The following is a 144,179-nucleotide window of genomic DNA, read 5'->3' on the forward strand; positions in this document are numbered from 1 at the left end:
TTATTATTTTAGTAAGAACTCATTTTATATAATTATAATTATTTAAGAGAATTTTATTAACATTTAAGTAAGTTAAATAAATTATTTAAATTTAAAAAAAAAAAAAAAAAGAATGCAGGGCCTGCCTGAATCTGAAGGTAGAGCTGGAGAATTTGGCCTTGCACTGGGCCATAAGAAGAGTCTATTGCTGATGGAGGTATGGGTACTAAGGAGAAAGGGAGCAGTAAGAAGGACTCCCTGTGTGTTGCAAGCAGGAAGGATCCACAGCCATCTAAGGGTGTAGCAAGTGAACAGGGAAGAGCCTTTGGCTCCAGGCTTTATATTAAGTACAAAACAGGAGTAGCTTACCACTGGGGGAATTTAAAGACTATGGTGCCTTGAACTTAACTAAAGCAAGGACTAAACATTGGAAATAGATTGTCATAGAATTCTTAGATTTTTATTAATTTTTAAACATAGAATATAGTATACTAAAGATACAGATTTTATTCTCTACAGTCGTCACGAAGTGCAAAGACAAAGAGGCTGAATGAAAAATTCAACAGAGGAGACAGAATATTTTTTAAAAATGGTAAGTTAACCACTTGCCAAAGAAAAAGAGCAAAGGAGGAATAGAAGACCAATCAAGCAACCAACAAACAGGAAAAAGGGTAGGAGGAACAAATAGAATTAAAACACCAAGGTGATAGACTTAAATTCAAACATATCAATAACTGCAGCAAATATAAATGGACTAAAGAACATAATTAAAAGGCAAGGATTGACAAACTAGATTAAAAAAAAAAAAAAAAAAAAACATAGATGGGGCACCTGGGTGGCTCAGTCAGTTAAGCATCCAACTTTGGTCCAGGTCATGATCTCACATTTCATGGGTTCAAGCCGTGTGTTGATTTCTGTTCTGACGGCTCAGAGCCTGGAGCCTGCTTCAGATTCTGTGTCTCCCTCTCTCTCTACCCCTCCCTTGCTTGCACTCTGTCTCTCTATCTCTCTCAAAAATAAATAATAAACATTAAAAACAAACAAAAAACTATAGACAAAAACCAACTCTATGTTGTTTACAAGAAACACATTTTATGAATAAAGACACAAACGGATGACAAGCAAAAGGATGGGGAAGAAGTTTCATGTAAACACTAAGCAAAAGAAAACTAGTATGGCTATATCAGTAACACGCAAACGAAGTGCAGAAATTGGAAGTCTTTCTTCCAGTTGAGAAAATCAGGGAAAGCCTGAAGGAAGTAGCATTGGAAGAATGGGTAGAATTTGGATCACAAGAAGATTTTGGAGATGGGAAACAGCATGAGCAAAGCCTTGGGGTGAGGAACCTGAAGGCGAGTACAGAGAACAGCAACTATATAAAATATTTATATTAATAATAACAAATAGTTGTCTGGTGTTCAGTGTAACCTTGAACTAAAATCAGATAGTTTGGCTGCAGACATGCTAGGAAGAACGATGAATACCATGCTAAGATCTGGGTTTCGTTTTGTAAATGAAGCTGTTAAGCAGGGGAATGCCCTATAATTGCACTTCAAGATTAGTCAGGTAATAATGTATCTCAAAGGGTGATCTTGTCAGCATATACCTTTGAGTATCCATGGCCCTGGGGGTAGGAAATCATGGATCCAAGAGAATATCAGTGGTGATGTCACTTGCAGAAAGTGGGAAACCTGGAAAGGCAGGTTGGGGGAGAAGAAAAAATGGCTTCTGTTCAGGACCTGTTGCATTTGATATACTAGTAGAATTTAAATGTAAGTCCAGCCAAAACAGGAAAGAGAGACCTGTCATTCAGAATTAATGGTTTTCAGAGCTATGCACACAGAGATGTTTAAAACCATGAAAACTCTAGGAAAGGAGTATACAGAGAATACATGGAGGCAAAGCCTTGAGGGAATATCTACAGCAAAGAGACTGGGCATGGGAAATCACAGCCAAAAAAGATTTCAATTTTGCAGTTAAAGAAACAGGTCATGGAAACCAAAGAGTCCATTCAGAATTCTGCAAACACTTGTGGTTTCTAGAAAGGTGGCATCCTCAGCTCTGTCCAATGCCACCATGAGTAATGGGCGGGGTGGAAGGGGGGTTGAGGAAGGTCGCTAGATTTATGCCAGTGACTTTTGGGAGTTTAGTTTCAATGGAGGGATAAGAATAAAAACTAAACTATTACAAGTTAAAGATTAGGTCAAGGAAAACAGAAACAGACATTCAGAAAGTTTGCAGAAAGGAAATGTGAGAGATGAGTAGAGTTGACGGAGTGTTTTGTTGTTGTTTTAGGGGTAGGAGTGTCTCAGGCAGAGAGAGCCGGTGAGGACTAAGAGAAGAGGAAAAATATGAGAACAGGGTTCTCAGACAAAGCAGGAGAAGGTGGGATCTGGGAGGTGATGGAGATGTTAGCCTCTGAGGACAGGGAGAGAAGACGATATAGAGATGGGCCGTCAAGAAGAAAGGCACAAGGGGCACCTGGGTGACTCAGTTGGTTAAGCATCAGACTCCTGATTGCAGCTCAGGTCATGATCTCACGATTCGTGGGTTTGAGCCCTGTGTTGGGCTCTGTGCTCACAGCTCAGAGCCTGCCTGGGATTCTCTCTCTCTCTCTTCCTTTCTCTACCCCTCCCTTTCTCTCTCTCTCTCTCTCTCAAAATACATAAGTTTTTAAAAAAAGAGAAACATAAGCAAACCTCCCATAAGATGAATTTAGTCTTCTAAGTGTGAGGCAAATCATTTTCAGAGAATGAAGGGATTCAGATTCTGGGAAACACAACAGCAAAAATTACTGAAATTTTTTGCAAAAAAAAAAAAATCTGGAATTCTCTGGGCACTGCAAAGAATGTGATACTCATTCAATTAGGGAAGAATACTCACCAAATAATGGAAAGACACGGTTAAGCTGAGCTGCAAGAAATTTCAGTGGAATGAAATGACCGTTTCCAATACGTTCATAAGTAGCCCTAGGTGGCATAAAAGCGGAAACAAATTGAGTTGGTGTGTGGTTGCCTTTCCCCAAAGGAATAATCACAGTAAAAATGAATAAATCAGGGTAATAAATTAGGATAGAATGTGTGTGTATTTTAGAATCAGCCAGCTTTTCACTCAGGCTATTGAGGGTTATACCTGTAGTGTAAAGAGATAGAGCAAAATCAAAATAAGAAGGAAACACATTTCTGGTTTCTGCATATCTGAGCCAGTGTTACAGATTCTGGAGGAGTGAGGCCTTTAGTACCCACCAAGCAAAATGGACAATGGAGTCACTCCTGATAGATGTTTTTCAAAACAAGCACGTTGTTTGGTAGAGGGGAGGCAGTGGGGGATGGGCAAAATAAGGTACAGGGGATTAAGAGGCACAAACTTCCAGTTATACAATAAATAAGTCATGGAAGTGAAAAGTGCAGATAGGGAATATAGTTAGTAATACTGTAAGCATGTTGCGTTGTGGCAGACGGTAACTACACTTATCGGCGTGAGCACTGAGGAGACCCAGAACTGTCAGATCACTGTGTTGTACACCTGAAACGAATATAACATTGTCTGTCGACTCTACTTTAATAATTAAAGAAGTGTAATTATTTGTTTGTTTGTTTCTATTTACTTTTAATTTTTTAATGCTTATTTTTAGAGAGAGAGACAGAGCATGGACAGGGGAGGGGCAGAGACAGAGGGAGACACTGAATGCAAAGCAGTCTCCAGACTCTGAGCTGTCAGCACAGAGCCCAACGCTGGGGCTTGAACTCACAACCGTGAGATCATGACGTGAGCCGAAGTCAGATGCTTAACCGACTGAGCCACCCAGGTGCCCCAGAAGTGTAATTTTTTAAAATCACATTATTTGAGGTAGAATATTTTTCTCCTATTAGCTCTACACTGAATTATGCCAATACATTACCTTCATCAGAAGATGGCTAACTAGTTTTTAGCCTTCTTTTTTATTAGTCATGTGACAGGGTCTAAGGCCTGCAAAGTGACTTTAAAAATATTTGAGGAATTCGAGACCTAAGAGAAAGGATAAAGCAGAAGCAATGATTTTCCAAATACCCAAAAGTTCCTTACTGTTTTTCATATGTTCATTTACTTGAAGGTTAATTAAATACAGCTTTTGTAGTTTAAAATGAGAAGTTCGTCTCTTTACTTTGAGAATAATGAATATTAATATTCCATATGGGACGTATGAGCCAAACTCAGTATTTAACCAAGCATATAAGCAAAATAAATGGCACGGGTCATTAATGAAGACATTCATGTCACGTTGTCAGAAGGTTTCTTTTGGAAGGAAAAAGGAAAAGAAAGCAGGCAGATGCGGAAGCCAGAAGACACGCACAAAATAACTTAAAGGGAGGTGGGAGAAAATTAATACCATAAAAGGGCTAAGATGTTCTATATTATATTTTCCAAAGCTTGCTCCATGCTCTATATTTGTGGTTGAACTGCATTTGAACCTGCAATGCACTCCATATTCTTGGGTTTTAAACATTTTACTCCTAAGCCTGCTCTGGGGAAGCAAAAGCAACCCAGACACAGCTGAAGAGAAAAATGCATCCCCCGGGGCGAGGACCGGAGATAAGAGAACCTTTTTTATTTTTCATTAATTTCACTATTGTCAGTCTGAAACTTGCAAAGAAGGCTGAACCGTCTCTATCTTGCCTTCATGGCCATAGCCACGGCCACGGGTTTGCTCTTCAGCCTCTTTCTCTGGTGTTTTGAGATAGATGTGGGTGTGGGGAAGGTGGAGAGGGAAAACAGGGAAGAGGAAAAACAGGGAGGAGAGGCCCTCGGCCCTGCAGGAAGGGCAGAATGCCCTTCTTGGCTAAGGAGCTAACGTGATAGGACACAGCAGAGAGAGGAGGCAGGGCAGGCAGGGAGGCGTGCCCTGTGTGCAGAGCTATCTATACCTGGGACCTTGCCAGGGCCACGGATTCCGGGAAACTGTAATCAAAGGAAGGCAAAGAGGAAGCCGATAAGTCTTAAGTTTCCGCAGAGCAAAGGGTTAGATCAACAGTTTTTTCTGTCCACATTTCAGATATTTTGGGGGTGAGGCGTTACTTTTTTAACATCAAGGTAAAAGATTTTTTGAGAACTTCATCTCTGAATCTACTTAAGTGCTCTTTCAGGTGTGAACTCTTTTAGGGTCACCTAAATGCCCCCCTCCCTGAAGGCTGTTAGAGCTCACCACAATTTTGCTTTGGCTTCCTACTTTCCTGGGAAAGTCTACCCCAGGCTGTGTACGGACAGAGGTGCTTGAATACTTCAGGGGAAGCTTTCAGATGTGTGTATTCTTTTAACTTGAATCCGCTAACTTTCATATGTTTCCAATCATTTTGCTGGCCACTACCGGCATTATCATTTTATTTTCCACGCATTTTTTTCCTCCTTTTTGTTAATGTCTTTTCTCTGTAGGGAACACTTCATGTTCAATCTTCCAGGCCAGGACTATGCAAGGCAAAGGAAAGCGGACATTTAACAACTTTTCTCCTAGTCCATGTAGGTGACCGGTCATCCATCTACTCGCTTTTACAATTTAAAATAAAGAGCTGTCACAACAAGGGTTGGCAAGGATGTGGAGAAAGGAGAACCTTCTTGCACTGCCGGTGGGAATGCAAACTGGTACAGCCGCTGTGGAAAACAGTATGGAGGTGCCGCAAAAAAGTTAAAAATAGAACTACCATGTGATCCAGGAATCTCACTGCTGGGTATTTACCTCCAAAAGACAGAAACACTAATTCAAAGAGACACATGCACCTCTATGTTTAGAGCAGCATTATATACGATAGCCAAATTATGGAAGCAGTCCAAGCATTCATCAATAGATAAATTGATAAAGATATGGTATATATAGATACAATGGAGTATTATTCAGCCATAAAAAAGGACAAGATCTTGCCATTTTCAACAACATGGATGGAGGTAGAGAGTGTAATAAGTCAGTCAGAGAGAGACAAATACCATGTGATTTCACTCATATGTGGAATTTAAGAAACAAACCAAAAGAGTAAGAGGAAAAAAGATAGAGAAGCAAGCCAAGAAACAGACTCTTTTTACAAAAATGTTTTTATGTATTTCTGAGAGATAGCATATGAGTCAGGGAGGGGATGAGAGGGAGAGAGAGACACAGAATTTGAACCAGGCCCCAGGCTGTGAGCTGTCTGAGCACAGAGCCTGATGTGGGGCTCAAACTCACAAACTGTGAGGTCACCACCTGAGCCAAAGTCGACACTTAACTGACTGAGTCACACAGGTCCCCCTGAAATAGACTCTTAACTGGTAACTCTGATGGTTACCAAAGGGGAGGTGGGGGGGCTGGGGGAAATAGATGATGGGGATTAAGGAGGGCACTTGTGATGATCACTGGGTGATGTACAGAAGTGTTGAATCACTATATTGTTACTACTAAACACTGTACGTTAAATATACTGGAATGGAATGGAATGGAAAATAAAATAATAAAATAAAATAAAATAAAAATAGCTGTAATACCACCATCTAAGTAATGGAAACAGAATAAGGACCACAAAGGAGTGAGTGTTTGGGTTTTAAGCAAGATATTGATACAAGAAGAATAGAAATAGTTCCTGGGATCCTAAAAGAGGATACCTACTTCAGTAGCTTCAGACAGCTCTCCATGACCTTCCTGACAGCTCAGGCTGAAAGGAAACCTCAGATACATACACTGGTAAGTGTATAAGCCATGTAGCTCATAGAAGGGGGCATAACAACTGGTTGAAGGGGAAAAACATTCCTAACATAGTATTATTACACGAATCTTAATGAAAGAGATACTGAAAAGTAAAATCAAAGTCATTACTAGGAGGTTTACTAAAGACCAGAAACACTCTACATCTGGGAACTTCTTATATTAATCCCATAATGACAATTAAGTAGTAATAACATGAAATCACAGTTGTGTCATATTTATTACTTCTAGGATATTTAGGGGAAAAGAATCCAGCAATAAAGCTGTTTGTAGATTTGTGATGAAATTGAAATTAGTAATATTTGATGGGCAATAGAAATTAGTAATATCTGACTTTTATGGTCATCTTTCCAGAAAACGCACATGTATGCAGACTTATGGATATGATTTTGAATGATTGCTGGACTCCCTAAAACCTATCCGTTAATCCCAGGAAGTGAGCTGTTGGATCTTCAGTCAGAGCCAACTTTTTTTTTACCCCCAAATAGATGCTCCTTTGTGTAAGGAGCCATTTGGCACCAATTAAATACCTCCCCAAAAAGTGCTGAATTGAAGCAAGAACTTAGGAAATAAGCCACCTCTGGCTTTATGGTGATCTTAGGTTCTACTTCACCTAAAACAGTATGATACCTGTTGTTTTGACTAAGTGTTAAAAGCTCCTTCTTGTATTCTCTAAGGTGTCCCCATTTAATCAACAAATTATAAAATCACTCTATTTCTGATATCTTCTGGAAAATATTATTTAATAAAACATAAGCAATCAAGGGGTGCCTGGGAGGCTTAGTGCGTGGAGCATCTGACTATTGATTTTGGCTCAGGTCAGGATCTCATGGTTCATGAGTTTGAGTCCCCTGTTGGGCTCTGTGCTGACAGATTGGAGCCTGCTTGGGATTCTCTCTCTGTCTCTGTCTCTCTCTCTGTCTCTCTCTCTCTCTCCCTGTCTGCTCCTCTCCAACTTCCACTTATATACTCTCGCTTATAAAGAAATACACTTTAAAGAATAGTAAAATAAAAGAAAATATAAACAATCAAGGGATGACACAACCAGAAAAGCTCCAAAATATTGAAGCCATGACTCTAAGACTGGTTATGGATTCAGTAAAGCACAGAGCTAAAGCAAAATGACCCAGAAATTGTGGGTTCAAGAGAATATAAAAAGAACATACTTCCACCTATGAAAATACTTTACTTACCAAAACTTGCCAAGGGAAGGAGAGGGACAAAGATATGAGTGATACTAAATTCTTCACTTTAGTGGCAAACAGTCACTTTAAAACAGTATAGCAGTGCCTGGGTGGTTCAGTCAGTTGGGTGTCCAACTTTGGCTCAGGTCACGACCTCACGGTCCAAGGGTTCAAGCCTGTTTCAGATTCTATGTCTCCCTCTCTCTCTCTGCCCCTCCCCTGCTCAAAGTCTGTCTCTCCCTCTCTCAAAAATAAATAAACATTAAAAAAATTTTTTTAAAACAGTGTAAGATTAAGACGTAGAGTTAACTTTGTTTTCAAATCTCCTGATAACTTATCTTGGTTTTGCAATTGTAGTGGATCCTTTAAAATCAAATATTCTTTAAGTAAAGAAATCTTATTCTAAAGTTCAACAATATCATCACTTTTCTCTTGTTTTCTTTTGTCAAGTTCAAGTAAAATTAAATACAATATTTCTGTTTTTGCCCTTATAATATCTGTATGAATAGCTTGCACATGATGATCTGAGTCCTATGAAAACATCTGTATCCTTATTTATTTATATGTGCTGTGCACAGAGAAAGATGTCTGGAATGATAGTCACTTAGTCGAACTCAAAGGAGCTTGGGGTAATTTTTATGCCAATCTTTATACTTTCCCAATGGCTTGAATTTTTATAATGAGCTTGTGTCATTTTTATAAGAATAATAAAATAATGAAAAGAATGTCAACTCCGGGATCAAAACTTAAGTTGGAATTAGGTAATAAAATCAGCCCTAAAATGAAAAATCAAGTGGAGCTCAAATCACTTTCTGGAAGTTCTTTAAGTAACCAATAAAAAATGATAATCAAGGCTGTATAGATAATATAGTCTTGTATTGTAACCAATTAGTAATTGGAACTAGAACTAATTTAGAAATGGATATAGTTTTGCAAAGCATAAATGAAAGTATAATACAAAATGAAAATATTTACAGTATCTTAAATTACATTATTCCAAAAATACCATTTTATATTGTCAACTGTTTACAGTTGAACATACATCAGTATATGCGTATATGATGCAACTTAACTGAAGCCCTAGAATTCTGTGCCATTATTTAAATTTTTTAAAATGTTTATTTATTTTTGAGAGAGAGAGACAGTGAGAGGCAGGGAGGGACAGAGAGAGAGGGAGACATAGAATCTGAAACAGGCTCCAGGCTCTGAGCTATCAGCACATAGCCTAATGCGGGGCTCGATTCCACGAACTGTGAGATCATGACCTGAGTTGACATCGGACGCTTAACCAACGGAGCCACCCAGGCACCCCTCTGCTCCATTATTTAAAAAGCATTAGAAAAGACCTGAGGAAAAAACTCTGAAGACAAGATTTAGCATGAAATTGTTTCCACTTTAAGGTAATCTAAATACAGCTTTTCCAGATATTTTAATGTTATTCAGGCTCGTTTCTCTGGCTTGGTTGCATTAGCCAAAATATGCATTCAGAAATAACTAAATGGGACCATACCGTATTAGCCATCTTATGCTGAGAAGTGTCAACTTAAGAAATAATTTGGGGGACAAATGGAGCAAACCGTCCCCTGGGTCCTGTGTTGCCCATTTTTGGCCAGACTGAGAAATCAACATATAGTTTTCAGCCTCCCAGCAGCCCCCTTTCTTTTCTGCACTCGACTATGTATGTTTTGTGCAGACTTGGCCTGTCTGATGTGGCATCAGGAATTTCGTGGTTCTCCATGACTGTAGAATAAAGGCCAAATGCTTCGTGTTGACTTCATTCGTGCCCACCTTAGCCCCATGAAGCAGGTCTCCTAGCCACACGCCCCCTACTCTGGACCCAAGCCAGAGCCCACAGTACTCAACGTTGCTACGTCCATGACTTTTTTCTTCTTTTATTGCTTGCTTTTATTGCTTTTTCCAGCAATAACTCTTTAAACTGAGGCTAGCATCTTCCCCATGCCGGAGGTCACTGGGCACACTAAGCCTTAGCTTTCCTTAGTAATGGGGACCAGCACAGCAAGTACTCATTCAAATAGAAGGCAAATTTTGTAAGTGTTGTGGTCAATGGAGACCCACAGGGGCCTGCAGGAGGGTGGCAAAGAAGCATTTTGACCGGAAGTCAGTCAAATGGGCTGTTGAACAGGTAGGAAGGAACATGACCTACTCAGTTGTTTAATATTAGTGCTGCAAGTTAACAGGCAGGCCTTAAAGTCAATCACGAAGACTGATTCGAGAAAGTATGGAAGGAGCAGTCTGTTCAGTACAGGTGGGCAATCCTTGAGAATGCCAAGGTTGGCTCTTCAAAGTGTCTTGCCACCTTCCCACCTTGGCCCTGACCCCAGACTCCACCTTCCTGTCATTAGAAGCTGGCTGTGCCTCAGGTGCTGGGTAGCGATATGACAGAAGGTACTGGCCAGTACTTTCTTTCCCAGGACATCAGCCAGAGCTACGGCACTGGGTTGTTAGGGGCATCAGGCAGAGAGAGGGCAACAAAAACAGTAACGAAAAGGGTCTTGATCGGATTGATATCTGAGTGTAAGGGGGAGGACTTTATACCTTTGAGACGGAATCAGATCCAGGAATGGCCCAGACGGGGCACTTCATAATTTTCATCTAGTAAAACATCTTGATCTCTTTCTTGTTGAAGAAATACAAACTGGGTCTGCTTGCACTGAAGTAGCCCGCACTCTTTTAAGTGACGATAAAAACACTAACACACCTGGAAATATCCATGAATAGGTAAAGCATAGTAATGCCATTCAATGGACTGTTACTCAGCATTAAAAAAAAAAAAAAAGTGGGGCACGGGGGTGCTCAGTTGGTTAGGCATCCGACTTTGGACTCAGGTCATGATCTCATGGTTTGTGAGTTCGGGCCCTTCTTGTCAGGCTCTGTGCTGACAGCTCAAAGCCTGGAGCCTGCTTTGGCTTTTGTGTCTCCTTCTCTCTCTGCCCCTCCCCCAGTTGCACTTGGTCTCTCTCTCTTTCTCAAAAATAAGTAAACTATTAAAAAAAAAACAAAAAACTACCGCTACTTGTGCCAACACAGATAACGCACAGAATCATTATGCTGATAGAAGGCAGACACGAAAAAGTCCATTACTGCCTGATTCCAGTGGGAGAAAATCCACACTAGGCTGTAGAGCTTAAAAATGAAATCAGAATTAGGGCGCCTGAGCAATTCAGTTGGTTGGGCATTTGACTTCACCTCAGGTCATGATCTCACAGCTTGTGAGTTCCAGCCCAGCGTCAGGCACTGTGCTGACAGCTAAGGGCCTGGAGCCTGCTTCAGATTCTGCGTCTCCCTCTCTCTCTCTGTCCCTCTCCCACTTGCCCTCTGTCTCTCAAAATAAAATAAAGACATTAAATTTTTTTTAAAAAACTGAAATCAGGGGTTGTCTGGAGGTGGAAGGAATAACATGAGGTATAAAGACTCTTTGGGGATGTTGAAGATGCTCTGTATCTTTTTTAAAGTTTATTCATTTATTTTTGAGAGAGAGAGGGGGAGAGAAAGAATGAGCTGGCAGAGGGGCAGGGGTCAGAGAAAGAAGAACAGAGAGGATCCCAAGTACGCTCCACACTGTCAGTGCAGAACCTGACGCAGGGCTCAAATCCACTAACAGCGCGATTGTGACCTGAGCTGAAATCAAGAGTCAGACGCTCAATGGACTGAGCCACCCAGGCACCCCAAAGAGGTCCTTCCTTTATCTTGATTATGGTGGTGATATAACAGGTATATAAACTGAAAACTCACTGATTCGCACACATTTAACAAATGCAGTTTCTTGTTTGTATATCATTCCTTGGCACAGCCGGTTAAAAACCTCTCGTGCAGACACCGGTTTCGGCGAGCATTTTGCGTTGCCGTGATTCCAGGTCAGCAGCACACATTGTCAGAGGAAATTGCAGAATCAAATAATGGCTTTTAGGGTGACTTGTGCCAGGCTCTAGAGACTATTGTTAAGCCATCTAGATTCTAAACCCTTTAATTTGTCTCCCGAGAAATTCTTGAAAAAAGAAAAAAAATCAATACCGTAAAAAAAAACGGAAAAACAAAAAGGGACTGGAGAGAATTACAAATTGTTTCATTGAGGTTTTTTTTCCCCAGGACATCAGTTTTTTGTTTTTTTTTTTTGGCCAGAGACAAAGCACCAGGTGGCAACGCCATTCACAAACAATTTCATCCAGAGAAGTCCAGTTCTAGATTGCTGGGGACTAGCCCTGGGGCAGATGAAGAGTTCAAAAGCCAAGGCTATGCCTCTGTGCCCATGTGCCCGGCATCTGGTCTGTTTGAAATAATACTAGCACCAGTTTCTCATCTTTCTGCAAGAGGGACTTCAGAGTCCTTTAGAGTGAGTGTGTGAGTGTGAGTGTGTGTGTGTGTGCGCGCGTGTATGAATGTGTGCACAAAAGATACCGGTCAGGTCAGTCACTTTCCTCAGTTGATGTGAGGGATATCAAAAGGGTCCCTTGCCTCAAACCATCGCATTCCTTTACATTTCCTCAGCTTTGTCCTTGCCTTCCCTCCAGCCCTCAGATATCCTCCTGAAGCTCATTCCACTCAAGAGGAAAGAGGGAGTGTGCCGAGCACTTTGGTTCTAGAAGGGTCACAAGTACAATTAGCGATCTGCTACTGGGGGGCAGAGGAAGCCTCCCACATTTGCACACTGGGAGGTAGTAGTTTGCTAGATTTATCTGTTGTCATGGAAGAACTTAGCTGGTTCTTTTTGAGAAGGTCATTTCCATGGGGCTGTGTCCAAGCGACCATATCAACTGGAAAAGATGTCTTTTTACTTCCAAATATGTATGTAAACGAAATGCCTGCCTTTTGCCTCCAAGTAACACGCTTCACACACTACTTGGAAATGAAACCAAAAATGCTGAAAGCGTAATTGTCCTTTTTTTTTTTTTTTAAGGGTGCATCATAACATCTCTGCATCAAAACAGCCATATATCTTGTGCTCACTGGGGGTCGCTCGTTAACCTGAGTCAGAGAGGAAGCAAGGAAGTCAGGGTTGAGAACATCTTGAAAAAAGAAGCCATCCCTGTTGGTCTAAGCCATGACTTTGAGGAGTACATGAGAACAAGGTGCCCCACCTGAAGACACTTTCAAACCATTTGGTTGTGATCAATAATTGGTAATGATTTTTGAAAGATGCAAAACTAAAAAGTGATGGCCGTGTGAGCGATACACATGACAGTCCTTCCCATCTCAGGACTTGGCCTTGGACCATTCTCCAGTCCAACATATGGGTCGACCATATGTTGATGTCTCCTTTATTTCTCAGAGTGTAACGAACACAGTATGGCCAGTCTGTAAATATCTGGGTTGAATCTGATTGTTTCTAACTTCACAAACCCAGTAAAGCAATGAGATTCCCAGTAAAGCAATGAGATTCTAAATATTGATACTGGGGCACCTGGGTGGCTCAGTCGGCTAAGTGTCTGACTTCAGCTCAGGTCAGAATCTCATGGCTTTTGAGTTCGAGCCCCGTGTTGGGCTCTGTGCTGACAGCTCAGGGCCTGGCGCCTGCTTCAGATTCTGTGTCTCCTTCAGATTCTGTGTTTCCCTCTCTCTCTGCCAGTCTCTCTAAAAAATAAACATTAAAATAATTTAAAAAATATATTGATACTGAAGTTGCATTGTGAGCGGACACCATGAAAAGCACAGCTCAGACTTTTGGAAGGTTGAGACGTACCCTAAGCGAAAATGCATGTGGAGGAACGGGCTGTCCATCAGGAGGTGATTCAGTGTAGTCCATATGGTGTTGCTCAGGAAGAATCTTCTGGTTACAGGCCATGTACCAGGCACCATGCTAGGTACAGAACTTAAGTGTTGGGTCCTAAGAGTTGGGATGACCATACTTAACTCCCCACCATTATTTGGGAAGTATTTTTTCACTTTTTCCACAGCTCCCTTGGAAAGTAGGGCAGGTGGGCAGATGCCTATGTGGCACGCACAGAGCCCACACCAAGAAGCAAGGACAGGGTGACGAAGGAACCCAATGAGTGTAGGAAACATTTCTTCACCTCTCCACCCATTGATATATTTAAACTCAGACTGTAAGTTCTGAAAACTATGCTCCAGACTGAGAAAATTCTCTAGAATCCTGTACTTTTTGTGGCCTTGTAAAAGTCTTAGAATGTTTGGCGCCTGGATGTTTGACCCACAAGAATGGTGTCATTGTTCTGGGGATCCCCATGGGTAATCCAAATAGATGGTGGCGGCTGGGGGGAGTTACCCTGTGCTCAAGCACGAAGTGTGCATGTTAGTCATCCACACACACAACTGTCACACAACTATAGGTGTTCCTTCCTGGGTCCTTCATGACTCAGGCTGTCCCCTTCACAGCATCTCACCCAGGCTGCCCCCAGAACTATCTCCCCACTGCCTCAAACTCTGGATCCCAGATTGGAAAGTGTTGGACCAATGACCATGCCACCCAACAGACAGGCATGTTTTACTTGACCAGCATAAGGTCCTTAAAAGTTTTAAATGTGGGGCTCCTGGGTGTCTCAGTTGGTTAAGCATCCGACTTCGGCTTAGGTCATAATCTCGTGGTTTGTGGGTTCGAGCCCCACGTTTGGGCTCTGTGTTGACAGCTCAGAGCCTGGAGCCTGTCTTCGGATTCTGTGTCTCCCTCTCTCTCTGACACTCTCCTGCTCATGCTCTCTCTCTCTCTCTCGAAAATAAATAGAACATTTATTAAAAAAAGTTTTAAATGTGACGTCTTTAGGTGGGACTTAGTGTCCATAATGCCGCAGACTCCATTGCTCTCTATTGCCCTACAGGCAGCCTTCCCACCCCTGAAAGCACCTGAACTTGTGACTCTGAATAGCTATTTCCCCCTAACTCTCCCCAGTAAGAGGTATTTGTCTTATATCTCATTTCTTAGAAATGAGCTGTACTTGTGGTCAACTGGCATTAACGTGCCAGGGGCTAAAGAGGGTTTGTGACCAATCTAGGAAATCTTTGCCTTTTAGCTGGGCTGTCCTCCAGAGTCAGTGCTTTGAGTCAAAGGAGTGAATCTCAGACTGTGGAATTAAAAACTCACCATGGGGCACCTGGGTGGCTCAGTCGGTTGAACTCCTGGTTTCACCTCAGTCCATGATCTCACAGTTTGTGAGTTTGAGCCTCGAGTCGGGCTCTGGGCGGACAGTGCCAGCAACCTGCTTGGGATTCTCTTTGTCCCTCTCTCTGTGCCCCTCCCCCACTTGCTCTCTCTCAAAAATAAATAAACAGTGAAAGAAAAATAAAAACTTGCAAGGTAGCAGGGAGGTGTTTTAGCAAAATGGGGTACAGTGACCATGAATGGATGGTCACACTCAAAATTCCCTCCTTTCTTTGAATTTAAGCACTGAGTCATGAAACACATCCTTAGGTCTTAAGAAGCTCCTGTATTAAGAGGTGAGATTGGTTTCCAAGGGTCCATGGTAACCGTGCACACAGTAACTATGCTGGAGGATTTTTTTCGCTTCCCCTACTCCTGATGGCTGGCTGTCAAACCCCCGGTCTGAGGGACTGTGGGGCCCTTTGGATGGCTCTTATTCCACTGACAGAGCTCCTCTCTCTGCATGACAAAATTCAACATGAAGAAGTTGGGCCATCACTGCTGTTTTAGATTTTCCACACTCCTGATTCCTTCCATTAGGGCCAAATAATTGAAATGTCTGTGGTAAGTGCACAAAGGCAGCAAGTTGGGATCGGGAAATAAGAGGGAAAGTTTTTCTCCTCTGCACTTGAGGAGAAAAGGATAAAATCTCTTTTAGAAATCCCTGTGAATATTCCAGGGATGCCTGGGTGGCTCAGTGGTTCGAGTGTCTCACTTCGGATCAGGTCATGATCTCACAGTTCATGAGTTGGAGCCCCGCATCGGGCCCTGTGCTGACAGCTCAGAGCCTGGAGCCTGCTTTGGATTCTGTGTCTCCCCCTCTCTCTGCACCGCCCCCCCCCCCACCTCCCGCTTGCTCTCTCTCTCAAAAATTAAGTTAAAAAAAGCTAAAAAAAGAGAAATCTTTGTGAGTATTTTAATATCGGAAATATCTGACCAAGTAGCAGCTAATAATTACTCAGCACTTTCTAAATGCCAAGCCTTGTACTAACTGCATAACATGCTTTAATGGGTAATAATTCTCATTATAATCCCCTGGGCAAGACTCAGTGGCCCCATTTTGCAAACCAGGAAAATGAGGCACAGAGCAGCAGTTAAGCAAGTAGTAAACCTTGTTTTCACTCAGATAGTAGGTCTTCTGCCACAGCTGCTGTGAAGGGGCAGGAAGGAGCTGACTAGGAATAACTTCTCAGACAACATCCCAGGTCCTTGGCAAGAGATCTTTCACTCCAACCCCTCATAGTGGAGGGACTAAAGCTAAAGAAGTTTAGTAATTTGCTAATATATTTGTGACTTTGTCTCCCACCTGTCGTCTGATTCCAGGTCTGTCTGATTCCACTGGGTAGGGTTTGAGAGAAACCAGCAAAATGCCTAGGTATGTTCTCTCAACTGCCTCAAATGTTCATTTCTTTGAGATGAATGCTTCCTTCCCCCAAATCCTCTTTCAAAATACATATAGTCCCTTGGGGCGCCTGGGTGGCTCTGTTGTTTGAGCTTCCGACTTTGGCTTAGGTCATGATCTCATTGTTTGTGGGTTTGAGCCCCGCGTTGGGCTCTGTGCTGACAGCTCAGAGCCTGGAGCCTGTCTTCGTATCCTGTGTGTGTGTTTCTCTCTCTTTGCCCCTCCCCAACTCATGCGCGCTCTCTCTCTCTCTTTCTCTCAAAAGTAAATAAAAACATTTTTTAAAAAATTACAAACAGCCCCACGGAAGAAATTTTCCCAGAAAGGATCTTATCAGAATCTCCCAATCCCCTTCCAACAGTATCAAGGGGTGGGGGTTAGTCGCCAAACACAGGGAACACAAGGTGCTAAAAAGGCAAAGAAGATCAGAATACGAGACCACGTCACCAGAGACTCATTTCCCAAAGTCAGAATTTTGCCTGAGGGCACTTAAAGCATAATTTCAACAAGCTTGACTAGCCTGGATGTGTATTAACTCAGTTTCCATTCCACCCCGGCATGTCACACACATGCAGACGAAGTATAAATAGGGTTTTCATACACAGGAGTAACTGCGTAGCTCAATCTCAAGCCTCAGCAATCATAGTTTGATTGTCTAGAAACCACTGGTATTTCACATTTACTTCTGGTGTTTTCAAATAAGTCTACCCGAATGTCACATCTGGAAGGATCGTTGTTTGAAATTGAATTGTTTTTGGAAATTACTGGATGCCACGTTAAGGAATTTTCCAATCCAGCCTGTGTATTGGCCAACTATTAGACTCTGTTACTCATGATTTGGAGTTTTGTTTCGCTTCTCAGAACGATAAGAAAGACTTGGCCAATCATTTAGAAATGTTAATATTCAAGTATTTTCGTGTACCTAAGTTTTTAAAAATATACTACTAGGGAGTGAGGGCCTGAGTGGCTCAGTCAGTTAAGGGTCTTACTTCAGCTCAGGTCATGATCTCAATGCTCATGAGTTCGAACCCCACATCGGGCTTTGTGCTGACAGCTAGCTCAGAGCCTGGAGCCTGCTTTGGATTCTGTATCTCCCTCTCTTTCTGACTCTCTCCTGCTCACCTGCCTCTCTCTCTCTCTCTTTCTCTCTCAGAAATAAATTTAAAAACATTTTAAAAATAAAAAAAAAGAATAAATTCCAAATGTCGGGAGTCTCTGCTCCTGAAAGGAATATAGTTTCTTGGCTAAAGTTTTTGGGTTTTTTGTTTTGTTTTGTTTTTAACTCTCACATTTGAGATAAAAGTGCTTTTCCCCCTGACTCTTTAGAAGGTTGGAAGGTGAGGTATATGATTATTATTGATATTGATATTGATATATGATATTGCCAAATTCTTAAGAATGATTTTCCTTGAAGGGGCTCCTGGGTGGCTCAGTAGTTTAAGCATCCAACTTTTGATTTCAGCTCAGGTCATGATCTCATGGTTCAGGAGACTGAGATCCACGTTGGGCTCTGTGTTAATAACACGGAGCCTACTTGGGATTCTCTCTCTCCCTCCATCTCTCTCTCTTTCCTTCTCTCTCAATAAATAATAAATAAACATTAAAAAAAGAATGACTTCCCCTGAAGAAAATGGATGGAGGATGTCCCTGGTGTTTTGTTCTTATGTTCCTTGTTTTGGCACAAAGCCTGACCCTCCTGGTCAGATGGCTTTCAGGTCATAGGTAAAATGAAGCTTCAAGGGAGCAATGGAGGCAAGATAAAAAAAAAACCCACAAACTAAGAAAACCACTCAGTTTTTCCAGCGTTTATAGTTAGAGAGAAAAAGAAGCCTAGTTAGAGAGAAAAAGAAGCCAAGCATAGCTACTATTTGACCTGGTACTCAGAAGTTGAGTTAATTGGCCTGATTGGTCTTAAGCTTATATGCCAAAGGACCCTCAGCTCTGAGGGAGGGCCAAAACAGAATATCAGAATATTGATAAATTAAAATATTGGAAACTTACTGAATTTCTGGGTGTATTAGGCCCTTCTTCCATTCATAGGACACTTCTTCATGTAAGACAACCTCATAGAGGTAAAAATTTGAAAGAGGAATGGATGTAAGTAGGAGTTGAATTACAAAATATGAAAGGAAAGTAAGAGATAGAATCCTATAAGGCATGTGGGTGGCTCAGTTGGTTAAATGTCTGACTTTGGCTCAGGTCATGATCTCACAGTTCGTGAGTTTGAGCCCCGCATTGGGCGCTGTGCTGAGAGCTCAGAGCCTGGAGTCTGCTTCGGATTCTGTGTCTCCCTCTCTCTCTGCCCCTCCCTGGTTTACTCTGTATCTCTCTCTCTCTCTCAAAAAATAAATAAACATTAAAAAAGAGAGAGAGAGTCTTAAGTCAGAGCGTCTTGAAACTCCACCTATTTATAGGGCTGAACCATATGTTACTTAGCAGTAAGAGTCTGTTCACAGGACAATCGCCTCTGTTTCCATAACAACTTCTTTAAGGTTATATTACATTGCCTCAGTGAAGTTCTAAGACTCTTGGGAGAGATCCTAGTTGTTGAGCTTAGAATTTGGATTTCTAAGAACTATGTACATCCATTTTGTCATTATGCAGACATTTACTAAGCATTTACAACTAGAAACCATGGACATCTATTTGGGTTGGAAGCAGAGAGATGGAAGCCAATAGGGAGAAGCAAGCATATGAAGATGTATGAAATTATGTAAACTGGATTAATCTTTTGAAGAGTGTGTCATGTTGTAGCTTTTTCATTTATCATATGTGATACTTTCCTCTCATAGACTTTATAGTTAGTATTTCTGTTTCTAGAGGGGCAGAAAGCCACATATTGGAACACCAATGCAATGATGACCTAGTTTTGTTTTGGTCTTTGGGCTGTGGGAGAGGTAGCTCTATTATGGTCTCTCTAATCACATATATAATCATAATTTGAGGATTGTTTTAAAAAACAATTATGGGGGCACTTGGGTGGCTCAGTCAGTTAAGTGTCCAACTTTGGTTCAGGTCATGATCTCATGGTTCATGGGTTTGAGCCCCTCATCGGGCTCTGTGCTGACAACTCAGAGCCTGGAGCCTGCTTCAGATTCTATGTCTCCCTCTCTCTCTGCCCCTGCCCCACTCAATCTCTCTCAAAATAAATAAACATTAAAAAAATGAAAAATATATAACTATGTGTGACCGTAATTCGTACCAAAGAGCATGACTCTTCACATTTCTGTATTAGGAAGTGAGACATCAGTTTCACCGGTGATGCTGTTACTTGAAAATTTGTCTCTCTCCCCCCACCTCCCACTCAATACACACATAGTCCACCCATGCGGCACCCGTGCGTGCATACACACACACACACACATGGATTCATTAGTCCTGGCTTCTAGAACCAAGAGTGCAGAAGAAAACTGGTCTGGTTACCTTACAGTTGTTCTTTGTACACCTGAGGGCCAGGGGATCCTAGAATGGTTGTCTGATATGCAGGCATGGTTGGCACCAAGGAAAGATGAAGAAATGGCACATGGGGTTGGACATCAGTAGTCCAGCTGACCACATCATCAGGGGGCAGTTTGTGAGGTCGACAATGGATTCCATGACATCAGTACAGCCCAGGAGGTGAACTACGGCCCCTGAAGAGAACCATAAGGGTACGAATCCCCAGAAGGATCCCAATGAATGTTTTATCTACTGCCTGCTAAGACTTCTGAGTCATTCTTGTGCTCGGGAATCAGAGAGGCAAATGGTTCCAGGAGCCTTAGTCTTGATGTTAGAAACCCAGTCTAGCTCAAGGCATGAAGGCACAAAGAACTAAGCAGTCTCTTCAAATTAACCTTGTTCTCCCAATGCCGCACTTTCCCATCTGATAGACTTAATAACTTTGACTGGTATTAAAAAAAAAAAAAAGATGAGATATAAGTGAACAGATTGTAGTTACCTCAGGTCCCCACCAGCAGTCTACAAACTTGCTTGATCCGCACTCAACCTCCTTCAGACATTCACAAGCACCTCCTCCTGAAATCCTGCCCTCCCAGGCGTTACTGGGGTCCCACTGTGTGTTTCTTCTTCAGGCTTCCCCCTTGTCCCTGTCCCCCGCCTCTCCTGTTTCTTCAGCCTCCATCACTCCATGAGGCCATGATCCTAAACATTCAAATATGGTCTGGACACTCCCATCTTTTAAGGAAACCTCTCTTAACCCAACATCCCTATTTCTAGTCCACCCAAGATTTCTTTCCTGGTCTTCAGGGCCAAGCTTCTCAACACACACCCTGCTGTCACTGGTTCTAGGTAGTTTTGCCTTCAACAGCTTTTGCAAGCATGTTTGCTGCATGGCTAATTGGCCATAAGGCACTTTTGCCATGAAAATTGACATAACAAAAAATAAAAGGCAGACAGTAAAAAGGACACACTGAAACATAAAAATGTGACTACATTATTAATTTCTTCCTTCATTAAGAGAGGTACTAGTTTGGGGCACCTGGTGGCTCAGTCTGTTAAACATCCAACTCTTGATTTCAGCTCAGTTCATGATCTCACAGTTGGTGAGTTAGAGCCCCACATCCTGGGATTCTCTCTCTTCCTCTCTCTCTGTTCCTCCATCACTTGTGCTTTCTCTCTCTCAAAATAATAAACTTAAAAAAAAAGATGTATCAGTTTTCCAAATACTGGAATGCATATTTGAAAGTGAGCTTTGCATCGCATTGTGAAAGCCTTCTTTCTATGCTGTTCATTCTTGACATATTGTCACATTTCTGTTGATAGAACTTTGGGAACAGTCCCAAAGTTCTATGGGAAATGTGCAAGAAATGCTAATGCTTTAATGCATTTGTTACTGGGCTTTGTTATCATTGTCACTGGTACGTTATCATTTTGTAGCACGGTACAGTACAGTATAGTACGCAATCCGGCTTCATACTCTGTTTTTCCCTTCTTTGAGTAAGTTTTATCACTCTGTTTTCTTTCAAGGCTACATATGGTGTTGCTGTTCACTATTTTAAGATAACATCTATTTATCATTGTACAGAGTGTTGTGAGGACTAGCTAAGATTTACATAATATAAAACTTGGAACTTTGTCAATGGAGAAATGAAACCAAACTGTCAACCAGTTATTTTATATTTTAAGGCCAAAATGCCATACAGCCAATTCGTTACATGGTGGAAATGTTTGCAGCGAAACGCTTGAGGCAGAGATATCTATGGCAGAGATGGTCACAGCAGAAATACGAAATGTGATCTTCATCATCCACACACACTGGAACCCTCACCGTTATAGTGGATATGTCCCTTCCGAGGTTATGAGACTCAATCCACATTGCCAAATCGAATAGGTACTTTTTGGCCCTCATCTCCCACCTCTCAAGCATCCCACCCTGCTTTCCACATGCTTGTTCATGACATTTTCTGCAGTGTGTCTGGGCTCTCATTCTCCAGCTCCTTCTCCTTTAACGCCTAAATTATTTAATGCCTGTCATCTCCTTTTCCAACTCTCTGTTCATTCCTATGACTTTAAATAATATTAATAATGCACACATATATATCCCAGTCCAATTGTCTCTTTTGAGATCCTGACTTCTATATTCAGCCCAACTTACCCACTTAGATACGTGACAAGCAGTTTGAATTTGCTGTGTCCAGAAAGGAACCCTCCAAGAGCCTACCCTGTCTCAAGTCTTCCCATCTTAGAAAATGGCACCAGAGGACTTGCCCAAGCTTGAAGTTTCAGAGCCACACACCTCCACATCCCAATGACCACCTAATTCTGTCCATATACCTTATCTCTGTCTTTGCTACCAACGCCTTGGCCAAGCTTTCATCTGCTTTCAGCTGGACCCCTGCAAGAGCCACACAGCTGATGAGCCTTGTGCACTGGACAGCTGCAGGGACTATGGTGTTTCTGCAGCCTCATCTTGTGCGCCTGTCACTCCCTCACTGGGCTCTGACCACAATACCTTTGGTCAGAATGGCTCCTCCTCTTGCCATTCTGTTCTTCTCACATATTTACTCCTGGCTAATTCTTCTTACTGGTCATGTCTCAGCTGAAATGTTGCTTCCCCCCTGAGGTTTTCTCTAACCAAGATTCTGAATGTCCACCTCCTGTCATTAGACACGGTCATATCACAATTTGTAATTGTATATTTGTTTATATTTACTTCCTGTTATTTCCTCCATAAGAATAAAAACTCCATGAGATCAAGAACCATGTCTTTTTTATGACTCGATATTTAGTGCTTAGTCCTATGCCTAACAATAAATATTTGCCGAATGAGCACACTTCTGTCCACTTTGTCTTACTCAGCACTCACAGCCTGCCAGGGTGGCCACACCCGTGTTGTGTCACACACATTCCATGTCTCATAGACTTGAAAAGACAGGGTCTTCAAAATTAGATCAGGTTCTGATACCCACGACCAAACCCACTGTCTAACTTTGGTCTGATTGTTTAGCCTCTGTCTCCCCAGATAGAAAGTAGGAAAATAATATCTGTCTTGGGTAATATTGTGGAATATTAAACTAAGGTCATGAACAGATAGTACTGATTATAAAGGTACTCAATAAAAAGTCGGTTTCCTTTCCCCCATGCCTTCTTATATACCCTAAATTCTTGTAACTCAATAGATACAAATGGGGACACACATTTGAGAATGTGCATCCTGCCCTTCTGAGTCTTTCTGATGGCGATGTTCCCACTGAGAGTCTTGCCTTTAGAGGAGATACTTAGCCATGGACAGCACTTATGACTTTAAACTAAATATATAATTGCAGTTCTCAATAACTGGGGTTTGTATTCCACGGTCACCTTCTCAAATATATGTGGGGGTAACACAAAACTCTTGACAGTGTAGACACTCTGCTTTAAAAGAAAACACCAGATGGCAGCACGAGATGCTAGAGATGGGTCTGATGGGACTTTGAGCTCAAACCTAAGCATCCCGGATGCCAAAGGTGCTTAAAACTGCATCCAGAGAGAATCATTTATAGAAAGATATGATTTCCTAAAGAAAAGCATCCCTATTTTGTAATATAGTATAGGATTTTCACATGCCATAAGCAAAATGCTAAGAAAATAGTTCTAAGCATTATCTTCCTAATAACAGGTAATGAGACAAAGGCTTCATTTTGGTTTGTAGTTACATTGAATTAACTGCTGATCTGTGTTGTAATTGGCCAGAAAAGGCCTGGGGTCTAAGAATGAAATACTCTCAGCTTCTAGAAAAAGGCAACATTTTTGCCAAATATTAAATGCAAGCATTAAAATTTATTCATTCCAATGAAAGTAAGGAGCAATAATGACCTCTATTACTGTACCTCTCAGCATCACTTAGGAAACTTCTTGGTAATGTAAACAAAAGGCTCGCTAAATAGACTATAATTTAATAGATTAAAGGACAATATTAATATGTAAAATGATAACCTATTCGTTTCCATATTATGCATCAAAAGTTGATCTGGACTTCTCACCACTTCTAAAATCCTGCTAAAGTAGATATTGCTTATGCAGCCTTTCCCTTTATTTGGAGGAAAGAAAGAAAGGGTGATTCTGCTCATGATACCACATCATGCGGATGCAGCCACCCCAGATCAGTTCCACTGTTGAAATAAAAAATCCCCACTCAGGGTTTTATGCCTCTTACATCCTGCCAAGTCTCCTTCACAGCCTGCCTGTCAGATCAGAAAGGGTAAATCCAGGCCTGTCTTCTGGAAGAGAAGCAGAGGGACAATTCCAGCCCACACTGTGCTTTCGTGGGCAAGGCGGAGCTAAAGCCAAATGCCCACGGAAGTCTTGGAGAAAAACTCTTCTCAGTGGCCTTTATTTGTGTTTAGATTTGACTGAAGGGTAAACAGGAGCCCCTGGGTCATAAGAGAATTGAGCCAGTCTATGTTGGAAGAACATTCCAAGCAGAGGGGAATTCACCCTGCCAGCGAAACGGTCATTGTTGCCCGACTGGAGTGAATGGTTTTCCCAGCACTGTGATCATGGTTCTGAAAAGATTTTTCCCCACCTGAATTTACTACAAGATTGAGCCCCACTGAGAGCATCAGGCAAGATCTTGGATTCTGATCTGAGGTCAGCTCAAGGGTTTGCAAGGAAAACTGCTCTGATTGACAAGAGAAGAAACACACATCTGAATTGGGAAAAGAACGGGCGTGGGTATCATGTCGTGGTCAAAAGTTGGCTGTCACAGGCAGATGGAATACGGAAATCTAATCTTGTGCAAAGCAGGGATCTTTACGGGAAATGGATTATGTCCCACACCATCTCAACTTTAAATGATACAAGGAAATGGTACTATCTAAATTTTAAATGACTCAAAGAAAGAAAAACAGCAATAGAACAGAATCAAATAGTAACCCAAAGAGAAAACCACACTACCCGGGAGAGGTTTCCTGTTGAAAGCACTGTGGAATGGCAAATATCTGTTCGAGGGAAGAAATAAAGTTCAATGTTCCAAGAAATCTTATGCTTCTCTGAAGCCTGCCCATTTTCTCCATTTAATTAATGTAAGCTTGCTTTAAGTCTGGCAGCTAACAGGACCCTATGTTGGATGACCTCCCTATGCCCCCCACGAACGACTGTGTGGTCCTTGAATGGGCCAGCAGACATATGACAGTAGAGGGTGCCAGTTTTTCACTGACACGTGCCTTCTCAGGTCTGGGAGCCCGGTGGGTTATGCCGTGACCGAGCCCATCCTCCAGATGCCCATGTTTTGACAGGCCTCTCCCCCCTACTTTGATCTAAATGCACAAGTCACTGAGGGCCATCGCTGACCTCTCCTTCTGACATCTCCCCTCCAGATGACTGGGTGAGTCAGGAGGTGTCTTCCTGTGAAGGCGTGGGCCCAGGCCAGCCTCGTTCAGCAGCCGTGACCGAGTGAGAACATGCTGTGCTCAGCCTGCTGGCACACAGTATGTGTTACAAGCTCAAGATTCCTGACCACGCTCTTCCCTATCTCGAGATCTGCACTGAGACCATGGGAAGTAAATGCATACGATCGGGAAACAGGGCTGCAAGTCAGAGAGCTCATGGACTTTCTGAGTTGTGGATTCCTCTGTTCTCTGAACCTAGACCCCACACGTTTTGGAAGAAAAGCAACAGCTAGAAGATGGGAAAAACAGATCATGTTTATGAGAGCAGCCTGCAGCCCGTGCCACACTTAAAGAGTTTGGGTTTTGATTTCAGCACAGACACTTAGCCTTTCTTTCTTCAATGTGCATTGGAAAACTTGCTTGGCATCTCTTAGTCTGACCCTTTGGCTTTAGAAACATTGTCTTGGAACCTTGTAAACCAGTAAGTTTCTAATAAATTCATCTTAAACATGAAAGTTAGGGAAAAGCACTAGAAGTTTGCCAATATAATGCAATTAAAAAAAAAAGTAAGGATGGAAAGTTGTATTAAAAATAAAGGCTGCTTTCTCCACCCTTCCATCCCCCAATCCTTCTAGTTGAATCCTTTACAATAGCTTGGGTAACGTCAGTTTCCCCAAACCGTCCTTTAAATAGTCCCTGCAGGGGCACCTGGCTGGTTCAGTCCGTAAAGAATGTGACTCTTGTGCTCAGGGTCATGAGTTCTAGTCCAAAGCTGGGTGTGGAGCCTACTTGAGGCGGGGAGAAAATGTGGGAAAGAGTCCTTGCAGAGGTGGGGTGTTTTAGTAGCAAGCCACAGAGAAAAGATTGTGATCACTTCCTATTTCTCATGCTTTGACATTCTGCAGAGTACAACACAGAACAGCGTATCCACTCCCTAGGGTTCATGACAGCACACGGACCATGTTGTGTGAGGAGCCACATGCATTCTTCCCTGGTTCTGGTTTTGACACGGACACTTCAGGTAAATAATACTTCACCATAGAGTTTGGGGGTCCACGGGGTCATGCTTATTCCCAGTCACCCAAATGGGGAGCAGAACCTGGTATCCAACCCAAATTCAAGGTACAGATCAGTGATGGGGGCTGATCCCTTCCCAGAACCACAAACCCACACCTAGTTGCTGTGGAGTGTCCCCTGGGATTAATCTCCCACACATTATAATTGTGTTAAGTGTTAAAAGGAAAACCTAACACTTAACATGTCTTTGAAGAGCATGTCTATTTCTGCAAGTGCTCCAGTGTTTAATTGTTGCTAAAGTCATTTGGGGTTTTTGACACAGATTCTATTTTAGCAAGATAAACTCAGCATAACCTGGCATTGCCAAAAATGAATTCCTAAGGTAGATGACTAAAATAAACCAGTAATAAATATGAGCCATTGGAATGGGGATCATATCTCTGCAATGTAGACACAGCACTAATGACTCATTTTCAAATAACAGTCTCTCCCAAGGATTATTGGTATGAGGAATCAGGAAAGAAAGACATCCATCTCTCTTCCGTTTAGGCAGCAGAGTGGAAAAAGACTATCAGCCCACCAGGCAGGAGTGTTCTTACCTCCACTTTGCCGTCAGAGACACAGCCCCTGGGGTCTCACACAGGGGTCCACTTGGACAGGCTGCACAGAGGCAGAACTAAGACATTGAAAGAAAGCATCCTAGGGGTGGGGGGACTCTGGGGACAGTTTTCTCTCACTCCCCTGGAGGCAGGATGTACCTCCAGGTCCACCCAACGCATCTCATATGGCACGAGTTACCTTATCAGTCACAGTGGGTGCTGCCATGTTTCTTTGCTGCTTGGAATTAGTGGACTCTTTCAGGCCATCTTTACTCCCTAAGGTCAAGTTCTGAACTTTTGGCCCACTAGGTTGAACTTGACAGCTTCTCTGGTGTACGAGAAGGCGGTCTGGGGCAAAGGTCCGGCCACAGTTTGCACAGGGCACCAGCTGAGCTTGACTCGGCCCCTCTTGGTTGGACAGTCCCATTGGAAGGGGCTGGGGCTTTTGTGGGAGTGGTCGGCGGAGCTCCCTGGGGAGCCGGTCATTTTCTACTTTCCACTTTTCTAGGCATTTGGGCTCGTGAATAGGAAGGGACAGAGTGCCAAATTCCCTACCACAGATGTAGCAGGTGAGAGTCTTTGGTCGGGCTGGGAGGCCACCGGATGCTTTCCTGGCACCCGTGAGATCATCAGAACTGTTGGGGTTTGGTGCTCTGGGCCCCTCGTCCTTCGGCTTGCAGCTTCGCTGGTGAACAAGAAGACGATCGGGCAAGAATGTGCGGCCACAGGAGTCACAGGACAGCAGCTGAGCCTGGGAACTTTGGAATGCTGCCTCGTTCACTGCCTGAAGACTGTAGGACCCAACGCCCCTTGAAGGCTGTGGTTTGGAGGGTTCTGACCTCCTCAGGTGCTTGGGCAACTTGCTGTTTTCAAGACGCCACTTCTCCAAGCACTGGGGTTCATGAATGGCAATTGATTGGGAGCCAAATTCTCGGCCGCAGATATAGCACACGAGGAACCCAGGCCTGCGGGACAGGATCACAGGCGGGCTGGGCTCACTCTCCGCCATAAGTCTCCTACTGGACCGTTTGGAGAGTATCACCGTCCCAGGTCTTGTTTTCTGAGGTCCTGTCTTTACTTTTCCAGCAGGATTGACATGCTCTGTTTCTGGCAAAAGGCTGGACTGGGAGTCACTAGATAGAATGGCTTGGCTGATAAGGAAGGTAGGTTCTTTAGAACGGCGGAAAGTTTGTTGCAATTTGTTGGAAACCCTTTTTTCCTTTCCTGTTTCCATTAACAAGCACGTCTTTCTCGATGCTCTGACTTCACGCCAGACTCCTCTTGGGATCTTGGTTACAGCGAAGGTTCATCAGGTTGGCTGTCCTGGGGTTCCACATTGTTGCCAACTCCTTAGACCCAAAGACTGTGACTCAGAGCTTCATTGTAGGGCAGCGGTCTGGAATGTTGGAAAGTCTTCATTAAACCTGAGATGCTTCCAAGATCTGGGGTGGGGGTGGGGTGGGGGGGTACATAAATCAAAAAGTTATTACACACACACATCCCTCTAAGATTCTAAGTTGATAAAGAACAGTAATTTGTTTTGACCTAGTATCCTCTTTGGCTTGAAGAATAACTGGCAGATAAGATTTGTTCAATAAATGTTGAAATAAATTTGAAGAAAATTTCCATTATGAATTTTACTGTATTGAAAGAAGTTTTCTGTCCAAAGAGAGCCCGACAGTTACAGTATATCATAGACACAGAGGGCACACATCAACAGGGGCATGGTGGCGAGATCACAGAAGGCAGACCTGCAACAGTGACAATGAGATTAATGAGGCCGTGGGTAATGTAAAAAGACTTTCTTCCACTCCCTTAGGGGTTGGCAGCTTTTTAGTGCCATGGATCCTTTGATAGTTCTCTGAAGCTTATGAACCTCTTCTCAGAATAATGATTTTAAAAGCCAAAAATAAAATTCTCACTATTAAAGGTGAAACTAATTTTGTTGAAATAATTTATCAAATATCTTTGGTCGTGATATACGTTATATTCGAGACATAGTAATATGTCAGATGTAACGAGTGCTCAGGAGCCAAAGGTCAGGAGCCCTTGCCAAAGTAATTCAACAGTGAATATTATGAGGATTATCAGGAAAGCCCCCGGAGTGGGTAAACATCTTATAACCTACCAAGTTTCCACTTTTCTTTATTATGGGAATGGGGAATGAATAAACTGTGGCCATATATGTCAAGCCAAGAATGCCACCCAGGCTTATACCCTTCCTGGAAAAATATCTGTAGGTCTTCCCTGCGATGAACACGCTTAGATTTTGCTTAATGTTCTTTTCATGGCTATCGAACTCAGTTCCTCATATTATCTCTATCTCTCTGGGATCTACATGTATATAGATGGATAACATAGATAATAAAGATTAGATAATATACAATTAGATAAATATCTATTTATATATTATAGTTACATATTAAATAATATATAATATATAATAACTATAATATGGTAGACAATATAGATAATATCTATCATTATATATACTTTATATTTATATATTATATTACATATTACATGTATAATTTATTATTTTAAATCATTTTAAATTTCAGTTATTATCAATATTAATCATTAATTTATTATTACAAATAATTGCATATGATTATATCATATATAATAGATGTTATCTATCTTCCAAGTAATTTTTATGAAAACATAAAAATTATGTGGCTCATGATTTTCCCAAACAAACCAGAAGGAAGGGCTGATAAAATCTCATCATAACCAAAAGGCGAAGGAGTTTTTACCTTGGGGAAACGCAAGAGTCTGTTCCACTCAGGGGGAAGATGACTGTGTAGGCCCCAGGAGCGACTGTTGTCAGAAGCCTGGGGGCCTTCTGCATTTCCTGACGGGTGACTCGGGTCTGGGTGAGGGGCCCTGTGGGTAGGACCCTCTCCCAACCATAAAGAAAGCAGCGGATGATCCGAGGCCGGATCCTGAAGACACAGCAGAAGCCTGGGTTCCCACAGCACAAGGACGGCCAAACACTGTTTGGGCATTGCATTTGCCAAGGGCGAAAAAAGCTGGGAGATCCATGCCTCGTTCCTGTATTTTGGTGCGAAGGAAGGCCTGAATCTCTGCACTTAAGACTCTCGGATCGCTTCTTGGAAAAGCAAACGAAGCTCTTCTTCATTTTGACAGATCCCAAGACAGTGATATTAACACATGTGACAAAAGAATGCATTGGCCCCGGACTGGCCAGTCCAGAAAATGAACCTCAGAGAAACAAAATATGTCACCTGATTGGCACCACCCAAAAGAAGAAAGTGGATCTAAAAAACACAAGAAGTAGGGGCGCCTGGGTGGCTCAGTCGAGTGAACGTCTGACTCGGCTCAGGTCATCATCTCATGGTTCGTGGGTTCGAGCCCCACATCGGGCTCTTTGCTGCCTGCCATTCAGAGCCTGGAGCCTGTTTCAGGTTCTGTGTGCCTCTCTCTCTGTCCCTTCCCCACTCGTTCTCTTTCTCAAAAATAAATAAAAAACACAAGGAATCTAGTACAATTATTTTATTAGGTTTTTATTGGCCCATGGAGAAATCACCCCCAAACCACTGCTTTGGTTGATTCCAGCATCTGGTTTATCAAGGTCCCTTTGTTTTCAATTTCCATTTTCCTTCATACCCAGAAGCTACAGACAACAAAAGGACTTAAGAAGACAGGAAAAATCAATGCAATTAAATAACCTTACTTTCCTTAAACTTGCTCACAATCTCCCTCCCTCTCTCTCTCCCTCTTTTACACACACACACACACACACACACACAGCTCCCAGACGATCAGAATACTGGGAAGGCTCTACAACTTTCCTCAACAACTCTCGTCTCCTTACGATCAGGTAAGAGAATTAATATTTACTGAACACCAACTACGCATCAGATATCGTACTAATTTTTATACACATAACTTCAATCAATTCTCAAATGAGGCAGGAATTTTTCAGCTTTATAAACCGAAAACTCGGTGACTCAGAAAAGACAAGTAAATTGCCCAAGACAGTCAGTGTTGAAGTGACAGAACCGGGGACCGATTCCAGCTCCCTTTGGCTCCAGGAGTCGGCTCTTTCCATGATTCACTCTGCTGAACATTCCACCCACAGAGCTTCTCTCTTTAGTGCTTATCCCGTTTTAATGTACAATTCATATGTCTCATGGGAAAGTAACACAGCTCTCAGCAGGCTTTCTGTTGCCCTTTAGGAGAAAGAAGAGGCAAAAGGGAGGAGGTGAACAGATGCAAGAGGAGAGAAGCCTCAGAGATGGAAAAAGCAGGAGAGAGAGAGAGAGAGACTGGGGGTACTGGGGATAGCATTTTCCCTGAACCAAATGGGATCATTTTATTTTGCTGGAACTGGGCTTCTCAATGACATTTTCTCCATGCATCATATGCAATACGGACCCTTTTCCTGATCTCACCAACATCCCTGAGAGAAATCCATACTACTACCCAGACATGGGGAGGGGTGAAGAGTAACTGGGGATAGTGAGTGCAGGGCAGAAGTGAAGCTGCCCCAAGAGGCCAGAAGGTGTTCTCTTTGCACCCATGTCACCATTTTGATTAGGGAGGGATCTTCTTGCACACGAGCAGCAAACATGAGAGCACCATCAGGTTCCTCATGGCACCTTTCTCTTTTTTTCTTACCATCTCCTTCCTCCTTCAATGTCCTGCTGAAATTCCTGTCTTACTGTGATTCAAGGTATCAAAACAGGAAAGATGAGGTAGCTGGAAGCGAGAGAAATTTTGAGGAACGGTGGGGTCAAATGGAGAAAGTTAGGAAATTTCCATCAGCGACTCTGACAAGGTGTAGCATGAGCAGAAGCTCTCCCTGACAGGTTTGGCGGGTTTGGGAAAGGACACCAAGATGGCGGGTCTGATGGGTCTGGAAAAAGACACGAAGATGGCAGATCGGACTCCATCTTATGAGCGCCTCAGGACTTTCCCGCCACCAGCTTCCCGGTCCCAGTTTCCCACTACCGTTTTCTCAGAAGACGCGTCACCTCAGCAGAAGCCACACCCAACCCAGAAAAAGCGAGACCAAATAAGGAAACCTGCCCTCGCTGGTCTCCACCCGAACTACAGTCCTATACATACCCCTCTCCCCAGTCTCGAGGCGCAACTTCCCCCCTGCTTGCTTCTACCCCCAAGCCGCGGAACCTCGCCCGAGAGCCCTTTTCAATAAAGGTGTGCTCAGTCCTTTGCCCTTGGCTCCTTTGTAGCGTTCTCGAGCATCTTCGGTTCACCACCCTCTGTTATCTCAACCTTAACACTCCCCTATATGTTACTTCTAAAAGCCAAAGGACTGGAAAATACTAAATGCATAGACTTGAATCACTTAAATTGGCTTGCCATGCAGTCACATCATAAAGTCATGTTGCTAGTTTATAAAGAGAACTACTTTGCAAAGCCAGCCAGCTTTACCCCGAGCAACTATGGAGAAATGTTCACTCCAGTTGGTCTGAATTATTCATTTTGACCATATTTGCACATAGGATATTTAAAGAATGCCTTGGAAGGCATCACATTTTATCGATATGATGCCATTTTTCCATGCCCTTTGGGGTTCACAGGAAGGGAGAGACACACTCACAAAGATGAATATAATAACCATGGAAATCCAAACCTATCTTGGCATTAGAAGGTGTTTCCCTATAAAAAAGGGGAAAGAGCACAAACCAAGAATTAAATCTGTTTTTTTTAAATGTAGTCTTCTGAAAGAAAATAAATATAAGTGATGCATGACCCCTTCCCTGTTAGTATAGAATCCAAATTCTTTAAATGCGCAAATGAATAAATAAGAAAGATGGAGTTGAGCTGGTGCTGGCTCTGAGCAAAACTGTAAAATAGAGGAGGCTTGTCTTTAATATCCTCCATCCACCTCATTCAGGAGGCTCCATTCTCCCCTGCCTGGCACCCTAATGTGCTTGCCAGTCTTCCTTACTTTGGAAATCTAGCTTTCAAAACGGAACTGATAGACTTATTCACACCAAGGCTTATGACTGATGCAATAACATCCCTCCCACAGTCTGGCAAAGATGACTAGTTCCCCACCAGTAGTGATTCTGTCCAACTTCCTCACATTAAGAGAGCCCCCGTTCTTAGCTGAGCACATGATTTCCCAGCTAAGTCTGCAGGCCCCTTTGCTGTGTTGTGTAAGACCTGCAAGAACATTTCTTGAAAGGAAGAGACCCAACCTGCTCCTCTTCCTTCCTTCATACTGATGCATAAAACACAGATGTGATGGCTGGACCACTAACAGCCATCTTGGACCAGACTACATTCACGTGACCCTTGACGTGACAGAGCACAGCCACGTACGGATTTGAGTCCCTGCTAAAGGTAGAGCCACGTAGAAACTCTTGAGTGTTACCCTTTTTTTTAATATAAGAGAAATAAATGTCTATTCATATTTTAGCCACTTTTAAAGACTCTTCTACTTGCATGAAACTGAAATTATATATATCTAATATATTAATTAATAATATAATATATAATTAATATATATAATTTAAATTATATATAAATTTATATATTTAAATTATATAAATTAATTAAATAAACCTAATTCTAATGAGATAAAGTTGTATTTTAATAGCTGTCATTGGCCTAGCACAAAATGAATTCTAACAGCAATATTTTAAAGTTCAGAATCTTCTTTTTTGACCAGAGAATTTTTTTTATTTGAGAAAGCACATGTTTGGGGCCAAAACTGACTTCTTAAATATACACTCTTTCTTGAAAATCAGAAATTAAAAAAAAATGGAACTGTAAACAGAAAAAATGGCTCTTAAGAAATTCGTTCACAATCCTCCATTCCTAGAATTATTTTTTTGGGGGAACAAATTTGAGGGACATATTTTGCTTCAGGAAAATAAAAACTTATTTCTTTCATGAGCTTTTGAAGGAGCTAGAAGGCATCGCTGTATGTTTTCCTTTTAATTTTTTTAATGTTTATTTATTTTAAAAAAATTTTTAATGTTTTATTTATTTTTGAGAGAGAGATAGAGACAGCATGAGCAGAGGAGGGTCAGAGAGAGAGGGAAACACAGAATCTGAAACAGGCTCCAGGCTCTGAGCTAGTTGTCAGCACAGAGCCTGATGCGGGGCTCGAACCCACAAACCGTGAGATCGTGACCTGAGCCGAAGTCGGATGCTTAACCGACTGAGCCACCCAGGCGCCCCTAATGTTTATTTTTGAGAGGGACAGAGCATGAGCGGGGAGGGGCAGAGAGAGAGGAAGACACAGAAGACTCAGCTGGCTCCAGGCTCCGAGCAGTCAGCACAGAGCTTGAGGCAGGGCTCAAACAGAAATGGTGAGATCATGACCTGAGCTGAAGTCAGACACCCAACAGACTGAGCCACCCAGGTGCCCCTAGAAGGCATTGTTGTTGGGACAATTATTGTGTATTGCAAATGTGCTTTTCTGTTTTCAGCTTTGTGATGTTGACTCTGGACTCCCCATGGACTCCCCAGGAGCCATGTCTGCTTTGCCAGCAGGCTCTGCGTTATTCCCGCCAATCCTGGGAAGAAAGGAGGAGGCGCGATTGGAGCTTCAAGCAGGAAGAGAAGTCCTGCTCCTTTTTAAAGGCTTCGTCCGCTTGTGGTTTCTGTGGGCATCAACCGCAGCAACTCTCCTTCATCCTGACAGAAAGAGTGCCTTCCTCCAGAGGCTCCTGAAACCACTCTATGCGTGCCCAACGCTTGCAAACCAAACATACTCCCTTTCCCCCACCAGACAACATCACCAGCCAGTCTGCATCTCCTCCCTTTTTTTTTTTTATGTTTATTTACTTTCGAAAGAGAGAGAGAAAACATGTGTACAACTGGGGGAAGGGGAGAGAGGAAGGGGGACAAAGGATCCCAAGCAGTATCCCTACTGGCACTGACAAGGGAGAACCTGATGTGGGGCTCCACTGTGCAAACAGCGAGATCATGACCTGAACCGAAGTCAGATGCTTAACCGACTGAGCATCAGGTGCCCTTCTGTTTCTCCACCTTGAAGATTTGATTTTCAGCTCCATTAGGCACTCCTTCTAAGTTTTTAGGTTTTGAGAGTCCAAACCTCTTCCCTTTGATACATCAACCCTAGAAATGGTAGCTGTTGCCCCCTCTGTTTAGTACTGTTCTCTTTTTACCCTGCTGGTTACTACCTACATAACAACTTCATTCCTGGGGTTGACAATTCTTTTTATTTAATTCTAGTTAAATAAGTGACATGGTTTGTCTCCTCACTGATATAACCATTCGCAGAATGTAAGTTATAAAAATCTGTGATACTCAAGCAGCACATTACCTCAGTATTGCAGTCACTATACACTCAAATGAATTATTCCATAGCGTCTCAGACAACCATAGGGTATGTATCTTAACATTCAATTCTCAACGCGTTCAGACCGCTGAAAACCTATTTTTGTAATTGTTACACCATCATCGTGCTACAAGAGTGAGAACATGTTTGCTTTTCCATTTGTGACTAATAGAATTAAGCCAAAAGAGGAAACTTGCCATTTGGGCATCTTTCTTCATTTTATATGATTCTCTTCTGCAGCTGACTGTCCAGCCATAAGGACAGCAATGCCACATAGGGAGTCGAATTACAGTGACCCCATTCACAGATCAAGGATGACCAGCTGACTCAGATTCTCGGCACTTCCTTCTGTGTAGGACCAGGGCCACTAGCCCATGCAGTCCTCAATACTTCCAATGTGAGGGACAAAAAACTCTAAGGTGAGAGCCACTGGGACCTGGGGGTGGAATGGTTTGGGAAAGACAGGAGCAGCACCGGAAAGGTGAAAAATGAAAACACTTTCAGAAAAGCCACTTAGCCTGAGGTTTATAGGGCTTCAAGGCAATCTGGCTGTCCAGGTGGCCATTTCCAGGCTGATTTTGAATAGCTAATGAAAATTTACACTTCTTGTCTTTCCTTCGCTGTGAAGAATTTTCAACCAAGAAATAAGTTTCTTCGCCTTCATTCAGTCAAATTGTCAGGTGCAGACATAATAGTTTATGGTGTTGGGAAAGTTATGCAAATAGAAAATGGGAGAAATACACTCTTTACACTTCTAAGTAGAGCCTTCTGTGAGGACATTTTATGTTGTTAAGGCTCATAATATCACCCTATGAAAGCTACTGTTAGATTGAGCCTGTAATTTTCACTCTATATTGAGTTTCCAAATCACAGAGTACTCAAGAGTCACGAAGGCCACACAGGTATGACCATGTAATTGTAGTGTTGTCATCTGGAGATCTGGAATGGTGGAGAACAGGTTATGGACACCATCAGTACCATCCCATTAGAATCCTATCATGTATAGAAATTCAAAGTGTAGGCAAAAAAAAAAAAAAAAAGTGGGGAGTCAGGCAATGGAATCATAAACAAGGATACAAACCATCTTTTCTGACATTTGGAATACTTAAAAAAAAATTTTTTATGTTTTATTTATTTTTGAGAGAGAGATAGAGGCAGCGTGGGCAGGGGAGGGTCCGAGAGAGGGGGAGTAACAGAATCTGAAGACAGGCTTCAGGCTCTGAACTAGCTGTCAGCACAGAGCCTGACATGGGGCTTGAACCCATAAACTGTGAGACCATGACCTGAGCTGAAGTCAGACGCTTAACCGATTGAGCCACCCAGGCGCCCCTGGAGTACTTCTGTTCCAATGAAATAGCTCTATTCCAAATAGCTTTGTCAAGACTTTAAAGCAGTGGTTGATAGGCCAAATCTGGTCCATAGATAAGTTATCCTTTGGGCCTGCTTAGAGTTAAAAACGTTTGAATTAGGTGCCATTGTTTTAAAATTGGGAGATGTCACGCAAATCAGGATTTTGGTTTCTTTTGAGAAAGTGGGAGATCTGGCCTTACAGAGCCCACATTCCAATGTGGCAACAAGCAATATAAACATACAGAATAAAGGCTGTGCCTGGGGTGAGACAGATATTCTTTACTATTCCAAATTTCTCATCAGCCCCTTGAGTTATTTATTTGCAGTTCATTCTTGATTCTCAAAGGCATTTGAGTTCCTGACCATTTGCGATCCTTGCTGTAAAATGCTCCTTTCCCGTTTTTCTCCTCAATGAAATGTTTGAAAATCCCTTCAAGTCACACTCGCTCTCAGTCAACTGGGAATCCAGTTGAAGTCTCTTCAAGGGGAGATATTTACTAAAATCATGACATATTTATTGGTAAAAATTCAGAAACAAAGCTTCATAATGTCAGCAGAGAGAGGTGGAAAGATTTATTTCTAGGAAGGAAGGGAACATCCAAAAAGAAAAGAAAGAACCAGTGACCTGAGGAGGAATTTTCATGCATTATTGGAAGGTCATAGGAAATGATGCATCTAATTTCTGAGAGAAAAAAATCAAGCAGCTAGTGTTTAGATCAGCCACAGGAGAGATGATAGAAGGAAAATAAAAAAAGAAAGAAAAACAAAAACAGGCAAGAAATGTGTTTGGAGACCATCTGAATTTTTTGGAGGCATTCCCGTAATTATTTAGTTACCATTGATATAATAAAAGTTACTCTTCTCCTTAAGCTAATGATTCTTGATTTACCATTAAATGATTCTTCAGATGAAGAATGTTGGATAGCTTCAGTTATTAATCTAAAGAAAGAATCGGTCAGTCAAAAGAACGTCAACAAGCCATTAACAATATATTGCTGGATTTCCAAGATTCAGGGTGGAAATACGTCCTAAGAGAATTGTGCTTCTTTGTATGGATTACAGAATCTGGCACACTTTTTCATTCTGACAAACTGGCCAATTTGTCAAGTACCACCTATAAATTAGCTTGAACTGAAAATGTTAAGAACAGTTTAAGAACAGCATAGCAATTCCTTCTCAGCCTTGGTATCAGATATCCATCAAGGGTCTCAAGTTGACGAATTATGATAAAACAGTGGAGGAAATGACAGATACCATTTTAGAATCTGAAAATTGCAAATAGATGCATGTGTCTCGGAGCCCTTGTCCTGTGATATGTTTGCACAGAGTTCCCACTGCCTCTATGCTCATGATTTATTGTCTCGGTGTGCTACCTCAGTGTGGTATCTTTGGCACAGACTCACAAGCCACAGAGTGGTAGTATCAGAAGGGTCTTCACTGGATTAGTGGGTCCAGGTGGAAATAGGCACAAAGAAGAAGACAGCTGGCTTTGAAGGGAGGTGCTTGGCCAGGGGAGATTGGCCGAGGAGAGATGGGCTTCCCTGTATCCTGGAGGAACCTTTCCTTAACCACATCACCCACGTGACCAGACAACACACAACAGTCTTAGCATTACCCACCTCCGGGGAGGTCCGTGCCTCCCTTAGCCTGGCTGACACTTAAATTGATCATCATTACCATTCATTGCAGCCATCAACACCCTTTGTTAATGCTCTCTCCACCCAAAGCTGTTTCAGAGGAAAGTCCCTGGGAAGAAGGTCAAAACCCGGGCTGAGCCCATGAGACAGGCTGGGTTTCTGCTGCACGGGTGTCATAAATGTGCCTCTATTTTCTGCTATGCTCAGCATGACTTCCCTGGTGATGCCTCTGGAGACCCTGGGATTTATGTACAAGTTCAAGGCTGTTTCTGAACGTGGGCTCTTGGTTGCTGTTCTCCCCACATTTCCCATCCTCCTATGTAAATAAGTCATCAAAAAGCTATTGTTGGTCCAGTTGACATTTCTGACTCATGCACAAGGCGCTCTTTCACAGGCCAGATGGTTCGAGATCCCTGACGGTTCAGTCTTTCATACAACAACCTTTCATTGCTCAGGGATCTTACATGTATGGGGTATCCCCTGCTGAAGGAAACCACTGGAAGCCATCCCCTGGGGTCCCAGAGGAACTTGTCCATCTTTTCTATCCCCAGAGCCCAGGCCAAACATGAGATGTGGTGACAGCTCTTCATTTGCAAACCTTCTTAGCTTGTAGTTTACTTTCTTTGGTGGTTTAAAATACACTGAAAGTCTCCTTCCGCCCATACCCGGTAGTAACTATCAGAGAGTAAGGAGGTCAGTGTATCAACTGCTTCGTTCTGTTTTCTTTTTGTGAACTAAAAGAAAACTTGTGTGTATTTTAAGTCATGCCAAAGATCAGAAAGATTGGCAGAGGTGATTAGAAAAGTTCAATTTAGGGGCGCCTGTGATCCTCATCACAGGCGAGGGGGAGCCAAGGGCGAAGCAGAAGCTATCAACTGCCCCAGGTGGGTTATCTCTGATATTCATCAGGCACTCCCACTTTGGCATAAGGATTATTTTAAGCTGAAGGCAACTGGGAAGAAGCAGATACAAGGAAAGCAATCTGCCCTCCTTCTATCTGCCTAAAAGCAGAACATGAATTTGTAATGTCTCTCTTTTCTAAACCAGGAAGCACAGGACTCACCAGACAACTCTAGGCTCTTGTCAGCTCAGAGACCAGCATCAAGAGGAAGCTATGTAGCGGCATCAATAAATAGCCTATGTGGTCCATTAGTTTCCCCCATATATTTACCTTCCTATAGTTTGTCACCTCCAAAGGCTTGTATCCCTTTTTCTTTGTCTTGTCGCTTCTTCACAAATGTATTATTCTTTGTTGTTAAGTTTCTATATATACCTCACACTCTGACCACCTGGAGAGTTACTCATCACTGAGTCCTCTCGTGTGGATGTGCGAAGTGCATCTTAATACACTCTGTTTTTATCATGTTAATCTGTCTTTTGTCAGTGTATTTTGCAGGCCCAGCCACTGAACCAAAAAAGGTACAGAAACTTTTTCCTCCCCTACAGAGCCCTAGCTTACAAAGGAGTCCCCACCATGCTGCACCAACGACACTGTCTGTGTAACCCTATTAAATGACATCAATAGTTCACAGCCATTGTGGGTGAGCCATTTAAAACCCATTGTATACAGAAACATGAGAAGCAAAAACGAAATTTGGATCCAAGTCTACTTGGATCTAATTGTGGAAGTTTGCATTTTCCTAGGTGCATTTCATCCCATTCGGTTTGATCACATCGTGATCCTTTAAAATGCATCTTGTTATCTAGATATTAAGAATTAATGTTAACATTAGATCTGAAGATGACAGGATGATTATATTCTTTTTTGAAAATTTTTAAATGCTTATTTATTTTTGAGAGAGAGAGAAGGGGAGAGAGAGCGCTAATGAGCACAAGTCAGAGAGGGGCAGAGAGAGAGAGAGAGAGGGAGACACAGAATCTGAAGCAGGCTCCAGGCTCTGAACTGTCAGCACAGAGCCTGACATGAGTCTTGAACTCACAGACTGCGAGATCATGACCTGAGCTGAAGTTGGATGCTTAACCAACTGAGCCACGCAGGTGCTCCTGATAATTATACTCTTATCTGCAATTTTTACTAAGATAATTACAGATTCACATGCAGTTCTAAGAAATAATACAGAGATCCCTTCTACCCTTGTCTAGTTTCTCCTAATGGTAACACTGTGCAAAATTATACTATGATATTTCAACCAGAATATTGATATTGATACAATCTACTTTTATCTGCATTTGACTATGTGTGTGTGGACTAAGCTCTATACAGTTTTACCACCTACAAACATATGTACCACTTTAGTCAAGATACTGAACAGTTCCAACATCACATATGATCACTCATGTTACCAAGTTATACCCACCTCTCTCTCTCCCACCACCTCCTCCAAGTCACCATCTCTTATTCCTAGACATCACTAATCTGTCCTCCACTTCTGTAATTATTTTCCATTTCAAAATGTTCTATAAATAGGATCATGCCTGGGTGGCTCAGTCGGCTAAGTGTCCGACTTGGGCTCAGGTCATGATCTCATGGTTTGTGAGTTTGAGCCCCACATAGGGCTCTGTACTGACAGCTCAGAGCCTGGAGCCTGCTTCAGATTCTGTGTCTCCCTCTATCTCTGACTCTCCCCCACTCACACTCTGTGTCTCTCTCAAAAATAAATAAACATTAAAAAAAATTTTTTAAATGGGATCATGCTATATGGAACCTTTTGGGATTGGCTTTTTTCTCTCAGTGTAATTCCCCACAGATGTGTCTAAGTTGCTGTATGTACCAATAATTAGCTGCTTTTAGTGACTGAGTATGATTCTATGGCATGTATGTACCATAATTTGTTTTACCTGTTCAACAACATTTGGACTTATTATAGTTTGGCTATTACAAATAATGGTACTATGAAAATTTGTGCATAAAATAATGTCATTTGAGCTGGTTCTTAAAAGAAGCAGAGGATTTAGATAGGGAGGGAAGAGAGAAAGACATTTCCAGCTGACAAAGACAGAAGCGTATGCAAGGTGGGAATCCAAAAGAGACTGATGTGCTTGAAATATTGTGGGACTTTGATTTGTGGCAGGAAGGACAGGCATAAGTATGGCGCATGTGAAAGTTTGTGGAGGGAGCATTTGAGTGTGTGTATGCCCATAATCAGATGGGTCTGTAATCAGGTTTGAGGAGATGAGGGTATGTCTGGGTGAGTGTGTCCACGAGTGTGAGTGTGTAGACGGGTATTAGTGGGTGGGGGTGTGAGGGTGGGTGTGAGTAGATGAGTGGGATTGCATGACAGGTGGGAATGTGGCATGTGAGTGCAGGAGTGTGGAGAGCTGATCGTGAGTGTATGTATAGGAATGTGTAGATGGATATAAGTGAATGAGTATGGGTTTGTACATGAGTACATACAAAGGTATGGGAGGGATAGGTATGATGTGAGTGTAGAGATAGATGTGAGTGTGTGAATGGATATGAATTGTTAAATGTGGTATGTATATGAGTGTGAGTACTTGTGTGTTTAGATGAGTGTGAGTGATTGGGATGTGTGCATAGGTGTGAGTGGCTGTGTATATATATATGTATATATATGACTTGGTAAATTAATCTGTGTGTGTGTATGTGTGTGTGTGTGTGTGTGTTTGTGTGTGTGTGTAGATGGGTAGTAAGATGTGGGTGAAATGGCAGAGGGAAAAAAGTGATCAATAACATACTTATGTAACAGGAAATGTAATTTGAAAATAAATTATGAAAGTATTATAGCTAATTTCAGGAAATCTGATCACCTTATAGGAAATGGGAAACCTTTATAGGTTTTCTTAAAATACATGCAACACATGATTCAAAAAAGAACCTGAGTAATGAAATCTGGAGAATATCAACACTTCATATTTAAGGACTACACAAAGGATGATGTTCTTTAGTTTCCTAAAAGGATCTGTTGCAGAATTTTTTCTAAAAGCAAATATTTAGTAGGAAAATAGATAGCTTTGGTTTACAGAATGTGATTTGTACCTAACATGTGAGCCTATGTGTAATATGCAAAGCCAGTTTTGTAGGTTTCCTCCAATTCTCAAAATCTGTTTAAAGTTGTTTCAAACAGTTTCCTCCACGTCTCACCTTATGTTATTAGTAGCTGATGTATGTCTAAATATTTCTGTTAAAAGTCCTGACAAATACTTCTGGACAAGAAAGCAAACTTTTGCTATAGAATTTTGCTGTATTTAGACAGAACTTAAAAAGTGAAAGAATCAGGACACCAGGGTGGCTCAGTTGGTTAAATTTCCGACTCTTGATTTCAGCTCAGGTCATGATCTCACAGTTCATGAGTTCAGCTCTGCGTTGGGCTTGAGGTAGCAGCACGGAGCCTGCATGGGATTCTCTCTCTCTCACTTTCTCCACCCTTCCCCTGCATGTGCTCTCTCTCTCTCTCTCTCTCAAAATAAATAAATAAATATTTTTAAAAATGAAAAAGTTTACTTCAAAGAGCATCGTCCCTTGAGGTGTTACACCAGTTCACATTCCCCTTTCTGTGTGGCCTGAGATCTGGTCATTCAGATCATAAGTTTGCTACTGTTGCATCAAGGGAAAAAGCCCAAGTGCAAGCAAACTGTGAAAGCCACTGGTAAGGTCTTATTTGCTGAGTAAAGGCAGAAAAAGTAGCTATAGCAAAGACTCAAGTAATACTCAGTCTCCATTCCAAAGTACGTTTTTCGCACCCCTCCTACAAATTTAGACCCAGTTGAAATGTTAACTTCAAAATGCTTATCAGTTGTGGAATCTTGGAATATGTAACTTCACAGTGTCTCAGCCTCATCTTATGTTTAGTGGGATAATAATACCTTCCAGAGTTATCATGAGGATCAAAAGTAAGATAAAATGCTTAGCACGATGTGTGGTAGGTGGTAAGTATGTCACCATAATTGTCACTATATGGCTTTCATGGCTGTCTTCTTCATATTTTCATAAACTCAGCCAGTGGGAAAATGTAATTAGGAGACTAACTATAGATTTTTGAAATCATTCTCCTTTCACGAAAATAGTCTTGAGGGATTCCAAAGTTTCTATTCTTCGGCCAACTCAAATCATATTTTGTTCACGTTTTATTCCAACCAAGACCTTCCAACCTGCAGCAATACTGAAAAGTGAGGAGATACAGGAGCACATTCTCTCCAGTGATCAAATCAAATCAGTATGAAATATGTGACCTGATTCCCGATCCCCAGTCGGGGAAGAATGGAACAGAGCTGGGTGCAGGACAAAATGCTGCCAATCTGTAGGCTCACCAACAAGTCTACGAAATGATGTGACATGAAAAGAAGAACGGATCCAATCACATTCCCCTCTTGGGGAAAATAATAGTAACGGTTGCTAAAGCAGAGAGGTCACTTGAGAGAGAGAGTTGCACATCACAGCAAATAAGTGATACTGAAGAAGAAGGCAGAATAAAGGGAACAGGGATGGCCATGGGTGGAAGAGAGTAGAGCTGGGAACAGGCTGATATCAGGACACTCTGAGCTGCCATGGCTATGAGGGCACAGAAGACGTGTGAGGTTCTTTACTCTCTACATCTTACCCTATGTTTAGAGGATATCTGTGTTCCTGGAATGTCACGATATTCCTATCAGATACAAGGAGAAGCTTGGCCCACCATGTCCCAAGTTCAAAGTGAAATCTAGATTCAGATGGTCTCCCTGTCAATCACATCAGGTACGAAAAGGTGGAAAAGCAATGACACAGTCGGGATTGCCGAGCTTGGACTGTGGGCAGGCCTCTCTCTCCGCCTTTCTTCCTTTTTTTTTTTTTTAACAAGTTTTTATTTTTTTAAATGTTTTTATTTATTTTTGAGAGAGAGAGATAGAGACAGCATGAGCAGGGAAGGGTCAGAGAGAGAGGGAGTTACAGAATCTAAAGACAGGCTCCAGGCTCTGAGCTAGCAGTCAGCACAGAGCCAGATGCGGGGCTCGAACCCACGAACTGTGAGATCATGACTTGAGCCGAAGTCAGACACTCTACCGACTGAGTCACCCAGGTGCCCCTCTCTCCACGTTTCTTAAAAAGAGAAGCAGCCTGTGGGCTCTAGTTCTCCTCAGACTTTTCAACAATTCAAGAAAGAGACCAGATGAACATAGGGCTGAAAACCCAATGGGGAAATATCACTCTACTCTGCAGAAGTCAAAAGAGCTTGGTTGAGAAGGTCCTTCAATTTTTGTCTAGAATTCTGAAACTATGAAAACTTGCCTACTGATTTCTTTTGGTGTCTGGGGCAGAGAAGAGATTCTGTGCAACTTTCCGGCCAGGGAGTTCCTTGGAGCAGGTAGGTCTTGTGGTTCCTAAGCCCGAGTTGTTAGATTCTCCTGTATTTCCATGCACAATTGTCCTAATAAATGTGCCACTGTCTCAGGCACTTCACTATGGCAAGAAGGCCTCCCTGGACCTGGATTTATTTAATAATTCATTCAGTGCAGAATGCTGCCTCTGGCAGTAGACTCCAGAACAGATACTGTGTGACATAATTTTTGTGTTCCCACCACCACCGCCGCCACCACATTATTCATTAGAGTTATTTCCAAATAGCCCTACCCTTCCCCCTATGAGTTAATAGGCTAATTTCTACAATATGTTTACTTTGATTACGTATTGTTAAGATTTTATGGCAGTGGTGCCTGGATCACTCAGTAGGTTAAGCGTCTGACTCTGGATTTCAGCTCAGGTCACAGTCTCACTGTTTTGTGAGTTCAAGCCCCACGTCGGGCTCTATACTGACAGCGCTGAGTCTGCTTGGAATTCTCTTTCTCACTCGCTTTCTCTCTCTGCCCTTCCCTTGCTAGAGCTGTCTTTCCCAAAATTAATACATTAAAGAAAAAAGATTTTACATTGCTAAAATTAAAGAAAGTCCTAGTCCAGTCAGTCACTTAAAAAAATAAAGGTGCATCTTTTTATCAAAGTAAGAAGTCTGGAGGTCATGAAAGGCTCCACAATACCAGTGAGGATCTTGGCTTTTCCCTCAGGGACAAAACTACTGCACTAGTACTATAGTATGATTTAAGTCATGTCATTTCCCTCTCTTCCTACAGAACAGATAGATCAAGCGTAGGGTCCCCAGTCCTAAGGTCTAGGCGAGCTCCTCCCCTATATGGGTTTTCTGTGATGGTTTGTGGTTAGTCCAGCTCCCAGGAAAACATTTCAGAGAACCCCATCATTGGTGTCCATAGGCATCATGAACATCCTCTTACGCTGTCCTCTTTTCCCTTTCTTGACTTTGGATGCCTGGAAGTCCCATCCACAAAGGTTATTCCACTAGAAGACAGATAAGGCAATTTGTCATGTGACTTCTAAGCATTTCATCTAAAAAGGTTTTCCCTCTTTCTCTATCTTGAGAACTATGTTGTTACCCTGCATCTCGAGGTGGGCAAGCAAGTGCAGCTGGGATGTACTTAGCCAGATTCCCATTTGCTTTCAGTGAGCTTTGGCAATGTCTCAGTGCTTTATTCCCCCTCCTCCCACCCCCGTTTTTTTCTAGAAGCTTCCACCTAAATGTTTTATGCTGGTTTTCATTTATTTGTTCATGCCATTGTGTACTTAGTTTTCTGACTTTTCCAATACTAAGATCTTATATACCATATTTATATAAAAATACAGAACAGGTTGACATATATCAAGACGCTATGTAATCAATATGTGAAGATGCACAGATTTAGAATCTGTACTGTATATATCATGCAGAAGAATGATATATACTTTAGGCTACAAATCTTGGTCCTTTCTGGTTAGTTATAAAATTCCAGTTGTTACAAAATTAACATTGAAATAGATGTCATCACATTAGAGATAATTACATTGTTGATGAATCACAACAGACCTTATTTTATTTAGGAAAGCAATGGACAGTGTCCAATTAAGTCATTTTAGCTAAAACAGTATTCCAATGCTATTTATCAATAAGCTTCTCCCAGGAGTCTTTGTTGATCACTTATTTGGAGATTTCTTGTCTCCCAGAAATACGGTAATAGCTAAAATAATTAAACTCCACTTGACATTGTATTTGACATAGGAAACAGGCTATGAGGAGGAAAATATGGTTTTAATTTTTGTTGATCAAAATATCATGTGTTTCATATATAGGATGGTTCACTTGGAACTGAGGAGGTAAAGCAATCCAAGATTTATCTTACTCTAATGTTTCACAACCATTCGGTATTTTTGAGGAGAAATGCCATGAAATGATTTAAGTAATGTAAACCCTAATTTCTTATTACACATTTATGATTTTAAAATGAACCATAATGTAAATAGTTTTTCACAAATTATATATACGTATTTATGTGCCTCCAATGAATATATATGCTTGCTTAGCAAGAGGCTGGAGTTTTATCAGCTATAGTTATTATCACGTCACTGAGTACTGTGCTTCCAAAAGCTCCCACACAAGAACACAGGCACTCACGCGCGCGCACACACACACACACCTCTCTATACATATTCTTTCTAGGTCAGAGAATATATTGAGAATCATTGTCAGGATCTTCACTTAGCAATGAATCCACGCCAGGACACATCTCTTATTTGGTAATAATATGCTGGACTATAACCAGGTCAGATGGTACTAATAAGGACAATTATTGGCTGGGAATTGAATTCTGACTCCATCTCCAATTGTTTATTTCTTCTCCATTCCTCATTACTTCTCAGTTTGTTCTTTGTTCCTTTCACAGTAATTTTACTAAAATAACTTTTGATCATATCTCTTGACTTGGAAGAAGTCCCAGTGGTGGGAAGTTCAGGCTGAACCAATCATGAGGGTGTTTTCCTTTATACTCCGGCTATTCAGCTAGGTTCTTGATCTTAGTGGGGACTTGCATGGGATATGAGGGGTCTGGGAGAAGAGAGCAAGAGGAAGGGTAAAAGGCACTACCTTAGTAGACACTAGAACAACATTTAGCATCTCTTTCTTCCCTGAATGATCGCCTATTAATGATTCGGCAGAAAAGTAAACATCCTTTCCCACTCTGCTCATCTTATTCTACTTTCTGCTCACTTTCTCACCTCCTGTGGTCTCTGCTTTTTGTGTCTTCATGCATCTCCATTCCTACATTCCTTCACACATGTCTCACATCAAAGTTCTACCCCTTGGATACTGGATAACACTTTGTGAGAGTATATTAATTCACATGGGAACATTTCCACATCTCTTGTTGACTGGGTAGGTATTAGTTCACGGCCAGGCAGGTAAATGGATGTGGCTCACTGGTCATGTGCCACTTCAGCAGTAATAGATAAACAACCACCCCACACTTCTATTTTTTCAGAAGAGTCATATTCAACCCCTTAAATCACAGAACAGATCCTAAACCTCCCTACAGTGAATGTTCCATTGTTGTTCCACTACCTCAAAACAAATTCCAAACTCTTAGCCATGAAGACCCTCTGCGACCTGGTTCTTCTTGAAGTCTCTGCCTTGGTGTTTCTTTACTCTCTCCTGCCAGTGCTGGCTTTATCCACGCTCACCTTTCAGGTGCTCAAAGGATCCAAACCTCTTCTCACTTCAGGGTAAGTTAGGGGAGGGGCTGAAAAGGGGCTTTTGGCGCGTGCTCTTGCCAATGCTTGGAATCTTCTCCCAGTTCTTTGCAAAGCCTTCTCATTTTTTCTCTATTTACATATTGTGAGTTCAAAGAGATCCTTCCTGGGGCACCTGGGTGGCTCAGTCACTTAAGACTCCGACTTCGGCTCAGGTCATGATCTCACGGTTCGTGGGTTCGAGCCCCGCATCGGGCTCTCTGCTGACAGCTAGCTCAGAGCCTGGAATCTGTTTGAGATTCTATGTCTCCCTCTCTCTCTGATCCTCCCTTGTTCACACTGTCTCTCTGTCTCTCAGAAACAAAAACAAAACAAAACAACACAAAACAAAGAGATCCTTCCTGGGGCACTTGGGTGGCTAGGTTGGTTAAGTGTGGACTTTGTTTCAGGTCATGATCTCACAGTTCATGTGTTCTAGCCCTGCATCAGGCTCTCTGCTGTCAGTGCAGAGCCTGCTTCGGATCCTCTGTTTCCCTTTTTCTGCCACTACCTTGCTCGCACACTCTCTCTCTCAAAAATAAATAAACATTAAGAAGAAAAACCTACTGGGTGGCTCAGTAGGTTAAGCATTTGACTTCGGCTCAGGTCATGATCTTCTGGTTCGTTAGTTCAAGCCCCACATTGGGCTCTGTGCTAACTGCTCAGAGCCTGGAGCCTGCTTTGGATTCTGTGTCTCCCTCTCTCCCTGCACCTCCACCACTCGCCCTCTGTCTCTCTCTCTGTCTTTCTCTCTCTGTCTCAAATATAAATAAACAATAAAAATTTTTTAAATAAAGAAAACCCAAAAAACAAAGAGATCCTTCCTGACAATGCTTTTTCCAGTAATTTTTTTCTCTCTCTCAAACACACATACTGATACACACATGCACACACATACCCTTTATGCAGAGATACACATGAGCACATGCATGCATATACATACACACAGAATACACATCATGCACACATAGACACACATGCACATACACATGCATGCACACAAGCACCTCTGCACCGTCTTCGACAGATACTACCACAGTGACTTTGTTCTTTATATTTTTCACAGCACTTACTATATTTTTGTCTTGTTTATTTGCTTGTATAGAATTTGTCTCCTTCACTTGGATGTAAACTCCAAGACATTAGGGACTCATTTTCTCTCTACATAGTTATATCCCTAGTCCTAGGCACAGAGTGGGTGCTAACCAAATAAAACTGAATGTTGAATGAGGTGACTGAGATTAGCTGGATTTTATATTAAAATTTTTTAAAAAGTTTAAACAGGAATCAATGTATTTAAATAGAGGGGTGAAAACATTATTAACAGGACTTTTGGAAAGGAAGGGCTAATAGCCAGTGTTGTGGTATTTTTTCAAATCTTGGGGATACCTGACCCTCTAACCCTTGCTCCTTGTAATCCTCAAGGAATTAGGAATTGGTTTTCTAGCTTTAGCAGTCTAACCCTACCAAATCCAAGGGAAATGAGAATCCAGCCAAGGACTATGTACTGGACCTCATGGGAAAGACTATTTATTAACTAATGAGCAACAGCATCGATGGCCTGGATCTTCCCTCAAGAAGGGAGACAGACAGGGAGATAGACAGATAGACAGAAGTGATGTATGACTAGATCAGGCACTGGAGGCCGTATGATTAGGCAGAAAGCTGAAGAAGGACCTGAGAATTTGGCTTTCTTGCGCTGAGCTCATTCATATGTGGTCTCTCTTGATCACATGCATTTTGAGTGCAGATGACTTTCAAAGTTTAATTCTCCTTGGAAGTCATATCTCTTTTGAAGAGAACCACAGAATACTGGGCACTCAGAGGAAGAACAGTTTCAAAGCCAACAGTTTAAAGGCCAGAGGCCTTTAAAGGTCAATATATGAAATTGGAAGGTATTTCCTCAGAACCGAAGATGAGACAAGGGTCAGCAAACTACGGCTCACTAGCCAAATTTGGCCAGCTGTCTACTTCTTTTGTAAATAAGGGTTTACTGGACCAGAGTCATGCTTATTCATTTATGTGTTTAACTTTGGCTGCGTTTGCCCCACAACTGCAGAGTATATGGCCTCCAAGGTCCAAGTTACTTACTATCTGAGCATTCGAAAGGAAAAGTTTGAGGGCTCCTGAATTAGAGCATACAAATGAGACTCCATTTTATTTTAACAGTGAAACACCCATCATGAATCAGTGTGAACTCACAAAAGAGCACTCAGTACTGCCAGAACTCTACCAAGTTTTGCTTGCGAAGGACTCCCATCAGACTCCCCATAGTATCTTCTCTCCGAAACACCTCTCACCCTCGCTGCACTCTGGACATTTTATTTGTGGCTCATCATCGCTTTCCACCTCTCAAAAGCTTGCTTCCCGTACATTCTCCCTCCCTGCTGCGCCAACACGCCGTATGTTATATGTTGTGCCACACTTGTATGCTGGGGTATTTAGGAAATGCTGGTGTGTTTTTAAGACTCCACAGGAATCACCACCTGCTTCCTCAGGAAGGGTGTTCTGGAACTGTTTGCATTCTTCACCACTTACACTTTGTTTCGTTTTGTTTTAGATTTTCATATATTCTAGAAAATGTTTCATTCATCAGAGAAGCTGGGGAAATTATTTAGATGACATTACGTCTGGCCATATTGAGGTCCAGTCGGCAGAGAAATTTCTCTTAGAAATCATATATGAAATTCTAATTCTACAATAAGCTGGAAAATGCAAATGACAGAAACGATCGTTTATATTCTGAGGCTCAGAGGAAAAGGAAGTTTTTGACAGTGATGGGACACTTGGAAGACCTGAGGGAATGATGTACCTTTGTAAACACTTGAGTGTTGATACTTTGCTGTCAATTCATAGGGATGTATGAAGACATTTAGTCTGATGTTTACTTTACCCAATGCAGATTTTTTTTCCTCTATAATTATGAGGAATATGATATTAAACAGGCAATAGAGTGGAGATTATAAATGTTTCCTTGCAAAAATTATGAACCCAGAAATATTCTCCTTCCCTCTTTCCTTGTCCAAAACAGGGCCTGGAATGTAGTAGACACTCAAGAAACTATTGAATGAATGAAGTAAAATTAAGGTCACGTATCATTCTGTATAAACGCTTTGGAAAATATCTATCTATTTTGCTGGGATTATCATTCTTGAATACATTTCTGACTCTATGTTCTTGGGGCTTTGTTCATTATAGAATCACTTAAAATCAGATTATTGCCAAGGGAGAAATGTGGACAACAGGCAGGAAACAATGCCCAACCTAACTCAAACTCCTGTGCATAGTTCCATTGGCAATAAGTCATGGAAAGGCTCCACTTGAATATTTGTTTTTAATATGTGTTGCATTACTTATAAGCCAAGAGGAGCTGGCTTATTAAAAATTAACAATGCCAATAAAGACAGATAAAAAAAAAGTTCATGTAACAGAAGAGAGCCCAGAAATATATGGCTGGTTCACATATGCAGTCAAATGATTTTTGACAAAGATGCTAAGACAATTTAATGGCGGGAGGAAAATCTTTTAAACAAATGATGGCCAAGAGTTGGATACATGTTGGGGAAAAGTTAATAGCAGTTCTTTGGTTTCACCACACATGAAACTTAAATCAAAACGGGTCATAGAACTAAATATAAAAACTATCATATATAACATGTACAAGTATGAAAGCTATAAGGTTTCTAGAAGAAAATAAATAGGAGAATATCCTTATGATCTCGATAAGTACCAAGACTTCTTAGACAAAACATAAAACAGCACTAAACTTAAAAGAAAAAGAATTAAAAATTTTCCTTCATGTCAATTAGACACTTCTGCTCTTTAAAAGCCAAGCTATAGATTGGAAAGAAACATTTATAAGACAAATATTTGAAATGGATTTACATATAACATATATACACGTACCTATAAACAAATTTCAAACAACCCAATTTTTAAAAATGAGCAAAAGCTTTGAATAGATTCTGCACAACAGGAAAAGTATAAATAGTCCATTCATTCATGAAATAAAATTCAACATCATTAGCTGTTTGTCATAAGCAAAATCCAAACTAAAATCAGAAATACCACACACTAAGATGGCTAAAATTAGAAAGGTTGCTAATACTAAGTGTTGGTGAAGATGTGGAAATACCAGAACTCCCTTATAGGCTTGTGTGTGTGTGTGGTGGGGGCGGGGTGGGGGGGAGGTGTGTGTGTGAAATATATAAACACTCTGGAGGACAGTTTGGCAGAATCTCACAAAGTTAAGCCTATACCTACTTACTGACGTGGACATTCTATCCCTAAATAAGTAGCCAAGAGAAGTGAAAACATATATTCACAAAAGACATATATGTACAAATGTTTGCAGCACCTTTTGCTCTTAATAGTGAAAAATTTTAAGCAACCACTCAAGTGTCCATCAGCAGGTAAGCAAGTAAACAAATTATGGAATATCCATGCAATGGAATATTACCCTACAATAAAAATGAACTAATTGCTGATGCATCTAATGACATAGATCCCACTCAAAAATACTTTGTTGAATAAAAACAATCAGGAAAGAAGAGTATATGCCGAATCATTCCATATATGAAACCCTACAACAGGCAAAGCTGATCTGCAAGTGGCAGAAAATGGATTGGTGATTGCTCACGGATAGGTGGGTGGGCAGAGAACGCAGTGCAAATGTCGATGGATGTGCTCTTATATTGATATCACTGGTGGTTGGATGGATGTGATCATTTGTAACAACTCATCCAACTGTGCACTTCAAATGTGTGCACGTTACTGGAGGTGAATTACATGTTGGTAAAGATGATATAAACAAGAAAAGAAATCTCTAGAATGAACAAAGAATGTGAACTTAATAAAAGCAAGATACCAGTCTTCAAGCAAGCTCGCATAAAAATGTTCAACTTGGTTAGTCAGGGAAAAGCCAATTATAACCACAGCGACTTATCATTTCATACCCATTATAAAGTTAAACATACATCTATCTTCAATTTCTATCCTGGGTCTGAGCCTAAGAAACAGGAAAACCTATGCCTACCAAAAGACTTGTATGAGAATGGATACAGCAGCTTTAGTTATAGGAGACTCAAACGAGAAATAAGCCAAACATTAATGAATAGGAGAATAGGTAAACAAATGTAGAATAATCCTATAATATAGTAACACTCGCCTATAAAAAGAATTGAACTAGTGATACACATAGCAATATGGAATGATCTCAAAAGCATTCCACTGAGTCAAAGAAGTTAGATCCAAGAATATACACTGTGTGAGTCTATTCATATGGACATGGACAGCCGAATCATTCTCTGGTGCAAGTTATCAGAACATGGTTGCTCACAGAAGGATAATTCCCTGGAAAGGGTTTGAAGAAACTTTCTGGGTGATAGAAATGTCCTGTTTCTTGATTAATGCGATGGTTTACATGGTTATATATATATTGGTCAAACTCCCTGATTTTAGGAATTTGAATTTAAGAACTCAAGATCAGTTACATTTCTCCATGTACATTTTATCTCAATAAAATATCTGCCGAGTCAGTTGAGTAACTATAGCCCTTATCACCCCTTTTTCTTTCAAGGATAATTTGGTTAAGAAACATATAATCCTGGATTAACATAAAACATATTTTTTCTGCCTTTCTTTGAAGAAAATTATTTTTAAATCATTACAGGCTGAAATACTATTATTGCTTCAAGTGGAATTCGGTTCTCTTTTAGCCACTAAAATATGTAATAATCCATAGTTCACATTATTGCTGGCATCATCCTATGAAGTAAAATGGTATTTGTTTTTCTGTGTAGCAGTACTTGTTTTTTTTTCCCCGAACGATTAATTATTTTATTTTGGATTCCTTTTCGATCATGAGAAAGTATTTACTACATAACAGTGAGACAGAATGGAGATGAAGATTACCTGAAATAAGAATTTATGATTAGCTGAAAGGTATGTTTGGAGACTGATTTGTTAGACAACAGAGAATAAGCATGCCTTCTGAGAGAGCCTCACCTTGTGATACTTGTTTTCACCCTTCTACTTCAGCTTTTAGCATGGCCAGCTGAGCCCCTCAGGGAAGGGGTTGGTGGAAACAGGCAGAATTAGCTGGGCATGCCACAATTCACATTTCCTCTTGCAAGAGTTGGGACAGTGTGTGTGGCTGCCTGAAAGAGAAGCCCCAGCCTTCGTCGCCTAGAGGTATCCTGGCAACCTGTCAACAAAAGGGACAGGACTGAGTTCTCTAGTAACGGACTGGAAAGATCCACAACAAGTGATGAAGAACCTTGGAAACCAACAGTAAAACAGGTATGGATTTCAGCTTTCTTTTAAGTTGAGTCCAGGAAGTTTACCAATGGACAAAGCATCCAGCAAGGAGAGAGGCGCATGAATTGAAATCACAAGGCTCTTCTTAGAGTGGGAATGGAGCGGAAACAACTTGTTTTTTTACCTAAGAGGGAAGAAACAAAATTTACTATCTTACTGAAACTTTCTAGGGTCTTTAAAAAGCATATGTATAGTGAGGAGGCCTGGGCTCTTAAAGACAGAGACGGGTATTTTCCATGGCTCTCAAAGGGTAGATGTAGAAGGAAATATAAGTTGTAGAAGTTATGGGTAGTTTATTTTCTAATGTGTCCTAAGTTATGCTGAACAAACTTCTTTTTTTAATGTTTATTTATTTTTGAGAGAGAGAAAGAGCAAGCATGAGAGAGAGAGAGAGAGAAGAGCACGAGTTGGGGAGGACAGAAAGAGAGAGAGGGAGAGAGAGAATCCCAAGCAGACTTCACGCTGTGAGCGAGTGCACAGCCCAACACAGGCCTCGAATTCACAAACTGTGAGATCATAACCTGAGCCTAACTCAAAAGTTAGTCACTTAACTCACTGAGCCACACAGGTGTGCCTAGAGCAAACAACTTTAAAAACTAAAGTCAACATTTTAAAACGTATCTGAAAGAACTATTTTTTAGGCCCTGTATTTAAAAATACTCTGAGACGTTAAGCTAATTGTGGTACATTTCTATGATGAAATAGTCTGCATGCACTAAAGCTCAAGAGGTAAAACAGTTTATAAACATGGGGAAAGGCCACTGTATGTTTTTGAAAAGAGAAGCCACAAAACAGAAAAAACACTACAATCTCATCAAACTGCGTGTGTGCATATGTGTGCACAGGCATGTGCTTAACTCAAAGAACAGATACCCAAAGGTTAACAGTGGTAGTTACTGGAAAATGATGTTGGAAGTAGTCTGTTAAATGTTCCTTAAGATTAGGAGTTGGGGGGAAAAAACCCTAACCTCTAAGATTCTAAAACACTGTCCCTTACACCCAGATAATTGAATTAGGATATATAAGTAATTCACAGAACTGTGACTTCTGTTGAAGTGACTGTATACCGCATCTAAAGACCCTGCTGGATTATTAAAGTCCATATTCTGTCATCTCTAATTCTCTAAAGATGAATATATATGTATACATATATATACACATACATATGAAAATATATATATACACACACATACATACATATGTACACACACTCTACAGAGATTTAATGATATCTCAATCACACTATCACTTAAAATAGTTCCGAATGGATGTGTTTCTTCTGAAACCTTTCATAAAATGCCACAGATAAGTGATAAAGCATGCCTAAAAGGACTTAAGAGCTATCCTAAGAGTGAGAGAAAGAAAATTTAGTTTTACTTACTTATTGAAAATTTATTTACTTATTTTGAGACAGAGAGAAAGAGCACGGAGGAAGGGCAGAGAGATAGAGGGAGACAGAGGATGCCAAGCAGGCTCCACTCTCAGTGTAGAGCCCAGCTCTGGGCTCGATCTCCTAAACTGTGAGATCATAACCTGAGCCCAAACCCAAGAGTCAGTGGCTTACGCAACTGAGCCACCCAGATGCCCCAGGAAAACTTGGTTTTACACTGGGCTTTTTACGAATCTGTGGGTTTACTTATCTGTGGGTCCCTAGTTACCCTATTTTGTACTTTACCCAAACTCCGTGTTTTCTCGGCCCTATTGTGAGCTCAGTGAGACATTTCTAAAGAAATTGCCCAATAAATAAACACCCTCCCCAGTGCACACACAGTATCCCAGTTCAGTGGCCAGCTCTTTGGGCCAGATGGCAGGAGAACAGATAGGAAACGCTGGCCGAGGGCAGGACAGCCCCGGGAAAACACGGAGAACAGATACTGCCGTGCTTAAATAGGGCAAAGAGTTCTTTATCCCGACTGGGGACACTGCTCTGCGGAGGACCGCAAACAACAGCTTCCGGCCGCGGGCACACGTGTTAGCCCGGAAGCTCACCGCACCTTCGAAGCCCTCTCTTCCTGGTGGGGTGGTGAGCTGCCAGCTGCTTTTCTGCACTTATCAGAGCTGCTTCTGGAACTGGGCACGGAGGAGTCTTTGTTCTCTTGCAAATTCTGGACCCATTTGAAATTCATGGGTTTGTAGTTTCAGCTTAAACTGAACTTCCTACAGTTCAAATCTATTTCATAGGCAAAACAGGCCTGTGCATGTCTCTGTGTCTCTCTTTCTCTGCCTTTTAAAAGGACCGACACCGTTAAGAAGCTTATACTTAACAACCACAAAAAAAACAAAAAACAAAAACAAAAAAACAAGCTCAGAGGGCATCTTGGACATCAAATAGCTCTTACAACACAACCTTGTGATGACTTAAGTGTAAATGAAGCAGAAACATATGGATTCCATTTCCCATAAATCACCCTTAAAAAAACAAAAGGGAGAATGTACTCAGCGCGATGTAGTCTGTTTGCTCGATCATAAAACATCTGAAGAATACTTGGAGGCTGATGAATCCACAATATTTACCCATTCCCATTTATAACACTGGGGAGAAAAGCCCTTGATTCGTGGCAACAGCGAATGTGCTCACATGAGGTGAGTGGACAACCCACATCCAGCGTAAGCTTCAAGATAACTGGGGTCATTGTCTCTTCCCTCTCCAGACACTCAACTGGACCTCAGCCCAAAGACACGGAAGCCCTTACTTAAATAGGCTTAGTGTGGTTTGGTACTGTGTGAGCTTTTCTCACCTTAAACAACAGAGAGTTATTTCAAGGTATTTGCTGTCTAATCCCGTTTCTGTCACTGTAGGATAACTCCAGGCTCCACCCATAATCTAGATCTGACCCCTGGTGGCAACAGCCCCACCACAAGGAATTCTGGCTTATGTTCCCTTCATAAAATCACAGCTGTTGTGCCTGCACCAGCCCCTGACGTTTTCATTAAAGGAATGAATCATGGTGATGTTTATGGAGCAGGAGAAATATTGCTTCGATGGTATCTCTGATGGTCCTGATGTCCCCTGGTTGATACAAAGCTCAAGTCTTACTCTGAAAGCTACCTACTATGCTTTTGAATACTTCATTCTTGGAACTGGTCAGGGGCTACATTCTGCCTGCAAGATTTTTTTTTTTTTTTTTTTTAATGACAGCAGCAGGAACTCAAACAGGATGTTCGCCAAGTTTGGCAAAACAGGACCCCTGCGCGTCTTGTTCTCTTCTACCCAGTCATTATTGACTGCGCCTCTCTGCCTAACTCAAAAACAGCACGTGCCCCTCATCTCAAACCCTGTAACAACCCCACAAGGTAAAGCATTTGTTTCCTTGCTTTACAGGTGAGAAACTGGGTTTAGAGGCTTTAAGCGACTTGCCTCTCGCCACAAGGCTAATCCAAAGCGAATCTGCAATTGAACCTGTCTGTCTTTCTGGGGCTCGATGACTCCTCTTCCACACCCTCCTGCAAGACCTGGATGCCAGAATCCCATACGGGATAGTCTGACCTCAAAAGAGAGAGTCGCTTTCCACAATATGCCTTTAGTCACGAGAAAAGACTCAGCATCAGTTGAGTTTTATAAGACTGCATTGAATTTGAAAAGGTCTGTATTTAAACATGTGCAGAAAGTGTCCTGTGGTAAATTAGAAAGAAAGGGTGGATGTTATGCTTTAAATACAGACTTTTAAAACTAAAAAACGAACAAACTAACTAAATAACTAAGTAAATAAAGGTGTATTTGATACACCAGAGTCTTGCCCAACACATCTCAAATCCCTGAGGACTCTTTGCCCTCTTTGCCCCCCAGACAGTATTACTCACCTAGTTTTTCATCATTATTCTCTCCACGTCATTATAGGTATATCTTTTTTTTTTTTTTTTTTTTTTTTGCTAAATGCCCACCAAGTAGGAAATTTTAATACCGCAAACTTTCTGTTTATGTATGATGGCCCCTTGGTGGACCAGAAGCCAATGAATTATCTAAAATTATGTCACCCCCACAGCCAATTTATACCGCCTCCATGGAATGCGTGCCTAAGGGACATACATCCAACGAGCTGATAGCGTTGGCCTCCGATAATCTGTGGTCAAGCTGATACACAGAAAAAGAGACCAAGAAGACACAGAAACCATGGAAACCTCCCTAAACTTCCAAAACAAAAGGCACAGCAAACCATCCTTCAACTGTGTTCAAGAGAAAACTGGATTTGTTTGGGAAGGCCAATGAGGGTATGGTGTTTTCTGTGCACTTGAGCGGTTTATCACGGAACCAGACCTCTTGGAGCTGAAGTGGGCTTTAAAATAGCCTTTAGTTCAGCCAACTGTCTTCAGGCAAAAATACATAACTGGTCTGACTTTTTTAAATTGATGAGGTTGAGGACATTAACTTATTTGTTTATGTGCCACAGATTTCAAACTCAGACTCCAATAAAAAAAAATTGTCCAAGGACTCTCTTGCTTTATACTTGGCATAATAAAAAGCACCTCCAGGGTGGAAAGAAGGCTTTCTTTCTTTTGATCTCCCTTCCTATGGATGGGGGATTTTTTTTTTTTTTTCAGTATTCTATCTAAGGGCTCCACCGATAGTAAAATATTTTGGATATGCTGTGTTGTAAATCCTCCTCTCGCTGAGGCCCGAGATGCTAGGTCTTAAATGTTTGCTATGAATCTGGACAACTTTTCACAAATTCTGGCTCTGAAATCTGTCTGGCATGTCTCTTCATTTTGCTTCTCTTCCTCTTTTTTGACACCCACTAAATTCAGCCAAACACAGGACGTGGACAGAGTAGGTACCCAGCAAATTTTTACCCGCAAAGCTGGGCACCCACCTTTCATGTTGTTGAAAATGATGATGTGGGTGGCTTGCTTATAGATAATGCAAAGTTACAAGATGTTAAGGCCAGATGAATCCTTAAAGGTTTCTGCTTAATATACTATAAACATTTTGAAATAATTCTGCCTCTCTTTTCAGAGAACTGGCAGAGGGCCAATGCCTTCTGGCATGCGAGCAATAAATGTTTAATAAATACTTAATCACCAGTTTATTGCCCACGGATTTCTAAAGCTGGTTTAAATTAGAGTGTTCATGGCTGGTAACAGTCTAATATTTTACCTTTCCATGTGCATTTTATGAAGGGCATTTCAATCCCTTAATTGAAAACAGTAAGTTATAAAGGGGACTCCCTCTTATTCTTTCCACAGATCTGAGAGAGAGAGAGAGAGAGGTGTTTCTTCCCTAGTAGTTGGCTTCCCTGATTAGCCTTATCTCTCAAGCATTTTTAATTTCTTCCATTCTACTGGCCTCTTCCCCTCAGACTTCGGGCAGTCTCCAGTGTCTTCTGTCTTCAAAGACAATAATCTGTGCAGCCACGCTCTTCTTGATAAAGAGTGGTCCAAGTCACTGCCCCCTTCTCCTGGCAATCCTTCCATTTTATGCCCTCTTGGCCAATCATCTGGTTTCTATCCCTTTCTCTCCCCGAAGCATCTTAGCATCTTAGCAATTTCAGTGGCATCCCAATGAATTCATCTAATGGTTTTTCCACTTTCCAACACCCTTAGAGATACTGATGTATTTAACGTGGTCACCGTCCCGTCTGTTAGAAATTCTCTCCTTTTAACCACCCACCTATTCCCAAAACAGTACACCCTCCTCAGACTAACTTTAAGACTTGATGGATATAAGTACAATCCAGTCAAGAAGTGAAGACCCCCAAAGCATCACTCGTTACTTGCAGCCTACAGTCGCTGATGTAGAGGCTGTGGGTCACCACCCGAGATGAATAAGGAGAGACATAGCAACCAGGCAGCTGGCATTAGGGAACACTATAATCAGACCCAGAAAGAAAGAAGGGAGGTCGCTCTTGTTACAGTGTGCCACATTTTGTGTCAGGCAATGTGCTACTGAGTAGTCCCTCTGCTATGATAGGATGCAGTTTTCTGTCTCTCTTCGCTCCCCGATTTCCTGCAGATCTTTGCTAGGACAGAAATTTGAGTGGAGTGGTAATTCACGAAAGCTTTACAGAAGAAGGGGCTGATGTCAGCAAGATCAACTTTGGGTGCCTCGCAGAGGCTCACCACGGGAGAGGCAGACTATGCCTTAGGACCAAGCCGTAAGCTTTCAGACTACAACAGACCATGTATCCCCTGCCCTCGCAAGGTACCTAATGAAGCTGGATTGAGGGTATATGGTAAGGAACCCCAGGAAAAGACAACATTGTCCAGACACCCACCCTCGTCTGACTCTATGACCCAGAATAAAACTTGGAAGGAAAATCATCCTCTGAATCAGTACTTCTCTACTGGGGATGATTCCTCCCGTCACCCCAGGGACATGTGGCAATGTCTGGAGTGATTCTGGGTTGTCGTATATGAGGTTGTGGGAGTGCTACCGGCATCTAGTGGGTAGAGACCAGGCATGTGGCTAAACATACCCTTCAAAGCACAGTGCAGTCCTCCACAGCAAGGAATCATCTGGTGCAAAGTGTCAGAAGGGCCAAGGTTGAGCCTGGTGCTCTAGACAATCTGTGTGTTCAAACTGAGCATACTTTCTTTCCAGAAGGCCGTGTCAACAGGCTCTTTCAGACTCATGGTGCATAACTAAGGGATTACATTACACATGAAGCAGCAGGCTGAGAAAGCCTAAGGAATTTAGTCATATTTCTGCAGCCAACAAGGGAAGCCACCTCGGAACTGTGAACAAAGCCCCTGCCTGCCTGATGCCTTTCCCACATCACCTACCCAAGCAGCGAGGCGGCAGACTGTATCGTGTGTGACTGAGTGTAAAATCACTTCTGCAGTGTAAAAGCCAGTTATGGGAAGGGCAAGGACAGAGAGCTGAGATGAGCCTTCTGCCATGAAAGGTGTAATGGAATGAAAGTAGGCAGGAATACAGCTAGGAGCTGTTCAAGCGTGGGCAAGTGCATGCTCTGAGGTTCAAGGCCAAAGCCCGGTGATAGGAAGATCTTAAGACAAGTTCAACTGGACTGGTCAAGGGCAGCCATACCAAAATTCACTCTTAGATGAACTACAGACTGACTGAGGCTCTTGAGGGGTGATGATCCCCGTCAGGTGAACATCGTTGTAACCAAGTCCTACTTTGAATGTGACCTGTTTGTTACATCCTGTGAGGCTTCAGCCACTACACTCTCCTGTCCCCGCAGCCTGCACTCCAAACAACAACTCCCTCTCTTCCCTAATGCTCCTTCTCAGGGCAGTTACTCAAACTCAACCACTGAATTTTTTTTTAATTTAAATGTTTATTTATTTTAAGAGAGAGAGAGATACAGAGCATGTGTGGGAGGGGCAGAGAGAGAGAGGGAGACACAGCATCTGAAGCAGGCTCCAGGCTCCAAGCTGTCAGCATAGAACCTGACACGGGGCTCGGACCCACCAACTATGAGATCATGACCTGAGCTGATGTTGGATGCTTAACTTACTGAGCCACCCAGGTGCCCCATCACAACCACTGAGTTTTGAACTTGCCAGCTAGGGAGGTACTGCCTGGGATTCACAGTGTTAATGATAAAGTGTCTTTCCAATATCAGCCTCAAAATGAGAATGTTTATTTTCTATAGTTGTGGTATCCCTGCTTTAACAAGCATTAGCCATCTCTATTGTCTAAACGTTATCTCTCTTCATTTTTGTAGAGTCATCTAAGATTCAGAGGGAGAAATTACCCATCCAGTTTAACGTAGAGCCAAGAAGAATATGCTTTTTGTTTGCTCTGTCCTTTGCTACTACATTCATTTTTTTTCAATGAGCAATACATAGATATGTGTGTATACACACGCACATACACACACACGCACACAAACACAGGCAATGTGTAGAGGTTTTCTTGAGTAGGAGAGGCACATATATGAAAAATTAAAGAATATTCATGAAATAATACATTCTTTTCTCACCTCTGACTCACCAGGCTCCCACTCCAGGACCTAACCTAGCCACAATCTTTATTACCAGTTTCTTGTGCATCCTTCTAGAAAGCCTATGCATGGACAGACATATACCTATGTGGAAATACTGTCTCATGCCCTACAGGCTAGTGACCTTCCATTCCTCTTTATGGCCACCCCAGCTTCTATTGCTCAAGATGAGGCATGACAAAACAGATGACACATTTGTCCTGTGGAAGGAAAACTCCGTGACTCAGATAGACACAAATTGTTCCACACACCTTTCATCCTCATTACCAGGTAACCTTGCCAAGATCAAGTGGTGACATTCTGATTTACCACTAAGCAGACTGGACACAACACACATTTGACGAGAATCTGCAACTCAAATACCAAAAAGAAAAAAAAATATTTTCTTAAGGCCTCTGAGTTTCATAACTGAACTTGCTTTTTTGGCTTTGTTGAAAACATTACTTTCCTTTCAGTTCAATGGGCACAGTCTATCTGAAAGAATAAACACGGGACTCCCCCCAAACTTCCAATTCATCACCAAATCCTCTTTATTTAAGAGCCAGTTTCACCATATCCTTGAAATCTCCATTTAGCATCTCCGAGAAAGAGGAGCAAGGAGCCCCACTATTTTCACCAGCCAGATATGGCTGAGCCAAATCCACGGTCCGGGTACCAAATGCAAATTTGGCTCCCTATGGCTTTACCATTTGCAAGAATCTGTGTCCAGATAAACCAGGGATACATTTCTCTTGGCTCTTATAGAGACCCTGGTAAATAGTGACTTCAGCCCTCCTAAGGTTTTTGTACGGGTTGCCTGAAAGTGGACAATTTTCACAAGTTTGCTTTGGCACCGACGGCATGGATTTTTATTGAAACTCACAGTTGTTTTCATGGGCACCGCGGTCTGCCAGCAGATCTCTGTAGGCACCTCCCAGCCAATTCGATGAGAACTATGTGCACTTGAAACGTGCCAAATGTTGTAAGAAGTGACACATCCTCCAACCCGTGGCTTGCCTGCATATGACCACTGATTCACTCGCGCTTTTGTTTTAAGGACACTCTGTCAAGTGTGTCGGCAGCATTTCTGAAGTCACACAGCCATTTCTTTATCGAAGGTTACTCTGGGTTTTCCCTGCAAAGATTTCTTTTGGTCTGGAGTTAGACTCCGTGGACTCTATCCTATCACAAAGGTAAGGCCGCAGGAAAAAGAAGTTCCTTTGGAGCATACATTTTCCAGTGAGTTAAACAAAGATTTGGTTGGAAGAAGATCAGAAGGTAGCCCGAAACTATTCTCAAAATGCCCTTTGTCACCAGTGGGAATGAACGATGATGTAGGAGCCTTCAAATAAACATGCAGAGGTATTTTGAGACAAAAAAGACATCTGTTGTTTTTATGCTGCCATATGTAAATCATCACATAATCACCAGGAAGTCAAACTGAAATGGGCTCAGCTTGCCATCTACAAGGTACTTGCCCCAAAACGGAGAAGTCTTCCCACACTTTTCCTTAATTTTCTGATTTTTTCTATATTCCATTTTATCCTACTTTGTGTCGTTACAAAATCTTTTAGAATTTTACTTCATGAGGGGCACCTGGGTGGCTCAGGTTTGCATCTGAGTTTGGCTCAGGTCATAATCTCATCATTCACGAGTTGGAGCCCCATATCGGGCTCTGTGCTGACAGCTCAGAGCCTGGAGCCTGCTTGAGAATCTGAGTCTCCCTCTCTCTCTCTCTCTCCTTCCCCCACTTGTGCTCCCTCTCTCTCTTAAAAGTCAATAAATATACATTAAAAACATTTTAAAAATTTACTTTATGAGACAGTTAAGAAGGCTTAGCTTATTAATAGCTTGACCTTAAAATAGCAAAATTTTCATTTTTAAAATGAGACCCAAATCCTCAAAGGCAGTTACTTCATCTTTACAAAGAACCTTCTTGGTAAATTTTCGCTAAGGTCAGAAAACCAATGCAAAGCAGAAAAAAAGATGTCCATGAACATAGATTGTTTTTAGCTGCTCGAGTGAAAAAATATTTCATACCAACTGAAAAAAACCCTGTATTTTACAATTTTTACCTTCCCTGCAATTATACAAGCTGTAATGTTTTTCCTTTGAATTCTCCTGGGTTACACAGCACTCTTAGACCTCGAGATTGTAAAAACAAAAACCCTTTCCAAAATCACATGGGTAAAGTCTCAACCTGCTGTTAAAAATACTGCTGATAGGCCTGTGCTTCATTCTGCAGGCAGCTTTCACAGGCTGTGTGATCGCAGAGAGCCTCAGGGAGCAGCAAAGAACTGTGGGGAGCATGGCCTTCTATAGTACCCTGTCCCTGGACATAGGGCATGGTCCCTCCCTTGGGACACCTCCCAAGATTCCCCACCTTATTGGCTCTTTCCTATTTCTTTTTTCAATATTTATTTATTTTGAGAGAGATAGAAAGAGGGAGAGAGAGAGAGTGCATGAGCACATGTGTGAGTGGGGGAGGGGCAGAGAAAGAAGGAGAGAGAATCCCAAGCAGCCTCCATACTCAGCATGGAGCCCAACTGAGGACTGACCCAACAACTATGGGATCTTGACGTGAGCTGTTATCAAGAGTGGGATGTTTAACCAGCTGAGCCACCCAGGCACCCTTGCTCTTTCCTATTTCTTAAAAAAAAAAAAAGAAAGAAAGAAAGAAAGAAGAAAAAAGAAAAAAGAAAAAAAAATGATTACTTATCCCATCTTCCCTTCTACCTGGGGAAAGTCATGTCATCAAGCTCTGGCTAAAAAGAGGTAAGAAAAAGTTCATTAGAGCAGCCCTCCTCAAATTTGACTGTATACACAAATCACCTGAGGATCTCGTTAATATATAGATCTGAATCAGTCATCAGGATGGGGCTTGGGACGTTGCATTTTAATTAGTTGCTAGCTGAGGGATGATGCTATGACTTGAGGACCACAGTCTGAGTAGCAAGGAATTAGAGGGCTTCTGGCAAGGATTTTCTTCCTTGATTTTGACAGAGGTGTACAAAGAGAAAGCTGCTTCCAGTGCTTCCTCCAGCTTCCTGCTTTTGAATAGGAGTGAAGAAGCATGTGAGCATGGGCTGTGTATTGACAAGGAATGGAAGCCAATGCTGAGATCAGCCACGGAGAAGGAGAGAAGGCATCTAGGAATTTGATGATGTCATTATGTTGCTGAAGTTATTTTGGAACCTCCTATCTCTAGACTTCTTATTTTACTGGGATAAAAATATCATGATGGTTTAAGTCACCATTTGTCAGGGTGACTGTTAATTGCAACCAAACAGTTCTTATTTATTATATGAACGAAGGTGATCCATTTAGGACTGGGTTTTGATCAATCAGCCCAGAGGCCGATGCCATCTTTTATAGCCTGCAGAGAATCCATGGGCTTGGGGGATGGGAATACTATGGCTGCAAGTTTTCTGGAAGTAAAGAACATTCATGTGCTTCCAGAAAGAAAATTTACTCAGAAGATTCTGGCAACTTGGTTTTTATAACCTGGCACAGAAGTAGGGAATAGAGAATGTAGAGATACAAAAGATACTGAAGTATTTCTTCTACTGTCTTATTCTTCTAATGAAACTATGCTGTGGAATGAGAGCCTCAGTTTTGTTTCCCATGGTGGACTCAGAAAGCGATGCTAGCTGTTGAAATTCATTGGCTCTCAAAGGTATTTTTTGATGTTCCAACCTGACAATATGGGTTGAAGGATTACAGTAAGTTAACTAATGTGTCTTCTTTTGGAAAAACCTCACACTTGCTTCTACTAATACTGAATAAACACGTGTGTGTGTGTGTGTGTGTGTGTGTGTGTGTGTGTGTAATTTTGTCAACAATGCATTTTTAATTTCTTTGGTTTACCTTAAGTATCTTTCACCCCAGTGAACTCTGATCTTTCCAATTCTCTTCAAATCTGTGATAGCTTGTTTTTCACTGTCTCAATTTTCTCATTTTAGTAGTCGTGCTACAAACTTATCTTCTGTAACAAAAAAAAAAGAAAGAAAGAAAGAAAAGAAAAGTAGGTACACTTAGATAGAAATTTATTTGTATGTCTCATTTAACAATCTGCATGAAAATAATGCAAGACAGAGAAGCAGTTTCACAGTGTCAAGGACTCAAGTTTCTTGTATCTTGTTGCCCAGCCATCATGGGGTTTCTGCCTCATGGTCTGAGGTGGCTGCTTGAGTTCCCCCACTACATCATATCTCTGATCCGACCAGCTGCAAGGAGAAATAAGAAATGGAAGAGATGTCCACCTAATTAAAATCCATACAAGCCTTTAAAGACCATGTGCCAGGTGAAGCTCAAATCTTGCTACTAAATAAAGAAATGAAGAATGTACTGGGGGACAGGCAGTCTCTGCCACATGCACTGGTCACCTGGCTTAGAGGGATTGTGCCACAACAGAGATTTAAAAAACACCCCAAATATTGTTGTTTCAGATACACTGGTTTATTTGGAGTACTATCAGCGCCAGAAAAGAGGTAAAGATGATTCAAAGCATAGCCCCCTTTCTGTCTGTCACTCTGGTCTAGCTACCATGACCTCATATTTGTACTATGAGACAGGACTATAATGAAAAAAATGAATACAAACTAATATAAGTGAGATTTTTGGGATTCCGTGGCATTTCTATATCAATGCTAGAAGCATCCATAACAATGAGAAGGGACATTTGTATTAACTGCTACAGTCAGAGCTTTGGTTTAGCTGCCTTTGCCCTTGACATAAGGCAGTGCACGTTGGCTCAGCAATTACAGTATGGTGGCAGGAGCATTTCTAACGTGTACTTTCAAAAAAGCTGCTGCTTTGTTCATTCTTATTGCCATAGTGATCTGGGTCAGAAGAGATGATCAGAGATGGCACATTGAAGTCAAAAGAATTGGCTGCAAAACACAGTAAGAGTTTCCTGAGAACCTTCAGGACTACTTTGGAAGAGTGTGACGAATGCTGGCTTTTCCACATAACAAGGGAAGCATAGCCAGACAAATCCTGGTTGGTAATTGTCCATTTCCATTCTTGCTTTGACTATTATGAGAATGTATTCTTCATTCAAAAGTCCTCACAATTCCACATCTCCCAATGATGGCTAAATCTGTATGGTTTGAGCCCATTTGATCCCATCTTCCACTGGTTAATGCTTCCATCTGTTAGAGACCCACACCACTCTCGTTCCCATTTCATTGGCCAAAGGAAATCATCAAAAGCTAAAGGAAGACAGGGAATAAAAGAACTACAACATACCCAGAAGGAGGAGAATCAGAATATTCATAATGGTCAAATGACTGTCAGAGTACTGAAATAGTGGATTGCAAGTGTCATATGATAGGACTGAAAATATTAATTATGATGATTGCTGTCGCCAAATCGAAGCTAAATTACTCCACCTAATTTTGGCGCCAGCAATGATGTGGGAAACAAAGGCAAGAGAAAAATTTCCTTGCTACTTACAGCCCATTGACAAGTCCTTGAAACAGGCAGAGTGACCTTCTTCCAGGAGCTCAGCTGTTTTGATGTTAACACTTTGCTAAAGGCAAAAGGCAGTCTTAGTTTAACGTTATCCCAACCTCCAGGATCCAAGAAGTCTCCTTTAATATGTAGACATTCCTCTGGAAACCTCCTTTATCTCTACGCACCAAGATATACGTTGGCAATCATCCTCCAAGTATATGACCCACTACTAAACATCTGAAGGGTCTCATGACTAAGGTTTTATTAGACAATAATAAATGACCTTTTCTAAACAATAGCTAGCCCCCTCAAGGTCACAGAAACCTTGCTTGCAAAATTCCTTAGATACTTACATTATCCCTAATCTCGTCCCAACTCTAAAGTATATAAACAGTCACCTGCCCGACCTCAGTGCAGCTCTTTCTGACAACGGTCCCATCCCTGTGGGCTCATAAGAATTCTTCCTTGACCGTTAGCTCCAAACCCCAACATTCCACATCAGTAACTGCATTAATCACTACCCTGCCCAGCGAGTGCCGCTCTTCATGACTCCTTAAGATACAGGGGTGTGCCTCCTAATGTCTGAGCTAACAGTACAAAAGAAACCATGACTCTGTGGGTCCACATTATATTGAGAAACTAGTCATGCAGCAAAAAAGGTCTCACATTTATGTTTAAAAGAAGTTACATTCCCAAGGTATGTTCTAGTTTCCTCTAGAATGCCTATGCTGGATAGGGCTGGGATTTGGAAAATTTGAATAGGGTATGATTTGGAACTATTTCATCATCATTTTGGGGTTAATATCTTCTTTTCACTCTCCACCCCTGCTTCCCAAGTCCTCCAGAAGTCTGATACCCACACCTGAGCTTTCACATTCCAAAGGGAAGTCCTGATTAGGGACTGTTTCACTCAAAAGTCACAGTCAAAATTTAACTGTACTGTGACCCATTCTTTAAGGACACAACTCTTTGAAAAAAATAATTTGTTGCAAAGTATTTACAGCTGAAAGGAATAGAATATGAAATCCTTTCCTCTAATAAATTTACAAATTAACAAAAGTTTTCAATATTTTAAGCCAAAGGGGAAAGAAACAAGAGGAATTTCAGTCTTCAGAAAAAGAATTATGTGAGTTCTCTTTGAACAGAACTTCCCTTGAGAGTTTCCCTCAAATCACTCCATAGGCCTTGAAATGATCATTATAAACATAAATAATATCTTTTAAAATTCTTCTGCTGTTACAATAACCTAACTGATATCATCTGATGCTGGCAGTTTAACTGACTGACCTCTAATTCACTGCCTTATATTAGGACTGGAATACTTTCGTGGGAAAGAAAGCTTGGAGTATCAACTCAATAGATAAATCAAGGATTAAATCCAATTACTGATGTGTGTTAAATGCAAAAGAAATGTTCAAATATTCCTACACACAATCCCCTCTCCAGGCACACTATTTTCTTTTCATTTTTTATCTCCCACATGGGCTCCTTGCTTAGTGATCTTCCATGTGCCATTATCTCTACTGAAGTACATTTACCCTCCTTCCCTATATCACCTTAGGTTTCTGCTATTTCTTTACTCTTCAGGATTTATAGAAATGTTACGTCTTCTAGGAAGCCCCACAAGACACTGGATTGGGGGATGAGCCCTATTTATGTGTTTCCATAGGACATCTATCTCCCATTCAAAGTACCGGCCACTCTGTAGACTGGTCCGTTATCACCTGTACTAATGAAAGCTTCTTCAAGATGGGAATGATGCCTCCCTTGGTCATCATCAGCCTTCTTTGTATGTCAGGAATAGTACATGACAGAGCACTCAAAAGGACCCTTGGAGTAAATTAATTAATATATTTCACATTGTAGAACATTGTCTCTTCCCAATATTCTAACTGGTTGTTGAATCTAACAATCTAACATTGCCTGATGTTAGGGTTCTAAAATTTAACTATCTCAGTAAAGTAACAATAAACATGGATAAATTTACTCTATTAGACATGGATCTGGTCAGATTGATACGCTATCTATAAACAGATAAATAATTCCACTGTCAGGTTAAACAAAATATGTAAAATATGTAAAAGGCTGTAAACACAAAGGTGCTCCTAGGAGTCTTCTTTATCAGACTAAAATATTAGATGTAGTCCAAATGCTCACCATGAGGGGATTATTTAAATAAATTATAGGGTGAGCCACTGAATAATAATATGTAGCCAATCGAAACGATGGCTGTGAACAAAAAGGGGTCTGAGGAGACTCACAACACGGAAAAGCCATCTAATAAAATGTTAACTAATTAAGAAGTAAGACATGAAATTGTACCAACATCATTATTTTAACTGTGAAAACATGCATGTGAAAAGGAATAAAGTAAGGATTACATTAGAATGGTTTGGCTGTGAGTTATTTTCTTTTTAGCCCACGTTTGAAATTCATCCACTTATGTTACATTTCTAGTTAAAGTATGTAATAAAGGTATTTGTGACTTTACATGTCAATGATTCTGTATTGCAGGTGACAAAATAAGAGTCTGAGGCACCGTTATAGTTGAAAGTTTAAAAGTTAAGGTGCTGAGACTGGAAGCTACTATTGACTGGATAAAAGTAGATAATTTACTTCAGGTGGTAAATTTAAAAAAATTTTTAATGTTTATTTATTTTTGAGAGAGAGAGTGCAAACGAGGGAGGGGCAGAGAAAGAGGGAGACACAGAATGCAAAGCAGGCTCTGCTGACAGCGCAGAGCCTAAGGTGGGGCTCAAACTCACGAACCATGAGATCATAATCTAAGTCGAAGTCAGACACTTAACCCACTGAGCCACCCAAGCGCCCCTTAATGTGATAAATTAAAAGAGAATAAATTACTAGTCTAATAACAAAGATTCCTTCTGCAGAACTCTTTTTAAAGACAGAAAGAAGACGATGGCATTACTTCCCCAGCAAGGATGGAAGCAGACCTAAAGGTGGCAATTTGGAGTCACGATAGGAAATGCTTGGGCATACATGTGTCTTCAGAAACAGAAACGCTACATTTTCATGTGAAACACCTGAATGACCGGGTGCCAAAAAAAGCAGGAGAGATGTAAAGGTAGAACAAGAAAATAACGAAACAAGGGAGTATTTCAGAAAGGAAATACCATGCCAGGCCTTGGCTCAAAAGCAAAAGTCTTTTTGTGCAGGGGAGGGTTCACAGCATCTATTACATGCACAGTCAATCACCAAAAACAAAACCCATCTGTTTAAGATTAACGTTCGTAGTAAACATTTTAAAGGAAGGAATGTGGAAGGCAAATACATATTGTGAAATGAAATCTACACTCTGTGGATAAGTAATACTTCCTTTAAAAGAATTGCAGTGCTCCAGAACTGATTCTTTATACAAAAAGAAATAACAATTTGATGCAGGGTGGTACATTAGCAGGGCCATATTCAGTATTCAAGAGGGAAGAATATTAAGCCCCAGATCAAGCCCATACTCCCACTGTCCAGAATGCCAAAACTCCTTAGATGCAATTGACAAAAGAAAAACCTATATATAACTGGAGTGTATCCGAAAAATTAGGAACACAAATCATATATTTTAAAACCAAGACTTAGATTTATTAAATTATTTGGCTACTCTAAGAAGTTATTTATCAAGGACTTGAACACAGAATCATGATTTACCGGTTTATACTTGGACAATGGCATTGAATAAATGTAGAAGCATATATTTTAAAATATGTGTTTGAGAGAGCGAGGCTGAGGCAAACAGAATAATGAAGGCTAAATTGAGGGTTTTTTTTTCACATTTAAAAAATTATTTTAGCTAAGTTTCATGGAACGGACACATACCATACTAGATACTTAGCAAGTGGAAAGGAAAAAAAATCCTGCTTTTTATATTCCTGTTTTTTAACTATTGCTGGTTTTAAATATTTTTGTTGAGAAACATATTTTAAGAAGTCTGTCCAGTTCGGAAAAAGTGGCCTCTTGGTCAAGAGTGAATGGTCTGGAGCTGTGCTATCCAATATAATAATCACTAGCTGCATGTAGCTAGTAAATGTAAATATAAATTAATCAAAATTAAATGTAACATTTAATTCATTCTAAGTACTCAATAGCCACATGTGGCTACCATATTGCACAGCTCAAATTATAGATATTTTCCATCAGAGAAAGTTCCATTGGATAGCACTGGTCTGGGGTGAGTTTGAGAAAGGTACTACTTCACAGGAATCTTGGCTTTGGGGCCAGTAAAACTTTAAAGAAGGGGTAATAAGATCTAAAAGGAAAGGGGGTGAAAGCGGCACTGTGGAGAGGAGTTTGGGTCCTTCTTTTAGAAAAGAGGGCCTGTTGGTTATAGAAATGTCTAGGCTATTTTTATAAACACAGATACCTACCATTCATGGTGAAGGGCTCTACCCCGTTGCACCCATTTCTGTGTTTCAAACCTTTGGGAAATTCTCCTCTACACACAGCTTTGGGTCAGTGGTATCTAGGAAAGCAAAATAGTCAGTGTCCAGACACTGCAAGTGGGATGAGAGGAGATTAAAAATTCAGTAGAAATAGGAATTTAAGATCAGAGGTGATCAGCTCTCTGATCAGTGACAAAGATCAGAGATCACCCCCCTCCTTATTCCAACCTGCGCCCGAGTAAGCATCTCCAGAGATGGGTTTACATCAATTATCATTTAAAGTGTATTTATGTTTTTGAAAGAGAGAGAGCACACCCATGAGCAGGGGAAGGACAGAGAGAGAGGGAGAGAAAGAGAATCCCAAGTAGGCTCTGAGCTGTCAGCACAGAGCCCAATGTGGGACTTGATCCCACAAACCATGAGATCATGACTGGAGCAGAGAGAGATTAGGAGTCCATTGCTCGGCTGACTGAGCCGCCCAGGTGCCCAGACATCAATTATCATTTAAAGTAAGCAAAGAACAGGTGACTCCAGCTGATTCCAGAATTATCTCAATTCATCAAGACGGAGGTTACACATGCATGAAAAAAATTATAAATTGCTATTCCTCTGTCTTTATTTTTTGAGAGACAACAAACACTTTATTAGGCATTAAGATGGATAAAGGACCCAAATGTATTCTATTTATCCAGCTCAGAAAAGGCTTAAGTTAAAAAGAGCTAAAGATAAACTTTTTTGAGGGGAACATCCCTTGATTGCCAATGAGAGACTGATTTTCGGAAACTTCTTCTTAGCTTTATTTTACCTCTGTCTGCTCTTTGCTACCAGTTTCAAGAATGCTTGGAATAGAAAGGGCCTTCCTGCAGAGCCTCCTTTTTTGAGGGAGTTGTTCTAATTCAAAAATAAGGTTTATGTCCTCGGGTTTCCGGGCTGTCAATACCAGAGAGGGCTTTTGCTTTTTGGTTGCGTTCAAGAGTGACTATTCTCTTGTTTTTCCAAAAACCAATAACATCCACCATATTAAACAGAAATTCCATGTTTATTTGTGGATTTTTTTAAAAAAAGGCTTTTTTCAGCCCTGCAAATAATACAGGCTTCCAAAATTAAAGGAATACCAAAATAACTATGCCATTTCCTCAGTTGAACATAGAATGGTTTCTTCAGAGCAAATCTGCTGCATAAACACTGAGCATTTTCTTTCCCTCCAGTAACATCTGTGAACAAGTCTATCACTCGGGACAATGGAAGGCTAAGAACCACGTCCAGACACGGGTGGGCACAGGTGCTCCAACATGCATCTCCACACACACATCCCGGTTCCCTTCAGACTTCAGTCCCGCCGGGTGTTTGTCCGGGGAGAAGGGAGGTCAACGGGCAGGGCTGTCAGCAGCACCATCTAAAGTGACTGACTTTTTACTGGCACAGTGCATTCCTGAACATACTGACTCTCAGAACGGAGAACATCGGCCCAACAATTTATTAAAAGCAATTGTGTGTTTCCGAGGCCCAGCCAAACATTTGGTGCATGTTATACAATCCTCCAAGACCAAACTTCGGGCCCACTTCTTTTCAGAAAAGCTGCCCCAACCAGCCCAGATTACAATGGACCTCAGATTTCTCATGGCAACCAAGGTCTGGAATGTTCCCGGGACATTTAACCATGTACTGCCATAGGAGAAGTACACCTTCCATTTGTAAAGAACAGTTATTCTAAATTTGTATTCTATTTAATTTTTCTCATTTAAAATTTTTGCTCCTTAGCTCTAGCTACAGTTCCTACTCTTTGATGACAGAGATTGCTTTTTATATTTAATTGTGTTTGCCCAATAATGCTCAGCAGGATAGATTATACTTAATTGGCCTTAATATATTTTTGTTGATTTGAAAACAGACTTTTAAAATTGCAATTTAGAAAAAGCATAAACTCCTAGCCCCTCATACAATCACTTTGGGTAGCAAAATGACATTTGTCTAGCACTTTAGTAGGATAGATGAAAAGAAATAATTTTTTAAATGATTATTTATTTATTTTGAGAGAGAGAGAGAGAGAGAGAGAGAGAGCAAGCATGAGCAGCGAAGGGGCAGAGATGGACAGAGAGAGAATCCCAAGTAGGCTCCATGTCATCAGCATGGTGTCCAACATAGGGCTCAATCTCACAAACCATGAGCTCATGACCTGAGCTGAAATCATGAGTTGGATGCTTAACCAATTGAGCTACTCAGGTGCCCCAAGAAATTAATTTAATTTTTATTAAAATTGAGGAGGAGTTGGTGGGTGTGTAAAGGAAGAGAGAACACTAATGCATGTATCAGAAGTTTCAGACTAATCATCCAGGGTAGTAGATTGAGGAATGCTACTAAAGCGATCGCAATCAGTACTTGAATGCCTTCTACCCAGCTTTATCACTAATCACCATGCCAGGGGAGCCTGGGTGCCTCAGTTGGTTAAGTGTCCAACTCTTGATTTTGGCTTAGGTCATGATCTCATGGTTCCATTCCTGAGATCGAGTGCCACCTTGGGGCTCTGTGCTGTCAGCTGACAGACAGCTGGAGCCTGCTTGAGATTCCCTCTCTCTCTCTCTCTCTCTCACACACTCACTCTCTCTACCCCTCTCCCATTCACTCTCTCTCTCAAAAATACATAAACTTAAAAAAAAAAAAAGAGCTAATCACTAAGTTATAAATCAGACCTTCTCTGCTTCCTAATATCCAGTACTGGATAATTAGTGTTATAATATAAATAATAATTAGAGGCTGATTAGTTTGTGATAGCCTGTTAAAATATTTTTGCCATTAGGGGCGCCTGGGTGGCTCAGTCGGTTGAACGTCCAACTTGGGCTCAGGTCATGATCTCACAGTTCGTGGGTTCGAGCCCCGCATCGGGCTCTGTGCTGACAGCTAGCTCAGAGCCTGGAGCCTGTTTCAGATTCTGTGTCTCCTTCTGTCTCTGATCCTCCACTGCTCGCACGAGCTCTCTCTCTCTCAGAAATAAATTTTTAAAAAATTTGTTTTTTAAATTTAGAATGTATATTTGAGTTCTTTTCTGTGTGTGGTGTGAGACATACATTGAAATTCACTTGTTTGCATTTGGATAGCCATTTGTTCAAGCACCATCTGTTGAGAAAATAATCTGAATTGTGTTTGTATCCTTTTGAAAATCAACTGACCATAAGTGTGTGGGCTTGTTTCTGGACCCTCTACTCTGTTCTATTGATCAGTTTGTCTATATTTAAACCAATACCACATTGCCTTGTTTTCTGTAGCTTTATAAATGTTCAAATTGGGTAGTGTTGGTCTCCTGATTTGGTTCCTCTTTTTCAAAAATGTTGTGGCTGAGACTTTTCCATTTCCATATGAATTTTAGAAACAGCTTCTCCGTTTCTATAAAACCACCTGCTAGGATTTTGTTGTTGTTGTTTAGATCGAGTGGAACCTATACATCAGCTGGGGAGAATTAACATCTTTATAGTATCTTAGCATCTTCTGACCTGTAAACAAGCAGTATCTCTTCATTAATTTCAGTCTTCTTGAATTTCTCTCAACACCATTTTATAGTGTTCAGGACTTATAGTGCCTAAGATACTGAAAATGATACTGTTTTTAATTCTGATCATTGATAGATTACTGCATATCAATTTGATATTCTGCAGACTTGTTAAATGAATTTATTGTTTCTATAAACTTTGTAGATTCCAAGAGGTTTTTTGCAAAGATAATCATGTCATCTGTGAAAACAGTTATTTCCTCCTTTCCATATTCGATGCCTTTAGTAGTCTTGCCTTATTGAACTGGTTAGATCCTCTAGGATAATGATAAATAGATGTGGGGACAGGAGACATCCTCATTTTGTTCCTGGTCTTTGGGGAAACATTCAGTATTTCCCCATTAAGCGAGATGTTAGCTGTAGTTTGTTTGTTTATTTTTCTGTAAATCCCCTTTGTCAGGTTGAAGAAGTTCCCTTGTATACCCGGTCTGCTGAAAGTTTTGAGTATTTTTTATTTTGTTTTTAGTCAGGAATGGATACTGGGTTTTTCAAATGACTTTTCTGTCTCATTTAGCTGATCCTACATTATTTGTTTTGTAGCCATAAATTTTTGGTTGTTTTAAATATTTCTCTGCCTGCTTTAAAATTAAGTATTTTTATGCTTCCAATTTTCACTCCTTTTTTCCTGCTTGTTACTTATAACTTTTTGTTTTGTTATTTTAGTGTTTTTTTTCAGATTTATAGTACACACCTTTTACTTATCACAGTCCACTATCAAGTGTTGTTATGCCACTTTGTGTATAGCTTAATAACCTTAGAATAATCTACTTCATTTCTCCCCCACGGTCTTCATATTTTTCTTACACATGTATTATTCTTTAAATAGTTATTATTTTATGTATGTATATATTCATTCATTCATTCATTTAGAGGAAGTGAGTGCACATGAGCAGAGGAGGGGAACAGAGAGAGAGAATCCCAAGCAGCCTCCATGCTATCAGCACACAGCCTGATGCAGGCCTCTGTCTCATGAACTGTGAGATCATGGCCTGACCCAAAATGAAAAGCTGGATGCTTAAATGATGGAGGCACTTATGTGCCCCAAGAGTCATTATCTTTTAAAGATATTTAAATAATTTTATAAAATATTACATACTTGCCTCTATATATTTGTAGCTTTTCTGGTGCTCTTCTTTTGTGTATATCCATATTTCCACTGCTATTATCTTCTTCCTTAGGGACTTGCTGTAAAATTTTGTATAATGCAGGTCTGTTGGTGATGAATTCTTTCAGCATTTGCACATTTTAGACAGCTTTTATTTTGCTTTCATTTTTAAAAACTATTGTGACTGGGTATAGAATTCTACATTGGCGGTTTTTTCTTTCAAAACCTCAAGGTTGTTCCATTGGGCTCTCATTTGCATTGTTTCATTAAGAAATGTGGTGTAGACCTAACTGTCAAGTTAAGAGAGGACATGATAGAAGAACACCTTTATGGCCCAAAGATAGAAGAAAACTTGTTAAACACACCTTTAAATGCACAAACAATAAGGCAAAATATTGGTAAATTGGTTTGATCAAAACCAAGCATCTCTACTCCACAAAGTTCACAGGCAGATAACAAAATGAGGGAAAATATTTGCAATGTCTAAAACTGACAAAGTAATATTTAAAATACTTGCAGACCTGAGGCACGTGGGTGGCTCAGTCAGCTGAGCCTCCAACTCTTGATTTTAGCTCAAGTAATGATCCTAGGGTTTTGGGATGAAGGCCCAAGTTGGGCTCTGCACTGAGCATTGAGCCTACTTGAGATTCTTTCTCCCTCTGCCCCTCCCCTCTCACACTTGCTTTCTCACTCACTCTCTCTTTCTCTCTTTCTTTAAAATAAAATTTAAAAAATAAATTTAAAAAATAAAACAAACAAACAAAAAAAAAAAGAAATGTGGTGTAATTCTGATCTTTGCTCCTAGGTAGGTAACATTTCTTTTCTTTCTCTGGCTCTCAAAACGATTTTTTATCACAAATTTTGTGTCATTTATGAGACACTTGGGCAACTTAATCAGTTAAGCATCTGACTTCAGCTCAGGTCATGACCTCATGGCCCGTGAGTTCAAGTGTCTGTGCTGACAGCTCAGAGTCTGTAGCCTGCTTCTGATTCTGTGTCTCGCCTACCTGTGCCCCTGCCCTGCTCATGATCTATCTCTCTCAAGAGTAAATAAAGATTAAAAAAAATCTTTTTTAATGCTGTTGTTCAGAGTTGAGTGTAAAAGCAAATGTTTTGAGTCCTTAGTGAAATAATAGCACTGAAATCCAGGCCTTGTTGAAATAGAAACTCTTTACAAATAAATCTTAAACTTCCCTTTATATATAAGAATAAAATGTAAAGGCCTGACCATAGTTATTGTAAACCACAGTGAAGAGAAGGCTGAAGAACGGTATAAGGGGGGGCTCAAACCAACAGAAATAAGGGGAGACTCTTCCAGTTTGCATGCGTCACAGCCAAGAAGGGTAGATATGGGTCAGGGGTCATGGCCAAGTATTCCAGCTCACCTCCTAGGGTCAGTGTTCCCGGGGTGAAGAGGAGAGATATCAAATGGGTTAAGGGATGATTCAAGAGCTGATGGTACCTGTCAACAAAACCAGTCAGGGAATCTATATTCCTTAGCAAAGCCCCACATGGAATTTTGTGTGAGAGCAATAGCGATGGCTGAGGGAAGGGCCTCAAGCCTGTCGAACAGAATCCTGCACCTTGCCATACTGTGTGCAGAAGTCAGGCAAATGTTCTGGAGCTTCCAGTGAGGGACTCTTATACAAGACGCACAGACCCAGGAGGCCTGTGGAATGGGGGTCACTGTATGTAAAGACAAGGGCTACCTCCTTGATCACTGGCCCATGCATGTCAGCAGAATATCACAGCACTCTTCCAGATAAGACCAGCGACAACTCAGCAGACACCACACGCTTTCCCAGGAACAAGGCAAGATGGAGGCAATCTGGTGAGAAAAACTGCCTTCCCGCAGTGTTCAAAGACTGTAGTAGCTTCCCCTCATATCCAGATGCCATTGTGGACAGAAAGAAAGGGAGTCAAAAATCTTGAAAGTGAAAATTAACCCTGATAAATGTTTTTGAATTTTAAGAGAATAACGTGCCTTTAATTGGCAACTACCATTATTTTTCTGGCATCAGCAGGAATAGGGTTGCCAAGGCAAGATGAGAATTTTAAAGAACAAAGAAACTACATTTGGTGTCGATTTGAGTCTTGGTGTGTACTTTTCAACCCCTCCCCTCCCCTCCCTGTATTATACACTCCTATGTGTTAGTGATTACCTCTGGGGCAGAATTCTCTGGAGAAAGTCTGTTCCCTTAGGGTGATGCAGAGTCTTCCAATCCCCTGAAGTCAGAGCCTAGAGCCAGAGGCTGGAGTATCAGGGCCATTCCCCTCTCTGAGCAAGTCATATCGCTGTCCTATACAGAAGCAGAATCCCCCAGAACAAGTAAACACAGACCATAGTGGCTTGTTGGATCAATTTCTCTTCTTCTTACCCTTCCTTCCTCCCACATAGGAGAGGATGGAAGCATTAGACCCTCTGACTCCTCTTTGAATATGACTAGCGTATATGGGAGACATAGAGAAAGTGTATATGAGTCTCTAGTCCCTTTTGTTAGTCTTATAAATAGTTCTACATAGAACATTTATGATTAGAACAAAATTCATATTTTAAAAAAAATTTATAGTTTATTTTTGAGACAGAGAGAGACAGAGCATGAGTGGGGGAGGGGCAGAGAGAGAAGACACGGAATTCAAAACAGGCTCCAGGCTCTGAGCTGCCAGCACAGAACTCAACGTGGGGCTCAAACCCATGAACAGCGAGATCATGACCTGAGCCGAAGTTGGATGCTTAACCGGCTGAGCCACCCAGGCACCCCCAAAATTCGTATTTTTAACTTCTAATTGGTCTGTCACATACAGTAGAAATCCTGATGCAATCTGGATCGGTAGTTGGTTACTGACTTCAAAATTCAGTTCAAGCACGTATTCACAAAAAAAATCAGACTTACCTTTAATTTTCTATTTCAACTTAAAAACAGTCACTTATTCACTATTATGAAAATGCATGTCCATTTATTCACAATCTTTTGATGTGGAGCCATTAGATCAAATGATTGAATACATGCTGTTTTTGTAATAAACCACTTCATCATGCATTACTATAGTTTCTAATTTTTATTTCTTTAATGTTGAGATTTTAAAGATGCTTGTAAAGCAATCTGCATATACAATCTTTCTAGAGAAAAATGATTCTCCCCTCTCCCAATTTTTTAGACTAATTGTCCACATGTAATGCAACAGCAGTTTTTTAGTGACTCATCTCTACCAAGTGTTTGAAAAGCTTTCAACTTAATTTTCATAGGAACAATGATCTCCCTCTCTTTTATCTTTTGTTATTAATTTATGTAGTAATTTATAAGTGAAAGCTGTAAATACAGCTGACAAAAACAGACTGCAGAAAGGACACAGCTGTTCTAAATGGGTAAACTTTACCTTGGCTGGTAGGAGCTTGGTAGTCTAGAGAAGAGACTGATGTCCATGAACATTCAGCAGAAGCTGTGAGCACCAATGAGTATACTTTCCAGACAGGAAGGTAAAATATTGATTAGTATAACACATGGATGAAGTAGTCACAAGCTGATAAAGTTTCTTATAAAACCATTCTTGGCAACTGTAGATTGCATTACATAAGCAATTTTCTATTTACAACGCCTACCAGCAGCACCCTTAATCACCAAAGTCAACTGAGCTTGGGGTACTTGGATTACGTGTCAAACTCTTTATTTCAGCTCAGGTCATGATCTCACCATTGTGGGATCGAGCTCTGCGCTGGGCTCCATGTTGGGCTCCACGCTGGGTGTGGACCCCTGTTTAAGATTTTCTTTCTCTTAAAAAAAAGGAAAAGAAAGAAAGAAAGAGAAAAAAAGAAGGAAGGAAGGAAGGAAGGAAGGAAAGAAGGAAGGAAGGAAGAGAGAGAGAGAGAAAACAAGCCAACTGGCACTCTTCATATAATCCTCCTGTGAATTTTTAATCATTACTTCTATAATCTATTTCTGATCTTCTTGTGCTGAAATAATAAGCTCCATTTCTTTTATGCAGGCAGGGAGCTCTCAGCCAGGCTTTCTAGTTATCTCCAACCTGCTTTTCTGGGACATGCCTTATTCTCCTGCCACAGCTAGTTCCACATTACTATCTACTCCCTGGGTCAGTTCTATACCATCTTCTACACTCGAGCAGGTTTTCAGAATATTTACAAACAGTGAGGCAATGAGATCAGAGATCTGCCTAATGCTAGAACAGGGTCACGCTAGCTCTCAGTGGGGCCCCGTTCTAACCTTTCAGTTACTGGATTATGGGAGATCTAAGAGCCGGATGTAGCAGGGACACAGGACGTTTAGAACTGCAGCTGCTCACCGGTAAGTATCTGAATATTTGCCAAGTATGGCCAGACTCACGTGTCCCGACTGAACATAAACTAACAAACTACACACTTATCTTATAATTCTAAGGCATTTTCACCGTGTGTTTATATAAGCAGGCAAATACATACACACACTAACATCACATCCCCAAATTGTTTCTCTTCACAAATTACAACATCGGGAGTTATTGAAAAACAAGTTGGTATGGCTGTTTTAGTAGACAAAAACAATTATTTTAAGATTTTCTTTCATAGAGGTCAAATACTAACAATTCTGCCCTAAAAGTGGTGGTAATTGGAAAACATTCTTACTTTAAACTTTATTTAAAATGGAAAGGGTTTTATTTGAGTTAATTAATAGTGTGGGTCTAGTGAAATCATCAATATATTCTAAATTCACTGATACAAACTAGAGGGAGAAAAGAGCAAGGAGAACTTTAAAACTTCTTGGGGTACCTGGGTGGCTCAGTTGATTAAGTCTCTCACTTCGGCTCATGAGTTGGAGCGCCGCACTGGGCTCTCAACTGACAGCTCAGAGCCTAGAGCCAGTTTTGGAACCTCTGTCTCCCTCTCTCTTTCTGCCCCTCCCCTGCTCACATGCTCTCTCCCCCTCTCATTGTCTCTCTCTCTCTCTCTCAAAAATAGAATTTAAAAAACATTAAAAATTTTCTCTCGGTTTGAGGAGAAGTTAGAACTGATCATACCAAAAATGTAATAGTACTTTTTTGGGGTGCCTGGGTGGCTCAGTCAGTTAAGCCTCTGACTTCAACTCAGGTCATGATCTGACAGTTAGTGAGTTCAAGCCCCGCGTCGGGCTCTGTGCTGACAGCTCAGATCACAGACCCTGCTTCAGATTCTGTGTCTCCCCCTCTCTCTGACCCTTCCCTGCTAGCACACACACACACACACACACACTCTCTCTCTCTCTCTCTGTGTCAAGAATAAATAAACATTAAAAAAATTTTTTTTAATGTAATAGTACTTTTTAGGGTGAAATCCCATTTTCGCTTATGCTTTGCTTTGACTAGAAATATTAGGTTTATGACAATCATCTATCTTTTCTGGTAAATTTCATATTTTCATTAAGAAGTACATTTGTTCTCAAGAATGTGTAGATAAATGGGTATGCACTCATGAACTGGTTTCAAAATAATCCAGTGGCAGAGTCTGTAGATGAAGTGAGATTGGCATGTTTTGGAAGTGCTGAAGCTAGATAGTGGATGCCTGAGACTGTGCATCCTACTATTAGATCTACTTTTATTGATGTTTAACATTTTCCATAATAGAAAGATTTTTTTCTTTTCCATTTTCTCATTTTTATTTTAGGCATAATTATACCTATGCTTCTAATTCATTTTTGTAAAATGGAAAAGAAAAAAATCATTGGAACAGTATGTATCCAGTTAAAATAAAATCCATCTTAAAATAATGAGTTTCCCATAACCATACCCATCATTATTTGTAATTTACGTAGGTTAGTCATTTATTTGGTGCTTGAAAAAATCACCTTGGGTTTATTATCACAGAATTAACAAAATTTAGAAGATTTCTTTTTTAAAAAATTGTTTTAATGTTTATTTATTTAGAGAGAGAGAGACAATATGAGCAGGGGAGGGGCAGGGAGAGAGGGAAACACAGAGTCTGAAACAGGCTCCAGGCTCTGAGCTGTCAGCACAGAGCCCAAGGCGGGGCTCGAACTCACAAACCATGAGATGATGATCTGAGCCAAGGTTGGTTGCTCGACTGACTGAGCCACCCAGGGGCCCCTAGAATATTTCTGTTCATAAATTCATTTAACAAGTATTAATGGAGCACTTCCTTTCTACCAGTAACAGGGTGGCAGGCACCAGGGTTTTCTGCGGTAAATGAACAGATACATTTTCAAAATCTTAGTGTGAGAAACAGTCATTTATCAAATCTGTGCTGGATTTCATCTATTTTACTGTTTAAAAGAACAAGGTACACAGAATGCCTTCTTAAAAATATCCCCCCCCCAATTTTGCTTTCTAATAGGAAATACCCTGTTTATAAGATTAATATAGTTTCACATTACTTTAAAATTAATTTCGAAAAACAGTTTCTCATAGTGGGATAAACTGATAAGATACATTAATTGGCTTCTGGAACTGGCCTGCAAAATAGTAACTGTAGAATGGTACAGTGTAAAAATACTTATAGCCTGGTGAGGAAGCTACCATCGGGTCTGGGATTTGATTTGAAGCCACTTACAAACTAATAAAGGAGCCTGTTGTTGTTTCATTTCATGAGCGCTGGCTTGAAGTCTTGAGATCTTGAATCAGAAACCCAGGACTCTGTGACTCATGACACAACAAGCAGCATAAGGTTCAGCATATTTATACTGGCTCCCTTGTCCCCAAGTCCCCCCAGTGTGACCCAATATGCTCACTGGATTCAATGCATACAGTGGGTTTGCATCAGAGCTAAAGAACAGTGAGCTTAGAGAAGCCACTACTTTGTTTTCACCAACCATAAGCAAGCCTGTTCTTTGTCTGGGGGGAATACACTTACTTCATCCCCTCAGAAGAGCCTGGAAGTAGTTCAAATCTATCCTAGACTGGAAAGTAGATTATGGGACTTCCATATTCACCCTGGTATGCTAAGCTCTGTGATAGAAAGTTGTGTTTTTCTGCTGAGATACAGGAGCCCCTAATTCAATCATAGTTTTTAAACAGGCTTATGAAGATGGGCTTTTACAGTAATAAGTTTCATGTGGTTTCATGCCCAAAACTTCGGGTAAAGTGAGTAAAATTCAGTGATTTCACAGATACTGAAGATTAACACACAATGGCATTGGGGTGCCCCCCACCCCCACCCAGTTCATGAGGTTTGAAGCTGCGGTTTATACAGAAATGACGATTATTAGCGAGCATGGGGATGGGAAGAGGTTCACTTCCTGACCTGCTCAGGGCCAAGGCTGGCTTCCGGTGAGACCTCTCACTCTTGTCACATACAAATGGGCCGTATGCGGGATCCTGTGGGGTTGATGGTGAAGTCATGAGAAAAAGAAGAGATTAGCAGGTAACAAATGAAAATATTACCCCACCACACACAGCTAAGCAAACATCGTCTGATGATCAAAAGGGTGAGGATGAGGAATGGAAACAAGGCTCCAACTCTTGTGAAATTAAGTCACTCACCTTCAGGTTTCTTTCCTCACATAGGAAGCCCGGCATGGAGTACCTGTGTAGAGTACCTCCTGTTTCCTAGCAAAGCAGAATCTAGAAATAAGCTCCTGAACATTACTCTCGGTGACCAGGAGAGGGCACCTAGCACAAATGAATGAGAAAAGTACCATCAACACCACATTCCTCGTGGACTCTACTACCTGTCCTTTACAAATCAATTTATTTCATGTGTCTGTTGCAAATGCCTTTCGATCTCAGGATAACTGCAGTCACACCTTCTTCTTGATGACAGCCCTGTGTGAGATAATGTACCAGGGAGCTGAGGTACTGATTTTCCTGTACAGGGCACAGAAACAAGTCCATATGAGTGAAACAGAATTTCAGAGGGAAGAGTTTATTTGTGCTGACAATTTCCCAAAAATGAACACGTTAGAGGAATTAAAATGTATTTAAGCCGTCTTTCAGAAGAGGGAAAACATACTTATTACAACCTTCCTGAACAGAAGGACTTCCCTCCCATTTCTTACACACACACATGTGGCTTGGTTCACACTGTGAGTTCAAAGAATTCACCTCTGAACACGTTAAAACAGGGAAAGTCATAGTCTATCATAAAACAAAATGGGACACTATATTTGTACCACCCCTTCTGCTGCCAAAAAAAAAAAAGAAAAAGAAAAAGAAACTTGAATTCTATGTATTTCCTTTTAGGTCCAGCACAGACATAAACAACAATAAATTGGCCAACCATATTCTTCAGGCATATAATTTTCTTTCTTCCCAAGGTGGACACTCCTTGGGAAAATACAAATAACTTCTAATTGCAAAGCCCTTCGACACAAAAAGAAAGTAGGCCACCTTGACCAGAGCACAAAATAATCTTTTCCAAGAGGACTTGAATGAGCACCTCATTATCCAAGGAAAAAATACATACCAGGATTTTTTACTACTTTATTTTGTTTCGCTTTCAAATACTTTTTATAGCCATGGAAAAAAACATATCGATGAATCAATTTTTCCAAAACAAAAGCATTATGTCTTTTAATTTAGCCTGAAAGTAGCTCCCCATCTCCAGCACTTGCTCAGGGCCACACAATGTGTCCAACTTTGGGGGTAATATTTCCACACATGAGGCACTGATTTCATATTATAAAAGTACCCAGAAATCCCTAACTACTTGTATCCTACCAGATAGAAAGAAATCTCTGTAATCCAAAGTCATGATGGCTCAATTTACATTATAGCAACTAGAACCAATTTTCATTTAGGAACCTAAGTATTTACCATTCAAAGAAAGTCCATTTTGCTCTTGGCTGACAATTATTTTCCCTGCTATTAATAACAATAAACAGTGCCCTTAAGGACTGGCTGATTTGTGCCCCTGTCCTCTCAACTATCTCCCAAGATAGTTTTTATTGTCTCTATTTTACAGCAGAAAAGACTGAAAGGCTCAGAGATGTTAAGTAACCATCCCAAAGTACACAGCAATTAACAGCAGTGGCAGAAATGGCATCAGCTGTGTTTGACTCCTGGACACTGCTGTCCCCACTACCCCTCACTTCTCCATAACTGCATAAATTAGTTTATGAAATTGAAATAGATGCCATTTTCTATTAAGAGCACCAGTAACTGCTTTCCTAATTCTCTGTTTTTCAATTTAGGGCAGAAAGGGATAGCAAAGCAAATTACTTGTGTAGGGCTTCTATTAAAAATCCAGAAAGGACTATGACATCTTATGATAAAAAGTACACTTGTCTTAAGGTTGAATACCCAATACCACAATATCCATTTTCTGAGCGATCTCGGTATTAATCACTATTGAGGCCTTTTTGTCTATTTATTTATTTATTTCACTTTTATGTGCAGGTAAAAATCTTGTTAGATACAGCTCTGATCTGAGGATCTAATAATCAAGTTCTTGAAACAACAATGTTCATTTATCTATGAGGAAATACAAATTTCAGGAGGTTTTGGTAGCTTCTCTCAAAAATCTGTCCATGTGCTTATCCTTGGAGAATCATACAATTTTTAAATTGCTTTTACACAGTTATCAAGTTCAAACTAGGTGATGCTAAATTGCTTTTACACAGTTATCAAGTTCAAACTAGGTGATGCTGTGTGCTTTAGCAAACCGGGGGCCTGTCTTAAAAAGATCAGGTACATAAAATCTCAGAAGTGCACACAACCCTTTTGAAGTTGCCATCTTCCCGGAGAGCCACCAGTGTCAAAACAACAGGCAAGGTTTTTCATGTGGTTACTGGCTGCCCGAGAGCCACTCCTTGGCAGGAGTGTTCAAGACCAGCTGAGCCTTGGGGAAAATACTCAGAAGATGAAAAGACAAAAGATTGAATTCTGGGGCTTCAAGCCATGTCAGACTAGCCCGCACCTGGCTCCTTCCCTCTCCCACAGGCTACAGCAATGGGAGCCCAGCCCTACGAGGTGTCTAGAGGAGTCTCTGTAAGTGGCCCCTCTGTGGCTAGAGAGCTGGTGTGTCCAAGGAGAGGCTGGAGCCAGGCTTTTCCTGCACATCTCCCCAGCTCCTCGTGGACGGGGATCAAGTCCAGGGCTCCCCCAGGGCGGGCCTGAGGGCTGCTTAGCCGTGGGGAAATGTGGGATCTGGCATTCCCTCTCACCAGGCTGTCCACCAGCTTTCTTCAAAGAAGCTACTCCAAGGAAGGGAATTCACCACCTTCTGTTCTGCTCTGTTCATTCTAGCTCTGCTCTCTACCTTAAGTTGCCCCTGGGATGGAAAAAAGAGAGACTGCCAGCTGTGGGGATATGTCCCCCAGGAGGACCGAGCCCAGGCTCCAGGGCACCAGGGTGGCAGATAAACCAGTATCTTGAAAGGTAGAGGTGCAAGGGAAATTTGTTTTTCACTCTATATCCCTTAACTGTGCCTTGTGAATTCTATAGCATGTGCATGATTTACTTATTTCTTTTCCTTTAGAGTATAGGGACTTTGTGGTCAAACAGCTCTCTCTCAAGTCTCATTTCTACCAGTCTAGACAGATAACTTAACCTCTGATTGGTACAATGATGCTAAGACCTAAGTAGAAAGTACTCACCGTTTTTAAAAAGGGCAAACCTTAAATAACGAGTGGCTTGTGATGGGCTTTCAGGCACTATGATGGTATGAGGGATACATGAGCCAATGGCTTCCCGGACAACACAATGGTTGCTTTCCCATCTTCTGGCAATCATATCCACATATTCCTTTGGAGAACTACCATCTTCCCAATTCTCAAACCATTAGTTTTATTTTATTTTATTTATTTTATTTTATTATTTATTTCCAGGAGAGAGAGAGAGACAGCATGAGCGGGGGAGGGTCAGAGAGAGAGGGAGTCACAGACTCTGAAACAGACTCCAGGCTCTGAGCTGGCAGTCAGCACAGAGCCCGACGCGGGGCTCGAACCCACGAACAGCGAGATCATGACCTAAGCGAAAGTCGGACGCTTAACCGACTAAGCCACCCAGGCGCCCCAGCAAACCATTAGTTTTGAGTGGACCTGATGTTTGGTACTAGAGGCTGACATGAAACTTAGACCTGGCCAATCAGAAAGTCATGCCCTGGTCATAGTGAGACAGAAAGCAACAATTTGGCAAGATTGTCCTCAACATACCTTGAACAGTGCACCTCTTCCTGACCAGACCATGCATACATTGGACATTGGTTGGGAAGAGATTTCCTCTTCTCTGTAGATCTCAATCATAAGAAGTTGAGCTCCATCTAGCACCAGAGGCACTGTTTCCAGTAAGCCATTTCATTCTTCTACGAGCATCAGCACATTTCTTTACTTCTTTAGTAAAAACGTGCAGTGTTTGGAAGTGCAAAGCATTTTTTGCTGAGGTGTGCCTTGATCACTGGGATCCTGTGGTATCTGAGATCAGATTCTACTTATGGGTCTGGAGGAAATGCTGTAGGCAGGATGGGTCATGAGGCAAACCCACATCCCCAGGCAGGGTGGCCATATCAGCAAAGATCACTATAGGTTTTTAAAGCACAGAGAGAGTAGCACACGAGGTAGCAGGGGCTGTGTTAGCTGTCATGGGAAGGTCAGTGGCTTTAGTTTGGGATATTAGAGCCTCACTCTTTCCCAAGCAATGCATTTAAAAAAATTTTTTTAATGCTTATTCATTTTTGAGAGAGACAGAGACAGAGCACAAGTGGGGAAGGGGCAGAGAGAGAGAGGGAGACACAGAATCTGAAGCAGGTTCCTGGTTCTGATCTGTCAGCACAGAGCCCGACGTGGGGCTCAAACTCATGAACCATGAGATCATGACCTGAGCTGAAGTCAGACACTTAACCAAAGGAGCCACCCGGGCACTTATCAAGCCGTGTATTTTAATGTAAGAAATCTGGCAAGACTTTGAATTCAACCTATGGTGCAATTTGACAGGCCAAAGTGTCAGACTCTGTGATTGATTTCTGGCTACTAACAACCACAAAAAGAAAATCTGTTTAAGGCTAAAAATATCTCTGGCTCTCTAGCCATATGGAGTGGAAATTTTAAAGCCCTCAATTTCTCATTTCTTTTTTTAATTTCTCCAGTGTGCCTTTCAGTAGCCAGTTTACCCCTTTTCCTCATGTCATGCTGTGCCATGGCCCTTATCACTTGGTTGTGAAAGCTGTATCTTCTATCAGCACTTTATTCAAAGTCCTGCGGATTATTATTATTCCATCATTTCATAGTTAAGTCAGTCATTTCCTTCAACCCCCAAATTGGCTGCATATCTAACCCACTGCCTCAACTGCTGTTATCAATCAGGATACAGTCAGAGATAACAGAAAACGCTCTATTTTAAGCAGGACGTAACTTCAATCGGGGAAATTGGTCTTTATAAAATCCTTGAAAGAGATGGAGACTTGGACGCTAGCCTGGTCTCCAGCAATAATTTCAGAATGATTCTGTAACACTGGCTCGCCAAGGGCACCGTTACCTAGACCACATTTAGAAAAGCTGGGAATCTGGAAGCTGTCCCTGGAGCTCTCGCCCTGGGAATTTGCACCTTAGCTGCAGTCCAGGGATCTGGAAAGTACCATTAGCCCCGGAGCCATCTTGCCCCTCCTGGGCTCTCTACTAGCCCTAGCCCCACAAAGCTATGGAACAGACCCTGTGAGCAGCAGAGAACCCCAGTTCCCACATCATCATGCGTACCAGCAAACTCAGCAGCAATGGAAGAAGGAGAGACCCTGCCGGGCTTCCACAAAACCATCTGACTGCAGAGATGTGTTCTTGAACCCTAGCTTCAGGGGATTCTGAAGGGTGTAGATGTTAGCCTTCCTACCTCAGCAGTCCAGACAGGCTCACGAGGGGGAACCGCACCCCCCCATAAAATCCCCAGGCAAAATTCTAACCAGCCTGAAACAAATGACCTGGAATATTCTTGGATTTGGAATAAATGTAGTTCTTGGAAGCGTTGCAGTTTCAAAATGCTAATAAGCTATACTCCGAGCCTAGCCTCGGCTTAAGTACCATGTTTTTCCCAGCTAACTGCCATTGGGTTAAGCCTAAACTACTTCTGGAGCTTTCTTTCTGATGTAGTCAAGGGCTGAATTCTAAGTAAAGCAATTTAACTTCTAGGGATTTATGGAGTGAAAGGTCCTACAAACATCCTTTTAAATAATGTTTACACTTATTTAAAGTAGTTTTGAAGGGAGGCTTTTCTGTCTCAGTGGAGGAGGTAAGGAAATATTTCAGACACTACGGATGTAAGGGAGGACACCTATCTCCTTGAGCAGCTTTTGATTTACTTGTTTCCTAGAAAATGTGTTGATCTTTTTATTTACATTAACTTACAAAGAAACCAGATAATATCCTGTTTATGTATAGCAACTTTCAAAATAATGGATATTAAAGTGGATTATGTGCAAGAGAAAAATATAATGGATGAGAACCCAGAGGTACCCTGAAGCTCCTATAAAGCCTCAGGCCCCTGGGCAAATGGTGCCACATATGTGCAAATTCTCTGATGAGAGACCCAACAACCCCATCTCGTGGCTTAGAGTTTTTAAAGTATGGATTAGTCAAAGAAGAGAAAAACTTTATACTTCTTAGATGCTTATGTTAATAGTTTTACTTTTAAAAGCAAAAATGAAGGGCACCTGGGTGGTTCCATCCATTGAGCGCTGACTCTTGATTTGAGCTCAGGTAATGATCTCACAGTTTGTGGGATTGAGCCCCACATTGGGCTCTATGCTAACAGCGTGGAGCCTGCTTGGGATTCTTTCTCTCCCTGTCTGTATTCCCTTCCTCTGATCACATGCACACATGCATGTTCACTTTCTCTTAAAGAAATGAACTTTAGGGGCACTTGGGTGGCTCAGTCGGTTGAGCATCCGACTTCAGCTCAGGTCATGGTCTTGTGGTTCGTGGGTTCCAGCCGCGTGTGGGGCTCTGAGCTGGCTATTAGCACAGAGCTTGTTTCGGATCTGTGTCTCCCTCTCTCTCTGACCCTCCCCTGCTCATGCTGTCTCTCTCTCCCTCTCTCTCTCAGAAATAAATAAAACATTTAAAAAAAAATTTTAAGGCAAAAAATATTTAAAAAAAAGAAATAAACTTTAAAGAAATTAAAAATAAAAGGAAAAATGAACTGTACACAAAGATGTTCAATGGATTGAAACACACAGGGCAGAGAGGGGGAGGGAGGAAATGAAAGGAGTTCCAATCATATTCAGAATCTCACAAAGGTACAACCATGAAAAACAACTTAAAATTTAAAATCATTCTTTAAGTGTTCTCTACATTTGGGCACGTGCTAACTATACTTTGAAGATAAAACAGTCCATTCACAAATGAACATTTTGAAATTACCTTTGGCGTTCAGGGTATATACCATTTGCCCTTTAGTTGCTTACCTTTATAGTTTGCATTTCTCCAGGTTTGGTCCACACACTGCCAAGTTGGAAAGAGCAACAAGGAAATTCAGAGAACCAAGGTCAAAGCTCAGATCTGGATGCTGTGGCTGAGAACCATATAGTCTGTATTGCCCGGCTGAGCAGTGATGCTATGGGCCTACAGTCCCTGTCACTGCCTCAATTCCTCTGCATGTCTCAAGTTCCTCATAGCTACGGGGTTATTTCCAGTCCATGTGCATTCTTAAATAATTGACTTTCCCTTCTTAATATGACCTACGTGTGGTCTTTGTACTTACATATCTAAAAGAATATAATTTCATAAGGAGTGTATTGCTCTAGTATAAAGAGCAACGACAAAAAACAGGAGTAGAGGGAAAAAAGGCAAAGACACGGTTAAGAGAAAAGGGGAATTAATAGCAATAGGCAAGTGAAATTCAATGTTCAGTTTGAGGAAAACATATACTCCTTTTCTTGGATGTGCTGAGTGAATCCATCCATAAATCTCTTCTTCCAGCATATGGGCTTGACCTACCCACCAACTTTCCAACAGACGAATGTCTCCACCCAGCTACTCGCTCCAGAGTTATAGTTATTGAGTCAAATGCCTTGGCCATTCTAAGAAAATTCCACAAGTAACAATTACTGTACTTGGCAGGCAGCCTGGTAATACCCGGCTAGAACTTTATTTTTTTATTGATTTAAAAATACATTTCTAAAATGTTTCTCAGATCTATTGCTACTTAGGAAAGTGTATTATCAACATATAAAGTGAAGAAAGAACAAGAAGTAATTTTGGCTAATAAGTAGATAATAGTATTCTAAATCAGTATGTTATTTAATTAGAATCTAAATATAATTGAGTCCCTGTCCCCAAATGGCCTATTTTCAAATAGCAATTAAAGTAGTTGGAATCTTCACTAAGTCTCTTGGTGGGGGGAAATGCCTACAAACAGATAGTGTGTTGTTAACACAAGCCACATGACTTAACATTCGTTTTAATAGATCTTTTTCCTATTCCTAGCCTCTTTATAAATTTCATCTCAGCTTCTTAGGATGATCTTTCAACTGCCACCCTCTCTCATCTTCCTCCTCTGTAGGGGAGGTACCCTGCACCCTATAACCAACAGCTCGAGCTGCCTCAAGAGACTGTCCCTACTGCATGACTTTCCCTCTGTCAAGTTTACTCTTGTCCTGTGCTTTGACTGTTTTCTTCATAAGAAGCATCCCGTCACTGAAACTCTGCATAGAAAATGAGATCCAGCCAGTAAGACATTTTTCTCCTTGGAAGAAAACAGAGCGATGAGGGGGTCTCTGGGTATTTGCAAAGTACACAGTTCTATTTTCTCTGTTACCTTTGGCCCCTTAGATCTTTATTCCCACTACCAAGAGGCGAATGCCGTATGTGTTTGTACAACTCACCCCCACCAGGCATCATACTCCAACATGGTTTTCTTCTGTGCTTGGGTCAGGCAGGCTCCTACCATGTACTGCAGAAAAGGTAGCACACCTGTGTCCATCTACATTTCTCCTATAAAACTGAAAAGGAGATGCATCAGCAGTTGGATTTTAATGCCCACTCAGAGTCCTTATTTTCAGTAACATGAGGATGAAGGTGATTTCACAGAATTCTTTCTGTTACACGGACATGTGACCACTGGATGACCTGTACCAACACAATTGAGGCACTGGGGGACCATCAATGTTTTGGGGAATCAGAAGTGGTCTAGAACATTTTGTCTCCTGTTCCAGGTACTACCAAAGGTAGGGAATTGGGCAGCTGGAAAATTATACTGCTGTTAAATGAGGAGGACCCTTTTCCACTTGGCACTTCTCTAGTAACACACCTCAAGAAGCTGAGTCAACCTTGCATCATCCCTTCCTCTTGAAGTCCTCCCTGGATCTGGGGTTTAGCCTCCTTCATGTGTAATGCCTCATGTGGGGCAGCTATACTCAGCTCATGGTCTACTTCAGCCCCGGTTAGCTTCACTAACCACAAATATCCTAGGAGATCCTGAGCAACTATAGTAAACTTGAAGCCAGCTTAATGTATCCTCAAGTCTAAGACTGTTTAACAAATTCTTCCTAATCAGTCCTTCCCTCAGGAACTGGATCCTGGCAATTATGAGCCTCTATCAGACTCTGTTGCCCCCTAGAGGATGACTCACTTCAGTGGTTTTCTGTAGGAATGCAAGAGCAGACTCTCCCCCAATCACAGTAAGGAACTTGACATATGACCTCCAGCAACTCTCCATCCTGCCATATACTCATTCCTGAGCAGTGAGGAAGTCCACTATGGAAATGAAAGTATTGTGTGACTTTGAGCTCACTAGACCTATAGGAAACATTTTTTTTCTGTCTGCAAGGAGGTCTACTAAAGCAGTTTTAAGTCATTTGCTAACCACACTTAAAATTCCATTCCTTGGGTTCCTGGTAAGACATTTTCCAAGAATTTCTCAAATTCCTAGTAGCAAGTAGCCTGCATCAGTAAATCCAGAAGCTGTTTGTCTTCAAGTGTTCCAGTGGAAGCCATGTTCCTAGGACATGAAATTTTCCCAAGGAGAGTAGAGACATTAATATAATAAAAGCCATGTCTGCCATTGTCTTCTTTTCTTTTAAGAAAAATTGTTAACAAGAAGTTGAGACAAATTCCAAGCAATTGAGAGCCTGTTTAGAGTGGTTTAAAAACGAAGCTCAGAGATCCCCTCACTACAACTCTACATAAATCTAGTTCTACATGGGAGCATCCTGTTCCCAAAATTGGCATTTTGCCCAGTATATCTCCACAACATTTCACTGGCTTTCACTATTACCCTAAAAACCATTGCCTCTTGTTTGGGGGCCATTTTCTCATAATCATTCTGTTAATAGTACGGCAGGCATGGGGTATTTAGTTCTAACAATTATTATATCGTAGCCTCAAAATTCTGAAGAAGTGGTCCTTAACATGTAACTCAAATAGAACTTGGGCTCCATACCAACTCAGCAGGATGTCAATTCAATAAACAATAGTCCAATCATCCTAATAGCAATTAAGCAATCAGAAACTTTAGTCAACATCCAAGGAAAATGTCAAAATAGGGGGTACATTCTTAGGACATAGACAGTCTTCTTAAAAAATCTCTTTAGACATCACATAGCCTCAATCTCTGGCCAATATGAAATAAACACTGAATATTGAATACAGATCTCTTTTCTCAGAAATGAAGTTAGAGACCCATCATGACGACAAATCTTTTTGTTAAAGGTGACTAAGAATAATGTAGCACACTGTAGCAGTATGTTACTTAGTGGTCCCTTAGTATCATCAGGAAAGTATATTATTTCCTTCCAGAAATAAATGACTTAATAATAAGATCCATTTATTGATAAGGAAATGAACAAATTTTGTCAATTCGTTCTCACTAATCACCGACTTAAAACTGATTATTAATTGTCTTTTAATGTTTATTTTTTGAGAGAGAGAGAGAGAGAGGCAAAGAGAGAGGGGGACACAGAACCTGAAGCAGGCTGCAGGCTCTGAGCTGCCAGCACAGAGCCCAGTGTGGGGTCTGAACCCATGAACTGTGAGATCATGACCTGAGCTGAACTAACTGACTGAGCCACCCAGGTGCCCCTAGAACTGATTATTAGTACAACACTAAAGCACAGTAAAAATGTATTGATAAAAAAAAACACAGTAATTTGTTTCTGTCTATTCTTTGTTCCTATAGCTGCTTCTAGGCAATATTTTTTCCTTTTTTGAAAGCAAGACTTTAATGGAGACACTTAGAGAAAAGCTTATTTGATTGTGTACATAAGTGTCAACACAAACAAAGTCTGCTGTAGTAATTTGTGGATTTCCTCTGTGGTTTGCTTGAAAGATCACTAAATGATCATTCAGCACTTCACATATGAACATATCACCATTTGGAATGCAGCTGGAGCTGCTCTTAGCGGGGCTCTGTTATTTCCCAGGACAAGTCATAACATTTTTAGGAACCCTATCTCAATGCTCATGCGTGCATTTTGCCACATAAGCTTTACGGTTTAGTGTTAGATCATCTTCAAGTTTCTTCTCATTTCATTCACAGTTCATCCCACAGTTATTGTTGAGCATATGAAGGGCAGTGCATAAAATATCCCAAGTCCTAAGGAGATGTGAATAACAGCTCAGTTGAATGGATTATTCAATTTATTTTTTTTTTTTGGATTATTCAATTTATAAATGAACATTTAAATAGGATAAGGCTAAAACTCTTTTTTATAAAACTGCTTTGTTTATAACTAACTTACCCTTACCCTTTTTAAGTTAAGAAACATGTATGTATTGGTACACGTAAATGTGAGAGCCTGACTAAAGCCAGTTTGGTGTGGTCAAGTATTGGGCAAGATTTCCCATTCACCTCTGCCAAGACCCTGTCATTTTAGTGAGATTAAGGTTCCAATTGCTTCAGCCCAAGACCTCTGGAGCAGACGCTCTGCTAGTCTGGTTAAATTATGCCCATTTCTCTCCCAAGTGAGTAAACATTTAAGTTCCCATGCTGAGACAACTGAAGGGACTTTTCATTTGGTACACTGATTCTGGGAGTGTAATACATGTTTGTTGAAATCACACCAAGCTGGGACAAAGTATTTTTATGATTACTGCTTATTCGCATGTATTGAGAGCAGATATTGTACTTGGTTCACATGCCATACATGAAGAAAGTCATTATTCCTACAGATGGAAATAAACAGCTTGGATGAATATGTTGATTAAATTTATATCCTTATGGAAATGAGAGTTCAGCTGGGAAGAGAGACACTGAACACATAATTACAGGTGAGGCCAGCTTTACAAAGAAGGGCAGTACACTATGTATGTGCAAAAGATAAGGAGCTGACATTGTCTTGGGGTTAAGGTAAAGTCTCCAGAAAGAAATTTTGAATGGAGACTTGCAGGAATCAATGAAGTTGGTTAGCAAAAAATTAGAGGAAAGAGTGGTTCATGTAAAAAAAGGTCCTGATGGGAAAGGGCAGTTTGGCCGGATATTGCAATAAATAGTAGTAGTTGTAAAGGAGGTAGGGCTATGAGGAGAAGGGGGATGGGTGGCACCCTTGAACCTGAAAGGTAGGCAAGAGCAGGGTCCATTAGGCCATAGCATGGGGTTTCCACTTCATCTTTAAGGGCCATGAGATTCTCTCAAACCACTGTAATCACAGGAATGGTATGGTCAGAAGTGTGTTTGTAATAAAATTGTCCTGGCTGCTGTATGGAATATGTGAATGGTGGGCATGGGTGAATATGGGGAAATTGGTTAGGAAGTTGTTGCCTAAGAGAGAGATGACTGGTTATGTGGACAGGGGTATTTGAAATGATGGGGAGAAGCAGAAATGCCAAAAAAATTAAAGAAGCTGGTCCAATGAACGATTCGGTGGGTTGCATATTGAGGGTAAAGGACCAAGCAACTTGAAGGAAGACTTCCTGGTGTCTGGACTAGTGAGTGGGGACTATGGTTATTAAGATAAATGACAATAAAGGAAAAACTATAGGGCAGAAAAATAATGTTTAGACATACCATATATTAAACATTCTGGAATAGGTATATATGTTTTAATGTATTATTAACCATTCATTTAAAAGTTATTTCCTTCTTATCCAGGATGAAGCACAACTTTCATATGCACAAATATTGCTCCTGCCTTCTCTTATGAAACTCTTTTATTGATTCTGTGATGGGTTAAAATTATTTAAAAAGTAAATATAATATCTTATAATATTTTATCTTTTAGCTTTTTATGAATTAACATAATTAGTTGAAGTATTAATATTTTAGATTAAAGAACAAGTGAATATTTTTGAAAATACCATTATTTTCAATATTCTGATTATGTGTAATGAATTATTCATGTTCTTTTCAATCAATTTTTTTACAGTCAAAATTCTTTTCTCCAGTAAAATGATTTGTTCACAGACAGAATAAACTATGTATCATATATATTTCTGAGACAAAGATATAACTGAATATGAGTGACTTCATGTGAAAATAGCAGAAGAACCACTCAGCTACCCCAAAGGATTGTGAAATAACAGTATGTGTGTTCTTTTAAGCACAATGTTTTGGGATAGTTTGTAGTATAGCAAAAATTAACTGATATGCATTGCTTTTTTCATTACCTTTTTCCTAAAATTGTCTATATAGAATCCTTCTAGGTTTGTTGATAATTTCTTCCTCTTATTTACACCCATCACATCTCTCTTGCAGTCTCTTGTTACTCTCCTCCTTAAATATTAATGAAGAAAAGTTTTTAATAGGTTAAAATATCAATTTATAAACTCAGTCACATTACTATAAACTAGCAACAAACAACAAGATGATTAAGTTTAAATATTTTCAGTTACAATAACCTCAAAACACACAAAATACTTAGGAATAAATTTAAAGCAAAAGGTGAAAAGCTTCTATACTGAACATTACAAAACACTGCTGGAAGAAATTAAAGAAGACTTGAATAAGTGAAGTGATATATACCACGTTCATGGATTGGAAGAAAACATATTGTTATTATTTTTTTAAAGTTTATTTATTTATTTATTTTGAGAAAGACAGTGAGAACATGAGTGGGGGAGGGGGAGGGGAAGAGGGAGAGACAGAATCCAAGCAGGCTACATGCACACCATCAGTGTGGAGAGCCTGATGTGGAAACTCAAACTCACGAAACCTTGAGATCATGACCTGAGCTGAAATCAAGAGTTGGATGCTGAACCAAACTAGCCACTCAGATGCCCTTGGAAATTCATATCATTTAAATGTAAATGATCCCCAAATTGATATAAAGATTCAATGTAACCTCAGTCAAAATTCCAGCAGTATTTGGGGCACCTGGGTGGCTCAGTTGGTTAAGCATGCGACTCCAGTTCAGGTCATGATCTCACAGTTTGTGGGTTTAAGCCCTGCATCAGGCTCTGTGGTGATAGCCAGCTCAGAGCCTGGAGCCTGTTTCAGATTCTGTGTCTCTGCTCTCTTTGACCCTCCCCTGCTCACACTCTCTCTCTATTTCTCTCTCTCTCTCTTTCCAGAAATAAATTAAACATTTAAAAAAATTATACAAAAAATTCCAGCAGTATTTTAGGTAGAAATTGACAGGCTGTTTCTGAACTGCATGTGGAAATGCAAAGAACCTAACAATCGGAATATTTTTAGAAAAAACTATAAAATTGGAAGACTTTCACTACCTACTTTGAAGATTTACTATCTACAATATTCAAGACAGTGTGGTACTAGCATAAGAATAAGTAAATAAATCAGTGAAAAATAGTAGGAAGTCCAGAAAGAGATTTATACATATAAGGTAAAATGGTTTTTGACATAGTTGTCAAGGGGCATCTTAGAGAAAGAATATTTTTTCAACAAATAGTGCTGTATCAACTGGATATCCATGTGGAAACAAATAAACCTCAACTCCTATCTCATACTATATCCCCAAAATATTTTTTTTATTTTTTTATAAATATTTTTATTCATTTCTAGGAGAGAGAGAGAGAGACAGCATGAGCAGGGGAGGGTCAGAGAGAGAGGGAGACACAGACTCTGAAATAGGCTCCAGGATCTGAGCTGGCAGTCAGCACAGAGCCAGACACGGGACTAGAACCCACGAACAGCAAGATCATGACCTAAGCGAAAGACGGAAGCTTAACAGACTAAGCCACCCAGGCACCCCAGCCCCCAAAATAGTTTTAAATGGATCACAGACCTATAGATAAAGTTAACCTATAAAACTTTAAGAAGAAAACAGGAAAAAAATCTTGTGAACTTGGAATTAGAAAAAGATTCCTTTGAAAGGATATAAAAAGCACTAACCATAAATGAAACAAACTGGTAAACCAGATTTTATCAAAATTACAAACTCTTCTTCTTCAAAAGACATAATTAAGAAAGTGAAAAGGTAAGCCACAAAGAAAATATTTGTAATACATACGTCTCACATAAGTCTGTATCCAGAATGTATAAAACATTCTTACTCTTCAATAAAAACATTAAAAACTTAAAAATTGGACAAAAGGTTAAAACATACATTTCACAAATGTGTAGCACATGAAAAGTCGTGCCTGAAAGAGAAATGCTCAAAATCATTAGTCATTAAAGAAATGCAAATTAAAACAATAATGAAATACGGCTTTACAGCCAATCACTAAAATGGAAAAAGACTGAACTATCAGAGGTGGCAAGGACAATGGAAACTTTTTATGTGGCCGCTATGAAGGTGGATAATACAACTACTTATAAAAAGATATAACAGTTCCTTATGAAATTAAACTTGTATCTACTCTAAAGATGCAGCAATTATGCCCTGAAGTATTTATCACAAAGAAATGAAAAACACATCCATAGAATAATTTGTAGATGAATGCTCATAGCAGCTTGATTCATAATACCCCAACTGGAAAACAAATCATCGTATGAAATATTACTCACTAAGAAAAACAAGTGAACCTCTGATTAAGCAACAATATGTATGAATTTAACAGATGTGCTGAGCAAAAGAACAGACACAAAAGTGTACCCTCTGTACAATTCCCAACCATATGAACTTCCAGAGGAGGTAAAACTAGTCTAAATGGAACAAAAAAATCAGAACTGTGGTTTCCTGGGGCAGGGGTGGAGTGGGCTCATGGGGATTTTGTGAAATAATATGGAAATAACCTGCATCTTGACTACTGTGCCTGTTTCAAAGACATATACATTTGCTAAAAGTCTTCAAACTGTATACTTAACGTATACAGCATTTTATTGTATGTAAATTACATCTCAAGAGAGTTTATTTTTTCAAACAATATTCCTGCTGCAAAGTAACAAAATAGGCACTTTAGGAAATAAAGGCTCTTTCTGTTTCCATACATACAGAAAGGCTTTTAGCACGACTGTCTATATACAGTCTTTGTTGACTTTTAAATTTGGCTGCCCAACTACCAAGGAGTAACAATGGTCATCACTAAGTATAGTGCCTGCTATAAGCTAGACTCTTCCATACACTTACATTTAATCCACACAACAATCCTGCAACGTAGGTCTTATTATCTTTATTTGTGGTGGAAAAACTTGAGTCTCAGAATAGTTAAGTAATTTGTCCAAGAACTCCCTGTTAGTAAATAGTAGAGGTAAGAGTTTCTCCAGGGACTGTCTCCATCACCCATGTTCTTCCTACTATGTGCCACTTTCCAGTTGACTTGTATGTCACACCTATTCCAAAGCCATTCATCTCCAAGCAGTAGGTAGGTAGTCATTGCTAGTCTACTCATTTAGTTGGCCTGTACACAGTCTCTCTATGGTGTAGCTTTAAAGAGCCTAATTTCTCCAATAACTAACACACTGAATATCCAAAAAAATTTGATACTTACCTCTTTTCTACCTCACATGACGAGAGTTGCATATGGTGTGTATCATAGGATAGATCTGGGTTCAAGGTCCAGCCCTGTAAGTTTTTAACCAAGTACGTTGCTTAATCTCTCTAAGATTCAGCCCTTTACCCATTAAATCAAAGGAGTAACAACCACTTTCACAGGGGTGTTGTGAGGATAAAATGAGGTAATGCCCTTAAGCATTTTTGCATTGTGCCAAAAACATAGTTAATGACAAGAAATAGAAATGTGTCTTATTCATGAGAAGACAGGTATTGTCCTTTTAGAGAGGGTGCTTATTTTTCTTATTATTGCATGTTTCCTTATTACTTCCTTCCTCTGCTAAGGACCAATTTAGCAAGCATAGAAAGGCCCTGAGTAGTGAACTCAATTACTCCAATACTGGCAATTCCTTACTTGTGGATCATTTTGAGGTTGCATATATATATTTTAGATTTTTCACTTGATATTTAATATCTCCATTTAATATTTTTCAGTATGCCATTGTTATAGGCCCCTGCATTAATTATTTGCAAAAACTTACAAAAACCATGGACAATAGAGTATAAAAAATAGGTCAGTGGTAGAGAAACCTGTCTTGTTCCCATACACAGCCCAGAGGAGTGGCCAAACTGTCCAATACCATTAGATGACCTGTAGGAGACACTGCTTCCAAAGACTTCATGAGTTTCAGCTTTTCTCTTTTTATCAGCTACCTTCTGGAAGAAGTTACTATGGTTTATGAAACAGCTGAAATGTGAGAAAATAAAACAGGTAGAAGGCGAAGAAACCCATGTTTATAACAATGCCCTAACTGTAACTAACTGGACGTGCTTTAAGAGACTCACTGTTTGGGGCACCTGGGTGGCTCCATCGGTTAAGCGTCCAACTTTGGCTCAGGTGGTGATCTCGTGGTCCATGAGTTCAAGCCCCACATCAGGCTCTGTGCTGACAGCTTGGAGCTTGGAGCCTGCTTCAGATTCTGTGTCTCCCTCTCTCTCTCTCTCAAAAATAAATAAACGTTAAAATAAATTTTTTAAAAAGAGACTCAGTGTTTTATGAACCATTGCATATAAAGCTTTGATTCTGTGCTTAAGGTGCTATAGAATCAAGAGGAAGTAAGATGGTTTAAATGCGTAGTATTCTGATAATAACAAAAAGAGAAAGAACTATGATTCTCAAAACTGACATCAAGTACAATTAGGAAATAGGTCTTCTCCTCCACAGCCTCACCAAATCTTCTTTCCACTCTGTCTCTATTCCAAACACATGTAACACTCTCAAATATTCTGAGATCTACTCCTTTACAGGGGAGCAAAACAAAAACAAAAACCTCCATATAATTTGCCTTAGGTTGTTATTAATTTGTTGTCCTGTTCCTCCTGGGCCCTAGGGTTAAGTTAAAGCAGAGAGATGACTAATGGTCAGCTACAATCACTGCATGGGATGGGAAAGAAGGAGATGCCCAAGTTAAGCATAAATGTCCTCCTAACTTCTAACCTACTATCTCCGAGGATCACACCCAGGTTTTATGAAAGTAAATAACTTCCAGGGTTCTAGGACAGTGAGGCTGAATGCAGGAAGAGCTGAGGGGCAGCAAATAGACCAGGATGTGGATGAAGGAGCTTAGGTTTTCCATTTAAAACAGAAATGAGCCTAGTACGCCGCATGGCGAGAAGAACGGTTGCTTCTTTGTCATTGGAGAGTCCATCAGGCCCAGTCAAACCACTTGGACTTTACTCATAGGCAGTTTTGCCAACTGTCTGACCCTTCATTTTTGTGGTCAGTATAACCAAATTACTTTGAACTCTGGTTCAGTGAATTTCAAAGAGCCCTTCTCCTATCGTAAGTTCATCTCTTCTCATTTTTCCTTTCTGTTATAATGACTACCATTATTTACTTAATCACATATGAATATGCAGAAAGACACTAGAATGAAATACTTTTCCATTCCCTAGGGTTAAGTTCCACATTTCCATTCCGTAGGTGGCCCAAGGGGATGGGTAACCAAACAAGATATATTTAAAATTCATTATTTCTGGAATTCTTTTACTCAGTCTGTTTACAATTTTTTTTTTCAGTTCAGTCTTCACACAGACAAGTGTGTACCAACTGTCTATTTTTCATATTTGGGTGAGTACCTGGAAGTGGTATGTGGCAGAAGACAAGAATGAGGAGAGAACACAAGCACTCTGTGAACTTTAAGGCTAACTCCTTCTCCTCCATTTTGCTCCAGGTAAAATGATTTCTAGCTCTTCATTTCACTGTTACCTTTTCCGAATTACTTTTTAAAACTGTGCTTCATATTTGCCTCTCAAGTCATCCACCTTGTGTTGATGGCATACCTTCCTCTTTTCTAGATCATTCCCCCCTACACAATCTCCAACTTCCCACTTTCTTTATTTGATTCCCTGTGATGCTTCCCAAGGACATAAGCACATATACGCATTCATCTGTACCAAAGAACAAGTCTGAAATGAGCCTCCTGACCCCCAAACAAAAGAATTAATGCTCAGCCGGAGTTTTTTGACTATAGCATTAGCGTTCTGGCCTTGGTCATTCGTTGGGATTGTTACATGGTTTAGGCTTTTTGCATAATTCTACCTTCCAATTATATGAATTATCCCACAACTCTAAATACATTCAGTAAATGCTGTGGATATAGCTTTAGGACAAATTCAACTTCTTGGTCAATGGGCCAAACAATATTTCTGTTTAAATTCTTGATATTGATCGGATACCTGGTGGGCTCATTCAGTAGAGCGAGTGATTCTTGATTGCAGGATGGTGAGTTTGAGCCCCATGTTCTTTGTAGAGATTACTTAAAAATAAAATCTTAAAAAAAATAAAATTCTTGATATCAGTAGACCAGAACTGAAAAAGACAATATCATTCCAGCACTCTTCTGCATATGGTATATACTGCAGAACTGTCTATGAAGATTAAGTCTTAAGGTCAAAGTGGAATCAGCTGTGGCTAATTGCTAATGGTAAAGCTAAAATGCTAAAGGTATTTTGATGTGGGAGCTATTGTTGTTATTGTTATTGTCATTTTTATTATTTCAGTGTATACAAGGAAGTGTGGTTTCTCCAGTTTCATGAATAACAGTTTTGTCATTGAACGGAAAGCACAATGTGTAACTCGACTGTCTCCTATAGAGCTTACACATACTTTCAATTGTCCCCCGTGTGGTAGCCACATGTTTGTTTTTTGGCTGGTTGAATCTGAGGCCAGAGAGAGTTTAGAGAAAGTGGAAGAGACTAACTAAACATCTTATTAGGATGGGTGACAAAGAGTAATGTGTCTTCTCCCCTAAAGTACTACCTATTTAAAAGAAAATAAAGATTCATACCACTACTGGTCTAGTGATTTATACTGTGATAAGAATTTTTAAGTCTGTTAGAGCAAATTTGAAACAAATGATCACCCTCATTAAGCTGTAAGTTCTCCAAATGAGTGAATCAGTTGCCATTCATTGAGTATTTATATCTGTAAATCAGCATTATGAATTACTACACTTCAGAGCATATGTGTGTTCAAGAGATATTTGTAAAACAAAAATGTTTCAGAAACTTTTATGTGTGTTATACTGAATTTCACTGAAGGGAAATCTGTAAAAAGGGAAGATAGCAGTCTGCAGACTCTAACTCACACATAAAATACATCCAATATTTTAAAGTCCAACTAAAGGAGTAATTTAATGAAATATTAATGATCATAATGCAACATTAGAGTGAGTGAGTGGAAAGTTGCTGGAATTACTTAGGCACAAAAATCAGCAGTTTTAATACTAGGAAAAACACTTTAGAAAGAATATGGGCTAACCCTCAAATCTTATAGATAACTAATGGCCAGGGAAAGTAAATCAGCTGTCCAAACACACACAGCTTTTTTTATTTGAGCACCAGGGTGGGAAACAAGAGTATTTTATTCAACATCCAGCATAAACCGTCTACCCTCCCATTAAGGGCTGCTCTGGTCTGCCAATCTGACAGTCTCATCTCACAGAAGAGATCTTCCCTTGGCGATGTGTGGTAAACCACTGACTGTTGGGGATCCTCTTTCCTGAGGAAGAAGCTGTTCATGGGCAGATGAGAGATGAAAGATAATTACAAATTACACTCTCTCCCTTCCTGCTTCCCCCATCATTTGGCCTGTCCATCGAAATTATATACACCTGTTTCTTCTTTTTACTCCATCTTCTCTTAGTGGGTTTGGAGAAATTGAATAGTTAAGCTCTGCAGCAAGTCTATAATATGTCTCTGACTTTCGGAAAGAGATGTGGCACTTTTCACCTGCCATCCATGGGATTTCCTTTAGCATTTTTTGCCTTTATCATATAATCAATAGACTTACCAATCCACTGGGAATCGTCCATCTGAAACTCTTCTGTAACCCAAGATGCCGTGGGGTCATGGGCGGAGCAAATCTAGCTTGACTCAAAGAGAGCCAAACCTGCCATGTTTGTTGCAGAATTCTGAGATCTGATTATCTGAGAGAACCAATCACAATCCCCCTCAGTATCAGTCAGGGTTTTTAAGTGGCAAACAACAGCAATTGACTCTGACCATGTTATAAAAGCCACAGGAAAAAAAAAAAAAAGATGCACTGGAAAAATGGAAGGAAAAGCTGAAGAATCAGTTCTTGGAAGGTACTGAACTGAAACAGCTCAGGGGGAATCTGTGTAGCAAGAAGTCATAGAAACTTTCTTTAGTGGCAAGGGTGAGTTCTAACATTTTTGACTCCTGTGTCCCCCTGCTCATGATTCCAGTTGCAGGGAGATGGTTGGAGGAGCCAAGCTCAGATCTCACTGCCATTGCTTGAAGTGGCAAAAGGCTCATGAGCGCTTAGTAAGTCCCACCATGCAGGTGAGGAGAAGAGTTTTCCAAAGGAAAATACAGTTGTTCTTACCAGAAAGAAAAAAAGAAATAAAAAGATGGTAGACATTCAAATCAGCAGGTGCCCACCAGATCATCAAAATGGAGCGATGAGGGGGCGCGTGGGTGGCTCAGTCAGTTGAATGTCTGACTTCAGCTCAGGTCATGATCTCGCGGTTTTTGAGTTCGAGCCCCGCATCAGGCTCTGTGCTGACAGCTCAGAGCCTGGAACCTGCTTCAGATTCTCTCTCTCTCTCTCTCTCTCTCTCTCTCTCTCTCCCCCACTCATGCTCTGTCCCTCTCTCTCTCACTAAAATACATAAACAGTAAAAAAAAAATTTTTTTAATGCAGTGATTAAATACAGACAGGAACCAACAGTGATAGACAAATAATGAAGTATATGTAGACAACAGCCCAATGACGAGGCCAACAAAAAGGTTGCTAAAGTCTGGTTGTGAGTCACAGTTTAAAGTCAGGCTGGTTAAGGATTCCTTTCTATTTTATTTTCTTCACTGAATGCTTCCAACACTGCCCAAACCCTGCCGAGTATGTGAATGACTCCTCCATGAAGCATCTCTTTCCAGTGGGCATTACTTACCTCCTACCCATCTTCCACTCACCCTTGTCTGGCCACTCCTACACCCCCTTGTCCTTACCAGAGTCTGAACCCCAAGGCTGTTTCTTCAGCAACCCCTCTGTTTACACTGGAAAATCAAACCAACCCCATAGGATGGTTTATGGACTTTTCAGCATTTAACAAACAGTGATTTAAACTTAAAACCCAAAGTCAAACCTCCTAATTAGTCGTAGAAAGAGAAAAGTCACATAAAATGCTTCTTTGAAGCTGCCTTCTGAGTGCTATCTTCGGCAGGCGTGCTATGTAGCCAGCTTTACTGATTCCTGGGACACACTGTCCAGAGGAAGACGGACGGGTCTTCACTTCCACTCAAAGGACAAATCAGGCCGGCATTTTGAAAAAGAGACAGGTTTATTCACCCCTTCAGCGTTAGATGGCTTCGTTCCCTGTAAAATTTCACTTTTGGTTATTAAAATACGCACCGTAGGAAACAAATTTGTAACCCATTTCTCATATTACCTACACACAGAAAAACAAAATTTGATATCCCAGGGTTTACTTGCTGAGGGCGCTTCCCATAAAAGCGAGTGAGTATGCATTGGGAAATTTGGTTAACTCCTTATGGATAAACGTTAGTCACAATCGTCCCTCCCCGCCCCCTCCCTCCCCGGCTCTCTCGCCCCCCATCACCCTCCCCACCTCCCGACTTCCCGCCTCTCCCGGGCTGGTGACCTAATAGCATTTTTCTTCGTGCATATTTTGGCGTCGCCCCACGGCCTGGCTGCCTTCGCCTGTCTGAGTCTTTTGAAATTCCTGCATGTTCGCCCCAGATTAAGCCGAGTGTGTCTCAGGATGTGTGTTCCGTTTTGTTCTTTCCCCTTAACGCTGCCTGTGCAACGTGTCTGGGAGGGAGGAGGACGGGACGGGGAGGGAGGGGCAGAGGCGAGGAGCTGTCCGCCTCGCACGTTTCCAATCGCGTTACGTGAACAAATAGCGGAGGGGCTGCCGGGCCAGAACTGCTTGTGTAACTTTGCAAACGTGCCAGAAAGTTTAAAATCTCTCCTCCTTCCTTCACTGCAGACGCTGCCCGCTCGCCTGGGCCGCCGCGCCGCTCCCCGTCGCCTTCCAGAAAGAAGGACTGGGGAAGAGGAGACGGGCGGGTGCCACGTCCCAGCAGCCGCCTTTCCCGGACGAGGGTCTGCAGCACCCCCTCGGCGTTGCTTGGTGGGGACTGAGTTACCCGCGCTCCGCCCGCCCCCCCCCCCCCCCCCCCCCCCCGGCCCCCGGTTGGAGAGTTCTCCCTCTCTCACGCTCGGGCCCCGTCTGTCTGGTCTCCGAGCTCCGTCCTCCCGGAGTGGGGACAGTCGGGCAAAGGGAGCGATGCGCTTCGCCTGGACCGCGTTCCTGCTCGGGCCGCTGCAGCTCTGCGCGCTCCTGCGCTGCGCCCAGCCGGCCGCCGGCCAGCAACAGCCCCCTCGCCAGCCGCCGGCGGCTCCGGCCGCCTGGCGCCAGAGGATCCAATGGGAGAACAACGGGCAGGTGTTCAGCCTGCTGAGCCTGGGCTCGCAGTACCAGCCGCAGCGCCGACGGGACCCGGGCGCCACCGCCCCGGGCGCCGCCAACGCCGCCGTCCCGCAGCCGCGCACGCCGATCCTGCTGCTCCGCAACCGCACGGCTGCAGCACGCGAGCGCACCGCCGGCTCGTCGGGGGCCGCCGGCCGACCCAGACCCGCCGCTCGCCACTGGTTCCAAGCCGGCTACTCGTCGCCCGGGGCCCGCGACGCTGGGGACTCGCGCGAAGGCAACCGGACGGAGCCAGGAGAGCGCCCGGCGCTCAGTAACCTGCGGCCGCCTAGCCGCGTAGACGGCATGGTGGGCGACGACCCGTACAACCCCTACAAGTACACCGACGACAACCCCTACTACAACTACTACGACACGTACGAAAGGCCCCGGCCTGGGAGCAGGTACCGGCCCGGTTACGGCACCGGCTACTTCCAGTACGGTAAGCACCCCCAAGTCGCCCGAAGCAGCCCGGCACCCCTTCCCCAAGCCCGGCTCCCCGACGTGGCTGCCTGGGCGCGGCAGGCCCGAGTCCCCGCAGATCCGACCCCTCCCCCTGCGCCTGCAGAGGCAGCCCTGGAATCTGGTGCAAACCGCGCTCCCGGCCCCTCCTGCTTTCTTTCCACTTTGCTTTGCAGCCCAGGGCGTCCCGTTCTCCCGCTACCCGGAGCCCGGGCGGGTGAAGGGTGGGGGCGGCGGCGGCGGGGGACATGGAGGGACCTGAAGCCGGGGTCGGGGGGACTGGGTTGTCTCATTGCTACCTCCCCCACCCCCCATCGCCTGCTGACGTTTAGGTCTCCCGGACCTGGTGCCAGACCCGTACTACATCCAGGCTTCCACGTACGTGCAGAAGATGTCCATGTACAACCTGCGATGCGCAGCAGAGGAGAACTGCTTGGCCAGGTACCGGCTGGGATCTCCTCGGTCTGGCGGCACCTTCCTGGTTCAGGGGCGGCTCCCGCGCCCGGTTCCCACAGCTCTCCTTCCCTGCAGACAAGAGTTGAGAAATGGGGCAAGAGCCGGGACGTGGAGTGTTGGTCGGCTGGGCATGCTGACCTGGACGGAAATTGTTTAACATTTTGAAGATTTCTGTGGGTTCTTCTCTGTCCTTCAAACTCTGACACAAGTCAGGGAGATGGAGCAAACCCTTACCATGGAGAATTGGCATCTCCTGCTCTTTTTTCCAAGATCCTCATATTCTGGAGCTAAACAACCGGACGGTAACATGGACAAAAATTTTGTAAGGGAAGAGCCTGTCAATATCCCCTTAAAAACCCGAGGGCTAACTTGCCAGGGGGGGACTCCTCATGAGCACAGCTTCGGTTTCCTTCTTTTGTTGAAGGCCACAGTTTAGCCTCCTTGTTTTGGTATCACTTTAGCCAGAATAAGAGAGCAGCAAGAGCTTTGTTTTTGAATCCGTCCTAAAATAAAATCATAGCAATTTGGGGAATGGAATCCTCTGATTTTGCTGCTGGGAAACCAGCAGAGGGAGCAAAAGATGTTTTGATGGGTCTCCTAAAAAATTGTCCAAGGGCAAAATGAAAATATTCAGTAGTATCTGAATATGTATCCACATGACATGTATTAGCAGGAACACAGTAATGGTGATCTGTTCAGCTAGATCTTTCTCCCACTTTGACCCTCTGTAACCATCAGGCTGAAGGAAGAGAAGAAAGCCAAACATTACCATTTTCATTCCAGAGTCTTGCATCACTCACTCCATTGCTGTCCCTATGATATTATTACAGTCCTGCCATTGTTTTGCAGACAGTGAAGTTGCAAAATTATTTATCGAATCTGGGTTTATGCTTTTAGAACAATTCCCACTTTAAGAAGAAATGTATTGTGAAATTCAAAGTTCTTTTTCTTCTTTTTTAATTTTTAAGTTAATTCATTTCTGTTGAGGGAGAGAACAAGCAGGCAGGGGCAGAGAGAGAAGGGGAGAGAGAGAATCCCAGGCAGGCTCTGTGAGGTTGGCACAGAGCCCGATGTGGGGCTTGGACTCGAGAACCAGGAGATCATGACCTGAGCCGAAACCAAGAGTCAGACACTTAACCTACTGAGCCACCCAGGAGCCCCTAAATTCAAAGTTCTTCAAAAGAACTTTTTTTTGTTTTAGTTTGCGATCATCTCGACTCATTCATGTGGTTCATCAAGAACCGATTACAAATACACAACCAATCTATAGTGTGTACATATTCAATGCTGATTTAGTTAATTTTTTTGTCCGCTTTTTAACTGCAGATGTCCCTAGCTGTCATTCATTTACTCATTCCACAAACATTCACAACTGAGCTCTGGCCACTTGCCAGGGACCATTCTGGGACCCGGGGATTCAGCAGTAAACAAAAGAAGCAAATGTGCTGTTGGGCTGTCGCAACTGATCGTCTAGTGGGGGGGTGGGAGGGAGTTGCCATTATAAACTGGAAAGGTTGTGCCTATACTTTGCCTTGACTTAATATCCTGTGGAAATAACAGTGCTTCCCTTTTCAAAATCACAGCTCCGCGTACAGGGCAGATGTCAGAGACTATGATCACAGGGTGCTGCTGCGGTTCCCGCAGAGAGTGAAAAACCAAGGGACATCCGATTTCTTACCAAGCCGGCCACGATACTCCTGGGAATGGCACAGCTGTCACCAGTAAGTGGAGGGGCTCCTGGGGACTTCGCAGTTGCTTCTTCCTTTTTCAGGTGGTCCTTGATGTGAAAAATGCCAAGTCTTAGTTTTTATAGAGGAGGGAGAACACTGCTGTTAGGTGTTTACATTTAGAATTTTCTCTGTGTAACGTGACATCATCGAGGGAATCTACACTTACGAAAATACATCAGCTACAAGATCCTCTTGTTTTTTAAGATGGAAATTCTAAGTCCAGCTGAGTAAAACTGCTATAGGGTACAACAGTGGGCTTCATTAGAATTTTATTCCAATATACTACAGGTAAGATTTCTAAAAACAACAAGAACAACAATTAAAAAAAAAACTTGTTAGCAACAGCCAAGTTCACCTACAGTGAGGCAGCGTTTAATAAAGGCTGCAAGTTGTTCATAGAAAGATTTATGTACCACTTGCAAGGAAAGATAGAGATGATAGACTCCATGAGCTGATAAGGACTGACCTCTCTCTTTTAAAAGGCCTGTATCAAACTCAAGGTAAATGCCTGTTCTGTCCTAAATTTAAAGATCTTTACATAAGGTAATTCTATAATTTGCCTTGGTAGCTTGCCCAGGTATTTATTGCCAGGGAATCCTGAAGAATGCCCCTAAACCTTCTGTGGTTTGAACAGTTTTTTTCTTGTTCTTCCCCTATGGGAGAAGACAAACAGCTCAGCATCTTTCCTTTAACGAAATGACAAAAACAGATATGAACACCTACTTTTCTGATAAAGTAGAATTATTTTATTTCTAAATAAAAGTTGACACTAGTTAGATAATACTGGTGGGGAAAACACACCATATTTCTCCTCTGCCTTTTAGTGAAAGTTTCAAATATGTGAGAACTCACTTTTTTAAAACCTCACAGAAACCTCCCAAGAGTCATGTGCTCTTCTTTTATTTGGAATGAAACATCAGTACTGGCAGCCAAAAGAAATATACTAGAGAGCATATGGCAAGTTTTACTTAAACTCAGATAGTTTAATGTCTCTTTCTATTAGATATTCAAAGATGAAACAGGGTATCATAGGAAAGTGAAATGCTCAGATTAGGTCCGTTTTTCCTAAAAGCAAAGTTAGATAGATCTCTGTCCCTGGGCGGGGGATGGGTTTTTGTGGGAGTTTTGGGGGGAGCTAGCATGAATCTAGGTTTAAGATAAACTTGATCGTGGGGCGCCTGGGTGGCTCAGTCAGTTAAGTGTTGGATTTCGGCTCAGGTCATGATCTCACGGTTCATGGGTTTGAGCCCCACATCGGGCTCTGTGCTGACAGCTCAGAGCCTGGAGCCTGCTTTGGATTCTCTCTTCCTCTCTCTCTGCCCTTCCCTCACTCACTCTGTCTCTCTCTCTCTCTCAAAAATAAAATAAACATGAACTAAAGATAAACTTAATCTCAATATTATAAGCTTTTTTTTAAACTTTATTTATTTATTTTGAGAAGAGAGAGAGAATCCCCAGCAGGCTCCGCGTGTCAGCAGCGCAGAGCCCGATGTAGGGCTCGATCTTAGGAAATGTGAGATCAGAGTCAGATAGTTAACCGACTAAGCCACCGAGGCACCCCAAACTTGATCTCAATTTTAATGTGAAAACAAGTGTGGGAGGCAGTGGGGAAGTCATCTAAAATCCTCATGGCTTTCTCTGTATGTTCCTGACCTCTGTCTCCCTGCTGTGTGGGACACCAGACATTACCACAGCATGGATGAATTCAGCCATTATGACCTACTCGATGCCAGTACCCAGAGGAGGGTGGCTGAAGGCCACAAGGCAAGCTTCTGTCTCGAGGACACATCCTGTGACTATGGCTACCACAGGCGATTTGCATGTACTGCGCATACACAGGTAGGTTGGCTGCCAGCAATCGGGAACCCACAGGAAAAACTGTATCATATACGGGGTCATCGATCTGGTCAAGATGGAAAATAACTGGGAAAAGGAAACCGGTGGCTTGGTGATTCGAATTATTTTTAAAGCATTTCATCATCATAGAAGGTCGCTGTGCATAATCGCTATGCTCCACGATGAAAATCAGCGGTTTAGTCTTTGAAAAACTCGGAATGGTTTCCAATATCTTCGCTCCTTCTGTATTCTTTAACTGGCTTGGTAAGTAAGGGTGGAAAACACACCTCTGTGTTCTCCCCTTCAAAGCCATCCCTCCCTCCACCTATTAAGCTAGAGACAGAATGGTGATCTGGGCTCACCAACAAAGAGAAATGTAAGTTTGTTGCAAAGCTCTCCAAAATCGGTCTCTTTTAAGCAAATAAGAATAGAAGGACATGGTTTCTTTCTCCACGTGTATCTATTTAAACGTACAGTATAATTGATGTCAGATGTCCTTTGGAGGGATTTTTTTAAAAATAGTGCTGACCTAAGCAGCGTGTATGCCTTCTAACGGGAAAATGTGTGTCAGTGAAAAGCCAGGCCAGTATTTCCATAAGAAGCCCTCATTTGTAAAAAGGACATTATAATTTTACTCCAGCCTGAATCTTGGCAAGGAGCAGTGAATGTACATAAGGCAGGGCACAAAGGGTTCAGCAGCTGGCAGCTTGGGGACTAAATTCTAGGGCTGTGGCAGGAAGCTTTCTGGTGACCTAAATGTCACCGCTGCTTCTTTCTCTAGGCTTCGAACACCATAGCAATTGGAGGGGGGGAAAGGTTCAATTCCACATGCCCAGGAGGCAGCACTTATTGTTTAAATAAAAGATGTAACCTACCCACACATTACACATATGTGGGCAGAGACATTCCCTTTTCATTCGGCAATGTCCAGACCCACAGTAGCCGCCCGCCTGTGCAGGGACCTGGAGTTTATTTCCACCATGTAGAAAAAGAGGTGCTCTGGAGAGCTCTTTATCGAAATATTTGAATTTAGGTCTATAGGTATTTGTAACACTTTTAGTCACCCAATTCTTTGGGGTGACCCCACTTCATTATCTATGGTGGCTTTCTTATTAATCACCTTCTGTGTATGTCCTGATTAACCACTGCTCACCAGGTCTTGCATTACAAGTCATGTTTCTATTTGTGTTTTTCACTAGATTGGTGTTTCTTCAACAAGGACTTCATTTAAAGGGGAAAAAAATTCTGACAAAGCCCCAAAGTTGATTTAGATTATATGTATTATAACATGGTTTAAATGCACAAGGGAAGGGGAAAAAGAGACAGCGAGGGAGGCAAACCATAAGAGACTCTTAAATACAGAGAACAAGTGGAGAGTGGACGGGGGGATGGAGGAGAGGGGAAAGTGGGTGATGGGGACTGAAGGGGGCACTTGTTGGGATGAGCACTGGGCGTCCTATGGAAGCTAAGTGACAATAAATTATATTTTAAAATGTACCCAAATATAAAAATAGATATAACTTCCTTATATCTAAACTTTCCTACGTAACAAATTTACATGTTCAACATATATGAAACTAGAAACAGTTACCTTATCCTCATTAATTTAATGTAACCAACGGTTCTCTTTTGCTAAAACCAAACACCGAATTTAGACCATGTTGGCTAAGGTTCTACATTTCATCTGTTTTTCAAGTTAGACTTTGAATACATGAGATGCCTTTTTCTTTTTTTTTTTAATGGCCTGAGAAATTCCTGTTCTTTGTGTGCTGGTTCAAATAATCAAAGTTAATCACTTAACTTAAATTCTGCCGCGCATGAACCAGTTTCAGCAGCTCTTAAAGTTCCTTTGTTCACCTGAAGGCAATATCAGCATTGCTGCATTGTTTTAAACAGTCTTAACTAGGTATCTAATCCAATGAATGAGGTGTTACAATGCCCCGGAGTTGGTGGGGATTGGTAGTAGAAGCAGCGGTAACAATAGTAATAGCTAACACTTAGTGAGTATCTAGTATGTGCCAGAATCAGAATTACCTGCTGGGACCAGACACTAAGAATTCTTCATTGTAGGTTACCCAACATACTGCCAATGAACGGTTGTGAGTGGTGTGGACAAGGTGTAAATAGGGTTTTCCCTGCTGTGGCAAAGGCATTTTTGAGTTCGGCCTGTCTGTGCTATATCGTGCCATGGAGAGCACAGTGCAGCTCCATTCTTCCCAAATCTAGTGATAGCCACACCAGTGTTGGTAGAATATTTTTACATGATTTTGCCATCTCTTCAGTGACCAAGGTGATCTTAAGCACCAAAGAAATTTTGGGTGCTGAAATTAAATGACAATAATGAGTTAAAATGATTCCAACATATGCTTTAAAATTTACTTTAGATTAGTATTTGGATGAAAATACAATAGTTCAGTCTTCTCAAGAAGGGCTAATGGAATCACTAGTGTACCTATGGACTCCAGTTTGAACAGATTTCCCCAGACATAATGTTCTGAAGAGCAAGGACTATATCTTACTGGAATTTTCCTCCTCCCAGCCTGTAGAAGGCACTCATTTCCTCACTGGAGTGAATATCTTAGCAAGTGGAGTGATGTGGTATTCCTTCACTGAGGCATACATTCATTCCTTTAATTCAATAAAATATTTCATTGATAAGATGAGAGAGAGAGAGAAGTGTGTTGGTTAAGAATAGGGATCCTAGACTCTAAATGCCTAAACTCAAAACCATCTCAGCCACTTACTAGCTATATATCTTTGAGTGATTTAATTGACCTTACAGTGCCTCATTTTCCTCATGTGTAAAATGTGGATAATAATAGCTCCTGCCTCATGTACTCATGAACATTGAAATTATAGATGTAACGTGTTTAAGATTGTTCCCGTCACATGATACCTACTTCATAAATGTTAGCTACTCAAAAATGCGACATAGACTCCACTCTTAGGGAGCTTATAATCTCTAGTGAGATATATTCTTACACAGTACAATTATAATGCAGAGCATTAGAGCATTTACACTATAAAATCTGGGCAGACTGAAGGTAGGTAATTTCCAAGAGAGATTGGGAAGGGTTGTTGCAGTGAGGATATTTGAGCTAGGTACATTATTACACGGCCTTTATTCCTGAACTGGTGATATTCTAGAGTTTTGGTGGAGGCCTATTCTGTCACTGAAGATTGTATTTATCACTGGTAATTGATGACACATTTAAGAAGCTAGGTGTACTACTGCTTATATTAGTCCTGTATTTTTTTTAGCTGGAGGTGCTATAAGGCTGAGTAATATATACTTCTCAAAGGAGATGCAATATAAGTATAGTTTTATGTCAAACTCTTGTAAGTACTAACTTAAAACTTAATTTGCAAATAATAAGCACAATCTTTAGCATATCCCAACCTTATGCCAACTTTTAAAATTTTAACATTTTATTTCTTTTAGGGGTTGAGTCCTGGCTGCTATGATACCTATAATGCAGACATAGACTGCCAATGGATTGATATTACAGATGTAAAACCTGGAAACTACATTCTAAAGGTAGAGACCTTTGAAAATAGAAACTGTAATTTATTTTGATTGCAACTCAATGGGCCTCCCCTTCTGAATTCAATGTTAAATAATCACAGCCCTGCAAGCAATTATATATCTCCTAGAAATATTTCTTTAAAATTTTTTTGAAGTTTGTTTATTTATTTTGAGAGAGAGAGAGTGGTGGGGCAGAGAGAGGGAGAGAGGGAGGGAGAGAAATAGAGAGAGGGACAGACAGTGTGGTGGGGCAGAGAGAGGGAAAGGGAGGGAGAGAAAGAGAGAGAGGGACAGACAGTGTGGTGGGGCAGAGAGAGGGAGAGGGAGGGAGAGAAAGAGAGAGAGGGACAGACAGTGTGGTGGGGCAGAGAGAGGGAGAGGGAGGGAGAGAAAGAGAGAGAGGGACAGACAGTGTGGTGGGGCAGAGAGAGGGAGAGGGAGGGAGAGAAAGAGAGAGAGGGACAGACAGTGTGGTGGGGCAGAGAGAGGGAGAGGGAGGGAGGGGGAGAGGGGGAGGGAGAGAGAGAGAGAGAGAGAGAGAGAGAGAAAACCCAAGTAGGCTCCACACTGTCAGCACAGAGCCCAATATGGGACTAGAGCTAACTCACGAACTGTGAGATCATGACCTGAGTGGAAATCAAGAGTTGGATGCTTAACCAACTGAGCCACCCAGGCACCCCCAAATATTTCATTTTTTTTCTTAATGTTTATTTTTGAGAGAGAGAGAGAGGCAGAGAGAGAGGGAGACACAGAATCCAAAGCAGGCCCCAGGCTCTGAGCTGTCAGCACAGAACGTGACATGGGGCTTGAACTCACAAACCGTGAGATCATGACCTGAACCCGAGTCTGACAGTTAACTGACTGAGCCACCAAGGCACACTGACATATTTCTAAACCAAACTACATATATGAAAAAAAATTATTTTAAAGAACTTCAGGGAAAATTCCATAGCCTCCTTCTTAACTTCTCCAGAGTTTTACCACTTGCCTAACTTCTTAAACCCCCCATCCTGCTTGATGTAGTTGAAGCATTTCCTTGTTATAGTCCTGTGGAAATAGGAAGAAATTAACCAGCAAACACTGCTGATGAAATCTGAAACATGGATGATATTTACATTGCCTAGGTCAGTGTGAACCCCAGCTACCTGGTGCCGGAATCAGACTATTCTAACAATGTCGTGCGCTGTGAAATCCGCTACACGGGACACCATGCATATGCCTCAGGCTGCACAATTTCACCGTAAGTCCTAGTTTGCCTAGCTTAAGTCAGTTCTCTTCTCAAAGCATTTTAGGGCACTGATAGGCATTATACATATGCCTCTTTCTACTGCTACTGCAGCTATCCTGGAAAGCAGTCTTTCAGTCTGCGCTATCACATGATGAGAGCTGATCTTCCTTTAATGATTCTGGAGAAGGGGGTGGCAGAGCTCCTCTGGTTTTTATCAGCCTAAAGCTTAGCTTGCAGGGCAGGGTGTACACACAGAACACATCATTTACCCACAAGGCCCCTGTGGTGGCTGAATATGTAAAACAGGCCATAGACAGTGTGGGTGACCTCGTGGGATCCCAAACAGTTGGATTTCCTGAATCTTCACCAGAGTCCATGAAGCAGCCCTGCAGAAATTCCTAGAGTTCATTAAAGTACGTTTTGGAAATCACTGCCTTAAAGTATTCCACTGAAGAGGTCAGAGTGCCCGTTCTGCAGAAACCAGGATTTTACAAATTTGAGCTCTAAAACCACAAGTACTAGGGAAATATCCTAGGAAAGGAGGGGCGTGTGGAGGTTCCTGCATAATTTTCCTAGCCCTGAAACCCTTCCTTGCAAGAGAGCTTAGAGGGAATCCCAGCACGTAAATATTAACAGGGGTGGTGCTGTGATGAAAGTTAGGGAGATTGGCCTGCTCATCTGTCCTACAAGGTCCCTTAAGTCCTCCTGACTGCTCTAGTGGTGCTGGCTTAGCGATCCTAACTGCCACCTGCACCACCTGGGAGTGATACCTTCTCTGTAACACAAACGCTGCTGGGATGACACTGAACATGTGTCCACATTGGAGAAGCACTAGTGCCTCTGGAAACGTGTCATAGAGCTGCACTAGAAACTCACACTTAATACCCATTTCTCCTTGATGCACAGACCAGGACAGTGGTTGGCCTCACGCAGATCTGTGGTTTGTGGCATTTCCCAGACCCACCCAAACCTAGCTGTGCAGGGTTTCCCCCACACCTGGGCTCCTGGCCAGGGGAAGTGTGGGGCTCAGAGCAGCCGTGTGCTGTGGCTTGGGCTGTGTTCACCGGGGAGGCAGCCCTTTCCTTATTCCATAAAGGAGCCCAGCCTGTGCTTTACAAATGTCATCACGGCTTCAGAGATAATATAGCCGAGGACGGCAAAAGGACGGCACTGAGAAACGATAATCAAATGTATTCTTTGTCACATGCCCACACTGCAAAACACCTGGCTGGGGGTATGGCCCATAGTGTGTGGAGTTGATCAAAGGGTAACTGAAAATCCCAGCATATCAGTATAATAAAAAAATTTTTTTTAATGTTTATTCGTTTTTGAGACAGAGACAGAGACAGAGAGGTAGGGGGGAGGGGCAGAGAGAGACACACACACATAGAATCTGAAGCGGGCTCCAGGCTCTGAGCTGTCACAACACAGAGCTGAAGTCGGACGGTTAACCAACTGAGCCACCTAGGCGTCCACCGCCATCAGTGTAACTGAATCTACACTATACCAAAATAGTGTAAAATACACAGATTAATTAATTTCTCTTAATTTTTATAATTCCTTATTCACTCATTCTCTATTCATCGGCATGCTTGCTTTGGCACTGTGTATTTATTTACTGAGATCCTAAATTAGGTATTAGAGACCAATGCAAAGATAAATATGGTTTCTAACCCTTTACTATGTGCCCTTAGAACCGTATTATAAGACTTCTCTATTAATTACATGTGAATCTGCTGTGCAATGCTTGTCTCCTATCTACCCTCCTATCTGCCCTGACCGGGTGGGACGTGGTGTCCTGTCTATCACTGTATATGTCTGGGTACAATCCTGCCACCAAGGAGCCTCTCTCTCATTCAATGCTTGAATAGTAGAGAAACGACCCTCTCTTTTAGGGAATTCAGGATGTGGACTTGAGAGGCTGAGAGAAGTACACATAGAACTATACACTCTGAACATTCCACGAAGGGTGAAAAAAATGCAGGGCAAACAGAAGGATCTCTGCTACAAGCTAGGTGACTTGCAGGTAGAAAGGCTGACCTTGTGCCAAGAATGGATCTGGAGATGTGACTGTTGTTGAACAGAGCGTGTCTTGCTTTTCAGTAGAATCTATCGAAGTGGGTATTGCCAGGTATTTAAAACAAAAAATTTTCATATTGCTCTAGCACCTCCCCCACAGAGTTGTTTTCCTTTCTTTTTTAAAAAACCAGTTGTCATGGACTGTAACTAAATTGCAAGACTGGTTGAGGTAAAATTGTAAGAAGCAGTGAGGATCAGCTGGATGGGAATATGGTAGGTAAAGTGTCTACAGTGATGTGTCATCAGACAGCGAGATGGTACTTCTCGAGGAGTGGACAATAATGGGAGATGTGCGGAGACCTTGACCTGAGAGAGGAAGCCTCAACTTCAGATGAATGATGCCTGGCTCCTTTACGAGGACTTGCACTTCTGTTCTCCCTTGCATTCAGAGGAAGGAGCGCTTACCTCTAGTTGACATTCAGGAGTGGCTTTAGGAAGGAATTTGAACTGGGCCTTGAAGGGGGAGGACTGTGCTGCAGGGGACAGTTAGGAAAGGGCATGTCAGGGGAGTTAATATCACTGGCCACCCCATGGCAGGAAGAAACTGCAGGACAGATTTGGAAAATCACATCTTCTTGTGTGGTAAGGTATGTTTCATGGGGTTAAGAACTGGGCAAAAGGGATGCTAAATTGGGACCAGATCAAAGGGAGCACTAAAGAGAAAGCTAAAAAGTTTGAACTTCATTCTGAAGGCCATGGGGAGGCTTTGAAGTTCCTTGACCAAGGAGTGTAATTTGCCTTAAGCCACGTGGTCAGTCTGGTGACTTGTAAGTGGCATTGCACCTGATTCCCTTGGTAATGTTATAGTACCTTTTACTCTTTTTTTAAAGATAATTTTTAATGTTATTTATTTGTTTATTTATTTAGAGAGAGAGGGTTCATGCGTGCATGCACATGCACAAGCAAAGGACGGGGAGAGAGACAGAGTCCCAAGCTCGGAGCCCGATGTGGGTCTCGGTCCCATGAACCATGAGATCATGACCTGAACTGAAATCAAGAGTCAGACACTTAACTGACTGAGCCACCCAGGCATCCCTACCTTTTTTTAAGTCCTAAAGACATATCATCTCTCGGTTCACTGATTGTTTTTCGTGCTAATCAAATACTGGAGAGCATTCCATTGGTGTGTAAAAACTTTCCAGTAAGACAGGGTGTGCCCTTTGATACAGCCTCTCTCCCTCATTTTCCTCACTGTAAACAATATGTATGGACCCAGCAACTGTGGCCCAGTTCAGTTTTATGATACTATGATTAAGTTCTCCTCTCACAAAATTTAGTATCTGGAAATTGATGGTCTGTGATTGGACTGCTTATTTTCTTTACGTGAGGATCTATGATCACAGTATAAATACTGTATTCTGTTGACTGGCTTTAACCCAGTCTCTCTCTATGAATGTATCCTTCTACATCCAAAACTGTGCTGAGAGAGGAAGAACGTGGGACAGCGCAGAAGCCATGAACCTGCTTCTAGGTGAACATGTCACACTTGCTCCCTGGGGTGAACTCACCTGGGCAGGACTGCTGGGGCTTAAGACCTGCTTTACTCTTGGTTCTGTCAGAGGTTCTTGCTTCTAACTCTACACATCACGTCTATAGGTATCAGGCATACACCTTCTATTAACAAAGCTACTAACAAAGTCACTTCCTTCAAATGAATATTAAAATAATGAATTCATGGGTAACTTCATAAGGTGTCTGTTGCTTAGGTGGAGAGAAACTGCTACAGATTATTTTTTTAAAGGGTAAACTTTAAATGTGTCTACTGTACTCACTCATAATATTATCAAGTTAATAATTTGTCTTATTTTGTTTTCTTAATCTAGGTATTAGAAAGCAAGCCAAAACTCCCAACGGATAAATCAGTGCCTGGTGTTCTGAAGTGGGGGGGAAAAAAGGTTAACTTCAGTAGGATTTATATATTTTCAAAGAGAGAACAGAAAACAACAAAAGAATTTTTGTTTGGACTCTTTTATGACCAAGCACATAACTGGATTTTGAACATTTAAATTAGCATTATTTGGGCAATTTTTAATATTATTCTTCCTATTACTTTGAGAATGAACACAGTGTTTCCATTCTGTAGATGTACACATGGCCCTTGCAAGGAAATTCAAATTTCTTAAGCTCCTTTGGAAATTACAGTGTTTGTAATTCCAGTGAATGAGCCAAAATTACTATGAACTGAGAATTTTCTTAAGTGCTGAAACTTCGGTAAACGATAACCATAACTGGCTTGTATATGTCTTAGCAAAGATCCATTTAGAAAGGAGGCTCCTACTGTTCAAAGAGACATGGACGCATTTGGTGCTGAGGAAGGAACAGACCTATTACTGTAGGTGTCAAGAAATATTACTATATAGCAGAGAAATGGCAATATATGTATTCAGATAGTTACACCCCTATATAAGATTTATGTTTACATTTTAAAATCAGCAAACTCCTGTCTTTCTGTTAAGTGTACAATTTCATTCTGACTTAAGTCAGCTTTGTTTTGGAACAAATTAAGGTAACCCAGCTGCCCACCTCCTGTCTGACATTCGTTGATGCTGCCTCAATTCTTCAATTTTCCTATGGGCAGAGATCTTTTAAGTGGCATTCTTAAAATCACCATTCCAGGGACTGGCCTACGGAGGATCGCTTTGTCAGTGGGAAGTCATTCTGATGACAGATATGATACACTGAGAGATATTATCTGTGCATCGAAGTATATGGAACTGTTAGCTAAAAATATTTTCCTTGTTGACATAAAAATCGTACAATCAAGTCCCCAAAACCACAACTGTCTCTCAGATACTTTAACAAATTGATGAAAAACATCTTAGGATTTTCAACTTTTCTGCCTTTTTTTAATGTTCAGCTTTAAAATGAAGGATGTGGAAAATTTTTTAAAAAATAATCCAGAATAGATAACATCACATCTGGATATAGAAACATTATCAGGTCATCCGGGAATCAATCATACGTTTTTTTTTTCTGTGTGTCTGAACTATAAACCAAATTAGCAAAGCATGTAACATTACATACTTGAGGGGCTGGTGAGTAAGAAAAAGAAAATACTTTCTGTAAAATGAAGGGCTGTGCTGCACAATGAGACAGCTGTGATTTTATTTTCAAACTGTGAAACCATGTGCCACAACAAAATTTGGAAGATTCCCCCCCCTCAACCCGAGATCCAAAAGGTGGAGAAATCAAATGACACTTTTAAGTTAGTGGTGCTCAGGCAGAAGTCTTCCTACATGAACCAGGATTAAAATCTCAAGCAAGGGATTTCCCGTGCCAGGACCTGTTTGGTAGAATTTAAAAGCGAGGTGTCATCCCCGAGTCAAACATCACAGAGTTCTAAAGCCACTACCAACTCTTAAGAATCCTTCTGCCCTCACTGGTGCCTAGTGCAGCAAGAGGGGCTAGCGATGCAGAGGGGTCTGGGCATGGATGTGAACCTTCTCTACCAGGGCACGCACTTACCAACAGAGAATGCAGCTTGAGAGAGACCCAGAACTTGCAGTGAGCTAGTATCTGAGCTACGGAATAGCTTCTTTGATGTACCTCTTTGCCTTAAGTTGCTTTTTTAGTTTTAAGACTGTAGAGTGATCCTTTCAAATTATTATCTTTTCTAATAGAGATATTTTAATATACTTGTTTTTTTTAAGAAAAACAAAACTACTGTCAGTATTAATACTGAGCCAGACTGGCATCTACAGATTAAGGCCTATCATTTCATTGAGATTCTTACCCTTGTAAAAATTATGTCATGGCCTTTGGACACACATGAGAAGACATTTACTACCATTCATTGAACTTCCTATCAGTCTGTCCATCCATTATCATTCGAGGGCCTAACACATGTCAGGCACTTACATGCTAGGCCTTGGGATATTAAAAAAAACAAAAAAACAAAAAATGACTGTCCCCTAACCTCAAGAAGTATTAAAAACATCATTATTTCCCTTCAGGATCACTTTATTTCATTTTTAACAACTATAAGTACATGTCTAAAAGTTTTCTATTTTTAGTACTATTGTTTTTCATGACCATATTTTATTTTAAAAAAATAAGTTAAAACAAATAGTTACATGCATGTATGTGTTACTAATAATTAAAACTATGTTTTCAATTCTTGAAATGTCTGCCTCTTAAATATAAAACCCACTATCTGGTTGATTTTGGAAAAAAAAAAGTTTTAAGGAGGCTAAGGTTTCTTGCTTATTCTTTATGTAAATATTTCTTCCTCCCATTACCCTTAAACACTCCCAAATAACTCCTAAGTATTGGCTTAACATTCAATATTTTTGAACCTCAAGGTATCTCTTCACTGAATAACCACAAAAATTCACATATAATGAGCTGATCAAAGTTATTCATTAATAGATTTTAAACAAAAAAACAGAATCCAGTCTTACCAAACTCCAAATAAAATATTTTTAAAATAGGAGGTAGAAATAATCCCAAGAATGTGGAGTGCTGGAAAGAGACTGGCTTTTCAACTAATAAAGACTCTGAAAAAATGGACCAAATAAGAAAATAATTTATTGAGTCCTTCCCATATGCCATATTCATAGCCTATTATTTAGACTGCAGTCTGGATTAAGGATGTCTTGACCTTTGAGGCTAGGATTCAGTCTCCCAACAGTACCATGACATACGAATCCACAAGTATCCACAAGAATCCGTTGCCTATTTCCAGGAAATCTTTATATTTTTAGATAGTAGTTTTATCCACAATTTCTACCATCTAATTATTCACTTTGCTTTATTTGTAATAAGGAAGATTTTTTTTTTCTCTGAAATCTCATTGGATAATCACACTTACAAACATTCACAATATTCAGATTCTGAAGGAAATGCAGTACACTAAAATGATCATGGCACGGAGAATTCATCCTTAGCAAACTTTGTGAAAAAATAATATTTAAAAAATATCTTGTTTTGATATTAACTGTATAGTGAACTATTAGGTAAAAATTACCCATTTTCTGGATTTTTTTTATGTTCAGAGTTCATATTCACAATCAGTATATTCAATCAACAGCTCTATCTCATTCCCAACTACCCAAAGGCCCTGGCCACTTATGAACACTTAAAACACTTCGTTTATCCTTCAAACCAGAATGGTGCTGAAATATTTCAACTTGAATGTAAACTGTATTAAGTCATAGCTCACAAGATATAAACAATTAATATATAACTGCTTGCTATGAACTAAATGACATATGATCTGGTATTGTAATGTTTTTGGTGAAGTTTTAGTTTCTTCCAAATTTTTGAGGAATCCTATTTGTAGAACATCTGTAACTTTTTAAAAGAGCTTTTATTTTAAATGCCCAGACACTGGCTTTATATTCTTCTTTACACTCTCACCTTCTTTTATTATATGCCTATACTATGATTGCAAAATTATGTAAAAATGCCTTGAATAAATGATTTCAAGTGTCTATAGTGGTCATTTATTGTTAAATGCAAATAAATGATATGATTTACATTTTAGGCTAAAATCTTAAAACCATGTCGTCAACGGCTTGTGGTTTTGCTTAATTGCCTCTTGTATTAGCAAATTGTTTAATGAGCTCACATGGCCTGAACGTTGTTTTTATGGATAATAATGTAGCTGATGTTTTAAAAAGAAACTTGTACATGAATGGATCCTAACCTCTGTCCCCATTACCTACGACTCCTAAAAATGCATAGCAGGCATTATGAGAACAACCACACTCGGATGGATAAGAAATATACATGAGCATATATACTGTCAGGGGACTTATCCAACTCAAGCTACAAATTATTGTATAAAGAGAATCATTGGTGTCACAGATATCTTATCTATAGGTATACCAGATTAGCCTGGGAGCCGATAACCTGGAAGGACAAACAGGCACCAGACTGTGAACAAGTGCTTTGGGCAGACAATTTGCAAAATTAACTCACAAAAACAATTCACCTTGAATGAGCTCTTGCAGGTAAAACGGATGTAGGCTTATGGCCAGCAGGTTGCAGACCTGAACTGTATGCTATCAGTGACGCCACAAATTTCGTGCTTCCCTTGGTTGCTCAAGGCAAAGTATCTGAAGGTACTTTTATTATTAATAAAGACATGATTTCTCTTATCAGTGGTCAGTGTTTCAAGCACTCTTAATTGAACCAAAATCTCATGAAACAAAGAAAAGGGAGGGTTGACCTTTCCTTGTGTTAGAAAATGTGACTGCCTTATGATCCTCATTTATTAGTGTTTCTAATCCTTGCCACAGATATTAGAAGAGGATTAAGCGAGAGGTTGAATAATCACTTAAAGCATGCATAGAAGAATTCTAATTTCATGAGATACCATTACTCAGAAAGAGTTGCATTAAAAAATAGATATGGGAGATGTTATCTCTATGGTGGAGAGTCCCAATACATATTACCATGTGAAGGAGTCTCAGAGATCCTTCAGCAAAAGAAATCACTTTGTCTGCATTATCCAGTATTTCTCACATTTGTTTTGCCACAAAAGTCTTTTTTTATTTTTAAGTAGCACTTGTGATTCTGTTAAACCATTTATCTTGGAAGACTCCGGGATATGACATACTAAGTAATTTTACCAGTTCATAAAAATGAGATAATTTATAAAAAAACTAAAACAAATGTATGATAGTGGTATATTTGGGCTGTGGGACACAGCAACACCTAAAACCCACAAATTCATTGCTTGCCCTTGCTTCTAAAATCCTAATGGTTAAATAGGATCCTTTCAGGGGAAACAATCATTTCAGTCTATAAACCATGTTTTATTTTAGAAGGAAACATACATCTTTCGCTTCTGTCCAATAACTTGAATGCTTACTGTACTCCTTATTAAAATCTCTCCCAGATGTTAGTTGTTTATAGCATTCAGGGTGAATTAATCACTTTCTTCATGGTTCATTCATTTTGTATAGCTGAAATAACTTTATATGTGATAGCATCATTTCAGTAAATTTCAAGTAACTCTTAATACTTCTCACCAGGGGCAGGGAAAAACAGGATTGGAAATGAATGACTTGGAAGGATATATGCATGTATTTATAATTTGCTGCCAATAATTGGCTGCTTAACTATGGGTAACAGGCACCAAATCTGGAGAGAGAGAGAGAGAGAGAGAGAGAGAGAGAGAGAAAAGCCACAAACCAAAAGGCGAATGAGCCATCAATACAATGACCAAGAATATGGCCATCCATGGTCAGAACATTGCTAGATCCCAATACCTTTACAGACCAAGTCAAATCAGAGGTCATGACGAACAAAACAGGGACTGAAGGACAAATGGTAGAGACTGGTCAGAAACAACTCTGTTTTGCAAATGATTCAAATAATATTGGATCTTTATTGAACTAATGTAGAAATTTGGAGCCTGAAAATATGTGGAGTCAATATTACCAACCAGTTATCTGCAATCTAGTGAATTATACCACTGTTAGACAGCAAAGACCTGAGTCAACTATTTTCAGTTATTACAATGACATTATTTTTTTTAGAGGGATGGTATTAGGAAAAAATTTTTAAGATAATCTGTAGCTGGGGTGCTGCTGGAGCTAACATTCATGGATAAATAGCAATCTGGTAGTTGTGATCACTTCATTTTTGTTTTAGGGCTCTTTGGTTTCTGGTAACAGAAATAGATCTGCAACTTGCTTAGTCCAAAAAGGAATTCATAGGCTCCTGTAACCAAAAAGAGGAAAGGCACAGTTAGGGTTTGCTGAAGGAGCAGCTGTTATCATGAAATCAAACACCAACAAGTCCACATTCTTACTGCCTTTGCTCTACTTATTTATTTACGTGTCAACTTGAGGCTCTTGGTTCAGTTTCTCCCTGAGGATGGAAACCTTGTTGCCTACAGATATGCATCTGGGTGCACAACTACCTGGCTCACTGATCAGAAAGGAAACATCAATAACCTGTAGCTCAAGTTTGAAAATCTAGGGAAGTCATTTCATAAGCTCGGATTCAGTCATGTGTCAAACCCGGACCCAACTAATGTAAATATTATGACAGGTCCAGATTGAGTCAAGTGCTCTTTCTTATTCAATCCCCAAAGTCAAGGATACTCGGTCAAGTAAGAGAACAGCTGCTCCCATCCAAACACATGACTGCATTTTGGCTTTATGTGTGGGTGTGAAAGGAAAGTGAAGAAAAAGAAAATGATTACTCCAGGGGTAGGGGGTGAATTATTATGGGTATTGTCAATGAGAAGATTACTGGGAGCCAGCAAGCCACCCTATTTATGTCTAACAAAAAGATTAACAAAATCAACATCTATGTAGTCCAACCTATGACCTTTTCTTCCAGCTACTCATTCAACTGATTTCTGTGAAGACAACCCCATATTATCAGTATCCAAGGGCTGATTTTTCCTCCAGAGAGAAGTAATGCTATCCTCCTCTCCCTTTCAACACTTCCCTTCCTCCCCTACTGGCAGGTCTAAACAAAATGTTCACTTTCACCCCACCTTCTGTGTTTCAGAACACAGCGTCTCAAGGACGCTCAGGAGGGAGGCTCATCCTTACAAGTGAGAAGACCTTAGTTCCTTCTTATCCAAACACTCACAGGGCAGCTGCAAAAAGGGGGGTCAACTCAAACATAAAATGGGAAAAGAACAAGAGGAAAAGCCATTCTTTAAAGGTTTTGCTCCTCCAGGTGCTACCCATTTCCAATGACCTCTCTCTCATCCTTCTATCTTGCTGTTAATCTTTGAGCATCAGTGAGAGGCTCTCTCTGGAAGCACTACCTTGACAGAGAAGGCACTGCACTATTTATTCCTATTAGTTACATGTGCTTTTAACACATTTACAGTCCCCCTAGCGTGGGCACAACTGAGTGCTGGAAAAAAGGCAGAGGGAAACCTCAGAGAAAAGCATGACAAAATACCAGTGTTCTGGAATAACTGCAGTGGTACTGAGAGCCTTAGGTGAGAGTAACTAGCAGTCAGCTATGCTCGTCCATCTCTCAATACTCACACCATTCATCTTTTAAATCCAGGGTACAGGAAAACTGACGCGTGGTTGATGCTGGAGAGGCAGGGGTGGTGCAAAGGTGTGACAACTCATCTCAGAGGTTTCTGAACCTGAGTTCAACAGCATCCGTGGCAAGACTACATTTGCTTTGGAGATCAGAGATCTAAGGAGATGAGGTCAGAGGGATGGGAACAGAAACACACACATGGTGTGTCTTCTTCTCTAATTTAGGCAACCTGCTCTCTGGAAAATTTCCTACCAAGCCAAAATTGTGTCTGAGGTCCAGGCTGACCAGGGGTGCCTTTTAGTCCACAGGGAGTTATCCTGTTACTGTTTCAGGGTTTGAGAAGGCTTTTCGGGAGCGAGGCACACATAGCTTTATTCCCTGCCCCCACCTCCCCAATTTTCTCAGGAGAATATTCTGTGGAAAGAAATGACATATTCTCCTTTTCTTTCTCCTCATGCACAGGATTTCACAATTTAGCTACAGGAGGTCCTTGGGGATTCTTTCTCAGTGATCAACAAGAGGCCAGTGTGAGTGCTTTAACCTCAGATACTGGTCTCATTTGAAAATGCAAGAAAAAAAATCCAAGACTTAGACTTTACCCTACCAGAAAATATTGGATCCTTACTCAGAATCAATACATCCATCCTGTTTTCACTAAAATCATTTAAGTTGGTTGTCATTAGTAAATAAGACCCCATTTCTCACAGTTCTCTAATATCATGAAAAATCGAGTTAATTTTCAAACTTCAAAAATTGTCTTATAACTTTTCTTTTGAGTTGGTTTGTTTCAATCAGGATCAAAGAAGGACCACACATTGAATTCGGTTATGATCTGTTTTTAGTCTTCTTAGACCATATATATTCCCTTTTATCATTTTTCCTTTGTCTTCCTACTAAAATGTTTGAGAAAACAGGGATTTTTATAGAATACCTATTCTCTCAGAATTTTCTACATTTTAGATTTTGTCAACTGTATCCTGGTGGTGTTTTTCCTCTGTTCCTTCTGTAGTCTATAGGAATTGTGGAGGCGTGGCCACATATGGGAAAATTGTGGAGGCGTGACCAGATATAGGTTAGGTTTGATCTGGGAGAGCAAGAAGACTTGAGAGGCAGTAGTGCACCCTGCACAGCTACATCCCATGAGGAAGCCCAGGCCGTCTCCGGCTGTCTCTCTTTTTGTGAGGGTAAGAATGATCCGTGGATTCATTGTTGTCAGTCTGATCCATCCACTGTAAAATTCCCCGTTACGTTTTCACTCACTCATTTTAGCGGCCATTAATGATCACTGCTAGATCTATTATCAAATGATTAGAATCAGTGACTTCTTTTGAAGAGCTGAGAGAAGCCCATAATGGCACATATGGTCTTTCATTTGAAATGAACTACTTGTTTCTTTCATTAACATACTTTATTAAATTAAATAACATTTAACATGAAACTCGATAACTGACCTTTTTCTTTCCCTCATCCTTTTTGTAATGTGAGATAATTTTGGAACCTTATAAAAGACATTTAAGGTGCTGTGCTCTTTCACAAGAAAAGCCAAAACGTTGTTTTTGGAGCTGTTTTTATCGTGCGTGTGTGTGTGTATTTTCCCCCCATTATTGTCAAGTGTAATTTTAACCTTACACAAATGATCTGTTGATTTGAAATATCATGGGAAAACTTTGACATAGAACATTTTCAAAGAGGTTAGTTACTGGAAATGCAAGAAAGCTAAGGAAACTTGGCAAGGTGGATATATTACATGCTTTAAATCTCTTCACAACTACATAGCTTTCTTCTTCCTCAGACCTTTCATTTTTAAGTTTGGTTTTTCAATTTCCTGTTAACTAAATCTCAAAAACCCTAACAACGTTCAAGGCCTGCCTTTATCTAGCCCCAATTCCCCACCTCACCGGTTGCATACCCTACCATTTTGGGGCATTTCCTTTCTAGTCACTAGACAAATGTCTATTCCTCTCACACCTCTTCTCTCTGCAGGAGTAAAGTACTTGTGCTCTGAACACGCAGGAGCTTTAATTCTCTACTGCTCAAGGTAAACACCTTCTTTATAGATTCACATATATGCATGCTCTCTTATTAGACTTGCTGTGGAAAGCTACTCTTTCATGGCTAACACCTTATGTTTCTGTGTGTGTGTGTGTGTGTGTGTTTTCTTACTTTTTAAAAGAAATGAACACTTAATTCCTTCAGGGGTAATAATACCTCTGCCACATGGTCTTGATAATCATGGTGTCCTATGCCAAAGGATGGTCAGCTCCTGGTCCCAAGCTAGATGGATTGAAACACTTTCTCCATAAAATTTTAATTATAAGCAAGTAACTAAAAGATTGATAATGGTTAAAAATGATTATTGGTAGCCAGATGAGTTTTGCAAGACTAGCTAATACTCACTGAGTGCTTGTCAAAGAACCCTATGTGCTATGGAGAGACTCCTATTTGCAAATGGGGCAGAACTGCATCTTAGTGTTTATTCTGTTGTGTTCAGGGTATTTCTCATCCTTTCTTCTTTCTCACTTACACTTAATGAGTCATTTCTCTGCTCCCAGTTCATATTCACTGAGGAGCCAAGATTCAAAAGCCCTAAAGCACCAGATGAGTTCTTACAGGCATACTTGGGGGGCTGTTTTCTATGCCCCCAAAAGAACAAATAGAACTGGAACGGGAAAAAAAGAGACAGAAGGAGGGTTCAATATGGAGAAGGAAATGTTCAGAAGGAAGAAGGACAAAAACTTTCAGAGGTTCAGGGACAAGGTGAAAGATTTTCTGAGTTTTCCCCTATGAACAACCTGTCCGCTCAGTAATCCTGGAAAGCTGTGGGTTCTCCTGAAGGAAGGAATGAGGGAACTTGGATCCTTCGTATGAAGATGAGGGCATTAAAACAACAAGCCAAACAAAACTCTTACTGTAACCACAGTCACAAAGGAACTAAATAAAATCCTATACATGAGGCAGTAGTAAAAACCAATGTTAATTCTATGCCTTCCTTTCCAGTTAGCTACACCTATCATATTTCTTTTATTTCAAACTGTACTGGCTTCAACTTTCATTACAATGTTAAGTAGAAATGTATCAACAATATAATAATAGCCATCCTTGTTATGTTTCTAATTTTTAATATTTTTTATTGAATATAATATTGGCTATAAGTCTATGATACTGTTTTCATGTTGATAAATTATCCTCTATTCCTAGATTTTTAAGTGCTTTGCTTAGAAATGGGATAGATTAATGAGTCTTCCAGGTTTTTACTTAGATGATTTTTTTAAAAAAGATCTTCTTTAAAAAAAATTTTTTTTATTGGTCTTACTTAAGTGTTATTTCTAATCAAATTCAAAAACATTTGAATTGAATTAACCATGATAATGTTGAACAACTTTAAAAATGTACAGAATTTGGTTTGCAGGATTAACATTTTCACATCCACATTTATAGATAACTTGGCTCCTCTCAACCCCCCGTAATTTTTGTTAGGCATCAAGATTAGCGAAGCTTCAGAAAAAACATGGCAGCCTGACATAGTTGTTAACAACACAGGCTGTCCAAGTTCATGATCACTGTGTTCACCACTTACTTACTTTGTGACCTTCAACAAGTCACCAGACTGACAAAGATTAGGGTGACAGAACAGAATGTAAATACTCTATACCCTCTTAGGGTCAAAATGGTACAATTAACTACTGTTAAGAAGGGATGCGAAAGAAAAGATGCATTTGCAACTTCTTTACATTTTCCTAGTTTGGGTTAAAATATGTACTTTAAAGCTGATAAATATATCCATCTGCCTATTCTGAGATTTATAAAGGTAAACCCTAAACTAATACCCAGCAGCAGAGGAAAGGATGCTGAAAGGAAGAAGAAATATGTTAATGTAATCATCATTCAGAACACAGCCTCCAAAGCAGGGGTCAAAATAGAAGAACCATTGGCTAACTCCGCATGCCACCTGTTTTGACAGATAAGTTTAATGAAATACAGTCATTTATTTACATATTATCTATGGCTGCTTTTGCGCTACCTCCCCAAAGTCAGGGAGCTGTCAGAGATCAGCTGCAAAGTGGCCGACAGTGTTTGCTGACACACACTCTAAAGCAACAGAGTACTGAGTAGAGCATAGAGAATACGATTATAATGAAAGCCTCTACTAAAAGATACAAATATTTCATATAATCGAAGAATGAATGACACACAAAAGTTGCCTAAAAAGGATGACAATGTGATTGACAGCCATCTTCTCATTAGAAACTAAGTCAGAAAACAATGATACGTTTTCATAGTAGTGGAAGAAGATAATTAGCCAAGATTAGTTACTCGACTAGACTATCATTTGAGAAAGAAATTAAAAATCATTATTTTGACAGACAAAAAGTTAGAAAGCTTACCACTGACAGAGCCTCACTAATACAATGTTGAAAATATGTACTTAAGAAAGTAGGAAAATAATACTAGAAATAACATCGGAGTCGAAGAAAAGCTAGGAACACAGAACCTGGTAAGCATGTGAGGAGATCTACATAAACATTGTATAAAACAATACTTATACTGTATAATTTGTAGATAAAAATTAAAAGGCAGAGCTAAAATACTGGACACAAATGCATGCAAGATAAAAAAAAAGTGAACTAAGATTTATGAGGTTCATGTGTCCTTCTGGTAGGTGTAATGAAATTAATTTAGATTTTAGGAAAATATTCACTTTTAAAGTTAAAGGGTAGTTACCAAGAGAAATTCCCAAATAGCAGAGAGGGAAAAATGGGACACACACACACACACACTTAAAAAACAACTCAAAAACAGGAAACAGAGAGGAAACCAGTGGCAGAGAAACTGCAATGTGTCAGAGTCTATGGGATATGGATGAAAGAGAGCACAAAGAGAAAACTCTATCTCACTTATGCACACCATTAACGAATCTAGAAAGTATAAAACAGATACGCGAAATAAGACAAAAGAGTTGTGAAAAGGAGTAAAAGCAGTAGCCTCATTTAAGATGCCATAGGAGGACAGAAGGGGGAGATCTCACACCCTTGGGTTCCCCACAGGAAGAAGCCCAGGGTACTGCTCTAGGAGGAGAGAGGAAGGATTTCTCCTCATCCAGCAACATGCTCAGATAATAAGAAAGTAGTGCAACTAGGTCAATGAGAAGCCATCACCCTCCTGAAGTCTCATTTCCCTCCAATGGACTTGTGTACAAAAAGTAGTGCCTCTCAATTTTCTCCTTTTCTCTATAAAGTAATGTTCTTTTCCTTTGACTTTTGGACTTGCCTATGGTTTGCCATAGTTGTGTGTTCCGAATTGCAATTCTGCTATTCCTAAATAAACCCAATTTATTGGTAAAATAACTGGCTGTTCTATTTTTAAAGGTTGATGGTGAATTACCCGAAATGTGCAGAGGTCATTTTAAAAATCAGAGATTACAATGTTTAGCTCTGCAAATAAAGTATATCATGAATAAAATGGTCACTTAAAATAAGTACATATAAATTGAGTTCAGGTGAAAATTGAAACAAATTAATATAGAAAACAAAGAGAACGTTGTCAAAATGCACCATGCTGAAATATTTTTTCAGTTATTCTATCCACTAAATCTTTGAAGAACAAAAGAGAAATATCAAATAGATCATTTTCATAAATGCTTGAAAGGTAGTTGATGACATTCAACATCCATTCTTGATTTACAAAAATACACCTTCATAAGAGGAATAGGTACCTGCATCTAAAGAGAAAGGACCAGAAGTATTCCCATTAATGTCAGGAACAGACAAGAGGTCCACTCTCAGGGCTATTATTTTATGTTACCTGGAGGTACTGGCCATTCCAGTTAGGCAAGAGAAAGAGCATTACAAAAATTAAGAGCAAGTAAATGATGACTATCTTAAAACTATATATAACTCTGAGCCTGGAAAAATGCAAGAGAAATAATGGAATTACTATTAAAAAACAGTGAGAGTTTGATAAGATGGGTGAAGAAACTGATGATATACAGAAATTCACAGTCTTCACACAGACCAACCATAACCAGGTAGAAAATTAAAGATCAGATCATTTATAACATGAATAAAATCAAATATTGTTTGGGAAAAAAAATCAAAGTCAAGAGACAAATGATAAAATCATTTTTTTTTTTTCAAATCATGATAGGCAAAGGGTTTATTTCCCAAGCATATGAAGAGCTCCTACAAGTCATGGGGCACCTGGGTGGCTCAGTTGGTTAAGTGTCCGACTTTGGCTCAGGTCATAATCTCACGGTTTGTGGGTTCGAGCCCCACATACATCGGGCTCTGTGCTGACAGCTCAGAGCCTGGAGCCTGCTTCAGCTTCTGTGTCTCCCTCTCCCTGACCCTCCCCTGCTCATGCTGTCTCTCTCTCTCAGACAAAAAAAAAAAAAAAAAAAAAAAAAAAAAAAGCTCCTACAAGTCAGAAACAAAAATACTACCAGGCACAAATAATTATGGCCAAAAACAGGTCACAGAAATGAAAATTCAAATGTCTGTGCTGATAACTCTCACTTTAAATGAATGACAACAGACTTCAAACAGGCTCCTGAGGCTGCTGAGGATTCATACTGGTTTCTTACTTCAGTTATTCTCAAATTTTTCATAGAAGATAAATTCATACCTTCTCCCCTATAATCAGACATTACCTTCTCTCCCATTTTCATTCTCCATTGTCATTGCCCAAGTCCAAGCCATCCTATTTCTCACTTGGATTCTTCTAATAGATTACTAACTGGGAGCTGCAGCTATTCAATTGTAGGAGTCATTAATAAACTGAGAAAAATTGTAGACACCCATGACTATTTATCCAAACTAATATTTATTCATATATTTATAGCACATGTATTCAAAAGGCAAATGTTTAACTGAGCACCTACTATATACTAAGCACTGCTCAAGTGTAGTACGTGGCAGAGAAGAAAACAAAGACTTTGCACTCACAAAGGTGGGGAGACAGCTACATAAATAGAGCTTTAAGGTGGTAGAAGTCAAAGAAGAAAAAACAAGCAAGGAGGGAGAAACAGTTGATGTTTTCAAAGGCAGATCAGAGATGTTTGATGTTTTCAAAGCTCTCCCTGATAGAATGACATCTGAGCAGAGACCAGTTTTGCAGACATGCAAAACTGAGGGATGGAGCAATCTTAAAGTGGAGAAAATAAATTCAAGTACCAAATAAAGTAAATTCTATGCATTAACACTGTAATTATAGCACTCACAAAATCTTAAAAATTTGATGGGGCCTGAAAAAAATCTCTCCTTTATCACAACTGATGCCAATGATGAAAAAACGAAATTCAGAACTAATCCACATCTATTTCAGACACGAAATAAATTGGTTGTCACTGGTATATGTGAGGACTATGAACTTTTGTCCATGATGGGGAGAGTTAGGCTAAACACTGAATTTTTATACCATGCTTAGTTTAAAAATAAACACAGATAACCTTCCTTCCTTCACTCACCCTCTAAGTTTTGGCTGTCTTTACTAAAAAACATCCTTTTAATTTAATCCTGAAAACAACATGGAGAATGGCTTTCTTTCAAAACAAGTTTTCCCTTGAAGAGAAACACATGTTCAAAGTACAAACAACATTCCAGTGTCTGACTTAAGGCTACTTAGTTTCTGCACGATGACGTCATACTTAGGCTCTGAACGTGTTCCTGTATTATCACTTCTTCTACAATTCTAGAATCTAGGCCCATCAATGGAAGCAGACCTATCATTTTTTGAAACTAGAGAATAAAGAGAATCTGTGTACTTCCCAAGTCACAAACAATTTCTCAGAGTAATCAAAATTAATAATCCAAGATAATTTTTGAAAACAAAATCTACTAGCTAAGTTTAAAATCTGTTTGTAAAGAAAAGACCTAAGAAAATTTTAAGAAAAAAAGATCAATGATTCAACCAGGGTACTGAGGATCTAAGGAAAATATAAAGCTATAATAATTTTTAAAATACTTATTGTAGTAATGCTTTTTTCTATTTTGATCTTTTTGTTTTTATTTAAATTCCAGTTAGTTAACATGCAGTGTAATTAGGAGTTTCAGGTGCAGAATTTAGTGGTTCAACACCTACCTTCAACACCAGGTGCTCATCACAAGTGTACTCCTTACCCCCACCATCTATTTCACCCATCTCTCCATCTCCCCCCTGGTAACCATTAGTTTGTTCCCTATAGTTAAGAGTCTGTTTCTTGGTTTGTGTCTCTCTTTTATCCCCCAATGATCATTTGTTTTGTTTCTTAAATTCCACTTATGAGTGAAATCGTATGGTATTTGTCTTTCTCTCACTGACTTATTTTGCTTAGCATAATACTCTTGAGCTCCATCCATGTCATAGCAAATGGCAAGACTTCATTCTTTTTTTTATGGCTGAGTAATATTCCATTGTATATATACCACAACTTCTTTATCCATTCAGCTATAATAATTTAGGATGCAATATTGGATCAGAGGGATAGATAAGAGAAAAACAGGGAGAGCTAGGAGCTAGGAGCAGTCCTGGGATTATACGGTGATACTTCAAATCAGTAGAGAAAGGATGGCCCAACTACTCAAAAATAGCATTCATATTCATTTTGAAAAGACAGAATAGTTAGATCACCACCACATATTATTCATTATTAAAATAACCCTACCTGAGTAACAGATAAACACCCTACATCTCAATGACTTCACCAAATACTCACTTCTTGCTCATGTGAAGTTCAATAGGTGGCTGGATGAAGTTCAGGTCATCTGTTGCATGCGGTCACGCAGACCCTGGCTGACGGAAACTTCATCTTCAAAAGTTGTCTTTGCAAGGGTGCCCAGGAGGTCAGCATCCTTCTGGAAAACAAGGGAAGAAATGTGGAAGACTGCCTGGAACATTTTGTGGGAAGGTGAACATCATGTAATAATTTTTACCCACATTTCACTGGCCAGCATTTGCCCACCTTCAAGGAGGCTGGGAAACAGAAGTTAGCCAGGTACCTAGGGAAAAAAAGAAACAGATGAAGTGAGCACTTAGTGTTTGATACAGTACATCCTTCTCGTTACCAAGTATCTTCTACCACAACTGGAACACATTTCATTTCTCAGGTAAGATGACCCAGAATTCCATCCGGTTACTGCAAATAGCTTTGAGTCCAAGATCTCTGAATGATGGCATGGCTCTTTCCATCAGTTCTGCATATGATTCCTTGATATTCAGTGATATTTGCACAAGCAACACAAGTTATAGCAATCTCTTTACTGCCACCTAGCCCAACATGCTATGATGAAACAAGGATAAATCTGTAATAAAAAGTGCATCTGGCATAGGGGACAGCAGAGACACACAGAAGGCACTGATCTATAGCAGTTCTGAAAATTTTTGGCAGGAATTTTTAGTTCCCTTTAATCCGGCAGTAAGAACATATCCTTGACTTCAACTTTGCTACCTGGGAGGAACTGCTTGTTCAACATTCTTCATAGCTCTGGATCTACTCTTCAGCAGCATTTTTTGTCCATAGCACATTTGAAATACATGATGGGGACTGACCCTCCTTGGAGTTTTGTAATCCATACCTTCCCTGAGCAAGTTTGGGAGCTCCCAAATACTTTTAATGACAGAACATCCCAAAGCTGTTCAAGTCCAGGCTTGCATTTTTTTTTTTTTGGCATTACAAACACACAGGTTATTGTTTTTGAGAGAAAGGGTATCTATTCAGCTGCATAAGCCAGTAGCACGTCCCAAAGGTCTTTCCTAAATATAAGTCTCAAGGTTGACTTACTTTTTCCCTTCTCTGCCCCCTGTCCTAAAGCTATCATGCTTAGGAGGAAATGACACTTTTACTCAGGTCTGTGCTGGAGCCAGAGGTCTTAATGGACCTTTGTGCATATTCTCTTACCCTTTGGGACTAGAGGCAATGACTTTTTCACCCTATTACTTTTTGTTTTTCTGTACTTGCAAGCTAACAGGCTGCTGTCACATCCTACCTCTTGTTTTCTATCACATTGGTAAATGCTGGTAGTAAACCATGACATTTTTTAGTGTGTCCCTAGAGCTATGGGGTCAAGGGCTCATGGTTCAAATTCCAAGTAACTGCAAGTGACCTATTTAAAAACTGTTTTGTCACTGCATTACACAAACCTCATTTTCAAATACTGGATATTAGTTTTCATGTTGATTGTCTGTGGGACCAATGCCATGTACAGTACTTTCGATTTATTTTTTATACTAGCATCCCCCTTCCACCACCCATTTCTGAATCAGAGTAATGATACTTGTTCTATCAAAAAAATGCCTAATTTTCATTAACGTGATAGGTGCTTGTTATATAACTTAAATCCAATCGGCCTAAGTGGAGGAATAAGTAGAGGACTAGGATTCTCATACCTACTTAGGTTCCTACGCTGATGGCTACTCCTTCATTTTAAAAAGGGGGTCTTCTAGTATCTTGTTGGGAACTGACATCCGGCTGAGGGACACAAGAAGAGTGGACAGAAGAGGCATTTATGGGCTGGACCTGGAAGTGCCTTACACAATTTCCACCCACATTCCACTAAGCAATTCTTTTTTTATTTAAATTTTTTAATGTTTTATTTATTTTTAAGAGAGATAGAGACAGCGTGAGCAGGGGAGGATTAGAGAGAGACACAGAATCTGAAGCAGGCTCCAGGCTCTGAGCTAGCTGTCAGCACAGAGCCCGACGCGGGGCTTGAACCCACGAACCGCGAGATCATCATGACCTGAGCTGAAGTCGGATGCTCAACAGACTGAGCCACCCAGGCGACCCCAACTAAGCAGTTCTTAAGTCACAGGACCCCAACCTAAATTCAATTGATGCTGAGAAATACAGATTGGTTGTGTACTTATTGGTTTGATTAAAGAGTATACCAATCTGTCAGAAAACAAAGGGTTAAGTTTCAGATAGATTAAAGTTTAAATATAACAGAAACGTATAAAAAGTACTAGAGGAAAAATCACCTCTACTTACGTATATTAATACATTTGTAGAATATGGGGGTTCCAAGGGCCTGCACTAGGCACTCAGATTCAGAAGGGGGACAGAGTGGAGAAAAAGTTTTCATTGATGGTAACAAGCCTGAAAGGAGAGGTCATTGCTGCAGCAGACACAAATGTCCACAAGAATTCTTGTTCCCTACTGAAAAAAGCTTGTTACTGTAAGTCCCTGTAAGGTCATCAGATACTGTCAAAAGGACACAGGTAAAAAATCACTGTGGCTTGGAGAACAGTAAGTGAAAAAGAAAGAAAAAAAATTGTATCCCTGGTAAGAATAAGGAAGCTATCCTGTGCACAGACTATGAGATAGATATCCTAAATTGGGGAGTGGCAAAAGTCTTCCAAACAAGACTCACCAAAGGTGCAATGAAGAGTTTTGCTGCCACCAAGAGACACAGAATCACTGGATCCACCCACGGTCCTTTGGGTATGAAAACCACAAAAAATTTTGAACATCAAGAACTCAAAAAATTCTTTCCATGAGTCGTTTCTTGCGGGATCTACTAGAGAATAAACCTCATCCAAACAAAAACAACTTGGGAAAACTAGCAATTGAGCTTTAATATATACTTCATGGAACATCTAAGATTAAAACTAAGGTGCAGACAAGGATAGAATAATGTTAAATAATAATGCTCTATATTATACGTTGTAGGTCTCGATCAAGTAAAAATAATGCAACCAGAAATGGGAGGTGAATGGAGATGAAATGAGGGAAGTTAGAATAAGCTCATAAAATGTAATTTAGACAGTGAAAGAGAACATGAATATAGTGAATAAAAAAATGTGACAATGGGCATAAAAGGTATAACCAGCAGAACAGAAATATTAATCTTGCTAGACACCAAATTACTTTTTTAAATAGAAAATAGTCTGAAGAATAAATATAATAATAATAAATATAGTAATTATGGTATAAGATAATCTGCCAGAATTGGGAGCAAGCATATTCTTATCGACAAATGTGCAAGGGATGAGTCTGACTATTAAATGTTAAGATTTTGAACTTAGCTCATGAAGACCTAACCATATACTGTATTGAAAAAACTTACCTAAAACACAATGATTCAGAAAGGCTAAAGATAAAGGGAGGGACAAAAGTATTCCAGGCAAATGGGAACGCTATAAAAGCAGGGATAGCAACAGTGATGTCAGGTCAGGTAGGAAGCAAATAATAATGGGGAAAGATTTTCTATGTTTTCAAATTCATATGCAAAAAGGATATAAAAAGAAATAAAAAGAGAAACTGAAACATCTGACTACATACAGTAACTGACAGAAAAACAACATGATAGAAAAGTAAATAACACAAAATCAAAAGAGAGTTGACAAATTGGGAAAAAATACTTGCAATACCCATAAGAGATAAACCCATAAGAGATAAAGGGCTAGTGTATGTAATATATAAAAAATCTTAAAAATTATGGGGAAAAGTCAAAAACAAAAAAACAATTCACTAGTGGAAAGAGGGCAAGACATGAAAAAATTCACAAAAGCTGATGTAAAGAAGTATTTAACAATTAAAAAAAGTATCCAACTAGACCCATAATAAGAAAATGCATAGTAAAACTACCATGAGGTGACATTTTCAACTATCCAATGGTGGAACATCTTACTCTAGAGAAGAAGTTGTGAAGAAAGACGTTTCTCTCTTGTACTGAAGTTCACAAGAGAGGTGAACAACCTTTGTGCTGGAAAATTTGGCAATTTTTAAACAAAACTACACTACAAATATACACTTACCTTCCTACAGAATATTCCCATTCTAGGAACATATCCCAAGGACATAACTCCAATAATATGAAAACAAAGACTGTTGTTTATATTTTCTTTGCAATAGTTTTCATAACTGCAAGACAGGGAAAATAACTTATACACCCAAAAATAGATGGGTGGCTGAATAAATTGACAAGTCTACCAAATGGGGTACTAGAAAGTTTCTTTTTGTTGGTGTTGTTGTTTTGTTTTAAATAAGGAAAATCTTTATGGACAAATCTGCAGTGATTTCTAGAATACATTTTAATTAATTGATTAATGAATTATTTAATTTATTTTTATTTTAGAGAGAGAGGACGAGTAGGGGAGAGAGGCTGAAAGGGGAGAGAGAATCTTAAACAGGCTCTATGCCCAGCGTCAAGCCTGACGCAGGGCTCAGTCCCACAACCTTGGGATCTTGAGCTGAGCCTTAAGTGAGTTGAATGCTCAACCAACTGAGCCACCCAGGTGTCTCTTCAGGATATATGTTTAAATGAAAAAAGTAAAGTTCAGGAGTGTTAACTTTTGCCTTAAAAATAAGGGGAAATAAATACATACACATTTATTCATCTGTGGAAAGGGAACCCAGAAAGGATACACCAGAGACTAATGAGATGGATTATCTAGAGGGGATGGGTGGGAATTGGGTAAAAAGAAAAGAAAGAATTGGAAAAAGGAGTTGCCACCTCTCAGAATATACCATTTTGTGCACCTCTGACTTATGGAACAATGTTCATGTTTCACACACATAAAGAAAAAATATAAGTAAAATTACCAAGGATGGAAGAAAAATCCCTTAAGTAAAATACATCAAAAACATGTGAACTAAATGACGTACTTACTATATGGAAGTAGTACTACATAGAAGTAGTCAAATGACGTACTTACTACATGGAAGGCATGGAAAATGCACTAGTCCAGGTCACTTTTTACCGTTCTTATTCTAAAAATGGAGATAAAATTCACATACCATAATATTCAAACTTTTAAAGTACATAATTCAGTGGATTTTTGTATATTCACAAAGTTGTACAACCAATGCCATCATCCAATTCCAGGACACAGTCACCAACCCAAAAAAGAGTGCCATGCATATCCATTAGCAGTCACTCACTATTCCTCCCGCCCCTAGCCCTTGGTAATCTCTAATTTACTTCTGGTCCCTCCCTATGGATGGACCTATTCTGGTTATTTTATGTAAGTGGAACCGTATTTTGTGTTTGGCTTTTTTCTGAACGTAATGTTTTCAAAGTTGATTCATGTCATGGTATGTGTCAATACTTCATTTCTTTCTATGGCTGATATATATATTCACATATATATACCATTATTATGATCCAGTCATCAGTTGATGGTATTTGGGTTATTTCTTCTTTCTGGCTACTATGAATAATGTTACTATGAACATTCACGTTTTAGTTTTTGTTTGGACAAGTTTTTAAATCTTTTAAGGTCTACAGCTATTAGCGAAAATGTAGTTCATAGGAGACTCTCATTATGTTTATATTGGTACACTTCATGGTATTCCACATGTCTTTGAAGATCGTTCGTTGTCATTCCATGACATTCCATGTTTTCACAGGAAAAAAAATTTGATCTATCTTTAGCTTCACCAAATATTTCTTCTGCCTGCTCCAATCTGCTGTTGACCACTTATGTTGAATTTTCCATATCAATTATTGTACTTTTCAATTCCTAAATTTTTTGTCTCTTCTTTATAATTTCTCATTATTGACATTCTCTATATGGAGACATTGTTCTCCGATTTGATTTTAGTTCTTTAAACATTGTTTCCTTTCATTCTTTGTACATTTTCTCAGAATAATTTATTTAATGTGTTTGTTGTATAAATCTGAAGTCTGGGCCTCTTGGCGAAGTTTGTTTGCTTTTATTTCTCTGTATTGGGGGTCATACTTTGTTTCTACATGTCTTCTAGTATTCTAGAAAATTGATCATTTTAAGTAATATAATGGTGCAAATCTAAAATTCAGATATTCCTCTTTCTCTAGGGCTTGTAGTCCCTGTTTTTTGTTGTTTAGTGTACTTTTCTGAACATCTCAAATCTGGATTCTTTGCTATATGGCCACTGAAATTTCTGCTTCATTAGTTTAGTGGTGCACTAATAACTAGACAGACATTTCCTTCAAAACCTGGAATCAATCCTTCTCCAATTTTGCTGAGAGGCTCTGTGTGTGTGTGTGTGTGTGTGGGTGTGTGTGTGTGTGCACGCGCGCGCGCGCAGGCGCGCATGCTGGGCACACCTTCAGCGCTTAGACAGGAAGTGGACTATTCCACCTGAGCCTTCATTTCCTGCTTCAGCAGAACCTCAAAGTCAGCTAGAAGTGAGAGGTTAGTGCCTTCTCAGCTCTTTCCTGAACACAGACACAGCACTATGCATGCTCATGACTTGCTTAATTCCAAGAAATCTATCAGAATTTATCAAAGTCCCTAAGGATACTGAATTCTCCGGATTTCCTTTTAAGCGGTTTGATAAACTTGTTTGCCTCTACTGTCACTCACTGCCTTGGCCAGCTGTGATGTTAAACAATGACCTCTGATGGTTTTTGAAAAGTGAAATCAGGAAAAAAGGCTTTTCACACTGAGCAAGTTCTTGTTCAAGACAGACTTGCAAGTGGGGTCTTCCAGTGGACAACCACATTGGTCACAGAATGACAGTTCTCAGTGAATGTGTCTTTGAAGCAGGTCCAACCCTGTCCTGCTTCCTCTCTAGAGGCTGCCAGGCTGCTGGTTTTCACTGACTGCGAGCTGCTGGTTTTCAAGAATACTGTGGATCTGCGGAGTGAAAAGTTGAAACATCACGAATCATCCTTTCTTGAAAAATACTCCTTGGATTACAGCAAACCAATGGTTAACTCGCTTTCTGAAGAAGTTGATTCTGACAATATAGTTTTCCCACTGCTTTTTATGGAGAGAATTTCTGTATGTCTTTACTCCCCCATTTTTGCTGACGTCACTTCAGGTAACTTTCAAACTTAATTCTGAGACCATGTGTCTTCAAGCCAAAGAAAAAAGAGCTCTGAACATGTACTGAACTTCGGCCGGTAGACTTCTACTTTGCAGAGGCATCAGTGAGCAATTCTGAAACTAACTTATGTGTATTCCAGGGTTGAGAAAATAAGTAAATATATTGTGGACAAGAAGAACCATCTTTCTCCCTGTGGGATGGCAGAAGGACACCAGACAGCCTGAGTAGGCTCCGACTGGTCAAATTAAGGACAATGTGAGCATCAAAATAAGCAATGGATTTCTAATCCTGAGCATTATCTAGTAACGGGAATCAGACTTGCCATTCTAAATTAAATGATGAGAACACTGGATAAAATATATAAAACTTAGGTTTTCAGATAATGGACAAAAAGTACAATAAAGTAATACCTCAGAGAAAGAAAACAAACCAGTTGGGCGCTTCAGCTCACTGCATGGAATTTCAAACTATATTGCTGGGGGAAGGAACCCTAGAATAGTTCAGTGGCCTTAATGAAGAGGCAGGAGTTCAGAGTTTACACAGACTACTGTGGCTAGAATTTGTGAGGCAAAATACTAGAGAGGAAGGAGATGAACAGAAAAGAAGAGCTCTGGAGATCTTTGGCAGGACCCCGTCAAGTCTATGGCTTAAGAATGATCTGTGCAGGGGCACCTGGGTGGCTGAGTTGGTTAAGCGTCTGACTTTCGCTTAGGTCACGATCTAACGGTTCGTGGGTTCGAGCCCCGTGTCGGGCTCTGTGCTGACTGCCAGCTCAGAGCCTGGAGCCTGTTTCAGAGTCTGTGACTCCCTCTCTCTCTGACCCTCCCCTGTTCACGCTGTCTCTGTCTCTCTCTCTCCTAGAAATAAATAAAACATTAAAAAAGAATGATCTGTGCAATGTATGAGCCATCTGCCAATGCCAGGAAGAAATTCACTAGAATGGAGTTTGTGAAACAACTTAACAAAGGGCCAGGTATAGTTTGTATTCTCATCTCTCCAGATTTAACAAAAGGATTTGCTAAAAGATAAAGAAAGCATCAGGCAGGATTCTCAGAACGGGAATGCCTCTAGAGTGGAGCCAAGTGAACCCTAGGCCAAGGTTTCTCAATCTCGGCACTGCTGACATGTTGGGCCCGATAATTTCTTGTTGTATATTATGTAGAACATTCAGTGGCATCCCT

The 144,179-nt window shown here is 40.8% G+C and overlaps 2 protein-coding genes across 12 annotated transcripts; one reads left to right on the forward strand and one right to left on the reverse strand.

Annotated features, from left to right (window-relative positions):
* Positions 1 to 2,868: 2,868 nt before the first annotated feature.
* ZNF474 (zinc finger protein 474) lies at positions 2,869 to 71,728 on the reverse strand. 10 transcript variants are annotated; one of them, XM_039216911.1, is made up of 7 exons: positions 67,608 to 67,717; positions 67,255 to 67,330; positions 65,665 to 65,782; positions 53,603 to 53,801; positions 28,348 to 28,553; positions 27,002 to 28,244; positions 2,869 to 2,948 (listed from the first exon to the last, which is right to left on the reverse strand). In XM_039216911.1, exons 6-7 carry the CDS (start codon positions 28,034 to 28,036, stop codon positions 2,937 to 2,939), a joined length of 1,047 nt encoding a protein of 348 aa, XP_039072842.1. In that variant the 5' UTR covers positions 28,037 to 28,244; positions 28,348 to 28,553; positions 53,603 to 53,801; positions 65,665 to 65,782; positions 67,255 to 67,330; positions 67,608 to 67,717; the 3' UTR covers positions 2,869 to 2,936. The 10 variants fall into 10 exon arrangements, 8 of the variants coding, with proteins under 8 accessions (XP_039072842.1, XP_039072847.1, XP_039072849.1 ...); XM_039216916.1 differs by lacking the exons at positions 28,348 to 28,553; positions 67,608 to 67,717 and adding an exon at positions 71,634 to 71,728; XM_039216918.1 differs by lacking the exons at positions 28,348 to 28,553; positions 67,608 to 67,717 and adding an exon at positions 68,979 to 68,997.
* A 34,979-nt stretch (positions 71,729 to 106,707) lies between these two features.
* Positions 106,708 to 123,733, forward strand: LOX (lysyl oxidase). 2 transcript variants are annotated; one of them, XM_039216908.1, is made up of 7 exons: positions 106,708 to 107,426; positions 107,779 to 107,887; positions 109,486 to 109,623; positions 111,315 to 111,471; positions 114,911 to 115,006; positions 116,119 to 116,234; positions 120,125 to 123,733. In XM_039216908.1, exons 1-7 carry the CDS (start codon positions 106,802 to 106,804, stop codon positions 120,129 to 120,131), a joined length of 1,248 nt encoding a protein of 415 aa, XP_039072839.1. In that variant the 5' UTR covers positions 106,708 to 106,801; the 3' UTR covers positions 120,132 to 123,733. The 2 variants fall into 2 exon arrangements, with proteins under 2 accessions (XP_039072839.1, XP_039072840.1); XM_039216909.1 differs by lacking the exon at positions 120,125 to 123,733 and having other exon boundaries at positions 116,119 to 116,238.
* Positions 123,734 to 144,179: the final 20,446 nt, after the last annotated feature.

The sequence above is a fragment of the Hyaena hyaena genome, unplaced genomic scaffold (assembly GCF_003009895.1).
Source record: "Hyaena hyaena isolate Hyena2069 unplaced genomic scaffold, ASM300989v1 scaffold_662, whole genome shotgun sequence".
In the NCBI taxonomy this organism is placed as follows: Eukaryota; Metazoa; Chordata; class Mammalia; order Carnivora; family Hyaenidae; genus Hyaena; species Hyaena hyaena.

What these genes read in the sequence shown, in the direction of transcription:
- ZNF474 (XM_039216916.1), bottom strand. Translation starts at nt 28,036, where the DNA reads ATGGAAACAGGAAAGGAAAAAAGGGTTTCCAACAAATTGCAACAAACT.
- LOX (XM_039216908.1), top strand. Translation starts at nt 106,802, where the DNA reads ATGCGCTTCGCCTGGACCGCGTTCCTGCTCGGGCCGCTGCAGCTCTGC. An exon ending in GAGGAGAACTGCTTGGCCAG is followed by an intron (nt 107,888 to 109,485) that starts GTACCGGCTGGG and finishes TCAAAATCACAG; the next exon opens with CTCCGCGTACAGGGCAGATG. An exon ending in GAATGGCACAGCTGTCACCA is followed by an intron (nt 109,624 to 111,314) that starts GTAAGTGGAGGG and finishes GTGGGACACCAG; the next exon opens with ACATTACCACAGCATGGATG.